Here is a 125,112-nt window from a genome sequence, read left to right on the forward strand (position 1 = left end):
GCCACAGACCATAGCCACAGAGCCCTAAGACTCAAGATTTAAATCAACGCTTCTTCAAGCCTTTGTGGATCCCTGTGACAAAATAGCTGACCAGCGTACCCGTGGCGGGGGGAGGGGTCACTATCTAAAGAGCCATTAGAGAGAGAAAACAATTACAATACCATGATTATGTTAATAATTCCTTTTATATTTTAGATGAATTTGTTGTTGTAATTCTTCAGGCTGGAGTTCTAAATGTACAGGAAAATATACTGTTTTTTCCTTCAAAGCACATTTTCTTTGTGCGCAATCCTGCTGAATTTGTCCTGCACCAGTTTGCAGACTGTTCCCCCCACTTTTTTTTTAAAAAAAAAGGCTTCTTCAATGAGTTCTGCAATTTAGAAGGACATTTCTGGTGCTGTTTCAAAAGCTTTCTTTTGAGAAAGGTTATGTTTAAAGAATCTGTGTTTGCATCAACTTTCTGCATCAAGTCCAGCTTAGAGGCTATTCTTGCATGGCAGCCAGGCTGAGTTTCTTCCTTTAATATATCTACACACGTTTTGTAGCACATGTAGCAGGAGAACTTTGTTTTTGCCTCTTGTTAGACTGGATTCTGTTGGAGAGAGCTGTAATTGTCTCAGCTTTATGCCTATTTCCTAGGTAAGTCATCCACCAGTCCTTCCTAGTTTACATGTCATTTTTACTTCAAATAATAGGGTGCTTAGTCTTCAAGCCCTTGTTGGTGATCTTGTTCCAGACACTGCAGCTGCAGAAAATCCAAGTAGGTACAATCAAGTCTCCTTTCTGCCTTACACATACTCATGCCTCTCCCAGCTGAATATATCAGAACCCAAATAAAATTAACTGGGAGGAGAAAGGCTTTGTTTAATTACAGCTTTTGTCTTAACCAAGGTGCATACGGGTGCCTGTCTGAGAGAGAAAGAGGGAAGAAACAGAAATGCAAGGCGCCAAAGTGACTTCAGCGTCCAGATGATCGCAGATGGCCTCAAATGATGCCAGTAGGAAGGAAGAGGCAACAAAGGGGTCATGTCTGCCTCCCAGGCTATTCATGCAGAGAATCAGGGAACACAAGACCCTCACCAAGCAGCTTAGGGGAGTTGGGTTTCAGGCATGGCTGTGATCCAATGTACAGGTGTACAGAACATCCATCTCTCTCTAATCTCCTAAGTCTCCTACTGAGACAAAACAGCAAACTTGAGACAAATATCGTATCAACGGTGTAGATAATTATTGCCTCTGCACAGATTTTTAATTCCTTACTCTGTCTTGTCAAGATATTCCTGATTTCCCTTGCTAAGAAACAAGGGGAATTCTGCAAGGTTTTAAAGATAGCCGCCAAGCTGGGTTGTTTTCAGCAGAAGAGAATACTTGTAGCTCAGAGTAGAACTGTATAGTCCTTGGTGCTCTCTGACCTTAGTAATTTTCTGGCAGACATTTCATTACATGTTCATCAACTAGCAATTGTAATGAGTTAAAAACTCACTGTGTGTTTGTTGAGATCTTTTGAGTGTGTCAGAAATCTATTGATACATGTGAGTTCAGCAGTGTCTCGGTCAACTGTGCTGGCAAAATTTCCTTGTTCCCAAATAGCTATTTTTGAGTATCCCTGCAAGGTTAAAATTGGAATGGAATGGAATGGAATGGAATGGAATGGAATGGAATAGAATAGAATAGAATAGAATAGAATAGAATAGAATAGAATAGAATAGAATAGAATAGAATAGAATAGAATAGAATAGAATAGAATAGAATAGAATAGAATAGAATAGAATTAGAAGGGACCTTGGAGGTCTTCTAGTCCAGCCCCCTGCTCAAGCAGGAGGACCTATACTATCTCAGACAGGTGATTGTCCGTCTCTTTTTAAAAACTTCCAGCAACGGAGCACCCACGATTTCTGGGGGTAAGCTGGTTGATTGTCCTCACTGTCAGGAAGTTTCTTCTTAATTCCAGGTTGCTTCTTTCTTGGATCAGCTTCCAACCATTGTTTCTTGTCCTTCCCTCTGGTGCTCTGGTGAACAACCTGGCCCCCTCTGCCTTGTGGCAGCCCCTCAGATACTGGAATACTGCTATCATGTCTCCCCTATTTCTTCTTTAGACAAACCCAAGTTCCACAGCCGTTGTTCATACGTTTTGATCTCCAGGCCTATGATCATTTTAGTTGCTCTTCTCTGAATTTTTGCCAGACTCTCAACATCTTTTTTATGATATGGTGACCAAAACTGGCTGCAGTATTCGAGATGTGGTCTTCTTAGGGCTTTGTAAAGTGGCACTAGTACTTTGCGTGATCTTGATTCTATGCCTCTGTTTATACAACCCAGGATTGCCTTATTGGTGAGACGGGTGGCATATAAATATACATAAGCAAATAAATAACATCCAGATGGACATTGCTGGCAGAAGATGGCTGATATCATACTAGAGGGTGTCTGTGCATTGTGTGCCTGCTTGGTGGGGGCCTATGATGGTGCTGTTGGTGCAAATGTGTGGCAAAGTATGCATTCAGCTTTGTTGCAGGATCTGTTTCCCATTTTAGCACCACTGTTCTATTAACTAGTGATAGATACAAAGCGGAGTTCAAAATAAATGTTAAACCTCCCAGTCTAACTGATTCTGAATAGAAAGTCTCTCTGGGCTGTTGCTTGCGTAGTAGGGAGTTAGCTGTCTTCTCTGGCTGGCAACCATCTGGCACTGATTCAGCAGTCTCTCATTAAACATCGCACCCAACATTTGAATTATGGTTAGATATGAACTATTTTGCCAGAGTCTGCTTTGCTATAAGCAGCTTCCAGATCTAGGCTGCAAAAATCTGGATGAACAGTAGATGATAGCAAAAAATCAAAGCTTTTATATTTCTTTGTTCTTACCCAATGCTCATCCAGAATTTTGCAGCCCAAACTCAGCCTGGCAACTCTATTGTAACACGATACAATATTAGGACATTTCATAGGCATGCTTACCCATCTGTTGTTGGATAGGGTAAAATTTATTAGCGTTCTTAATTAACATGCAAGTGCTCTCTCTACGGCTGGTGGAAATACCCCAGCATCCCCCAGGTTGGGTGTTTTCCACCCCTTCTGGTTTAAATTGATGAGGGATGCAGAGCAGGTGTGAAAAGTGTACAGAGAAAAGAAACCGGGTGCCGAGTATCCGCAGGGGACATAAAGACCTGAAATTCAAGTCAGCGTGTTTGCCTGATTCACCACATAAAAACAAAAATAATTTTAATGTGAATTTAACTCCTTATCTCCTCTTAATTCACATCTGGGGAAACTCCCAGATGTGCCTGGCTGCACAGAACACCATTGCTTAAAAGATTTTTGCAAGGAATACCATTATGTGTGATTTAAAATTGAGTCACAGAATATAAACAAAGAAACACCAAATTTCCCCTTGAAATTTGGATTAAAAATCCCCCCACAAATCACAACCCAGATTGTTGCGGCCTTCATCCAGTTCTCTCTCCCGCCAGTAATTATGCACAGCACCGTTGGCCATGCCAGTCTGACTCTCAGTATTTTGATCTGAAGACGGTAGTTTCCGCATCAGGAACTGATGCTGTTCTCCAGAGACCAAACTGAAATGCATATTCTAAAGAGCACTTAATATCATACTATATTATCCTGCTTTATCTGTCCCCGTAGCCAGGACTTGTCTAATGTTTATTTGAAAATACATTCAACAAAGGGCCTTTCCATCATTAAATCCAGCCCTTGGATTTCATCTCATTGTTTATAGCTGGAAGATTACTGATGCATAGCTTCTTAATTACCCCCAGGGGAGTAGAGATACTTTAATTACTGGTTATCTTTCAGTCCCTCCCCCATGTATTTTTAAATAATAATACAGGACTATTAAAAAGAGAAGGGTTAAAAAAAAGAAAGAATAAATTGCTCCCAATCCACCTTCTCAGGTATATATGTAATGTGACGCTCGAACAATTAAGAGAGTCTGTTCTGGGGACAATTAACTAAACTCACCTAAAATTAGTAAGGATTAAACTGAGCATGATGTGCAAACAGGCAAGCTTCATTTAAAAGCAGGCTTGGCAAATAAGAGTTGGACTTACATGAGACTTCATTAGTGATTGCAGCTTAGATTGAGTGGGATGTATGGGGGGAAAAAACTAAGTTGAGGGGTCCTTGGTGCTCTCTGAGTTTGGTTGTTTTCTTGTAGACATTTATTTACCCAAACTAGGTAATATTGCATCATCATAATGTAAGTTGCTCCATCAGATAGGCAGAACCTAAACCCTGTCGGAGGAAAAATCCAATGTTTTGAACCCAGGCTGTAGTTTATCACAAGATACGTATAGGACCAGTGTTTTCCCTGTGTACCTAGAGCAGGGCTTTTCAACCAGTGGTACAGGTACCACCTGTGGTACATTGGCACCTAGCAGGTGGTACGCGAACATCCTGGGAAAGTGGTAGCAGGGGAGGGGAATGAGCTGAACTGGTGGTAGCACCGCAGAAGCCTGAGCGAGAGATGGCTGAAGCTGCAGGGCTGTCAGGTTTTTGATACCTTGCTAGGCGACTGGTGGTACTCGGATGTTGCCATAAGCTAAAAATGGTACAATGGGTGAAAAAGTTGAAAAGCCCTGACCTAGAGACAGTGGTGATGCTGAGATTAAGTAGTCTTCTTCTCCAAAAAAAGGGGAAAAAGATTTTCAAGTTACAACCTGAAAGTTTGTCTCATGAGGATTGAAGAAAGCATATAATTTGAAAAATATTACATATAGATAGGTAGTCCTTGACTTGTTGTTGTTGTTAGTTGCGAAGTTGTGTCCAACCCATCACAACCCCATGGGCAACGTTCCTCCAGGCCTTCCTGTCCTCTACCATCTTCTGGAGTCCGTTTAAGCTCACGCCTACTGCTTCAGTGACTCCATCCAGCCACCTCATTCTCTGTCGTCCCCTTCTTCTCTTGCCCTCAACCTTTCCAAGCATTAGGCTCTTTTCCAGTGAGTCCTTCCTTCTCATAGTCCTTGACTTACGACCACAATTTAGCCCAAGCCCAAAATTTCAGTTGCTAAGCAAGGCAGTTGTTAAGTGAGTTGTGCCCCATTTTATGATTTTTTTTGCCACAGTTCTTAAGGGAATCACCGCAGTTGTTAAGTGAACCATGCAGTCATTAAGTGAATTTGGCATCCCCCATTAACTTTGCTTGTCAGAAGCTGGCTGAGAAGGTCACAGATGGTGATATCACATGGCCCCGGGACAGTGTAGCTGTCATAAATGCATGCCAATTGCCAAGTGCCCGAATTTTGGTCATGTGACCATGTGGATACTGCAATGATCCTAAGTGTGAAAACCAGTCACAAGTCACTTTTTTCAGTGCTGTTGTAACTTTGAATGGTCACTAAACAAAGGGTTGCAAGGCAAGAACTACCCGTAATGAATTAAACACATCCTGGAACTAGAGAAGTAAAAGCAGCATTAATATAAGAGTTCACCATATGTCATGCATTCAGCATCTGTGTGAAGTTAGTGTCTATAGCCAAACAAAATAGGCAGACATTTGGTATCTATAGGTAGATATTTAATGGTTGGTATCCTAGTTAAAACAGCCTTCTCTAAGCCAGTGCTTCTAAGACAGGGGTGTCAAACTTGCAACGTCACGTGACTTTTTTTCCATTGCCGGCAATGGGGTGGGTACGGTTTCGGCATGACGCATCCGGCCCACGGGCTGGCAGTTTGACACCCATGCTCTAAGATGTAGGAAAATTCTGGGTGCCACTTATCCAGGGGACCTCTATTTGGAGGAAATTTGCGCTAGAACATTGGAAAAAGGAAACTTGCCAATTATTATTTCTCAGCCTAATAGATTTTTGAGGATTACACAGCAGAGCAGCAAGCTGCAATATATTTATTTATTTATTTAGTTACATTTATATACCGCCCTTTCCCTGAGGACTCAGGGCGGTTTACAGGGAATTAAAAAATCCAACATACAAAAGTTAAAACCGAATTAAAAAATATTAAATTGACCCTGTACACAATTAAAACCCCAATTAAAAATTTCTCCTCAGCCTGGGCCCGAGAGCTCAAAGAGCCAGGTCTTCAGGCCCCGGCGGAATGATCGGAGGTATATATATATACCTCAATTTCTTGGTGCAAAATAATAAATACGTTATGTTTACAATTATGTTTAATAAAATGAATAGTAGATGAAACACACTTAATTTGTTAGATTTTTATCCCACTTTTATTACTTTATAAGTAACTCAAGGTGGTAAATATATCTATTATTCCTTCCTCCTTCTATTTTCCCCACAACAACCGTGTAAGGTATGTTAGACTGAGCGTGACTGGCCCAAAGTCAGCCAGCTGGCTTTCATGCCTAAAGCAGGACTAGAACTCACCATCTCCTGGTTTGTAGGCCATCACCTGAACCACTACATCAAATCACTACATCCATTTACAACTGAAAAAACCCTTGTCTTTGTTTTTCCTCTGGGCATGGATTTCCCTTTGGTTGACTGGATTTTTTTTTCTTGGTTAGTTGGATTTTATATTTGAATTCTTTCTATTGCTGTATTTAAAAGCATATCCTTTGTGGTTTCAGTCTGTTCTGAAAGCACTGGAAAAAGCTCGGCGTATTTTTAAAATAAATTCATATATGCCATGTACATATAGGTAGTTGGCAATGCCCTCATATTTAATGAATTGATATGATGGGGAAGGGTTTGAGGGATTAAAAAGCAAATTATACTACTGAAAATGGATGCCATTGCCTCTTCTTGCTACAAATAAGGGATTCAACTAAGTAAAAGTTTTTACAGTGGTTCTCTTTTCGGAGTGCATTGCCCATGTTTTCCAGGCATTGAAGTGGTACCATTAACTGTTAAGTTCCCAGCACTTCAATAGCTGTAAAATCAGTCCAAAAACATCTAAAATTACTCTTTTGTTTTCTTTCACTTTTAAGTGCAGGACTATCAACATTTAATGTTTCCTTATTAACAAAACTCAGCTCCATCTGGTGGTAGCACAAGAAAGAAATCTTGGGTTAGAATTAATTTAGAATTAATTTAAATTTTAGATGCTTGAGGAAGACATTTCTGCTAAGTATATAGATCAGGGGGTCTTCAAACTTGGCCCTTTTATGACTTGTATACTTCAAGTCCCAGAATTCCTCAGCCAGCGTGCCTGGCTGAGGAATTCTGGGAGTTGAAGTCCACAAGTCATAAAAAGGCAAGGTTTGAAGAGCCCTGATATAGGTACTCCTCGATTTATAACCAATCATTTAGTGACTGTTACAACAGAAACTGAAAAAGTGACTTATGACTGGTCCTCAATCTTATAAGTTGTCACAGCATGCCCACAATCATGGTGATCAAAATTTGGGTGCTTGGCAATCAACATGTATTTACAATGATTACAGCATCCCTGGATCATGTGATTGCCATTTTGTAACCTTCCCAGCTGGCTTCTGACAAGCAAAGTCAATGGGGGAACTTGGTTTCATTTAAAGACAGCATTATTCACTTAACAAGTGATGTGACTTGCTTAACAGATGTGGCAAAAAAGGTAAAAAAAATGGGTGCAACTCATTTAGCAACCATCCTTGCTTAGCAACAGAAATTCTGGTCCCAGTATAAGTTCTAAGTTGAGGACTATGTATATTAGGAATTGAGACACGGAAAATACTAGTTTAGGTGAAGTTTAGTTTTACTTTTGAACCTCCAGACAATAATATAAGAACTTGTTGAAAAATAGATGATTGCTCCAGATTCAAGTATAACATTCTAAAGAAGTAACTGGAACCCACCTAAGATATATCCTAAAGACTAATTTCTAACGCTACTAGTCTGTCTCTCCAAAGATCCTACTTAAACATTTGAAGGCTTTCTTCCTTTTTAGCTGCTTAGGATCCTGCTGATGAGTGATAAACACGACCAAGATCCTCTTGGGGGAAGCACTCCAGTTGGGCTTGGCAGGAGAAAGGTGCCTCTTGTGTCTTTGAAACAAAAATAATGTTAAGATGGGTAAAAATTACCGTATTAGAGAAGATTCCTGAGAAAGAAAAGAAGCTGATGGATCATCAGACAAGTCACTGCCGTTATTAAGTCAGTCACATGGTTGTTAAGTGAATCTGGATTTCCCATTGACTCAGCTTGTCAGAAGGTCGCAAAAGCTGACCACGTGACCCCAGGACACTGCGAGCGTCATAAATACGAGGCAGTTGCCAAGAGGCTGAAGTTTGATTATGTGACTACGGGGAGGCTGCAACGGTCATAAAGTATGAAAAACGGTCCTAAGTCATTTTTTTTTCCAGCACCGCGTAGTAAGTTTGATGGGCACTAGATGAACTTTTGTAACTGAGGACTTACCTTTATTAGATGCCCTCCTTTACAGCACCGCCTTTTTGGAGGGGGGGGGCGCAAAAATAGAATCAAGATAGAATCAAGATCAAGTGAAGTACTAATACCACGTTACAATGCTTTGGTAAGGCCACACCTGGAATACTGCATCCAGTTTTGGTCACCACGATGTAAAAAAGATGTCAAGACTCTAGAAAGGGTAAAGAGAAGAGCAACAAAGATGATTAGGGGGCTGGAGGCTAAAACATATAAGGAACGGTTGCTGGAATTGGGTATGTGTAGTTTAATGAAGAGAAGGGTGAGGGGTGACATGATAGCAGTGTTCCAATATCTCAGGGGCTGCCACAAAGAAGAGGGAGTCAAGCTATTCTCCAAAGCACCTGAAAGCAGGACAAGAAGCAACGGATGGAAACTAGTCAAGGAGAGAAGCAACCTAGAACTAAGGAGAAACTTCCTGACAGTTAGAACAATTAACCAGTGGAACAACCTGCCTCCAGAGGTGGTGAATGCTCCAACACTGGAGGTTTTTAAGAAGAGACTGGACAGCCATTTGCCTGAAATGGTATAGGGTTTCCTGCCTGAGCAGGGGGTTGGACTAGATGACCTCCAAGGTCCCTTCCAACTTTATATTTTTTATTATTATTATTATTATTATTATTATTATTATTATTATTATTATTATTATTATTATTATTATTATTAAATGGACAATATGAAATTTGAGCGGGCCACGAACAAGAAGTATATATCGGAGGCGGTGACCCTTTGAGAGCTGTATGCAACGAAATTTCATTTTGATGTATGCCGATTGGTGTACATTCAAAGTGACAATAAAGTTATCATCATCATTAAAAAGAACGGACAAGCCGAGCAAGGGGGGGGGCGGATTGGCAGCTGCGCGTCCTCGCTCCGACCACCGCTAGAGGGCGCGGGGCGGCCTTCCCCGGCAAGGCCCCGCCCGCTCTTCCCGCCGCTCTCATGGCTGCCCTCCGGTCGCTGGGCTCGGCTCTCGCCTGGAGAGCAAGGCCCGTTTTCGCCCGCAGGTCAGTGCAGCGATGGGGCTGGAGACCGAAAAGCGCCCAATTCGCCCCTTTGCACCCGGGGAGGGGGCTGGAGCTGCTGCAGCTGCAGCTGCATTTCGGCTCGGCGCTGGGGAGCTCCGCCTCTCGGGGGGTCCAGCCTGGTACTGAAGCTCCGCCGTGCCCGTCAAAGAAACGCCCGGGGCTGCGGGGGGCTCCGGGCTGCGGCTCCTAACTGACCTTGGCTGAAGCTCAGCAAGCCGGATTTCCAGAGGGGCGCTCGGGGAAACGCCGGCGCGGTCCTGGGGAGGGCGAAGCAGCCTGCTCGGAGGAGGCGCCTTTCGCTCTCGGCGGCTGAGAAAACTCTTGGCCCGCGTGGCTGGGAAATTTTTCCCCTAAAGTAGGAGCTTTCCTGCAGGAGGAACTAAACCCCTTTTTCTGTGAGGGAGTGCAGGGGGTGGGGGAAAAAAAGAAAAAAAGAAATCGCTTGGTTTAGTTGTGGCTCAGAAAGGGGCAGGGCAGTCCCAGATCTGGATGGATTTGGAAGTTATGTTGGGAGTCTGAATTAAAATTGGATTTGATCTTGGGAGATCGGCTGCCTGTTATGGTGCCGAGGGTTGGGATGGGACGGGAAAGGCGCTTTGGCTTTTGTTGCTTCGCTGGAAGAGGGTTTCAGGGGTGCACACTGTTTTACATGCACACACTTTTCAAAGCCCATTTGTAATTACGGCTAGTCCTCTTACGATCATTATTGAGCCCAAAATTGCTGTGTCTAAGACTCTTTTAAGTGAAACATTTTATTTCATTTCATTTATTATATTTGTATACCGCCCTTCTCCTGAAGGACTCAGGGCGGTGAACAGGGCACATAAAAATACAGAATACAAAAATTAAAAAAAAGAATTAAATAAGAGCCCGAGCTAAAAACAGTAGAGTAATAAAAATCCCCAATAAAAACCCCAGCACATCCCCCATCAGGCCAGGCCGGCTTGCTCAAATAGGTAGGTCTTCAGGCCGCGTCGGAAGGAGCGAAGGTCAGGTGCCATCCGGAGCTCAACCGGCAGCTAATTCCATAAAGCCGGGGCGCCCACAGAGAAGGCCCTCCCCCTGGGGGCCACCAGCCGGCATTCTCTGACCGGTGGCACCCTGAGGAGGCCCTCTCTGTGGGAACGCACAGGGCGGAGGGAAGTTGACGCCGGCAGCAGGTGATCCCCGAGGTACTCTGGACCCATGCCATGTAGGGCCTTGAAAACCATTACCAAAACCTTGAACCTCACCCGGAAGACAACTGGTAGCCAATGCAGCTTGCGGAGCAAAGGTGTAACATGGGAGTACGGGGAAACTCCCAAGACAACTCTCGCGGCTGCATTCTGTACCAGCTGGAGCCTCCGAGTGGTTTTTTAACGTTTGTTAAACATTTTATTTAATTTAATTTTAATTTAATAATATTTCTATACCGCCCTTCTCCCGAAGGACTCAGGGCGGTGAACAAGGCAGGGATAAAAATACAGGATTACAAAAGTTAAAAAATAATTAAATACATGCCCATATACTAAAAACAATTAATACATCTTAAAACCCCAATAAAATAACAATAACAACCCCCCCAGTCCCCCATCAGGCCAGGCCAGCTTGTTCAAAAAAGTATGTTTTTAGCTCGCGGCGAAAGGAGCGAAGATCGGGCGCCGTCCGGAGCTCAACCGGTAGCTGATTCCATAGCTCCGGGGCGCCCACAGAGAAGGATCTCCCCCTGGGGGCCACCAATCGACATTCTCTGACCAGTGGCACCCTGAGGAGGCCCTCTCTGTGGGAACGCACAGGGCGGAGGGAAGTTGATGCCGGCAGCAGGTGTTCCCTAAGGTACTCCGGACCCCTGCCAAGTAGGGCTTTGAACACCATTACTAGTACCTTGAATCTCACCCGGAAGACAACTGGTAACCAATGCAGCTCACGGAGCAGAGGTGTAACGTGGGAGTATCGGGAGACTCCCAACACAACTCTCGCGGCTGCATTCTGTACCAGTTGGAGCCTCCGGGTGGTCCTCAAGGGCAGCCCCATGTAGAGAGCGTTGCAGTAGTCCAGTCGAGAGGTCACGAGCGCGTGAGTGACCGTGCATAGATCATCCCGGCTTAGATAGGGCCGCAACTGGCGCACCAGGCGAACCTGGGCGAAAGCCCCCCTAGTCACAGCTCCTATATGGTCTTCCAGGGTGAGCCGTGAATCTAGGAGGACTCCCAAGTTGCGAGCCCTATCTACGGGGGGTAATAGTTCACCCCCCCATAGAAAGAGGTGGAATATCCGAATAGACCCGGGATGAAGGTATGCAAAGCCACTCAGTCTTGTCGGGGTTGAGTTGAAGTCTGTTCCTCCCCATCCAGACCCGAACCGCCTCCAGGCAACGGGACATCACGTTGAGGGCATCACTGGGGTGGTTTGGGGTCGAAAGGAAAAGCTGGGTATCATCAGCATACTGATGATACCCAACTCCAAAACCACGAATGATCTCACCCAGCGGTTTCATATAGATGTTGAACAGGAGAGGCGAGAGGACCGACCCCTGAGGAACTCCACAAACGAGAGACCTCGCGGTCGACCTCTGCCCTCCTGTCAACACCGACTGCGAACGTCCCTGGAGATAGGAGGAGAACCACTGTAAAACCGTGCCTCCCACTCCCAATCCCCTGAGACGCCGCAGCAAGATACCATGGTCGATGGTATCGAAAGCCCCTGAGAGGTCTAATAGGACTAGAACAGAGGAATGTCCCCTGTCCCGAGCCCTCCAGAGATCATTCACCAGCGCGACCAATGCCGTCTCCGTGCTGTACCCGGGCCTGAAACCCGATTGGTACGGGTCTAGATAATCCGCTTCATCCAGGACCAGAGGGAGCTGATGCGCCACCACACTCTCAACAACCTTCGCAAGAAAGCGAAGGTTGGAGACGGGACGAAAGTTGTTCAATACAGCTGGGTCCAAGGCAGGCTTCTTGAGGAGAGGCCTCACCACCGCCTCTTTCAAGACGGCGGGGAAGCTACCCTCATTCAGAGAAGCCGAAATAACTGCCTGGAACCAGCTGCGTGTCCTCTCCCGGGCTGCATAAACCAGCCAGGAAGGGCACGGGTCCAATAAACATGTGGTGGAGCTCAGCCTCCCCATGATCCTGTCCACTTCCTCCGGAGTCACAGAATCAAACTCCTCCCAGGTGATATCGACAAGACCGCCCGTGTCCTGATCGTCAGACTGCCCAGTCAGAGTCCAGACCGGTCCGAATCCGAGCGATTTTGTCCGACAGATGCTGGTTAAACTCCTCGGCACGACCCTGCAAGGGTTCTTCCCTCACCTCCTGATTCAGGAGGGAGCGAGTCACCCTAAACAGGGCGGCCGGGCGATTATCTGCGGACGCGATAAGAGTAGCGAAGTGGTTAGACCTTGCCTCCCTTATCGCAGCGAGATAAGACCTAATATGGGCTCTTAGTCGCAATCGGTCGGATTCGGATCGGCTGGGTCTCCAACCGCTCTCTAGGCCCCGTCTCCGACGCTTCATCTCCCGGAGCTCCGCGAAAAACCATGGAGCTCGACGGGATCTGCACCGGGTCAGGGGCCGCAAGGGTACAACTCGGTCAAGAGCCTCAGTGGCTGCCCTTTCCCAGGCTTCCACTAAGGCATCTGCCGAGCTGTGAGCAAGGGAGGCAGGTGGGGACCCCAGCGCCGCCTGGAACCTCTCGGGATCCATTAAGCGTCTGGGGCGGTACCATTTAATTGGTTCCACGCACCCACGGCGAGGGGTGGCAAAACGGAAGACCAGCCGCAGGAGATGATGATCGGTCCATGACAGGGGCATAACAATTGGGGAGCCCCCACCAAGATCATCTAACCACCGTCCAGATAAGAAAACTAGGTCAAGGGTGTGGCCTCCCTCATGAGTCGGTCCCGAAATTACTTGCATCAGGTCCATGGCCGTCATGGAAGCCATGAACTCCCGAGCCAACTCAGATGATCCTCCCAGCGATGGTAGATTGAAGTCCCCCAAAACTATAAGTTTCGGGAACTCAATCACCAACCCAGAGAGGATATCGAGAAGCTCAGGCAGGGCTGCTGCTGTGTGACTAGGCGAAAGGTACACCAGCAGCAAGCCCAACTGCGCACCAGGGCCGCATCTCAAAAAGAGAGACTCACACCCGACTATCTGGGGAACGGTGGCCTCCCGCGGACACAAGGTCTCCCTCATAACAACCGCCACACCCCCGCCCCTGCCCTGAGCCCGAGGCCGGTGTAGCACCCGGAAACCTGGTGGGCAAAGGTCAACCAGAGGAATCCCGCCCTCTGGGCCCAACCAAGTCTCCGTGATGCAAGCCAGGTCCATGACTTTTCTTGCCACAGTTGTTAAGTGAATCACTGCAGTTGCTAAATTAAGTAACGCGGTTGCTATGTGAAACTGGTTCCCCCATTGACTTTGCTTGTCAGAAGGTGGCAAAAGGTGATCGCATGACCCCGGGACACTGCAATTGTCATTTGAACCGGTTGCCAAGCATCTGAATTTTCATCACGTGACCGTGGGGAATACTGTGATGGTTGTAAGTGTGAAAAATGGTCATAAGTCAAAAGGCAGCTCTGTCCTTAGTGGATATATTTAAATAATACCTCCTCAAAGTTCAGAGTTCACTCAGTTTTGCCAGAGGCAGGCGTGTGCAATACAGGTAGTCCTCGACTTATGACCACAATTGAGCCCAACGTTTCTGTTGCTAAGTGAAACATTTGTTAAGTGAATTTTTCCCCATTTTACAACCTTTCTAGACACAGTTGTTAAGTGAATCACTGCAGTTGTTTAGTAACGGTTGTTAAGTGAATCTGGCTTCCCTTTGACATTGCTTATCAGAAGGAACAAAACGAGAGTACATGACCTCAGGACATTGAAACTGGCATAAATATGAGTCAGTTGTCAAGCATCCAAATTTTGATCAAGTGACTATGGGGATGCTGCAACAGTTGTATGAAAAACTCATAAGTCACTTTTTTTTAGTGACATTGTAACTTTGAGCAGTCACTAAATGAACTGTTGTAAGTCAAGGACTACCTGTACTTTGAAAAGCTAAAATCTTGTTTGAAAAGTCCTTAGTGTTGCTTGTTTCAAGAGCTTTAAACCCATTGAGAAAGCAGCAGTATCAACAATAACAGGCCAGTTGAACCTTACAGAAGGGAGAGTGCCAAAATTATTTAATTATGTCATTCTGTCCAGAGCATTTACCTCATAAAAATTATATTGCTGGCTGGAATATTCTGGCAGTTGAAGTCCTCGCATCTTTAAAATGGCTAAGATTGGGAAAACTGCAATAAAGGGATGTAAATTATTCTGGATTAAAATAAGGGGACAAGACAATAACCTGCCTACTATAATTTAAATGCTGTTTTTTCACATTGTACCTAGAAGTACAGATAGTCCTCAACTTACAACAGTTCAATTAGTGACCATTTTTAGTTCCGTTTGGAACTGAAAAATGTGACTTATGACCATTTTTCACACTCATGACCATTGCAGTAACCCCATGGTCACATGAAGAAAATTCAGATGCTCTTATTTATGACGGTTGCAGTATCTCAGGATCACGTGATCACCTTTTGCAGCCACCTGACAAGCAAAGTCAATGGGAAAGCCAGGTTCACTTAACAACTACATTACTTAAGAGCTGCAGCAATTCACTTAACAACTGTGGTAAGAAAGGTCGTAAAATGACGCAAAACTCAATGTCACACTTAGCAACATAAACTTTGGGCTCAATTGTGGTTGTAAGCCAACTACTTGTAACTCGACTACAATTTTACTTCCCCAGTGGCCACAATTTTACTTCAATCCTGCACAGAGCTTTAACCAGTATTCAGGGTTACTGTGTTGTCTGTCCTTTTTGGATATAGCTCAACTCCAGGTAGTAGCCCCTCATTTCCATTTAGTTCATGTAACAACCAGTAAAAGTGTAGTGAAAGCTAGCTAACTGGCATTTTGACTTACTGGTCAGGCCTTCCGCCATTATCTCATATTCTCTCTCTCTTTTCAGTTTCAGGCAATCTCAGCGAAATCATCGCCTCACACCTTCCGATGATGAGCTTCTCCAAAAAACAACAATCCATCATTTGGAAAGAGACTCACCAAACATGATGTTTATTGAAAATTACACTAATTATGGTTTCTCCATCAATGGGAACACAGTGGTAGGCCCTTGTGCTATTTTGCCACAAGCCATCCTGCAGTGGAATGTGAGTGTGTAAGCTTTTCAGTTCCTTAATAGAGATACATGAATCTCTTCAGTTCAGGATATATATTTTCTCCCTGTAATATATTTTTCCTTAAATCCATTTACAGCAAGTCCTTGCGTAATGATGGGAATTTCCACAACTAAGCAATATGGTTTTAAAGAGCAATGTACATGATCACACTGCTTAGCGATGGCAGTTCCAGCCAGTTCTAGATTACCATCATTAAGCAAGAACCTCATGAGCTTGACTTCCTGCTGGCTTCCCCAATGATTTTGCTTGTGGGAAGCTATCAACTATGTTCACGTGATAGCGGGATGCTGTGATTGACAGAAATCTGGGCTGGTTCCTGAACACCTGGATTGTGATCATGTGACTACAAGGTCACTGCAACAATGAGGATCAGTCATAACTAGCACTCATTTAGTGCCGTTCCAAGTTTGAATGGTCGCTGAGGGAGTGTCATTTAATAAGGACCACCTGTACATGCCAGTTTGCGATTCACATAGAATAATGTTTTTAATGGAAACTATGTATTTTAATGCATAAAACTCCCGCTTACCTTCAGAGATCATGTAGTCCATCTAAAGCAGTGTTTCTCAACCTTGACCTCTTGAGATGTATGGACTTCAACATGCCGGCTGTTCTGGGAGTTGAAGTCCACACACCTTCCAAGTGGACAAGGTTGAGAAACACTGCGTTTTCTTATGCTGCTTATTGAGTATTGGAAAAGTTTGTCTTATATTATTTTGTTTCATATTCCAGGTTGGCACATACAAAGATATTATTGGAGACAGTCTTGTTCTGTTCTATATGCTGGAGCCCAAAATAGGTACAAAAGAACCGTGGGTCTTGGGCTGGGGTTTTAGAGGGTTTTTGTTAGTTTTGGTCTTAAGGAGGAAATAACGTCTCATCATCTTTCCCTGCCTTGCCCTGCTGGTTGTCCTAGAAATTGTGGTCCTGGGAACGGGAGCCAAAGTAGAGAGGCTGGATCCTGATGTCCTGAAATGTTTGCAGCAACGTGGGATTGCTGTGGAAGTACAAAGCACGGTAAGAGGTGGTGTGGTAAGGACAGGAAGAAGCAGATAGCAAGAAAGATTAGGGGAGAAAGCAACACACTAGTTTTTCTTCTTCGGGTTGAGGAATTTATGAAACCTCAAAATAGAAAAAGCTGGATGGCACAGGCAGCGTGAAACCTCATTGCCCGATGCAGTGTTTGGCATGCTTAGCATTCTTATTTAGGTTGCATACTTCTAGTCCTCATGGTTTGTTTCTTTAACGTGCACAGAAATGCATACGGAGCTTATTTTTTTTATCTCCAGAAGTCTTTATTTGGATCATATGCTCCAGGAAATTTGGCAGTAAGGCCTTTGGCATTTTGCAATGGAATTTGTACCGCTCTTTTCCTCCATAGGCGTTGATATAGTGATTTGCTAAAGCATGAACTGGCAATAGACATAGGCTCTCATCTTTTTCTCCATACGGATTCCTTTGGTTGGGGTGCATTTTTCCCTGCTGGCTTTGAATTTGGACCCAGGCGCCCAGCTGTTTCCATCTTGTGGATGGAAACTAATCAAGGAGAGGACCAACCTAGAACTAAGGAGAAATTTCCTGACAGTTAGAACAATTAATCAGTGGAAGGACTTGCCTCCAGAAGTTGTGGGTGCTCCCAACACTGGAGATTTTGAAGAAGAAGATCGGACAGTTATGTAGGGTTTCCTGCTTGAGTAGGGGGTTACTCTGTTATTCTGTCTCATCTCTTTGGCTCCACAGCCTAACGCTTGCGCCACTTTCAACTTCCTGGTAAGCGAACGACGCGTGACAGCTGCTGGACTCATACCTCCTCCTCCTGGTGCCATGTCTGAATAAGCCTTTAAGGGTAAGACGAGATAAGAGGCGTTCTAAGCAGGCTAGAGAAAGAGACTCTACTGTCATGGCTGCCCGCCCCTTCGGGGAGCTTTCAGCTGCTTCTCCCAGTCACAGACAAGCATCAGCAGCAAAACATCACCAAAAGAGCTGGGTTTTTTTCCCCCCAGGTTTACAGTTAGAGCTGAGGCTGGCTGCTCTTCCTTGCATTGCAGCAGCAGCCCAGCTTGGAAAAGAAGGCCTGAAAGTGATTATTATGCACCACTGTTTGTGTCTTATATCTAGTTGTTCTCTGAAACAACTGCAGGCTGCTAGTGAATTTTTATCCTCGGAGGAAATCTGTTGGGTAGACTGAAATAAAATTATTTGTCCAAAATTGATTTGCAGGCTTTGAGACGAAGTTTTAAATGTGGGCTTCTTTGCCCACGTGTCATCTATTTTGTTATTTATTTAATTCAATTTATTTCTGTTTATATAACCCTCTGCTTGATCCTGCTTAGCATATCCTACGTTATCAGTGAACTGCAATTTAAGTTTTTATTTAAGCAGCCCAGCGAACGAATCATAAAAAGAACATGTGAAAACATATAAGGAAGATACAGTCATGGCCGAAATTGTTGGCACCCCAGAAATTTTTCCAGAAAATCAAGTATTTCTCACAGAAAAGTATTGCAGGAACACATGTTTTGCTATACACAGATTTATTCCCTTTGTGTGTATTGGAACACAACAAAAAAAGGGAGGAAAAAAAGCAAATTGGACATAATGTCAAACAAAACTCCAAAAATGGGCTGGACAAAATTATTGGCACCCTTAACTTAATATTTGGTTGCACACCCTTTGGAAAAAATAACTGAAATCAGTCGCTTCCTATAACTATCAATAAGCTTCTTACACCTCTCACCCGGGATTTTGGACCACTCTTCCTTCGCAAACTGCTCCATGTCTCTCTTATTGGAAGGGCACCTTTTCCCAACAGCAATTTTAAGATCTCTCCAAAGGTGTTCAATGGGATTCAGATCTGGACTCATTGCTGGCCACTTCAGAACTCTCCAGCGCTTTCTTGCCATCCATTTCTGGGTGCTTTTTGACGTATGTTTGGGGTAATTGTCCTGCTGGAAGACCCAAGATCTCGGACACAAATCCAGCTTTCTGACACTGGGCTCTACAGTGCGACCCAAAATCCTTTGGTAATCCTCAGATTTCATGATGCCTTGCACACATTCAAGGCACCCAGTGCCAGAGGCAGCAAAACAACCCCAAAACATCATTGAACCTCCACCATATTTCACTGTAGGTACTGTGTTCTTTTCTTTGTAGGCCTCATTTCGTTTTTGGTAAACAGTAGAATGATGTGCTTTACCAAAAAGCTCTATCTTGGTCTCATCTGTCCACAAGACGTTTTCCCAGAAGGATTTTGGCTTACTCAAGTACATTTTGGCAAACTGTAATCTTGCTTTTTTATGTCTCTGTGTCAGCAGTGGGGTCCTCCTGGGTCTCCTGCCATAGCGTTTCATTTCATTTAAATGTCGACGGATAGTTCGCGCTGACACTGATGCTCCCTGAGCCTGCAGGACAGCTTGCATTGCTTTGGAACTTGTTTGGGGCTGCTTATCCACTATCCGGACTATCCTGCGTTGCAACCTTTCATCAATTTTTCTCTTCCGTCCACGACCAGGGAGATTAGCTACAGTGCCATGGGTTGCAAACTTTTCTTCTCCTCTTTCTGTTGTCCATGCTTAGTGTGGCACACACAGACACACAATGCAAAGACTAAGTGAACTTCTCTCCTTTTTATCTGCTTTCAGGTGTGATTTTTATATATTGCCCACACCTGTTACTTGCCCCAGATGTTTAAAGGAGCATCACATGCTTGAAACAATCTTATTTATCCACAATTTTGAAAGGGTGCCAGTAATTTTGTCCAGCCCATTTTTGGAGTTTTGTTTGACATTATGTCCAATTTGCTTTTGTTCCTCCCTTTTTTGTTGTGTTCCAATACACACAAAGGGAATAAACCTGTGTATAGCAAAACATGTGTTCCTGCAATACTTTTCTGGGAGAAATACTTGATTTTATGGAAAAATTTCTGGGGTGCCAACAATTTCGGCCATGACTGTATCTAATCTCTCCCTATTGTCAATATTCATACCCCATGCCAGAGACCAAGCCAACATGTTTTTCTGTGTTCTGCGTGTGGTGTGTGCCTGCACATGGTGGCTGCTAAGAGAGGGAGGGTGGGGTCTGGGTTTGTAGAGCTAGAGGACGATGTCATGGCTTAGGAAGTAAGAGGGATGTGCCTCATGGTTAGCTTATTGCTTGTAGCTCAGCATTGATGTGAGGGTTGTCTTTTGAATAAAATCTCATTTAAAAGGCCTACATGGCAGAACATGGATGAATCAATAGCAATAGCAATATGCCACTCCATAGTGCTTTACAGCACTCTCTAAGCCAGGGGTAGGCAACCTCAGCTCTTTTATGACTCATGGACTTCAACTCCCAAAATTCCTCAGTCAACATAGTTGACTGAGGAATTTTGGGAGTTGAAGTCCATGAGTCATAAAAGAGCCAAGGTTGCCTACCCCTGCTCTAAGCAGGTTACAGTATATTGCTCCCAGTAATCTGGGTCCTCATTTTACCGACATCAGAACGCTGAATCAATCTAGTGCCTGTCAGGATCGAACTCCTAGTGGTGGGCAGAGTTAGCTTGCAATAATGCATTCTAACCACCGTTCCCTCACATCTCCTATTGAAGGACTGCTTCCTGTCACTGAAAGCTCAGAGTGGACTCCAAGCCCTCTTGAACCTGGGATAGTTTGCATAGGAACCATGCATTGTTACAAGGCCGTAGCCTCTTCTGCCATTTTGCAGAGCAAACAGCTGGCGTGCCATATTGCTTAGCTTAAGCATATCCCAGACCCATAGTTTTAAGGAACATGTCATAAAGGTAGTCCTCGACTTACAACAGTTCATTTAGTGACCGCTCAAACTTAACAACGGCACTGAAAAAAGTGTCCTACAAGTTTTTCACACAACTGTTGCAGCATCCCCATGGTCACATGATCAAAATTCCAGTGCTTGACAACTGACTCATTTATGACGGTTGCAGTGTCCTGGGGCCATGTGATCTCATTTGGTGACCTTCTGGCAAGCAATGTCAAAAAGAAGCCAGATTCACTTAACAATCGTGTTACTAACTTAATAACTGCTGCGATTCACTTAACAACTGTGGCAAGGTCATAAAATGGGGCAAAATTTACTTAACAAATGTTTTACTTAGCAACAGAAATTTGGGGCTCAATTGTGGGTCGTACGTTGAGGACTACCTATATTGCACACGTCTGCATCTGGCAAAGCTGAGTGAACTCTGAACTTTGAGGAGGTATTATTTAAATATATGCACCAAGGACAGAGCTGCCCTTTGCCAGGACTTGTGGAACCGTCAACAGATCAGTCAATGATATATCCAAGTGGATCCCAAATCTTTTACAGTAATGGAAAGTGATTTTGGTTCTCACATTTAAGTGCTCCAGGAAAGCTAACTGGTCTTTTAAACATATTTCATAGCCTCATTACTATGAACCTGTATTTATTTCCCATGAGATAAGATAGGAAATGAACTTTTAGTAGAACAGTTTAATAATTTGATTCAAAAGACAAAAAAGTGGCTCCACTTGAATGCACAAACTGCAACTGTTTAAAGTTAACCAAAAGCCTATTTTTATAGGAACACCCAGCAGTGGGCAGTCATGTGACACCAGGAAATGATGTGACTGCTTTAGAAAATTGAGGACAGGTGCTGTTGCTGCACAAGGGCATCTGCAAATGACTGGGCAGCTATTTGCCTTTGAATTTAAGGTCATTTAAGTCCTGTTGACAGGCATTTTGTGTATCAAATCAAGGAATCTGTACAAGTTAATTAATGCATCTTTCCCCACAATATTTTTACAGAATGATTCACTGTGATATGGCATAAACCATTGGCATGCGTTAACAACTGAAGGTTTGTTTGTTTGAGTAGTCTCTCAAGACTACAAAGACAAATCCACAGAGTTGGGTTGACCTTTTTTGGGGGAAGTGGTTTGAAAGGGCTGACTTGGGTCCTGGCTGGCCTTATGCCTAAGGCAGGACTAGAACTCAAAGTCTTCTAGTTTTCAGTCCAGTGCCTTTAACCGCTACACCAAACTGGCTCTCCAATTTGTATAAGCAACTGATGTCCCATAAGCCACCAAATAAACATGTGTCCATCATTAGTTTATAAGTAAGCATTGCGGTTGCCCTCAGGGGGCCGGGTGGGCGTGGCCTACTGGGTGGGCATGGCCAGTGTGTATGGCCTACTGGGTGGGCGTGGCCAGCTCTACATCGTTGGCATCAAGGGTGCCTATGGGGGCCCGGGCAGGAGGGGGACAGATCTGGGGGTCTCTGGCAGAAGGAGGGTCTCTGGGCCAGGGCCAAGGCATCGGGGGCCGTTCCCTCACTGTTTCCAGGATGGCTTCGCGGGCCGCATGAAACCACTTCGCGGGCCGGATCCGGCCCCCAGGCCTTGTGTTTGACATGTCTGCTCTAGAACAGAGGTGTCAGACTGTCGGCTGCGTCACACAGAAGTTGCGCCCACCCCATTTCCAGTAATGGCAAAACTGTCCCAATACATTGTGCGATGTCTGCTCTAGAATATTTCAGTTAGCTTTCCCAGGCCAATCAAAACAAGAACAGACTGAATTTGAGAAACATGCAGTGCTTTTTTTGTAAAAGAAAAAGGTGCCGGAACTCACACACATCATACAACCTGCCTTGCCTACCCTACAAGGTATTCCATCCAAAAAAGGTGCTGGAACTCTGTTCTGAGCGTTCTATGAGAAAAAAAGCCCTGGAAACATGTGATTTTTAACAAAGACAGTTCCTAAAGTTAGATTGCAAGAGTTGTAGGCTACTATGACAGCAGCCAGAAGTCTGTGCATTTCTTACTGTTATTGTTTTGTAAAACCATTAAAAAAAGAAATACAGCCCCAACTGTGAAGAATAAAGGACCTGGATAAGGGACCAGAGAAGAAAATTATTTCAAGATTTTGAGACTTGAACCTGCTTAGTTCATATTTGATAATATATATGTAAAAATATGCCATATTTAAGACAATGTTGAGGAATGCTCTTCTGTGTAATAGCAATAATCTGCCTAAAAAGCATTTTTAAGGTGTATCATCTTTTTGTAGGAAGTATTCATGCATTTATTTCACCATTTTTAGTTAAGTAAATTTGTAATTTTGCTAATGCTTCCTTGTTTATTAATACCTACCAATATTCATGTTTGAAGTTACATAAAAGTGTGAGATATTACCCACACAAGCCGATAACTAGGCCTAAGAATGTAACATAACTAACAGTCCCCCCTCTAACATTGATCTTGGATGGTGATAAAACTTTCTGCTTTGAAACTAGAAAAGAATGTTCTCCTTTAAACCTGAACATTGGGCTGGAGCACCAGCAGATGCCTTTTTCATATAAATCTGAATATCCACTAAGAGTAGATTCTTTAGAGTAGACATAGTTCGGGGTGGATAAAACAATCTCTGGAAGTTGGAAACTCTTGCTTCCAAAAAATAATCTTTCACATGGAGCAAAGCAACAGCTGGAAATGAGTTTAAGAAGAATGTGACAGGGAGTATGCATGTTGCAACGTCTGCACAGGGGATGGGTAAAAATCATTTTTAGGAAGTAAAATGGATGGCTATATGCATAAATATGAAAGGTTTTGTTGACACACGTTGGAGAGTAGCCGATCAAATTCTCCTTTAGAAACTACCAACAGAAACGACAGGCAATAAGCTGATCCCCAGATGCACTGGAAAATGTTAAAGACTCGTTCCTCAAGTTTTATTGTAAAAATAGTGCAAGAACACACACATCTACAGAGCTTCTGTCAGCATACAGCACCATCTCTGGAATAAGTTCTCTTCAGCCTTGGTCAGAGCAGCTGATGATTTGGGGAAATGGCACGTAGCTCTGTGTCTTTAGCAAAATGGCACTTCTGTGAAGGCAGCAGTTCAGGATCGTGGCTGCATGAGCCCCACATGACAAAAGAGGCTCTGGAAATGCACAAGGGACCCATCATCAGAAAAGACGCTTCTCATATCTAGGAAACAAAAGGAATTGTGTTAAAGCAACAGCAAAATGTGGCTGAGGGAAGGAATGAAGGAAGGAAAGAAAGAAATGGGGTGACAGACAGCTGGCTACTTGGAAATCATCCATCTCTTGCCTTGTTATTTCACATCCAGTTTATACTGACTTCCTTTCTAACTGAACCTTCGGCAGCAGGAGGACCATATTCTGGCCCCAGTAAAAATCCAAATTCATCTCCACAATGAAGGCTGACTTCAGGTAGTGATGATGTCTGGCTGGCTAATGGGAAATTTTTTTCTTGACAGATTTCTTTTTCTTGACCCCTGTCTGGTAGAAGTTATGGTTACCAAGAATGCAATTTTCTACACTAGAAGCTCTAAAGCTGACTTGCATTAGAGTTCAGACAAAACTTGGGTTAGGGCTTAAATCTCGCATGATGGACAGTGGATAGTCTTAGCAGGGAGCCATCTCCTTTTGGGAGGGGAGGATGGGTTGAATGTGGCTGGTGAGACTGAGGAGAGCGCTGCAGAAGGTGACTGCTACTAGTAAATGCAGTTGGATAGCCCCATAATGGTGGCTTCAGCAATTTTGGCCCCTGTGGGATGGGTGTTCACTATCCAAATAAGTGTTGTGATTCAGTGTCAGCCTGTGCTCCCAGCAGCTGAGTCTGATGAATCTGAGGAGGAGGAGGAGGAGGAGGAAGGGTTTGGAGAGCCTTTGGTGTCAGGGAGTCTCTGATGCACTGCAGGACTCTCAGCCTGGCCCCTCCAGTCATGTTCCTCATGAGGCTCAGCTGTGTGAGTACAAGGTGTCGGACTCAGAAGAGTCACAGCTGAATCTGTTCAGAGATGCTAGAAGCAGAAGGCAATCCAGCAGAGCAAAGCAGAGCAAATCAATGAGGCAACTCAGTGAGAGGAGGAGAAGGCAGTGAGAAGCCACGCCTTGGGACTGATAATAAAAGGGGAAGGTGTGGGCAGTGCTGGTTGCTGAAAGCAACCGTTTGGAGACATTCTAAGAGAAATCCTGGTCTGTTCTTGATACTTCTGTTTAACTCTTGTTTGTTGACTCTTGTTTGATATTTTGATTTATTTATTAAAGGAAATATTCTGTTGCTTTTTTGTTTAAACTGTAAATAAGTTTGGGTTGGTTTTTTTCCAGCCTATTGACTGTAAAAAGGAAAAAGGTGTTGTCCCTGACACACAAACAGAGCCGGTCGTAGGTTGGAACAGAACAAGTTGTGGACTGACTAGAATTCATGTGTATTTCCCTAGAGGTCTTTGGGAAGTGGAAGGTTGGGGAAGGGGGAGGACTTCCCTGTGGAGCCAGCCAAGGAGACTGTAGTGAATAGAGCAGGGATACCCAACTCCCAGTCTGTGGAACGGCACTGGGCCTCAGCGTGCCAAAAACTGGGCCGTGCAAACAAGCAAGCCCCATCTGCGGGATGCAGGCAGCACACAAAACCACGCCCCCTCTGGCCCGTGGAAAAATCCATGGAACCAGTCCTTGGTGCCCAAAAGATTGTGGGGGGGGACATGCACTGGAATAGAGCACCTAGCACAGCTGGCTTCCATTAGCTCCAGTACTCATGCCCACTCCATGCCCCAGAGGAACAGCAATAACTCTCTGGCAGATGTGAGACTTGAGGTCTGTGGCTGCCAAACCAGCAGCTGCAACATTAGCTAGCATCTCCTAAAGATAACTGAATGGGCATGTTAAAAAGGTAAGCTGGTGCATTGCTGGAAACTGGTCCCACGGCTAAGCCCCAGACATCAGAGAAGGCTTCTGACTTACTTATATCACTGCATTGCTGTCGGCTTGCCAATCAGGCAAGAAAACCCACTGTGCTTATGTAAGACAAAGCAGTAGCAAATTAAAAAAGAAAAAAGGAAAGTTGGGGATCTGCCATAACAGAGAGAGTCCTTGGCAGAGTGGATGGACATGCTTGCTCTCTGGAAGAAGACCGAGCCAGAATAGGGAACCATGTATCTTCTGCCACAAAAAGCAATCCAACAACCTTTCTAAGGGCTGCTTCAGCACAAGTGGAAGAGAGAAAGAGCTAGTGTAGAGTGCCCTGCCCCCACTGTAGGATAAGTGGCAGAATCAACAATTTGAATTCTCCACTTATTCAAAACGAAAGGCGCACACAACAAGCTTACGAGTGAAGGCCGTGAACCCCTCCTTCCACTTGAGCAGATGTTGTCCTCTTCTCAAATTTCAGCTCTCCGGAATACATCATGGCCCTAGCAATCAAAGGGGAAGAAAAAGTTGACATTTCCAATTTGCCACAAAAATCTGCACAGCACAGACACACTACAACTATGGAGTTGCAGGGCGGACCCAAATCAATTCGTACCAGGAATTGAAGTCTTGCTTCATAGATTTCCAAACACCACTTGCATTCACTTGCCAACAGCAGCTCCAAAACAACATTGAGCGACAGAGCAAGGGGAATGACGGAGAAACTGTTCTTGCTCTCACCTCAGCTGTGTTAGACTCTTTGAACCAATATCTTGGCAGGAGTGCTGGATGCCAGCAATCAGGTACGGCACGAACTTATGGATTGAGCCCTTGTCCTGCACAGCCCCAGAGACCCCCTGGGCCACTTTAATTTTATCGGTCTCACTGAGGAGAACAAACAACAGAAAAGCCTATGAGAACTGCAGAACTGTGATTGTTCAATCCATTAGTTACCTCAAAAAAAAAGAACATATTTTTAAAGGAGAAAAACTATTAAATGCCTGTCGAAAGATATTAAATCTATTCGGAAATGCATTCTGACAACCTTCTAGACTTGAGGAAGGCAATCCTATTAAGGTGAAACAGTCCTGTAAGTTCAGCTTTACACATAACTTCCCTTTTCTGCATGGATTTGTTTGCACGGTATTCGATTCCTCTTACCTGAAATATCTGTTCTGGCTGCCTAGGTTCTTGTCCATTGCATCAAGAGATCCCATGCCACGGTATTTCTTCAGCCTGATCCCATCAGAGAAAAAATACTCCCCGGGGGCTTCTGAGGTAGCAGCTAGAAGCGACCCCATCATCACTAGAATCAGGGAAAACAAATGCAATCAAGAATGTGTGAGAGAATGTGGAAAGAAATGAACAGGAAATAGGACAGGAATTTGGGGAAGTAGGTTATCTTTGATATCAGCAACTTAGATAAAGCTAATTGCATTCATGTGCTGCATGTACACATAAAACTAGGTAAGCTTATATAGCTTATCAAGACACATATATTGTGAAAACCCATCAATTTTTCCAAAAGTAGATATATGGATGTAATATACTGTACTTTTCTTAAGCTATAATAACACAGTGCTATCTATATAGGTATCTGTAACTATTCTTCCCAACAAGTCCTGCAATGTAGGCACGGTTTCTAGCCATGCCTTTGAGCCACAAACATGGTGTATAGTAGAGTACAAAATCTCTCTATGGCAGGGGTGTCAAACTCGCAATGTCATGTGACGTGTTGCGATGTATTGTGATTTTTTTTCTCCCATTGCTGGCAATGGGGTGGGCGCAGTTTCGGCATGATGCATCCGGCCCGCGGGCCGGCAGTTTGACACCTCTGCTCTATGGTCTTATATTCACAAACAACTCCATTCCTTTCTGAAGACTATGGCTGGAAATTATCATGATCCCGTGAGCCGAAAGTCCGTATTAGTAAGTAATTTGTAATTCTAGTTTCACCTGTAGAAGCACCAAGTGCAAGGGCCTTGGCAATGTGTCCAACAGTCTGGATGCCTCCGTCTGCAATCACCGGCACGCCAAATCTTCGAGCATACTCAGATACTTTGTAGACTGCTGTGGCTTGGGGCCTGCCACATGCCAAGACTAAACAGGACAGATGAAGGTAAAAGAAGCAAAAGAAGTCAATTTTATTCTACAGCAGAATATATACATAAGGGTCCTCAAAGTGCATGGCGTTTTCAGCATGAGCCCCCCTCCCCCCCCCCAAAAAATAATAAAAATAATAAAAAAAGCAAATCAATTTTCAGAAAAGGCATCCTTCAGCTATTTCTTCCCAGAGTGTATCAAGGGAATTGTATTTCTTTCCATTTCTGGCAAACCTCAGAGGGTATCATCCCAGAGGCAGATGTAAATCCATGCAAGTATGATGATTAACAGTTGCTTCCAGTCAACCTACTTGTAGATAGCATTCTCCAGCTATACAGTAATAGTCACTATCTGTAATAAAGACTTGGATTTTTACTGGGTGATCAGAATCCAGTATCTCTCTCACTGAAGTTTTCAATCAAGCTAGCTACCTCTGGCATACAGGGTGACTGAAACCAAAACAAAATATCATCTGCATAGAGCTCACAATGAATCAGGAACAGAATAAAAGATCTCCAAAATATATCAGCAAGGGCTCTTTTACACATCAAATTGCGTTGAGCTAGATTTTCCATTATGCCCAAATTGTAATTGATACGTCATGGATCGCCAAGGCCATGCACAGAGAGATTGAAATAAATACCCCCCTCCCACTAAATAGGACAATCTCTCCAGTTGTCTTTTAATTTAAAACCTTTTTCACCCTTAGTTAGAACAGTGATTCAGATTCATTCAGAACCGTGCAAAATTAGAGTACAAACTTCCTGTTAAATGCAGAGTTTCAGCATTGTCTGCACTGCCAGTGTCAACTCAGTGCTTCTCCAAGAAACTGGTCCCCACACAAATCACTTTTACACCAACTCAGCTGTTGTGTTTCAGTTTCTAGGGTCAAGTACAGGCAACCCAGTTTGACTTTAACAGCAACTGCATTGAACTGGAATTCAAATCAACCATGAAATGGGCTGCCAGCAAAAACAAAACTGTTAGTCCTAAAGAGACGGTCTCATTTCGGCAAAGGCAACATCAAAGCTAAAAAAACGTTAAACAGGATTTCTCTATGTTAAGAACTTTAAAACCTACCAAGCAACGTACATAAACTCACACTTCAAAAATGGTTTGGAATTACTGCTTTAGATCTTGCTTGAGTCCAGTAAACCTCTGCTATTCTTTAAAGGAGCCCACGCTTTCTTCAGGCTTCCGTAAGAGCATGAAAAATGATGCAGCTGCTTGCATCAATAACAGAGAGACATCAGGTTGCGCAAGGCCTGAAGCATTTTTTTTCCAAATAATTTTTAAAGCATGCAGTTATGCTCTAAAATAGAAAAGCAATCTCCGAGTAGCTGAGTTTTGCAAGCTGATGTCTATATAATTGTATACATGAGACCAACCCTTTAAAAATTAGCATGTGATACCATGGAGTGAGAGAATTCAGTTCTCAGCTTCATGATTCACACAGGTGGCATTGGCTTCAAAGCAGGGTTTGAAATTTGCTATAGTAATTTGGTATGAAGCTGTTTTAACCTTTTACGTTTCCAAAAATAAGAGATACAAAATAGGTAGATGTAGTCTTTTGTTGAACATAATTGTCTAAAAAGGTGCAACAATCCCCTTTAAAGGTGAGGTACAGCAATATATAAACAGAATTTTGCTTAATTGGGAGAACAATGGTTTAAGCACAGCATTATTGTGTTCTTGGGTCTACACTCAAACCCTTGCTGGACATTTAGCTACTTTAATAATGGGTGTGCAAATGTTTCACCACGTAACATTCCAATCTTGTAACAGGGTTGCTCCAACTGTTCTGGAAGTGGACCAATTATAATGACCTCTTTAATTTTACCATCTCCAAAACATTGGTAACAACCATGCCAAGACTGTAGTAGTTTATTTGGGATCAGAATTTTTAATAATACCTAAGGATGGAAGCACTTTCTGACACCAAGCAGGGTACTGTTTCAAGTTGGTTGTCCAAGAGACTGGAAGTGATTTGCCAGGAATTCAGGAAAAATGTTTTTTTCCAGCCCAGCATCTCATAACATTTAGCCCTATCCACAGATCAGGCTGAATCATAAAATAATTTAAGTGGTAAACATGCTATGCATGTTGTTATTTACATGGCCTCCAGCTTCTCCTGCACAGCTCCAGCTTCTCCTTCCGTTATATATTCAAGATGGACAGTATTTAATATTTATTTGTTATGTATATGTAGGGGTGTGGGTCTATACATATGTTGTATATAGTATGTTTTAGGTCTGTGTCAAGTATGTGTTTCACTTTGAGAGCGGGCAACTAAATTTCATTTTTGATGTGTGCCGTTGTGCCCACAGTAACAAAATGACAATAAATGTTCTATCTATCTATCTATCTATCTATCTATCTATCTATCTATCTATCTATCTATCTATCTATCTATCTATCTACCTACCTACCTACCTACAAGCTTTTGCACATCTCAGTTTGTGGTTTGGCAATGATTAAATATGTAATCTGAACCCAAGATGAACCCATTATGTTTTATATAATGTAAAACAAAGCTGTTTCAAACCAAAAGAACTTATGATTTGTGGCATGCTTCCTCTATTCATATTTAACCATTGTCAAAGCATGGCTAGAAGTTTGGAAACTGTGTCTCTCTCGACCCATTCAAAGGATAAGCCAATGGCCCTTCACATGCAGAACACATTCACTCAGTTAAAATCAGGCGTTTTGTAAATAAGTGTAATATATGCACATAATACAATGGGAGATAGCTGAATCATACTTTGAATTTGTGGGATATTTAGATATTATTGATTAGAGCTTTGAAGTATGGGTAGGGGGAGAAAATGTAGTACTTGCCTGCAACTTCTTAAACCAAACACATCTCAATTGGTTTAATATACATCGGCATCTCGGGTCAACCAGACCATTCCACCTTTAACGATGGGGGGTGAGGTGTTACCCCCCGTTGATAGGGCTCGCAACTTGGGCGTCCTCCTTGACTCCCGGCTCAATTTTGAAGACCATATAGGAGCCATGACCAGGGGGGCTTTTGCCCAGGTTCGCCTGGTGCGCCAGTTGCGACCCTACCTGGACCGAGATGCCCTACGCACAGTCACTCATGCGCTCGTGACCTCCCGTTTAGACTACTGCAACGCTCTCTACATGGGGCTGCCCTTGAGGACCACTCAGAGGCTTCAGCTGGTGCAGAATGCGGCCACGCGAGTTGTGATGGGGGTTTCCCGATACTCCCATGTAACACCTCTACTCCGCGAGCTGCATTGGCTTCCGGTTGCCCTCCGGGTGAGATTCAAGGTGCTGGTGATGACCTATAAAGCCCTAAATGGCTTGGATCCAGGATATCTGAGGGAACACCTGCTGCCAGCATCAAGTTCCCTTCGTCCGGGTCTTCTCAGGGTGCCGCCGGTAAAAGATTGCCGGCGGGTAACACTCAGGGGGAGGGCCTTCTCAGTGGGTGCGCCTGCCCTCTGGAACCAGCTGCCCGTGGAGCTTAGGAATGCTCCCGACCTCCGTTCATTCCGCCGGGACCTGAAGACCTGGCTCTTCGAGCTCTCTGGCCCAGGCTGAGAATTTTAATTTTAATTTTAATTGGGTTTTTTGTTTTTTTGTTTTACTTTTTTCAGGGACTGTTGTAATTATTTTTAATTGTTTTTAACTTTTGTATTTCTTGTTTTAAATTACCCTGTAAACCGCCCTGAGTCCTTCGGGAAAGGGCGGTATATAAATCCAATTAAATTAAATTAAATTAAATTAAATTAAATCTGACATTAAACTCAAAACTGAAAAATACAGTACCAAGTTAAAAAAAATTACCTATTTTACATCACAAGAATCTACAACATTAAAAACAACTGAACGAGGGGAAGATACATAATTCGGTAATTTAAGAGTTCTTTCCTCCTTGAATTATTTCCACAATACTAGCATTCTTCAGGGTAGATTTCTAAAATCAGAAGAAAATGCAATGCCAGGGTTTAAGAGATCCCATAATTTCAGCTGTCATCACTTAAACATTACAATCTTTCTACCTGTTTTAAAAAGGCTACAAACAGGCTGGGGAGTTCTGGGAGTTGAAGTCCGCACACAACAAAATAAAGGAGTTGGACGGCATCTTGGAAGTCTACTCCAACCCCCTCCCTGCTCAGGCAGGAAACCCGATATAACATTAATGGAGCTACCTCAGACAAAGGAAAGGTCCAGGAAGTCTTGGAAAAACAAATGACTACTTCCTTCTTTCAAGAAGTCTCTTATTGATCAATAAGAAACATCTGTGATGTGATACGGTTCCACTGCCAAAATATGCTGAAAACTTGCTTCTACACTGGAAGATAATTTCTTAAGAGGAAAATGTATCCTGAATGGGCAACAGAAAGGTTTAGGGCAGGGGTCAGCAACCTGAAACAATGAAAGAGCCACTCGGAACCGGTTCCCTCACAAAAGAAAAAACTGGGAGCCGCAAAAAATGTGTGCGCATGCACGTACATGCACGCATGTGCAGAACAGGGTTTGACTGAAGAGTGGAGCCAAGGCGAGATATGCACCTACCCTGCATATTTGAATTGATTGGTTGAACTTTTTTAGTCCCACTTTGGGGTTTTTTTGGACTACACATAGCAGAGGACTGGGAGCCGCAGGAGATGGCTGAAAGAGCCGCATGCAGCTCCGGAGCCGCGGGTTGCAGACCTGTGGTTTAGGGTATTTCAAATATTGAAAATGTTGCCTACAAAGGATTACTTAACTGATTAAGGGTTCATTTTAAATTACAGAGGTATTTAGAGTACAAAAGTACTCTGCCTGGCAGGCATAAAAACACCACCTGTGTAGCTCTAAAAGAACACACCAATGTGGGGGTCGCTCTTCCCCTTTGGAACTGGCTTGCATAACATACTGGTAATACATATCCAATAATCCTAACAGTAGGTCCATAAATCATATTTTAAACGTAAACCTTAGTAGCTGGAGAATTTAGACCAACTCAATACTACAGCCAATTTAACATCTGAAAGAGAAAGCACATTACCTATTTTGCATTTCATACAATGAAAATTAAACCAATTTAACTTTTAGTGTTAAGCGATTCAAATTATAGCTGAACTGTGTGCAAGTAATTATAGAATTTGGGTCTATAAAGAAGGAAAGGAAGAGAGCAAAGGAGCCGTTTAAAATTTCAGTTATGGATTTAAGGAAGGAAATCTTCATTTGATAGCAACAACAACAATAATACAACCCTGCTTTTGGAAAGAAAAAAACCTCAGCTTTTAACAACCAGGGTCCAAAGCCATCAGACCCCACGTGTGTCTCTAACCAGATTATTCTCAAAACAAGCAGAAAGGTAGGAGGAGATAATGGGCAGCCAATCAGAGCCTTCCTCCAAGCCACAAAATTAAGGGGCAGGGAAGGGGCAATGACTTACTATAGGTGCCAGTGACCGCGGAAGGGCATTTGGGGCTGTGGGACTTTAGGTCTGGAGGGACCTTTGGAGCAGCTAAACAAGACAAAAACACACAAGAGTTTAGAGATAAAGAGGGAGGAACAAGCAACGCTCTCCTGAACAGTGACATTGTGCAGCCAGGCCACACTCCAGGAAGGGGAGGGGGGAAGGGAGAGAAGGAAACACGTCCAACTAGGAAACTGCCCTGACTTTAGCAGCCCACAAGCCTTTCTTCGCTTTTTTTTTTGGAATGCGGATTTTACGCACAATTCCATTGAAACCTGTTCACAGGCGCTTCTACCTCAGGTGCTCAGAGTAGTAGTATCTCAGCCGCTACACCTCCGAATCAGGACAGATCAAAATGGATCGAATCACCCATTTGGCCGGCACCCCTCCCTTCCCCAAAAGCTGTACGTATTTTTCTCCAGCCGTCCATAGGGTCAGGTCAGATTGATAGTACGCAACGCTAGCTAGCTACCGTTTACCTTCTTGGGTGATGCAGATGGAGCCGCTGCCCATGCCAACCCTCAGGGCATCGGCCCCAGCGTCAATCAGGTTCTTTGCTTGGGCTGCTGTCACCACTGAGGAAAGGGAGAAAAGACGTCTAAGGAAATTGGCCTCCATTAACATAGCAGCTATCGTCACTCTACAGCAGGGGTCTCCAAACTTGGCAGCTTTAAGACTTGTGGCCTTCAACTCCCAGAATTCCTCAGCCAGCATGGCTGGCTGAGGAATTCTGGGAGATGAAGGCCACAAGTCTTAAAGCTGTCAAGTTTGGAGACCCCTGCTCTACGGCAAGAAATGGCTCCTCCTTTCAAACAAATAGGACGGTTTTCCACAAGGCCATTTTTCAGATTGCGGGGGGTCCTTGGCTTACGATTACTCATTTAACAACAGTTCAAAGCTAAAGACAGCTTCAGAAAGAGTGATTTACCACCTGTTTGCACCTCCTCAGCGATCACGAGATTGTAGATTAGGTGCTTGGTAAATGACTTATATCTATGACCGGTTGCCACATCCTGCGTTCACGCTATTTGCAACCTTTTTTTGCCGATTTCCAGCAAAAAAAAAAAAAAACTAACCAAAAAACCACCCATTGGGGTAGTGGATTCACTTAACGACCATGGTGATTTGCTTAACAACTGACATAAAGTTATCATAAAATCAGGTCGCAACTGCAATGGCTTACACAGAAATTCCGGCCTCAGTTGTGTCCATAAATTAAGGACTACCTGTAGAGAGGAATTATATATCAGAGGAAGCTAGAAATGTAGGCTCAAATTTCAATTCATGCTGGATTGCGTTGGACAAATCTGCTTTAACCATTAAAAATTGGGATGATTGTTACTAGGACAGAGAACTACAGTAGAGCCAAGAATTTTGGTCATAAATCATTCGGGTCACAGTTGGAGGTACCACATGACTGAACTTGATCTTACATTGGTCATGAAGTTATTGACACTGTAAAGCAACCTGCATGTCATTAAGTAAATCCATTCATCTAGAAACTGGCAAAATACACTGCAAGTCATGGTCACATGATTGTGGGACCCTGCAACCCCTTTATAAATGAAGCCAGTAATCGAGAACCTGAAATGCAATCATATAACGGGGTGGTGGTGTGTGTAGCGGTTGTAATTTTGAGAACAGGTCACAAGTAGCTTTTTAAAAATCTGTTGTCACTTTGACTGGTCAGTTAAACAACTGGTTGTAAGTGGAGGACTGCCCGTACATTAATAAAGAAAAAAATACTTGATCTTTATTACAGCTACCCTTCAAGATACTGTGATTTTCTATCGTTCGTTTATCAAATTTCAGTAATTTTAGGATATAAAGCTATCATCGCGCATGTCTCCTCAGCCACAGCACATTTTATAAACCCAGCATAATCAGCAAAACTTTCATCGCAGACCAGCTTCATTACAAGCCCAAATTTAATAAGTTACCATTGCCTCCAATGACTTGCAGATGAGGATATTTTTCCTTAATGTATTTGATCATGTTGATTTGAAAAATGGAGTTCCCCTGAGATGAATCCTGAGATTAAAAAGAAGAAAAAGAAATTTCCGTATTTGCTCCTTAAAAAAAATCAAATCCATTTAATTTGCAGCCTAGCATTCTGCACAAATACTTGCTAAGCTCTGCTTTCCAGCTACTAGTTAGTACTGAATTTAAACTGAAGCAACTCAACATCTCACTGAATCGATCAGCGACTTTCAACAATACAAGCCCTAATCCCTTAGAGCAGGGGTAGGCAACCTCGGTTCTCATCGTCTCTAACACTTACCAATACAATGACATCAACTCCAGCTTGCACCAGTAGATCAAGACGGTACCTATCGTCTTCGTGAGTCCCAGTTGCTGCCCCACAGAGCAACTGTTTCTTGGCATCCTTTGAAGCCAGGGGATAGTCCCGATTCTTCTTCAGATCTGTGCGAGCAATTATGGCCACCAACTCTCCCTTTTCATTAACGATTGGCAATTTTCCTTGAAATTTAAAAAAAACAAACAACCTGCTGTTATTCCCAAGGAACAATTTTGCATTTTCCCCCCTCTCGTTATATAGATGGACAATTCCAATTTTCTTTTCAGTTTAATTGGCTATATCAACATTTTTCATAACCAGGCAACTACGATTCAAAAACATCTGATTCCTAATTCAGCTACGGCTACAGAAGGTGATTAATTAACCAAGGAAAAAAGAAAATAGGATGTCTATTGGGAGCTGAGACTAAGAATATTTCTTTTTCTTTATAATAGTAGTCATAGGTACAGTGCAACACCACCATTTATTCAGTATGCTTTTCCTTTATTTTGACCTACAAGAACCCAACTGTTATGGTTAAAGACAGTAACTTACTATGGAAACATTTCATGATGGCCTATTCAAAACTGGCTTAGCCAAGGGTCTGAACCTATTAAAAGTGAGGATTTGACTAGGATTTGGGCACAGAAGCTAGATATTTTTTTCCTAAATGATTAATGGGATTGTTTGTTTGTATGTATGTCACCAGTACCAACAATCTAGAGCTATACTAGAAAATGGTGATACTGCACAATGTAGCATATTTACTTATGAAGTTAGCAGGTGTTGTGATTCAGGGTCAGCCTGTGGGTTCGGCAGTTGGGTCGGACGATTCAGAGGAGGAGGAGGGGGGTGTTGGAGAGCTTGCTGAGGGTGTTGGAGAGCTTGCTGATGAGAGCCCTCAGCCAGGCCCCTCCCACCTGGTTACGACGCAGACCCAGCTGTGTGAGCCTGACAGCGTGGATGAAGATGACCCACAGCTGGCCCTGTTCAAGGACGCCCGACGCAGGAGGCAGTCAATCAGGAGTAAACAGAGGAAGGCAATGGGGCACCTCGGAAGGAGCCAGAGAGAAGCCACGCCCTGAACTGTTTAAAAGGGGAATGCGTGGGAGAGCTGGTTTGCTGAAGGCAACCGTTTGAATAGCTCCTGTTTCATGGTTCGTGTCTTGCTTTTGCTCTGTTTGCTTTTGTGTCCATAAATTTGGCAGGCTTAGTTCCAGCCTCTTGCCTTCTTGTAAAGGGGTTGTCCCTGCCTTATCTGCAGGGTCGGTAGTAGGCTGGTACAGAACAGTAGGATTCATTATTATTAGGGTGACATCACATTAACAAATCAAGCCCTAAAGTTAAGCGCAGGATGAAAAATACAACAGTGCAATATCCAACCCATAAAACTATTTTATAGCTATTCTCACATACCTTTTTTACTCCGTTGCAAGATTTCATTTGCTTCTTTTAATGTAACTCCTGCAGGAGCTACAACAAGATCTTCCCGTTTGGTCATGATCTATGAAAAATAAAAAGCTTGAAGTAAGACAAATGTCCTTTCCGTTTTGGCTGAGCAAAGGAGCACGGTCTAAGAGGGAAATGTTTGTCAGTGTAATCTAATTTATTGTATTTCTTATTATGAAACAAGAAAGATGTTTCAGTCAGACTTGATACAATTAGCTTAATGGGGTAAAGAGCAATTTGCCATAATGGAAGGAAAGCAACTTAGTGCCAGACATTATTATTGTCCCCAAATCAGGAATTACATGGCTCGAAGTAATTGTTTCTATCTGGCTTCTCAACTAGTGTTAACAATCAGTTTTTAAACATCAGTTTCAGACATAACAGTTCAGTTTCCAAATCACGTTAAATAAATCTTAAAAATAAAAGAAAATCCATCAGCAGTATTTTTCACTTACAATGTCCCGCTCCCAGCCTTGTGATTCTATCATTATAAACAACATTAGGAAAAACTTAGGCTAGTGCTATTATTCTGTATTTAAATCTTATAGCCTGAAACACTACACAGAGAAAGTGCTAGAATTGGTTTTCCCCTCTGGAATCTAATTGTTTTAGATGGGCTATGTGTGTTAAGTGTGTTAAATAGCAAAGGTTTAATCACCTGTGCCTCCAGCAACAAACTGAAGCAGTGTAGCCTAGACGTGGGCCTAGATTCTCACTTACCTACAGAGGTAACGTCAAAGACTGAAGGATTGAGATGTCTGACCTCACAGAAATTAAATTTGGAGCAGTTTCCGGGTAATCAACTGTAGCTTTTCCTTCTCCCTTTCTCCATCTTATCAGAAATCCTTTAGAAATGTGTTGTAGGCAATTTCTGCCTGGCCTTTAAATTATGCTATTAGCCGATTTTGTCAGCACAAATCTAAAAATAGCGCAGGAAATCAGAGCCAGGTCCAAGACAGGTTGGAAGGCTGCAGGGCTAAAAAAACTCCCACATCCAGTTACAGTGGCTACATGCATGCTGATTCCAGAAGGCTCTCGTCAGATAACGGGAAGATAGTCGGTTGGCTGAACAGGGAAATATTAAGAACTTGCAAAACAAACGCTGGAAAACAGGAGCTGGTCTCAGAATATATTTTTAGAAAGCGGTTCCTGAGGAAAAAAATACTGCAAAACTAAATAAAATACGTACTGTTTAATAGTGAACCCTAGGGGCCTTAGCTCAAATTCAAGGCTTCCTCAAAAGCAACTGTCACAAAACACGGCATGGTATCAATAAAGACATCAGAATAAATCCTATCTTTTATATAGTCAATGCTGTCTTTTTCCCCCCTATCAATACATTGTGAATCAAATTTTTTGTGTGACTCTGGTCGAGGTACAATAATGAGGACTAAAAGACCTTTGTTTTCTTTCAGGGAATCCTTTCACTGACCTCACTAAGTGGCAGGTCATGCTCTTCCTCTTTCAGGAAATCAATGTCTCGGGATGAGATAATCCCCATGAGCCGGCTACCCATCTTCCCATTGTCTGTTATGGGGATGCCACAGAATCCATGACGGGCTTTGGCTTCAAACACATCTCGGACACAATCGCTAGGGCTTAGCACCACCGGATCTGTGATGAATCCTTGTTCATATTTCTGGAATATGACATTAAAAAAGGAGAATGAGAGACTAAGACATGAAAAGAGCGGTCGCATCACCCTTAGGAGAGTGGAGTCTACCTACACCAGATCTTCTGAGATTGTTTATTTATTAGATGTTTATCATGCCTTTATTACTTCATAAGTAAGAAGGTTGGATATGTGTAGAATTTGGTATGTGTAGTTTAATGAAGAGAAGGGTGAGGGGTGACATGATAGCAGTGTTCCAATATTTCAGGGGCTGCCACAAAGAAGAGGGAGCCAAACTATTCTCCAAAGCACCCGAAAGCAGGACAAGAAGCAACGGATGGAAACTAATCAAAGAGAGAAGCAACCTAGAACTAAGGAGAAATTTCCTGACCGTTGGAACAATTAATCAGTGGAACAACCTGCCTCCAGAGGTGGTGAATGCTCCAACACTGGAAGTTTTTAAGAAGAGACTGGACAGCCATTTGTCTGAAATGGTACAGGGTTTCCTGCCTGAGCAGGGGTTTGGACTAGATGACCTCCAAGGTCCCGTCCAACTATTATTATTATTATTATTATTATTATTATTATTATTATTATTATTATTATTATTATTATTATTATTATCTAATACTCCTTCCTCTTTTTCCCCCCACGGCAACAACCCTATGAGGTAGGTTGGGCTGACAGTATGACTGGCCCAAATTCACCCAGCCAGCTTTCGTGCCTAAAACGGGACTAGAATTCTCACAATCTCTGGGTTTACTTGGCCAGCACCTAAAGCTTTACACCAAACTGGCTTTCCAGTTTGGATAATGAATAATGAACAATTATTATTGTATCACGTGATGCAATGGCTCTGAAGCACAACTGAGGATTCTCCCAAAGTACCAAACACAAATGTACACGTAGGCAAAGTTAAAACAGCATACGAATAACAATGCATGCTATAATTTTAGTTACACAGAATGGGAAACTCCTATCCCTGTGCATAGGGAGGCATCAAAGCAACTACAGTCTATACATCTATCAAATTTAGATACCATGCATCTTACTCTGAAATTGATTCTGGGCAGTTTACAGCTAAAAGGTTACTGTAGAATTATAGTAGTGTACTGTACTGTATAAGTTAGTTACTGTAATGCCAACATAATTAGAGTCAGTTAAATATATCCTGCTTTAGGGCCCACCAGTTGCTGATCTTAACTGATCAGAAGACTTTAATTAGATGCAGCTATTAAGTATTATAATACATGAACTGTCATAAGACAGGATATGGGAAGAAGAGAAGAGGAAGCATGCAAACACTTATCAATTCAACTTGTCACCAGATCTTTCATTCTAGCCACAATAACTTGCCCAGACGTTTGCAGTTTTACCTTAACTTTCCGTACTTCGTTGGCCTGGAATTCTGGAGTACAGTTATGATGGATGAATCCTATTCCTCCTGTGAGCTGAGCAAATACAGAAAGAAAAAACATGCTGAAACTAGAATAAGTTCCTTCACTACCATCTGCCAAGAGGCAACAAGTTCAGCAGGAATGCTTCCCAGGTAGACGCAGTTATTTAAGGAGACGATTCCTTCTTGGAAAGACACAGTGTTAAAGACTGATGTGACAGAAATACATACTTTGAAAAATATGTGTAAAATTTGGCTTTTTAGTTACATATTTCCAAACGGAAATAGTTCAGTCCTGCCAGTCAAATTCCCAGGTCTGTGGTAGAATACCTGAGATTGTGGAAGAACATACCACCCAGAAGGATGAGATAGGTAGGTAGGTAGGTAGGTAGGTAGGTAGGTAGGTAGGTAGATAGATAGACAGACAGACAGACCGACAGAACAGGAGGAAAGAAATGTTCAGATCTAAAGGGCATTTAATTTTTAATTGTGTTACTAAATACTCTACAAATGCTTCCTTCTTTTTCTTGGGCCTTTTGTATCCTGAATATTGAACTGCCTTTGAGTATGTTCTCAGAAAACCAGGAGAGAAGGAAAGTGGCATGAAACCTAGACAACTGGGGAGCAGCAAAGGAACCTAAGTACCTAGAAGAACCTTAAATAATAAGAAAGTGGTAAGTCAGTCTCATTCTGCCAGTTAAGATTTATATAGCAGTAATTCTAAATTACTAGCACCATCTCTTGTATTTTTCATCAAAAACAAATTCTACTCAATTACACAAATCCTAAAGAGCAGCATTTAGAACTGCAGTCCAAATGACAAAAAAAACAAAAACAAAAAAAAGACACCTCTCTGCAGTAACCTATCATGATATCCCTCTGCGTTTCCCAAACATAAACCACCCGACGTCAGATTACGTCAATCCTTCCCTCTCTCCACTACTTACCGCCATTGCAATAGCCATGCTAGCCTCTGTTACAGTGTCCATAGGGGAGGATACCAAGGGTGTTTTCAAGCTTATCTTCTTGGTCAGAGCAGAAGTCAAGTCCTTAAAATAAACAGAATTGTTCAGTAACAAAATGTTACATCATTTCAAGGTATTTCAAGATTCCGATTTTGCTAACTTGGGTACTGGATATTTAAAAAAATACCTAATTTAAAAAGGATTTTAAAAGATTTTTTTTTTAAAAAAATATCTCTGTGGCTATGAGAGCCTACATTATTAATATTATTAAAGAAGAAAGCGGGTGATTCAGAACAATCCTTTAAGTTTGCTACACAAACTTAATGCCTCCTTAAGTAACACCAGCTGCCTGCAGGTTCGAGTCCCACCAGGCTCAAGGTTGACTCAGCCTTCAATCCACCCAGATTGTTGGGGGCAATAAGCTGACTTTGTAATAATGCCGCTTGGGGAGGGGGGCGAAAGCCCTAATAAGCAGGCATATACATAGAATGAAGGCTATTGCTAAGCACATTGATTTGTGCTTAAAATTGTAAGCCGCCCTGAGTCTTCGGAGAAGGGCGGGATATAAATGGGATTAAAAAAAAAAACTTCCATCCCATACTCACCACTTGGTCTGCAGTAAAATCTATGTAGCCAGGGAGTATAAGGAAGTCACTAAATAATGAAGAAGGAAAAAAAGTGTTATTGAGCCTGTTGTGATATACAGTTCATGTTAACATATAAATATAGCTTCTGTTTGGTGAATCTTTGTAGCATGTTTGAGAAATTGGTTGCTATAATTCATATCCCAGAAATTCTGATGCAAAGGTCCAGACTCAAAATACTGCAACTAGAAAGGTTATTACTTAAAACGAACCATCTAACCCCCATAGTAATGACAGAATTTAGTCCCATCCCCTCAACAATTATTTCATGACGACTTGTGTAGCTTATTTTTCTTTTCAACCCCATGAGGGTTCTTTATGCTAATTTTCAAAGAAGATAATGATGTCACTAATTGTAATCTCAGAACTTAAACGTAATACGTAGCTCCATCCTGAGAACTATGCATGTGCGTTCAAAGCCAAAACTGCCCGATCTAAAACATGTGAATGTTCAAACTAGCAGGCCTCATCAAATCTCACGCACACCTATGTAGCCATAACACTTCAGCCATGCTCGTGTTCTAACACTGCTCTCCAAAAGAGAAGGTAAAATGCAAGAACAAAAAAACTGAACATTTAAAAGAGATTTTTAAGGATTGAAAATAATTGTATCAGCAAAAGCAAATATTTATCCTTAACATTACACAAGCCACAGTTTCATAAGAAATCAGGAGCAACGTATTTTCCAAGAAAATCTCTCTCTGCGATTCAGATATGGGATTTTTTTTAGAGCTTATTTTCAACAGTAGAGTTCAGCCCACAGAATTGTTACACAACTAAAACCTCTTTAAAAATATACATGGCCAATTAATTTAGATTTGGGGTGGCTTCAAACCTATTAACACAGAATAGGCTACCTTCATTAACTGCAACTGCTATTTCCAGGACTATACTTTTGTGTTTTGGGGTGGGTGAGTGTGTACTTATAACTAGCACATATACATGGAGATCAGTCCTTGCTTTCTTGAGGAGCAGTGCTGACCAATATTTGATCTCAAGACCCTGAAAACTATCTATCTATCTATCTATCTATCTATCTATCTATCTATCTATCTATCTATCTATCTATCTATCTATCTATCATCTATCTATCTATCTATCTATCTATCAATAAAATTTATTGAGTCTCCATCTTACCACAGGGTAACCCAGGGCATCTTACAATCTTAAAAAGGTAAAAACTATGCAAAGCTAAAGACAACTTAAAAGATGGAAAAAGTGGGAGCAGGATGGGCGGTGGGACCTGTTGTAAATCCATCAATCACCTCTACCATGATGCTCCCCCATTGGAGCCCCAAGCTAACTGACAGAGCCAGGTTTTTAGGCTCTCACGGAAAATCAGGAGCTGATCTCACCCACTACTACCAATTAGGGTGAAAGTACTGAACTAGATGCACCAGTTGTGACAGTAAATATGATCAAGATTTTCTAGCCATAGGAAAACACTTTCAGAAAAGTATGATCAGGCAATTGAATTTTGTAAACTCCCTATAATACGTCTATCTATTGGAGTTTCCTTGTAATCCTTCTATTCCTCACCATTCAGTCCAAACTGAACAAGGTTCTTGGATGAGAAGCAAAATGTTTTCAGGGAAAAAAAGAACAAGAAAGTCCAGCTGCTTTTTGAAAAGCACCTTTGGGACAACTATGACCTGGATAATTGAGAATCTCCATACACATTCAGGAGGAAATGCTAGCTAATATTTAACCAAACTATGACTCAAACTTGAAAATCTTCCAGTCCTAAAAAGACCTCCCTGGGTTACGCTGAAAATACTCTACACACTTTTGTAATCCCAATCTACATTCTTTATACTATTAATGCTTACAAATAAGTTTTATAATGTTGCCATTTTTACATATAACATTTGTATGAATTTCTGAATCTGACCGGATCCTGCCTGAACTATCTGTACAAACTTTGCAATGGCATTGACATTAAAATATGTAATATACAATTCACTTTCTGCATTACAATGCAATACAATGAGTAGTGCTAACAAGGATATGGATGCTTGATGAGAAAAATCTCTTGCTATTAGGATTTTACTGTATTTATCAGTAGATAGCAGCTGACACCTATTGCTTATAAAGAATTGAGTGTTTCAACTGCAAAGTGTATTGCACATAGATATGATTATTTATAGATAGCAGTTTTGTACGGCAGGTTGGTATGGGAGTATTGCTGGTAAGAAAAGACAATCAAATTATACTATAGTTGTTGTTTTCAAAGCATTTTCTCAAACGACTTCCAAGACAGAGAAACGTACAAGTACATATGTAAACATGTGAACTTCCTTAATAATGATTTTAGCTATTCTCATGAATTTTACCGATTATCATTTTTTTTACTGATAACTTCCCTGAGTGTGAAAGACATAAACTATATAAATAAATAGGGCTGTAATAGAGGCTTATTAACAACTAGCACAAAATGCTCAGAACATGGTCACTATCCCTTGCTGATTCTTATATAAAGATTATGACCTAAGAACTAAAATTGGTCACATGAAGCAACAGGTGGCTTAGTAATGCATATGTTGTGTCCAAACTCTGTAGAAATACATGTAACCTGAGAAACTGTATTAAATGATTCCTTAGGGTGGAACTACCAAATAAAATGGACAGCAATTAGCCCAGTGGCACAGATAGTTCGCAGTGACATTTGTGACCGCAACGTTTAAGAGACACCATTACCTTATGTCAAAATTTAAATATTAGGAATGCCAGGAAACAGAAAGAATAGCTAAAAATGACCGGAAAGGACTCCTCCTTGACCATCAATATGCAATGTAAAGAACGATTCCGCAAATCTTCATTTTGCTCTGAAGCAAGTTCTAACCACCCAATGAAAGTAGAGCTACATATAGCTGGAAGAGTTCTCTTCTACTACTGGTTAGGATTCTCAAGCATGTAACGGTAGTGAAATTATTATTACTAGATTATTAGATTGATTATGTCAGGAACTTTTTAGTTTAAAGGCTCCTTATTTCATACTACCATCAATATACGTTGATCCAATCATTTTATTCCATGCTACAATTGCGCTTAGTTATAAAAATCCTCCACCAGGGGAAGCTTTCGACGTCTCTTTCCCTTTTACAGGCGGCTATGAGGAATCAGAGCAAATGAGAGGGCATCAGCCTACACACTATAATTTATTTTATTTATTTATTTTTTAATTCCATTTATATCCCGCCCTTCTCCGAAGACTCAGGGCGGCTTACAAGCTTAGCAGTAGCCTTCATTCTATGTATATGCCTGCTTATTAGGGCTTTCACACACACACCCCAAGCGGCATTATTACAAAGTCAGCTTAATTGCCCCCAACAATCTGGTTATATCGTTAAGGAAAAAGCACACTTTATGTCCCGCGGATTTGGCCCGGTGCTTTAAAGACTCCGAGGGGCTCCCAAGCTTCCCTTTTGGTCCGCCCACCCTTCAAGCTGGCATCATCCCCGCGTTTCGACGCTTGGCAACTGGAGCAGATCGCCCCAGATCCGGTCCTGCCCAAGGATCGCACTTCGCAACAGCCGCCCGCAGCCGCCCCGCCAAGCCCCCGTCCCCACTGCCAAGGATCACAGCCGCGACGCCGTCTTTGACGCCCGGTCCATCTTCATTCACACCCTTCAAACGGCGCTCCGGCCACGCAACCTCGGAACGGCGCGAGGGGTGACCGCCGCCGGAGGTTCCCCGGGTTGGAGAAGCTCGGGCTCGGGATTCTCCCCCGCCCCGTCCAACGCAGTTGCTTCACCTCCCCGCCGGAGCGGGCACCGCGTGGCAAATCGGTTTGCCCCGTCGGCTGCCACGCTCGTCTGCCTTCCCGCTCGCCGCCTCCTCCTCCTCACTTGTAAGTCAGTCCGTCCCCACAGTTCAGCATCTGCTGCGCCGTTAGCCCGTCGTCCGGCACGTAGCCGGTGCCGCCGCTGATCAGGTAATCGGCCATAGCCGGTCGGGTCGCGCGGGCCGTCCGCCTGCTTGCGCGCGCCGCCCAACTTCCCGCGCCTCTCTGGCCTCCGAAAGACTGGGACGTCACCGGCGCGAGACAGAAAAAGGGGCACGCGAGGAGCCCCGCCCCTCCGCCCGACGTAGGCCGGGTGACGTCAGTGGAAAGCGGCTTTCTCGGCTCCTGGAGGCGGGGCTGCTCTTCCCTCCCTCCCCCCTCCCGCTCTTATTTGAAGCCAAGCGACAGTGAGAAGGGGGCGTGTCCTTTCCTCCCCTCCCCCAACCTCGCGCGTCGATATAAGCTAGGAGCGCTGCGCTGAGACGCCTTTGCTCCTCCTTCAGTTTTCCGGGACGCTTGAGCTGTAGGGCAGGGGTCTTCAAACTTGGCCCTTTTATGACTTGTGGACTTCAACTCCCAGAATTCCTCAGCCAGCAAAGCTGGCTGAGGAATTCTGGGAGTTGAAGTCCACAAGTCATAAAAGGGCCAAGTTTGAAGACCCCTGCTGTAGGGCGACCGCAGACGTGATTCGTCCTACGCAAGCGAATCCTCTGGGCTTAAAATAGGAAAAAAAAAATAAATCTCTCGAGAACCGAATCTGTATCCCAGGAATGGGCTACTTCGGTTTATTTATTTACCGTAAGGCGCGTTCACGTCCTATTTCAGTAAAAAGGAACAGAGGGGTAAAAAAAAACACATAAGAATATAAAATTTGAAATCTGCGCAGGAAAATTATAAACGTATTGTCTGTTGCAATTTAAGGCGAGATTTAAGGTGCTGGTTGTTGTTAGCTGCAAAGTCGTGTCTGACCCATCGCGACCCTATGGACAATGTTCCTCCAGGCCTTCCTGTCCTCTACCATCTTTTGGAGTCCATTTAAGCTCACGCCTACTGCTTCAGTGACTCCATCCAGCCACCTCATTCTTTGTTGTCCCCTTCTTCTCTTGTCCTCAATCTTTCCCAGCATTAGGTTCTTCTCCAGTGAGTCCTTCTTTCTCATTAGGTGGGCAAAGTATTTGAGTTTCAATTTCAGGATCTGGCCTTCTAAAGAGCAGTCAGGGTTGATCTCCTCTAGGACTGACCGGTTTGGTCTCCTTGCAGTCCAAGGGACTCGCAGGAGTCTTCTCCAGCACCAGAGTTCAAAGGCCTCAATTCTTTGGCGCTCAGCCTTTCTTATGGTCCAACTTTCACTGCTGGTACTTACCTTTAAAGCCCTACATGGCTTAGGCCCGGGATATTTGCAGGACCATCCGCTGCCGGGGACGACTTCCCATCGCCCAGTGCGCTCACACAAAGAAGGCCTCCTCAGGGTGCCGTCGGCCAGACAATGTCGGATGGCAACCCCCAGGGGGAGGGCCTTCTCTGTGGGAGCACCAGCCCTTTGGAACCAACTCCCCCTTGAGTTTCGGATGGCCCCGGACCTCCAGTCCTTTTGCCGTGACCTCAAAACTTTTTTTTCCCATCAGGCTGACCTGGATTGATGGTGGGTTTTTAAATATGTTTTAATTTTTAACTGTGTAGTTAATTTATTTGGGGGCTGTTATTTAATTCTTTTTTAATTTTTGTATTGTTTTTTTATTGTTGTTAGCCGCCCTGAGTCCTTTGGGAGATAGGGCGGCACATAAGTCCCAAAAATAAATAAATAATATATTTTTTACTTCGTTTGTGGCAGCCAGGAAATCGGCGAAATCTCCCATTATGGGTTCCGTTTCGACAGTCACTACGCGCTGGATAGCTTATTTTTCAGCCCCTCAAGCCACAATTCGGCGATAGCATTTTGCCCCACTTGAGAAAGAGAAAGAAGCAAGGCTCGGAGAGGGGCTTCTGTAGTTTGCGGGGGGGGGGAGGGGTGCACGGAAATAGTGACGAGATAATATGCGTGCATCGCCAGCACCAGTCTTGGCCGCTTCCTCGGCTTTTCCTTAAGGAGACTGGCAAGGTACCACTGTGTGTATGATTCGCGTAGTTTCTGTCTCCCTCATTTAGAGCCAGAAGGGGGCCTCCGAGTCAAACCTACCGCACCTACGAAGGGAGTTTTATTAACTTTGCTGCTGCGGTCCTTTAAAAAAAGATCGTAACCCTGGACTACTTTCAGTTGAAAGGGGAAATCCAAGCCACCACTTCAGCTTTACAGCTGATGGTTAAAATGCTTACCCTTATCAACATTGTGATAAACCAGGGTGTCTCAATTCAAACTTGATATAGAGACAATGCAATCTCTTACAAGATCTCGAAACTGTTTCAAAAGCTGCTTCCCGAGCTATTTATTTACGAAAATATATATTGTTCCTGTTTTGCTTTTTAATTCTCTGTCCTGTTACGCATTGCCAGATGAGCACAGGATGTAAACTTAGTATTAGGACTGTGCAGTCATTCAGATTCAAACATTTGCATCTTAAAAACAGCTACGTATTTTCCTCAACTTTCCAAATTGGTACACCTGCACCTGAATGTGGTCTAAAATTAGATTATTTCATTCCATAAATGGAAAGAATCTACTCTTCACATATACTTCCCTACGAAACAAAGTTATTCACTTTGAAAAATTTTGCACAAGAAATGCTAGAATACATGAAATTCTGTTAAATAAAATATGTAAGTAGTCTGTGGTGAAAGTTCAATTTGCCTTTCAAAACGCAAGCTTTCTGGCCAGTGACATTTGTGGGAGAGAAACACGAATACTTTTAAGGCCTTAGAACAGTGGTTGTTAAACTGAAAGTGATAGAGCCCCATTTAATTGTGTGTATGTGAGTTGAAGATCCCATTTGGGATGGCTGCTGCCAAAATGCTTGTGCAGAACAGTTTTGTAGAGATAATGGCATTATTCCCCACTAGGAAAAAGACAAATTGGGTCAAACTGTTTAAGAACCATTGCTTTAGAAGTAAGGGATATTTTGTATGACTCAAGTAGTTAGATGCCTCATATTTTATATCTTAAAAAGAGAACTTAGGAAACTTTCATAAATAATTTACAAAAGAGCTGGGGGGGCATTTTCCAGTAACTTAAAATATTTATCTATTTAAACATAGAAATGGCTTTGATACCAAGGTTGACCATGTATGATACATATATATTCCTTATATTTGTATGTTAAGTTGCATGTATGGACATGTAAAAAAGTGCACACCTATTAAAATGTTTTTCAACATATAGCTGGTCTTCATTTCAACAGTATTGTTAGAGGATATGCTAACATAACCATTTACATTTTATAATCCATTGTGTAATTTAACTGTAAGTAATCCCCGACTTACAATAATTCATTTACTGACTAAATGACTGGCACTGAAAAAAGTGACTTACAACTGGCCCTCACACAACCACTGCAGCATCCCTATGGTCACGTGATCACAATTCACATGCCTGGCAAGTATTTATGATGGTTGTAGCATCCCAGGGTCGTGTGATCACCCTCTGCAACCTTCCCAGCTTGCTTCCTATAAAAGCAAAGTCAATGGGGGAAGCTGGATTTGCTTAATTACCATGTGATTAACTTAACTGTCACCAAAAAAAGGTTGAAAAATCAGGTGCAATTCATTTAGCAACTGCCTTGCTTAGTAACAAATTCTGGTGCCAACCGCAATAGGTCAAGGACTACCTATAAACAAATTCAAATTTCATACATAGAAAAGCAAATAAAAAGGTAAAGGTAAAGGTTCCCCCGCACATGCGTGCTAGTCGTTTCCGACTCTAGGGGCCGGTGCTCATCTCCGTTTCATAGCCGAAGAGCCAGCGCTTGTCCGAGGACGTCTCCGTGGTCATGTGGCTGGCATGACTAGACGCCAAAGGCACACGGAACGCTGTTACCTTCCCACCGGAGTGGTCCCTATTTTTCTACTTGCATTTTTACGTGCTTTCGAACTGCTAGGTGGGCAGAAGCTGGGACGAGTAACAGGCGCTCACTCTGTTACGCGGCACTCGGGATTCGACCCGCCAAACTGCCGACCTTCCGATCGACAAGTTCAGCATCCTAACCCACTGAGCCACCGCGTCCCCAGAAAAGCAAATACATCCCTATATTTATCACTATTCAAATATCTAAAGCTAGAATCAGGTGCACTAAATCAGGTGCAAATGATTAGAGCATCGTTAGAGAGAATCTGGTTGGAACCTGCCTTATTGAAAGTATACAACTATACCTATTTCAGAATTGTACTTGTTGTCAAAGCGTGTACTGCTACTATAATTGAAAAAGCTCTCTGAGGCTTTCAGAAAGCTAAGAGATGCCTTAGCTTAGAGCAGGGCTTTTCAACCTTTTCACCCATTGTACCACTTTTAGGATATGGCAAAATCTGAGTACCACCAGCAAGGTGTCAAAAACTTGACCAAAAAAGTGATGAAGTACTGGTAGTCCTCAACTTACAACAGTTTGCTTAGTGACTGTTCAAGATTATAATGGCACTGAAAAAAGTGCCCAAGCCACAGCTGAGCAAGACACCTGCCTGCCTGCCCGCCTGGGAGCACTCTTCCTCCTGTCCGAGATTTTCATTGTTGTGAGCATTTCTGTTGAGGACTGGCAGCGGGGGTGGGGTGGGGTGAGGGGTGTTTGGTTTTTATTCCCCCCATCTGCTGGGTGGTTGTAGCAGGTTTTGGTCACTTCACATGACCCTGGGACACTGTGACTGTCAAAAATATGAATCAGTTGGCAAGCATCTGAAGGTAAATCACAAGACCCTGGAGCTGCTGCAACATTCTAGCTGATCAGCGCTTCTTCTGGGCTCAGCAGAAGTGCCAGGATCAGTGCCAAGCTCCAGCTGGAGCCTGGCGCTGATCCTGGCGCTTCTGCTGAGCCCTGACAGCCCTGCAGCTCCAGCCGTCTCTCGCTCAGGCTTGTGTGGTGCTGCCACTGGTTCAGCTCATTCCCCTCCACCACTAGCACTTTTCTAGGATGGTTGCGTACCACCTGCCAGGTGCCAATGTACCACAGGTGGTACCTGTACCACTGGTTGAAAAGCCCTGGCTTAGAGCATGGGAAAAGATTTTTAAAAATTGCCAAATAGACACAAATTATTCCATTGCCTGTAAGGTCATCTACAAGTAAAAAAGTTTTCAAAGAACTGCTAACTTGCCCAGGCCAGGCTACCCCATTAAACTCAGCCCAAGAGCAGAATGCAAGATGTTGAAAGACGTCTCTAGGGACTCCAGAATTTCATCACAACCGTCAGGTCACTCTTACCACTACTGATGTTGAAGTGTGTGAGCCTACTGTTACAAAGCAGTTGCACAAATTAGATCTACACGGGAGGTGTACCAGGATGAAACTTTTGAACACTTAGGCAAAGTCCAAGACTTTCTGGTACAGTGTGCTTTGGATAAATAAGGCAATGATAGGGATCATTTGGCAACAGGACCAAAATCAAAGAACCTGACACCAACTATAAACCATGTTGATGGAAATGTTATAGTCTGAGCTGCCGAGCTGCCTTAACAGCCTGGATAGCCCATCATCACAGAAACTACTATGTGTTCTTCGTTGTACTACCAGGGGGGTCAAACTGCCGGCCCATGGGGCGGATGCGTCACGTGGAAGCTGCGCCCACCCCATGTGCCATTGCAATGGCAAAACTGTCCCGATACGTCGCGCGACGTCACAAGTTTGACATATCTGTACTAGACAGTGCTTGAGGATAATGTGAGGCCATCTGTCAGAAAAAATGCTGAACAGAAAGTGGACCTCACGACAACTCTTAAACATTCCAGTAAATTAACCAAGGAATGGCTGAAAAAATAAGTGTGTTCTAGAATGGTCAACTCAAATCTGGGATCTAAATTCCATCAAAATGCGGTCAAGTGATTTTAGAACAGGCTATATATATGCAAGAAACTCCTCAAGCATTACATACCTGGAAAAAAAAATCTCCACAAGAGTGGGGAAAAATTACTCCCAGTGGATGTCAGAACCTGGGAAATGGTTATAAGAAACATTTGAGGGTTTTTCTGCCAAAGGAGGCAATACTTGGGATAAGAACCAAGGTTCTTGGGTTCACCCCCCAGAAAGAAATGGCATGTGTTAAAATAATTGCCAGGTTTTGCCATCCTTGTTTTACTGGCTTTTTTTACGCTGCCCACTTTCTGTGAGATACGCTACTATATAAATTTGATCAATAAAGTCAGTTTTTCTTTTTCTTCAATTACATCACAATTTGTCTTTTGTTTGAATGAAGATAAAACACTGGCATGTCCACAAATGTTAAAAAAGAAAAAAACTTTATATGGGGTGTACTTATTTTTTCACATGATTGTATAATAGGTAGGCATATGTCTGTGCATACACACACTCATGTAAGAAAGACCCAAGTACCTATTTGGAACACAGTTGTGGATTGTTATCTGGAGCGGAGTTACATTTCCTTGCCTGAGGGAGAGCACCACTTTTCCTGCAATTCTGCTCCTTTCTTTTTATGCAGAGCTAGTTTCCTTCCTGAATAGGGATGACACGTACTGATCATAGCTTTTTTTTAAAAAACAAACAAACAGCACTTTTTTCTCATGCAGTTTTCAGGAAGGCATCAGGTAATTTTTCGTACATATCTGTTACTTGCCCTCTTCTATAATGTTGCTGTAATAGTAGGCTTAAATGCACAAAAATGTGTTCTTCAGAAAACCAATGCAGAATTACACAGACTTTGATTCTAATTTCAAACCAGCTGCTTTATGAGAAAGGGAAAAAAAAACATGTAACGTTAATGCTGAACTGAACAATCACACCAGTTTTAAATTCTAACTGGTGGAAATATGGTGGAAAATCTGAAGTCATCATCACAATATCTTTAAGTAGACAATGGCCAAAATATAATAAGTAATGCAAAAAAAAACACCACCATAATACTGGGCTTGCTCCCAGCACAACATAGTTCCTATGGTTCAGTTCTTAAAACCTGTCAATTCAAACAAAACAGAGGTAAAATGGATGTAAAAATATAATTTAGAAAGGTATTAAGGACTGGATGTTTTTGCTTTTCCTCTTTCTACAATCAATGTTACATACAACTGCTGCCAGCTGAGATAATGATGAGGGAATGTTCTTAAATTCTGATGCATTAAAATCAGTTGTCATAAAGTTATGATAATGCTATGTTCAAGAAGAAAGGGATTCTATGCTCTCTAAATCCTAGTACTAATAAACGTCTGCAGTTAAGTCTCAGGCTTTCAGGTAAGTAGGTTACCCGAAAAAAATTAAAAAGAAAAGTCCTGGCCTCAAATACCTGCTATCCCAATTCCAAATTCATTTAATTAAAAATTACAACAAAAGCAACAAGTTAGTGTGCTAATAAACAATTTCTTGCATGAATCCCATAGAATCAGGTAACCAGGAAAAAAACAAACAAACCCTTCTTTAAATAGGCTAGTAAATTTGTAGAGGAATAGTTAAGACATTATGTACGCTACTAAGTTATGTCTTTTGCTCCCCCAATAAAGACACATTGTTCAACAGCATGTTCAAAAGACGTGCTTGTCATTCTTAATAAACAACTAGCATAAGAATACATAAGAGAAACAGGGTGGTATCTTTATATGATACACAAGTGTATGTTACAAGAATTCCATTAGGCACAGGAGCCTCAAGGATTTAAGGCCTCAACATCAGGCCAAACAAGAGAGAGAAAGAGAAAGAGAAGAGAGAGAGAGAGAGAGAGAGAGAGAGAGAGAGAGAGAGAGAGAGAGAGAGAGAGAGAGAGAGAGAGAGAAGCAAGTGTTGTAGTTTGTACTTAACATCTAAAAATGTCACTTTTAAGGTCTTAATAGAAATTGATTTTCTGCTCCTTATAAATCATAATTGCAGGACATCCCCCTCTAGGACATGTTAGTGTCCAAGCACAAGGAAACTGCAAACCACCTTTTTCTTTAGGTCAGGCAGATATCCACTGTTTTCTGCTTCCAAGTTCATGAGCTTGAATGTAGTGGCCCACCCAGGCCAAGTCCACCAATTAAATTTGTTTTTTTCACATCATAAAAAAATCCCCAAGTCAACCTACGGAACTTCAGAGCTCCTAAAGAATGAATGCAGCCTTCAATGTGTCCAGAAAGCTGATGCAAAAGGGTCGGATACACAATGGAAAGGGTCTCTTATTAACCAGAAGAAGCCTAAAAGGGCTTCTTAACTACATCAATTAAAAAAAAAATTAGGCATCTCCTTTAGTGTAAAAGGCTGTACAATTGATCCTGGCCTTGCTGTCACCCCACCCAGTTCCACCCTGCACCCTTTTTCTGAACTGGGAGGGCTGCCTTTAGTGCATGGTGCTAACATTGGCCACCGCAATAGCTTCTTGAATTTCTCGTATCACCAGAATCCGGGTAAGCATTTGCTCCATTTGCTCTCGACTGATTGGCTGGATGGAATACCAAATAGGGCTATTGGGAGCCACCACTGGTTCAGGAGTCAAATAGAATGTATCATTTCTGCCTTTCACACTTTGCGGGCTACAAAGAGAAAAAAAAACATTAGTGTTTGCTTTGGAAATGCTATTAACACTATCTTAGGAACAAAGGCCGTTTCCTCTTCCTCTTCAATAGGCAAAATGAAATCTGAAAAGGGCAAATTAATCTGGTCTGTTGTAGATAATGAAATCAGATTAAGATAATCTGTAATTAGAATAAAATAGGAATAATTCTTATCAATGGAAACTTTAAGCATATGCTATACCTTTCTTACTCTATTTTTTCTTTTTCCCTTCTACCTTTTGGTGACTCACTTAAAAGAATTTGAAAAAAAATATGGATACAGAATATACACCATATTTGATATAATCTAGCGCAGGGGTAGGCAACCTTGGCTCTTTTATGACTCGTGGACTTCAACTCCCAAAATTCCTGAGCCAGCCATGCTGAAGGGAAAGGGAGAGCATGCTGGCTCAGGAATTCTGGGGGTCGAAGTCCATGAGTCATAAAAGAGCCAAGGTTGCCTACCCCTGGTATAATCAATTGCCTATGTTTCCTTTGTATCATATATCAAGAAATCCTGTTTTAGTAACTGGAAGACTGCCAGTTAGCTTGGTGATTTCACAGGACTCTCAAACGAAGCCTGCTTAAGAAACATTCCCTACTACAAGTAACTGCTTAAACATATTCAGCAACTTTGTTCAGCAACAGCTCAGAGCCACTAAGACCGTAAGGTTAAAAAGAGACCTTTATCTGATGAAAATTATATTCTTGAGCTGCAATAGACTATCTGGAAACAATACTAAACCTGATTTTGTCAATTGACGAACAAGTAAAAATCTATAGTATGTATTGTTCAACTGATCCCAAATAGTTAATGTTATTAACAAGAGATCTATATAAATCCGGATGTTTCCCACACTTGGTTTAGTACTGAATTGCGCCTGGACTAATTAGTTTAAGAAATTAACTAATTAACCAAGAAAATAACTTAGATGACAGGCTTGAGATTCCTATTTGCAAGCCTTTAATATATATCAAACTTGTTCAAAGACTGTTTATTTATTCATTATATTTAGAAAATGCTCATCTCCAGTTTTTTTAGCATTTTCCAAAGGCCAGGAGACCAAAGGTTCCAGAGAGTGAGGGCAACAGGAGGGCAGGCTCCTCCTTCTGCAAGCTGGAATTCTTTAACTGACAGGGTCTGTAACATGCTTTCCTTGCCTGACTTTTCTTCAGCCACATAATAAAATGTATGAATCAAGCATTTCTGTGATGGCAAGTAGTCCTCACTTAATGATGTGGGATTGGAATTTCTGCAACTAAGTGACAGTCATTAAGTCTGATGTCACGTGACTGTGTTGCTTAGCAATGGAAATTATGACATTCCCAGTTGACATCATTAAGTGAATAGCTGTGGGTCATTAAGCAAGGATATCAGGTGTCTCTACTTGTGACCTTCTGCCAGCTTCCCCACTTACTTTTCTCGTAGGAATTTGGCAAATAATAATACTAATAATAATAATAATAATAATAATAATAATAATAATAACAACAACAACAACAACAATAATAACAATAATAATAATAGTAAGCGTTTACAGTTTCTGGAGGCAGATTGTCCCACTCATTTAATTGTTCTAACTGTCAGGAAAATTGCTGCAGGACAACCTGTACCAAACAACCTGCCCTTGAAGTTAATGGACAATGGACAATTGCACTGGGAAAACTCACCATTTGAAGAGGTAGAAGTCATAGAGTTTTATAGGACACCTCAATGGGTTTTCAGGATTCTCTGTCTGCTCTGCGTACATATCATCTGTAACTGCAAATCAACCCCAAGAGATACAGAACCATGAAATACTTTCTTATAGCAGATGAACAGACTGATGTCAATGTTGTTAATGGAACAACGCATATTTTGTAATCTCTGTTATCTTCATTGTTGCATATACTGTCACATACTATTTTCCAAAAGAGTTCTTGCAAATAATTAGCCTACTTAATAAGGCACTGCACGTAGGAGAAATGTAAGTTATGAAAGGCTTGATGAATGACTACCAGAAACACTTAAAAGTGAAAGCAGCAATTTCACATATAGCAAGGGGGGATATTCGTACTTCCAACAGATCACATACATGTCTTTACAAGACAATTTATATTCTATTTATTGCACAAAGTCTATGTAGTGGACCTGAAAAAAGCTGTGCAAAATGAACATCGCTAAGTAGTAGAAATTTTCATTTTTTCAGAAATTCTTTCTACCTTTTTGGCCTGCCTGGTGGATCCCAAGAGCCTTTAGATATCGGATGCTTGTACTTTTATCTTTAGGGTTAGAAGGGTTCTTCTTAGTCTGCCTCAAGACTTTTGAAAAGGCCAGTTTCATATGTTGATCTACTGTTTTCAACAGGAAATATCTGCAGACAGGAAAAGTGCCCATTGAATTACATACTCTATCCCAAATCTGGAAAAAAAACCATGTCCCCCAGATCCATCAATGGTCAAACATTTATGAACTATGGACCTAGGCATGGAGTATCTATATTTCAATAATCAAGGACATTCATATATATATATATTTAAGAATGTGATTAAACAAAAGATTGTTGCCATACTATTGTATCTAGATAAAATCATTTTCAGCAAAAATATTCATTTATCAGAGCAATTTGCTTCAACAATTAGGGGGAAAGATCTATGTTCAAAATGAATATAGTGCCCTTCAAATGATATAAAAACACTACAGCAAAAATATATTCTTAAAGGATTAGGATGGCCTTTTCAGAAAACAGAAGGCTGGACTGCAGTCAACATTTCTGAAACATGTGAAGGCACTTGCCATAAAGAGCAAACTTCCATTTCTTAAGTCTACTGACCTACAGCTTTTCATGCTGCAGACTATTGACTTAAAACCACAGATGGTCTATGATGAAGCAGAATTTGAACTAGAAAATTACTGGTCCGTAATTTCTTTGTAATTGTACTAAACCAGCTTTAGATTTTAGTCTGTTTGCTTACATGCTTGCTTATTTGTTTCTTTATTAAAAAAATATGTCGCACGTCCCCCCTACAAGGTAACTCTTCCATATTCTGCCGGAAGTTTGATTTGCTCTTACTAATTCAAAATTCTTGGAAAATAATAGGATTCTGCCTATTTTAAAATAATCTGAATGGTGTTATTGAAGTAATGCTTCCATCGGTACATACTTTGTATTAAAAAACATGAGAGTGGTTAGCAAGGTAGCAGGAGAGTGAGCTCCCAGCTGTTTACACTCCCATAACATCTCTTCTGTCACATGGCTGGGAAGAACATATCCTGTGCAGATAAAAAGAAAGCATCAGTACAGAGGTACCTAACTGACGCTCCTCCTAAGAAGAGAGACAAACAATGCACTTCTCAATATTGTAATGTTAACAGAGCAAAAAATAAAATTTCAAAACAAAAACAATTGATTTGTGATAGCAAATTCCACCAGTTGTTCAGTTATTGTTAAATATTTAGATACTTCTCTCAACTATCTGTTTGAAGATTCTCTTACCCAAAGAAGTGATCCTAGGCTGCACATCCTTGAGAACTTCGTGTAACCATTCAGTGAACCGTATGTAATAGAGATCTGAGAAAATGTCATCAACTCGCCCATTTTCAAATAAGTACTGCAAGAAACAATAACACAAGGGAGAAAAAAACTTACCATGATGTTCATTAATGTAATGAAATGAAGGGCTGTATGTTTAATTTTATATTCAAAATCCCTACCAGTCTAAAGTAAAAAGTACTGTTAAGTAAAAGCATTTCAGTTCAGATTCAAATAAGTTAATTTCAGAAAAATGGACTCAACAAATACATGTCCCCTACTTTTGTCAGACATCCAAAGATTTATGTTTAATATAATTTTAACCAGGGCTTTGAAAATCTAAAAAAATATTTCTATCATATGAAATCAAGAGTATTATTCATCCAAGCAGCCTGCAAGTCTCAGACATTATTTGTCTCAAGCTTGAATTAAACAGGGCTAATACCCATTCAGCTAAATTTCCAAAATTACATTCACAGCGATTAAAGCCAACAGTTGTAGTAATGAAAATTTCCAACATTTAGTATTCATTCAAATACACAGGTACTGTCCTCAACTTAAAACCACAACTGAGAATCAAATTTCCATCACAAATCAGTAAAGCGAGTCATATGAGCAGACCTGATTTACGACCATTTTTACCCTGGTTATTAAATGAACCAGGTGGTTAAGTAAATCTTACAATACATGGTTAGTGATTTTGCAATATTTTAGGTGTTTCTCTGAACACCGTTTGAAATACCAATACCCTCTTAACATAAGAACAAGTTTTAAACTACTGACATAAAATTTCAGTAGAACCTAAATTCTGGTATAACAAATACTTATTCGCTTCTAAAACCTAGGTATGTTTAAATATCAGAATATATCAGTAAAATGCTTCTTTATAAGGCATACATCCAGCTAAAGTTAAAGTTTCAGTTAAAGTTTCAATTTCCTTTTCACAATTTGCTTATCTCATTTGCATGCATTTCAAAACCTGGATAATGGAATTCTTTTCTCTCCCCCCCCCACCCCTCACTGGAGTCATTCAGGAAAGATTTGAAGTCTTAAACTTAATAAAAATAATATTAAGGGAGTTTTTTCTGTAAACTAGCAAAGTTAGATGACAGTTAGGTAAGGATTTTGTAATTGTATTATTATTATTTTTTAGAAAATATAGTAAAGTATCATGGTTTATATTGGTTTTATTGCTTTTGTGTAATTTTAAGCCTTAGTATTTCCACTCAAAACATGCCTAAAACTATTTGTGTATTAAAACTATTTGTAGCAAGACTTTCCATGATGGCACACCTTTTGAATGCACAGAAAGATATAGTAAAGAACATCTGGATCATAGGGCTCGCCCTCACTATTGCGAGCTTCACGAGACATTAAGCATAATCCGTAATTTAATTCTGCTACAGCTGAAGATATGAGATCTTCTTGGAATCTCAATAACTGGCGTCCTGCAAACAAGAAGATAAGATCATCAAATGGCATTTAAAATCCCCATTTAAATCTCATTTTTCTTGACTATTTAAATCAACCCATTCTGCTACAAAATCACAACCACTTCCTCCTTCAGCATACTGGTGAATAAGTAACCAATAAATATTTTAAACTTTGATATTGAAGATACAGCCTGTCCTCATCAAACTTTTTGCTGCTAATAATTGTAACTTTTAGTCTGACAGAATATAAAAGTACATGACAACATCAGTAACACTGTTAACTAATTCATTAACAAATTTAGTTTTTGTCTTGCCCCCATAAAGTTTTGCAGTATAGACCAATGCAGGTAATCCTCTACAACCACAATTGGGACCAGAACACCTGTCACTAAGCAATGCTTAGTGAGTTGCATCAAATTTTACAACTTGGAAACCCCACGGGAAGGTGACATAATTCCACAAATATGTGCCAGTTGCCAAGCACCTAAATTTTGATCATGTGACTGTGGGGACAATGGAATAGTTTTAAGTGGGAGGATTGGTTGTAAATTACCTTTTGCACTACTGTTGTAGCTTCAACCGGTCGTACAATGAATAGTTGTAAGTCAAGGACTACCTGTACCTTACATAAAACACCCAGTATGGCCCTCATCCAAAAAATACACCCATGTGTTAAAAAAACTGGGGGGGGGGAAGGCACATCAAATAATAGTTTTTGAAACAGCGTTTAGGTTTTTTTTTAAGGTGGTAAGGCTCATTTTATAATGCAAGTCTAACAAACATAATGAAGGTTTACTGTGCTATAAAAAAATATCAAAATTACTAAAATCAATGCAATGCAATTGAGAACATGATCAACTGGAAAGTCTAAGGCACTTACTACCAATGGGTGCAAGCCGGTTCTGTGATTCTTTTTCCATCTCTGCATTTTTAGTCTGTGCCCAGCTCTTCCATACTTCTAGTCCTTCCTCTGGCTTGAGAGACTGCGGAAGGAGAAGTTCAGGGGAAGGCTGAGGCTGTGGCTGCTGTTCCACTTCAGCTACCTGAACAGTTTGTGCCTGTGGAAGAAAATCATTTTAGCAACTCCTGCTGGAGTTTCTTTAAAGTAAAAAATAATTCTTCACAAGTTTGGTCTCAGTTTTATATGGTTATGCTTACGAACACATCTGTAATCTCTGCAAATAATTTCTTATTTCCACAAATTATTAAGCAGATAAATTCCTATTTGCTCTGTAATCAAAAAACAAAAATGCAGTGAACTTCACTTTATTGCAAGAGGTATTCAAGATATTTTCAAGTCCAACACAGAGACCGACACTTCCCATGATTATGTTCTAAAGTAAAAATTGATTCCCAGTTCCATTAACATAAGATTTTACTTCAATTTAGGTGCCAGCTAACTCCAAACTGACTCTGGCCAGCTGACAATATAATAAACGATAAAAACAGTATAAAAAGATGACATGCAAAGAAGAGCAACAAAGATGATTAGGGAACTGGAGGCTGAAGCATATGAAGAACAGTTGCAGGAACTTGGTCTGTCTATAGTTCAATGGGGTAGGGCCTTCTCAGTGGGTGCGCCTGCCCTGTGGAACCAGCTGCCTGCGGAGCTTAGGACTGCCCCCAACCTCCGTTCATTCCACCGGGACCTGAAGACCTGGCTCTTCGAGCTCTCTGGCCCAGGCTGAGAATTTTTTTTTAAATTTTAATTTTAACTGGGTTTTTAATTTTCTCAGGGTTTTATTTAATCTTTTTAAATTTGTTTTAACGTTTGTATTGACTTTCTTTTAAATGCCCTGTAAACCGCCCTGAGTCCTTCGGGAAAGGGCGGTATATAAATCTAAATAAATCTAAATCTAAATCTAAATGAAAAGAAGGAATAAGAGTGACATGATAGTAGTGGTTCCAATATCTCAGGGGGTGTCAACCTATTCTCCAAAGCACCTGAAGGCAGGACAAGTAGTAATGGATGGAAACTAATCAAGGAGGGAAACAACCCAGAATGAGGGAGACATTTCCTGACAGCTAGAACAATTAATCAGTGGAACAACCTGCCTCCAGAAGTTGTGAATGCTCCAACACTGGAAGTTTTTAAGAAGAGACTGGACAGCCATTTGTCTGAAATGATATAGTGTTCCCTGCATGAACAGGGGGTTGGACTACAAGACCTCCAATGCCCCTTCCAACTCTGTTATTCTGCTGCATGCCCTCACTTTATATAAAGGCATAGAAAAAAAGCACATTCACAAGGGGCTCTATCCATCTTAACCCAAGACTTAGGAAATGTTTTCAAGGCTTTACAGAGCCCTATCAGTATAGGGGCCACCGATTTCAGGGGGGATTTTATTCTAGAGAGCAAGCACAACAGAGAAAGTATGTTTCCTGGCTTCCAACAGATGCCACTATTTAATCGAAGAAGCCTGGACTGCACCAACTCTGCCAAGCATGTACCAGGCAGACAGAAACCACTGAAGATAGGCAGTTCCTCAGATAATTTGGCCTTAGGACACAAAGGGCTTTAACAAGCAATAACCAACAGCATAAATCACAGTTGGAGGTATACTGGAAAACAGCACAATTCATGAAACAGAGGTGTCACATAAACATACAAGGCATGCCCATTGCTGCCAGTATAACTGCATTTTCAACCAGTTGAAGCTTCCAAGTGGCTTTCAAGGGCAGCCCTATTTAGAACACATTGCTATAGTCAAGCCATAAAATGGCTACTCCAGAAAGGGATTCAATTAGTATATCAGGTAGAACTGTGCAAAAGTTCCCTTGGCAACAGCTGCTCTTTGAAGCTTTAAGCAGGAGCTGGGATTACAGAAGGACTCCCAAAGTGTGCATGATGTTTAATGGGGAAGCACTACACCATCCAAGAGTATGGGTGAAAAATATTTGGCTCTAATATTCACAGCCATTCAGTCCTGATAGGATTGAGTGGAGTTGGTTGCCCAGGCCCACACAGTCTCCAGACACTAGGGTATAGATCCTTGATAGCCTTACCTGACTGGCCTGGGGATGAAATATATAATTCGTCAGCAACATACTGATATCAAACCCCAAACAGACGATCACATTCACCAAAACAATTTCATGTGGATGTTTCTAGAGAGGAGCGAGCAATTAAACTGTGGCAGCCCATATAAGACAGCTGAAGGGATGACCTCTCCCCTCTGCTAACACTGATTGGAAACAGCCGTGAAATGAAGAGAACTGCCATAACATTTTTGCCCCCAATTCCCACCACTGATCCCAAAAATACTATGAGCAATAGTATTGAAGATTGCTGAAATATTGAAGCCCATGCACCATCTCCAGCCCAATTCTACACAGGTCATCAGTAAGCATTATTAAAGCTGAAACTCAACTGAAACAGATCTTGATAATTTGCTTCCTCCAGGTTCTCTGCAAGCTGACCACAATCTTAATAACCTTCCCTAAAGAGAGAAAATTGCAGGTAGGACAGTAGTTGTCTAAAACCACTGGGTCCAAGACTGGTCCTCTCGGGGACTTCCTACAAGACCAAAAGCATGGCCCCCTCCAAGGCCAATTAGTTAGCTTCCTGACGACCTTAATAATCCAGGAGGGATCTGGGCCCAATAAAGAGGTGGCTGAACTAACAGCATACAGAAACCTATCCATCTCCTCAGGAATCACTGGCTCCAACTAATCCTAGATCACATTACAACACTGAGTCTCAGGTAACTTGATCAGACCTCTCACTGAACTACAGTTAGGAGTGCATCTGAGCGACCAAGTAGCCAGAATATTCTTCACAGTGACCCTGCCTAAGAAAGGCAGCTGAGTGCTATAGGTCAGGGGTCCCCAAACCCCAGTCTGTGGACCGGTACCGGGCCACAGCATGCCAGCAACCGGTCCACACAAACAAGCAAAGCCCCATCTGTGGGATGCAGGCAGCACACACAACCATGCACTCTCCGGTCCGTGGAAAAACCTTTATCCACAGAACCGGTGCCTAGTGCCCAAAGGGTTGGGGACCTCTGCTATATGTGGATGCAATGCACATGACTTCTTCCTCCTCTCATAATACTATTTGCAGTTTCCCTGAGCAGATATTACCGAAAGCAAGGTTTAGGTTTCAATAAGAATCTGGCCTATTATTTTAATGAATGTGTCTAGACTACTAAAGTTATTGCCTTTGATTATGTGCTATCATATTGGTATTGACTCTTGGTGACTTTAGAGATTTTCTCTAGGAAAGTTATTGCCTTAGGCCCTAGTAATCAACTTTTTCATTGTACTGTAAAAAAATTTTTTTTACAGCTATATCTATTCTTTGGATGGATGCTCTGGAATGACTCAAAATTGAGAACTGAAAGTTCTTACAGCAATTTCCCCTCTTTCCTGCATATGAATTAACTTCCAAGAAAAATACTTTTAAAATTCTGTCAGATAGAAAGCAATTCAAAGCAATTTCCATTCTCCATTAACCTTCTTTTTCAGTAAAAGTTTAGATGCATAAAAGATTTGGCCTGGAAAAATTCATTATCCCTTTGGGCTCTTAAAATTTTAATTCCAGAAATAATGCTGGATGGGGATTGCGGGGTAAAATCAATAAGGACTGAACTTGGTGTGGGGAAGGGGTAGCCATTCAACTGACAAATGTTTTTCAAGCCACAGTGACCTCTGCGTTGTCACTTCCTCCTAAACTATCTGTTTAAAAAGATTTTTAAAGGCCTATATCTATTAATTTTTATTTCTATTAATGTAGGTACATACATCGATCATTAGGAAAAAAAATCTATAGGATGCTTGCCTGCCTTTTACTTACCTACCTACTAAAACAGACCAACTCAAGATTACAAGAAAACTATTGTATTCCCTAGATAATCATAATATACCCCAGATTGGATCATAATTGAGTCATTGGTATAGGGTTTCCTGCCTGAGCAGGGGGTTGGACTAGATGACCTCCAAGGTCTCTTCCAACTTTATTATTATGATTATGATTACCTTACTTAAAATATGTCTTTGATTTACCAAATAACACTTGTCTTCTGAATTTACATTCCTGCAACACATGTACATTTGAAAAAAATAAAAACCCTTTATGTTTTTTGAAATGTATATTCTGTTGAACTTTTATATACCCCCCCCCTTTCCTCCCCAATTTGCATTGTTTAATGATTCATTTTAAGTAGCTACTTTTTTAGTTCAAAAGCTACAGGACAGGAAAAGCTGTTAATTTTAAATCCAACAAACTAGGGAAATTAAGGATGCCTCGCTGCCAAAGGTAGACATCTCAGTTCTAACATTAATAAGACAACATTAATAAGACAAGGCATGCCACTAGAATATAAACTGAGAACAAACCCCCCCTTCCTACTAGCACTGATGATGTTACCTAGTTTGGGTAATGAAACATCTGCAAGAAAACAACCAAGCTCAGAGAGCACCAACGACCTCCTCATGAATAAGTTGCCTTTCATAATGCCTATTTATGAAAAAGGTTTCTGAGGTTCTTACCAGGATATATTGTAACAAACATTTATGTAACAAGTAACAAATAAAAAGAACCAACCTTGCTGCCTGGCTGAATACTAACATATTAAAAGGCACTTTGTAAGTATCCATATATGTCCCCAAAACAAGAGGAATGATTTCCTTCCCCTGATTATAACAATAACAGTTGGAAGGGACCTTGGACACCATCTAGTCCAGAGGTAGGCAACTTTGGCTCTTTTATGACTCATGGACTTCAACTCCCAGAATTCCTGGGCCAGCTGGCTCAGGAATTCTGAGAGTTGAAGTCCACGAGTCATAAAAGAGCCAAAGTTGCTGCAAATTAAAATTCTCTGTAAATTTATTTAACTTCACATAAAAAATGTTAACCTTTTCTATAAGCATTATAATCTGCCACTCCAGGTTGCCAAATAGGACTACCTGCACAGATTATCAAACGAAACTTAAGCTTAGGAGTTTTCTATTAATGTAGATATGTAGCAGTTCGAAAGCACGTAAAAATGCAAGTAGAAAAATAGGGACCACTACGGTGGGAAGGTAACAGCGTTCCGTGCGCCTTTGGCGTCTAGTCATGCCGGCCACATGACCACGGAGACGTCCTCGGACAAGCGCTGGCTCTTCGGCTTTGAAACGGAGATGAGCACCGGCCCCTAGAGTCGGAAACGACTAGCACGCATGTGCGGGGGAACCTTTACCTTTTTAGATATGTACATTCATCGTTAGAAAAAAAAACTCTATAGGATGCCTGCCTGCCTTTTTCTTACCCTTTACTAAAACAGACCAACTCAGAACTAACAGTACAATAAGCACTATGGTTAAGAAACCTACTAAATCAGAAAGAATCTAAAATATGAAAACTGCACAAAATGTAAAAAGCTGTAGCCCAGCAGTCTGTGGCAGGCCACAAGTTCTCAACCATTATTACAAGGTAGAAACTTTTCAAATGTTAAGTATTAGCAAGAAGTGCAAACAGCATGTAGATAGAACGTGGCCTTCTAAATGTCAGACACATATAAACAACCAAATGGTAGTTCAGTAAACTTTGAGATTATTCTGTTCAAGCCAGGGAACTTCTCTAAATCTAAAACAAAGTATAGGTGTGATTTTTTCTGCATGAGGATGCTATGATTTTGATTACTGTCATTGTAGGAACATTCTGAAGGTAAATAAGGAAATATGTTTTAATAAATTTACACTAGCCACATAATTCAACAACTTACAGTTAGCACCGATATCTGTGCTAACTGTAACTTATTGCCTACATGGTTGTTCAAGAAAAGTTCGTTTAAAAATTCTAGCTAGTGTTATTTATGAAATATGCTATCAGAATGTTTCTATAATTCTGTAGATGGGGAATAGTTCTATTTAGAAATCCATATACCGTAAGCTATACTAAACTTTTCTTTCTAGCAAAGATAAAATGTTTATCACTGCATTTAAAAAGCTGCAGAAATCCAACTATTTTAAAATATATTTGCTTGCCAGATATATTTAAAATGTATCATAAAAACGTAAACTGCACTTAAGATTGGACATATCTGTCTACAGTGGATAACTTTAATCATAGCCACACCTATCAGATAAAAAATTAGCACAAATGGAATATGAACAAGTAAGTAGAATTCAATTTGGACCTAGTTGCAGGTTTCTGCAACTATACTATACGCCATGAAAGAGTGAGATTCAAACATAGTTCTAAAGCCTCAATATGTATTTGTTTTCTCCACAAAAGAAACAGGCAACTCAGCTATCTCCAGATGTTTTAAATTTAAGTGTATTGCCTTGTTAGCTGAGGAGATGGAACTGTAGTTGGAAATATTTGGACAGCACTAAGTTTTCATCATGCCAAAGGAGTAATTCACCATTAGTATACATGAGCTTTGTACATTATATCTATAGCTTAGAACACACGTCAAACTGCTGACCCTGGGCCAGATGTGTCACGCCGAAACCGTACCCACTCCATTGCCAGCAATGGGGAAAAAGTCACGATACATCATGCGAGGTCACATGACATCGAGTTTGACATTCTTGGCTTAGAACTAAAAGGGGTCATTTAAGCAACCAAATCCAACTCTGTGTATGAGCAAGAACCCAAATTAAAGCATCTGTAACAAAAAGAAAAGCTGAACGCCAAAGAATTGAGGCCTATGAACTATGGTGCTGGAGAAGACTCCTGCGAGTCCCTTGGACTGCAAGGTGATCAAACCGGTCAGTCCTAGAGGAGATCAACCCTGACTGCTCTTTAGAAGGCCAGATCTTGAAGTTGAAACTCAAATACTTTGGCCACCTAATGAGAAGGAAGGACTCACTGGAGAAGAGCCTAATGCTGGGAAAGGTTGAGGGCAAGAGAAGAAGGGGACGACAGAGAATGAAGTGGCTGGATGGAGTCACTGAAGCAGTAGGTGTAAGCTGAAATGGACTCCAGAAGATGGTAGAGGACAGGAAGGCCTGGAGGAACGTTATCCATGGGGTCACGATAGGTAGGACACGACTTCGCAACTAACAACAACAAACAAATGGCAGTCTAGTCTCTGAATATATTGAGTAAACTTCAGGCTATCACTTCTCTTGATAATTGATTCCACTGTCAATTTTTCCTTATTAGAAATTTTTAGAAAACTATTTTTCAAACCATTAATTTCACTCTTAAAACTAACTTTAATTTACCGTGAGCACTGCTAACAGAATTTTCATTCATGTATTATTTTGCATGCTTTTTGACATTTCAACAGGGCAGCCAGAAACAGATTATACATTCATAAAGTATTCAGACCCCCTTCACTTTTGTCAATTTTGTTATACTTCAGCCTGATTCTACAGTTGTTGAAATTTATTTTTTTCATTAATCTACACTCACTAATGACAAAGTGAAAACATGTTTACAAATGTCTGTAAATTTATTAAAAAGAACTGAAATATCACATTGGCATAAGTATTCAGACCCTTTGCAATAACACTTGAAATTTAGCTCAGGTGCTTCCCATTTCCCTTGATCGTTGCTGACATGTTTCTACACCTTGGCTGGAATTGACCTGTGGTAAATTAAATTGATTGGACATGATTTGAAAGGCACACACCTCTCTATAGAAGGCCTCACAGCTGACAATCCATAGTGTAGCAGAGTAAAAGCCATGAGGTAAAAGGAACTGCCTGCAGAGCTCAGAGACAGGATTACTGCAAGGCATAACTCTGGAAAAGGCTACAATAAAATTTCTGCTGCACTGAAGGTTCCTAGGAGCACAGTGGCCTCCATAATTCTCAAATGGAAGAAGTTTGGCACAACCAGGACTATTTCAAGAGCTAGTCTCCTGGTCAAACTCAGCAATCGGGCGAGAAGGGTCTTAGAGAGGTGACCAAAAACCTGATGGTCACTCTGACTGAGCTCGAGAGATCCTGGGTGGAAATGGGACAGAGTTCCAGAAGGACAACCATCACTGCAGCCCTCTACCAATCTGGGTTTTATGGCAGTGGCTAGACAGAAGCCACTCCTCAGTGCAAAACACATGAAAGCCCACTTGGAGTTTACAAAAAACAAACAAACCTGAAGGTCTCTCAGACTGTGAGGAATAAGAATCTCTGGTCTGATGAAACCAAGATTGAACTATTTGGCCTCAATTCTAAACATTATGTCTGGAGGTAATCAGGCACTGCTCATCACCTGCCCAATACAATCCCAACAGTGTAGCATGGTGACGGCATCATGCTGTGGGAGTGTTTTTCAGCAACAGTGACTGGGAGACTGGTCAGGGTTGAGGGAAAGCTGAATGGGGCAAAGTACAGGGATATCCTCAATGAAAACCTGTTCCACAGCGCTCAGACTGGGCTGAAGGTTCACTTTCCAACATGATAGCGATCCTAAGCACACAGCAAAACAACACAAGAGTGGCTTAGGGACAACTCTGTGAATGTCCTAGAGTGGCCCAGTCAGAGCCCTGACTTGAACCTTATTGAATGCCTCTGGAGCAACCCCAAAATGGTGGTCCACTGAAGGTCGCCATCCAACCTGACTGAGCTTGAGAGGATTTGCAAGGAAGAATGGCAGAAAATCCCCGAATTCAGATGTGCAAAACTTGTGTCATATCCAAAAAAGACTTGAGGCTGTAATTGCTGCCAAAGGTGCTTCAATAAAGTACTGAATGAAGGGTCTGAATACTTATGCCAATGTGATATTTCAGTTTTTTCTTTTTAATAAATTTACAGATATTTTAAAATTCTGTTTTCACTTTGTCATAATGGGGCACTGAGTGTAGATTAATGAGGGAAAATTGAATTTCAGCAGCTGAAGAATCAGGCTGCAGCATAACAAAATTAACAAAAGTGAAGGGGGTCTGAATACTTTCTGAATGCACTGTAGGTACTTCCCATAGTAATATAGAACATGGCACAGGAAAAAAAGTAATGTTTCCAATGTTTATAAAAAACATGAAGTATTCAAACAAAATCAAAGAACAAATATTGTGTCCCAGCCTTAGTGCAGCATTTTTGTTATTTTCTGTCTTCTAAAATAAGTATGGTTAGCCTGAAAACTGCACAATACTTTATGTCTAGCACAAAATTTCAAAATTTCAAAATTAAATTAAAATTTCTACTTGACAGTGATAAAAAAATAAGAACATTATACTAGTGAAGAATTGTTTATCTTCTGCAATTATGCAGAATTGGATCCAACAATCTAGATTACAAAAATCTCTACATAGTAATAGTAATGATAAGACAGCTTATTTTAAAACGTCTAATATTTCTGCAGAATACATTGCCAAAAAAAAGACCAGGCAATTGTAACTGATTTTATGTTCTTGACATTCTCATCATATGTTTGCTTCCCATCCAAGAAAACTAAACTATGTGAGAACACAGTAGTACTTGATTCAGAACAAAGTGTGCAATCCAGAGAAATTCATAAGCCATGCTGACTCATGCAGATCACAACTATCCTTCTAATTCCCAAAACACACAATCTAAGAAGAAAAGTCACCAAGAGGAAACAAATGATGGTATAAATGGGTGCTCTCAGCTTACTCCTTTCCTAGCTTTCTTAAGTCCTCTACAGTTGGAAAACCTGAAAGACCAGGTTTGGGACAGTGTCGCTAAGAGTTGACAATGACCTAATGGCACATAATCAAAGCTATCTAAACTGGCTGTCATTGTGACACTGAATGCACAGGATATATGTATACGGTATGGAATGGCACTTCCATCTATCTGCCCTAAATCACCCACCATTCAGCTTCATTGGATGATCAAGCATTATAAGGGGGAAATTTTCCTCTTCCCCCCCAATCTATTTCCTTTATATCATGTAAAATGGTATATGCTTCAGTAATTTTCCCTGGCCCCATTTGCTTCGTTTTCCCAAGGCAAAGGTTCTCAACTATTGCAACCTTTCCAATGGACTCCAATTCCTTATTAATTTTGATGTTATTTTTTCCCTGCGGTATTCCAAGCATGGCTGCACTAACAATTTGGATAAAAGCATTTCAATAATTATATTCCCATTGACATTCTTGAAGAACAGCATTTAAAGATTGGGTACAAATATAAAATCACAGAATGTAAGTATTCAAAATACAGTTAAGTAGACAAGTCTTCCCCTTAAAACTGTTATCTTTTAGAGATAGGACAGACAATCCTGCCCATATTCAGTTATTCAACCCTGCAGACACTTGCCTCATAAAGACAGCTTACTTACAGAGCAAGTAACTTGCAATTGTTGCTGTTGCTGCTGCTGCTGCTGTGCCTGCTCTTGTGATGTGGACTGCTGCTGCTGTGGGTCCCATATATGAACCGTCTGTGCTGTATTCTGGTAGGTCCCTGCCACTGCTTGCACTGCCACTGGAATGTGGATATTGCCATTCATAAACTGTGCTGGGAAAAGGGAATTGGCAAGAGTTTGCACTACCTCCTCATGAGAGTTTTTCACTACTGATGCACCTCCTATCATCTTATCCTTATCTTCTTCTAGCTTCACAGTGGCCAAAGTGGTTGGGGAGCCACTAACATGGACGGCATTGTAGGCCTCCTGAGGAATGGCAATGTGGGTAATGTTTTGCTGCTGCAGGTCACCACGTGGCTGGGCAGAATAAACCGGGATTGTCCAGGTCTCCCCAGTGGGACTAGTTATGGTCCCAGTGGCACTGTACAGGTGGGCACTATCCACCGTTAACAAGTCCGGCCTTAAGGACACATAACTCTGCTGCTGACCCTGGGGGATGGTCAGAACTGTAGCCACCGGCTGCCCTGAAATGGCGTATGACACAGTAATAGGCATATCCACTTTGCGCTTCTTTACTGGTTGAAGGACGCTGGCGGTGCTGATCCTTCGTTCGCCTTCCCGTGGTGAACCTTGTTGAGATGGAGGAGGGGAAAGTGCTCCAACTGTCTGAATTTGGATTTGCTGTCCTCCGGCGATAGCCTGTCCTGCCACAAGCTGGGCCTGGATCTGCTGATGCTGTATGTGTTCCTCCTGTATTTCGGCACCCTGGATTTGCTGAGCAGTCTGCACATGCTGCACCTGGATCTGAGCCGCCTGTAACTGAGAAGGGCTGGGACTCTGAAGGGCCTGACCCTGTATTGTCTGGGATGCTTGCTGCTGTGTTTGGCCTTGGATCTGCACTTGGACCTGTATTGGCTGCTCTGAGGCTGGGTGAACAGTGAGCTGTGGAGAGAGCTGCTGGGTGGACACAGGTTGGGGGGACTGCTGAACTTGAACCTGCACCTGCAAAAGCAACACATGAGCAGTTAGGGGATCAACTCCAAAATCCCTACTTTGGGGGGCTGGAAGCATATCAAGTCAAATAAATGAATAAACCAGGATTGGGACTTAAATAAGCACCAAATCAGCTGGGCAGCCACATGAGAGTATCCATAATGAAAAGAAAAAAAAAGGTTAATACATCTTGGTAGAATCTCAAAGGAAAAGAATAGAAGACCACCACCACCACCCCAACCTCAGTGCAAGATGAGCATCTCATTGACCAAGAATCACAACTCAGAAATAATCCATTTGATCCTTAGCATTTAAAATATCACCAACAAATTTTTTTTTCTTCAAACACTCCTCTGAGGACTTTACAAACAGTAAGCACGCTGAGCAGAAAACGTATGTTTAGAAATACACCAAAACCCCTTGGCTGAATGTGCATAAACATAATTATATTAGAATTGTCTTTGGCAATGTAAAAATTTGAGGATTACTGATTTGATCTTAAAAAATCACCAGCATTTTTTAAATAATATTTTAATGTAGATTTATGGAGATTTTTAAAAAAGATGTTAATGTTATGTTCCCAAACTTTGGAATCTAACTATCTTTGAGAGGTTATGGTTAAATCAGGCATGTGCTGCCGCTAAGAAAAACTGGAAAAACAGTAATATTCTTATATATTCAAGGATGGATAACTGCTGCCGGCATCAACTTCCCTTCGTCCAGTGTGCTCCCACAGAGAGGGCCTCCTTAGGGTGCCGTCGGTCAGAGTGTCGACTGGCGGCCCCTAGGGGGAGGGCGTTCTCTGTGGGCGCGCCAGACCTTTGGAACCGTTTACCAGTGGAGCTCCGGATGGCTCCCGACCTTCGCTCCTTCCGACGTGACCTAAAAACATATTTATTTGAACAAGCCGGCCTGGTCTGATGGGTTTAGGGGTATTTTAACGTTTTGTATTAATCTATTGAATTGGGCTGTTGTATTTAATATTTATTTTAATTTTTATATATTATATTTTATTGTATTGCCCTGTACACCGCCCTGAGTCCTTCGGGAGAAGGGCGGTATACAAATTAAATTATTATTATTATTATTATTATTATTATTATTATTATTATTATTATTATTATTATTATTATTATTATTATTATTATTATTATTATTAATCCCAAAATTAATAATGCAATGTAATGTTAGAAAATCATACTTTTGAAAAAATATGTAATTTAGGAACACTGACATTTGATGAATACGTGATATATATATAATTTTCTCCTTTTGGCTTATTTTTGGGCAGGGAATTAAGGTCTGTGTGTGTGTGTGTGTGTGTGTGTGTGTGTGTGTGAGAGAGAGAGAGAGAGAGAGAGAGAGAGAGAGAGAGAGAGAGAGAGAGAGAGAATGAATATTAAGTTGATTGTATATATGCCCCCAAAAGCCAAAAGGGCAGGGAATTAAGTTGTGCGTGTGTGTGTGTGTAAATATACATAAAGAAAAAACTAAGTTGTTCTTGCCCCGATTAGCTTTCAGCCACTTCAGTGTTCAAGCAAAAACAATTTAGCAATAATTAGGCTTCCTCTCTCACATGGATATCAGACTCATCAACATATGTGGCAATGTTATCCTGGTGTACACAATAGAACAGAAGGAAAAATTGATGGCACAAGAAGCCTCCATTCTATAACTCAAACCTAAATGTAAGAAGAGGAAGCGAGCGATAAGAATTGTTCATATCTGCATTCTTACTCCTTGATGGCAACATTAAGAAAGCTGGCATTCACAAATGCATCGTTACAGAATGCTGAAAATTTTGTGTAAATTCAAATATTTCCTTTTGCATTAATTCAGTCTGTGCTTAATAATCGAAAAAGGAGAGCATAGTATTTGTTCGTGCGAACTATTTTATGAGCTAGTTAAAATGTTTTCCACAAGTCTATACCATAAAGGAAAAACGTTATACATTTCTCTAATCTTTCAAAACGCAGCAGCTTCTTTTTTACTTTGTGAATACTATTCAAAACAAAATTTAAGTTTTTAAGTCCTGCAATCTATAAGCAATGAGAAATGCATATATATAAATCCTGTATCTATAAATATTGTATAATTTAATAGTTTTATATAATTTAAACTTGGTGGAGCAGTGGGCTAATGCCTCCTTAAGTAACACCAGCTGCCTGCAATTAGTGCAGGTTCGCATCCCACCAGGCTCAAGGTTGACTCAGCCTTCCATCCTTCCGAGGTAGGTAAAATGAGGACCCAGATTGTTGGGGGCAATAAGCTGACTTTGTAATAATGCCGCTTGGGGGGTGTATGAAAGCCCTAATAAGCAGGCATATACATAGAATGAAGGCTACTGCTAAGCTTGTAAGCCGCCCTGAGTCTTCGGAGAAGGGCGGGATATAAATGGAATTAAAATAAAATAAATAAATGTATATTTAAATATATGAACTATGAATTCTAATAGAATATATTTAGTATTCAATTATGAACACTTTATTTTAAACATTAGGATTTGAAAATTCTTACTTGCACATTTAAATTTTACTCTCATATAGAAATCCAATGTTTACCTTATAGAGTTGAGGCTACTCCTCAGTGGTACCATGGCTTATTAATGTACGAGTCTTTCAGCAACCTATGATGTCTTACGAATCGCAACTTTTTAATCAAAAGAAATTTATTTCTAGCTTTATTAAAGCCCTTTCATCCAAATAAAAGGAAACCTCAAAGTGAGGTCACTCAATTTTATCCATATCACTCAACTGCAAATTTAAGACAGGACATCTGAACGGAGCTGCATTTGGTGCCTAAACTGCATCCACAGGCATCGCTAAATCAAAATAGGTTGACTTATATTAATAAGACAGTGATAAGCAAAAAAGAAGTATGCCTGAGGACTGTAACTTCCTTAGAAAAACAAGCCAACAGTCTTCATTTACATGAATATGAAATAAATCACAAACTAAACTGTTAGGTGTGCAATCTATGGCAGCAGTCCCCAACCATTGCAGCTTGACGGCCTGGCGGGGGGGGGGGGGGAAAGAGAGGAGACCTGTGCCACGTGAGTGGGCAACTTGACTTACATGAGTGGCAGGCTGGGGCACATGCATACGAGTGCCCACAGGCCCACCGCTCGTGCAAGTTAAGTTGCTCGTGCAAGTTACATTGTATGCACGCACACATGCCAGCTACTCATGTGGCCTAATTTCAAACAGGGCACTGCCCAGTAGCGAGCCACAGCCCAGGGGTTGGAGATCCCTGATCTATGGCCATTGACAATAAAAGCCAGCTGGCAATAATCAACCTATATGGACCATCCTTATATCCAGTTTGCCACTGCCTGCAAATACAACCTTTACTATTTTTTTCTTTGTACTGCATTAAACAGTATTGTACAGGAAAAAAACCCTTATATTACTATTATCAATGCTACACAGTAGCTACTTTTCTGGTACTTGAGTAGTATCCAAAAAAGGCAGCACAACTATAATCAGAATTCTCTGTAGTATTCTAGGAAGAATACAAACAGTGCTATACCCAGATATTATTGGTTTTAAGTAAATGTCAAGGGCACCTACATATTCTGTGATTTCTATTTCTATTGTAAATGTCCTTCGTATTTTCGAATTACAATTCTTATCACTAGCAAACAGAATATTCTCCAACTTACTCATGTGATCTATACCTAATGCAACTGGAATCTTACAATTTAAAAACCGTCACAAAACCATGCTTTATATTTCCGTACTTCTCTTCCTCTGAAGAAGCATCTTAAATGAGAAGTGAAATGTTAAGGAAAAAAACCCAAGGAAGTCCAGAGATGCATCTCTGGGACCACCATGACCTGGATGATTGAGAATCTCCACAGACGTGCAACGTTAACATTACCTGCACTTGTTGGGGTTGTTGCACTTGTATTTGTTGCTCTTGTTGGGTTTGTTGCTGGACACTAGTTGTAACAGGACAGGCAAGTTCAAGCAAAGATCCAGCCACTTCCGTGCTATCTGTATAAATGCAGTTGCCTCCTTGTTGATATACCATGGTTGTGGTAGCAGCTGTCTGCTGAAATTCCTGTAGGGCTTCAGGGCCCTTGGAGGCCAGGGAGTCCAGGAATTCCTTCATCCTATGTTGGGGGATTGTTCGTGCTTTCACACGGATGTATTCTTCAAAGGAAATTGTGTTCTCCAAAGAATTATTCATATTGCAAAGTCCTCAGGGTTCCTTAGAAGAAAAAGGCAGTCATTTTTTAATTCTGAGTTTAAACTCTAGACCACTGGCTTCCTATCTCGGTTGTCTTTATAAACCAGTTGAATCTTTCTTCAGATCAGCAGCCCCACACAGCTATTCACTATAACAGCCAAGAAATATATTGAAATAATTAATTATTAAATAATTAATATGTGAAGTTAACCATAACCTAAAAACTGTCATCGCTCTATTTATTTATGGGAATTTCGGAGTGAGTCATTGAGTTTTATTTATTATTCAAATTTATACATCACCCATCACACTAAATGACTCAGTGGTTCACAAATAAAAAAAATCCATACAAATGTAGACAGTTAAACAAACTTAAAAAGATGAATGGAACACTCTCAACCTACCGACCTGCACTGCATTGGTTACTGATGTGTTTTGGGGTGCAATTCGAAGTGCTGGTGGTTACCTACAAAGCCCAAAACGGCTTGGGATTGAGGTACCTGAGGGATCGCCTTTTTCCAAGAATCTCTGCCTGCCCAACCAGTCAAACAAAATAGGTGTGCTGCAGGTCCCATCAGACAAAGAATGTTGGCTGACGGGGACCAAAAGGTGAGCTTTTTCTGCAGTGGCCCTTTCTATGGAACATCCTGCCTTTGGAGATCAGAATGGTCCCAACCCTGCCAGCCTTTTGTAAGGCCCTAAAAACCTGGCTATCTTCTCGAGCCTGGGGCACTAAATGTGCCAAAGGCCCCATCTCCTGTCTATATTGTTAAATGCCCAAATATCATGCTCTTGTATATGTTGAATTGGATGTTTTTAATGTTTTTCACTGGTTTTATTGCTTTTGTTTTAAAATGTTTTAATCATAATATATTTTTCTGAATTGTAAACTAGCTAGTCATTGACTGTGATGGCTAACCATAGAAATTGAACAAATAAATAAATAAACCACCCCCAGGGGTCACACACCACTACTGGATTTCCATGCTAGTTGACAGAGCCAGAAGATCCCAAGAAGAATGAGGGTCTGCCTTTACCCCAGGGAACAAGGCTAACCAAACATACATACTAACCACACAATTAAAAATATTCAACAACCATTTGTGACTTCTGTTCAAGAATTCAGTTTTCTGATATTTAAGCTTCTATTAAAATATATACGAACACACCATTTAATCCTTTGAAAGAACAGGAAAGGGAGCACCCAGAAAAGCTCCTTTAGGAGACGAGTAGGACTTCACTGTTCTATCTAGTTTCATCTTCCTCATTATGACTAGCAGAACTGCAGAAAATTAAATTAATGCAAGTTAATTAACCTACACTGTTTAAACCACAGTATATTCTTCAATGTGGATTATATTCCAGGCCTTAAAATTGCAATTACATGCAAGATGTTGATTGGCCACTGTCAATCAAAGCAAAGTTATAATAAAGCCTTTTCTGAAAATTCTAATGCATATAATATTACATTTCTTCTCTGACTTTGACAATAACCAGGTAATAAAAAGGATAGAAAGGTTACAATAATTAGTTTTCAGAAGTGATAATGGAACATGTACTCATATACATCTGCATTACGTTAAATTTAGTAATCTGCTATTACAGCCTATTACTATTACATACATTAAAAATCTATTACATTGTTTCTCATACAGTACCATTTTTAAATTTATTGAGGAATTACTGTATATTGCTATACCTCCTATGTATAGAAACTGTGAGTCATATTAACCACAGTTTAACTTTTTAAATAATGCCATCCTTTTCATTTTAGCTTAGGAATTGAATAGTAAAGCAATTTTATTTATTTATTTATTTTAATTCCATTTATATCCCGCCCTTCTCCGAAGACTCAGGGCGGTTTACAAGCTTAGCAGTAGCTAAGAATCATCAGATTAAAATGTTACTTTATAGGTAATTCATATATCTGATTTACTTTATAAAGCAGTAAATGAAATACCAGTTCTATATTTTATCTACACATATTAAAATTAAAATGTTTAATTTTTCAAAAAACCTTTTTCTAAAAAGTTAGTTGATAAAGCTTTCTCTTGCAAGTCAAAACCAATGACTCTATTCCCCTAGCTGCTGACCCAGTAAGCACAATTTCCCAAGAGGAATGAAGATTGTGTACCGTCTACACTTCTGCTTAGAAAAAAATAGTGTGTCAAAGGGAAGAGTTGGCAACACTAACTAAAATAAACCATTTAATAATTTTTTAAATATATTTTGACAATTGTATGATGGTTCTTCCAAATAAAAATTTAACTTTAGAAGAGCTATATTGAATTGGAATAATTATGAATATGAATAGTTATTGTATGCCACCGTCACTTTTTTGTGATAGGTGGCCATATAAATTTGAATAACAGTTTAATAGGATTTACACAGATACCCACAGCAAACTGAGACTGTCTTAAAATAATATGGATAAAGTTGTATCATGATGCTAATTCTACTCTTACATACTGGAATCCCACTTACAACTATGTATGTCTTAGTATTTTATTCACAATATGTTTCAAATCTCCACATGCCCCCAAGGCAAATTATAAAATATATGGCTAGGTAGAAGTCCGCGATGATAATTGTTTAGAAACATAACCATCTGATAATTCAAGATTACCTAACCTAAGCAATTTTATCTTCTTGAAATCTTCCACTGATTTTTTATCCATTACAGCCTCCAGATAATAGAAACTGAAGGCAGCCTATTTCACCCTATCCCAATCTGATATTATTGTACTTAGATATATCATGTTACATTTCTGGTACTATTGTATCTAGATGCTACATTTATCAGCATTTTTAACTGACACAGATAAAAATCAAAACCCCAAAATATCAGGAGCTCTGTTCAGGGGTCTCCAAACTTGGCAACTTTAAGACTTGTAGACTTCAACTCCAGAATTCCTCAGTCAGCATGGCTGGCTGAGGAACTAGATAAATAACATTAGGATGGGTAGAAAAAGATTAGCAATCAGTACAATCAGAAAATTTTAGACATTATTAAAGTCAGACACATGTGAAATATATGGGCAATGTAGACAAACCAGACAGCACACTGTACATATTTCTGATATTCATGTCTTAAACTCTGTATGACTCATTACAAAATGGAGAAGACAGAACAAAGAAATATACCTATATTTGTAATATTAAAAATACATAGTTATGTTATAAAATACTTTATTTAAATAGGCAGGGTTCTAGAGACTCTCATTTTTCCCCAGCATGAAGTTTCTGAATGAATAGTAAAATTTCTACTGTAATAAAATGAACTAAATATATCCAAAGTCATGGTCTTTGTGAGGGAATGTAGTAAAATATAGTAAAATCATTCTGTAGAAATAAATGGGTCCACTCAGTATCTGGATGAGTTCTCAAAGCTTGAGAAACCTATGCAATCTGACTTTACTTCAACAATATAAAATATTATATGGCTATATTACTTTACACAATTATATATTAAATTGCAAGATTTCTGGAGCTTTGAATAAGCCAACAATAATATACCATAGTACTTTCTACAGTACTGCTCTTATAGTAACCTAATTAGATAACTAAAAGAGATTGCAGGTCCATCTGAGCCAATTCCTTATCCAATTCATTTGCATTTTGTGAAACAAGGTGCAAGGCAAGCTGGTACAGTGTTTGTTTACTATAGTGCATTGTGCACCATATATATCTTACCCTCTTGAGTCTAACCAAAGGGCTGACAGGATAAAATTTCATTGAGTTGGCACCACTTTACAAAATTGAGCACCAACACATCTATTTCCTCTTCAAAGTTACACAAGAGGGGGGAATGCCAAAGATTCAAGGCTCAGACTGAAAGCAAGCAAAAACCTTCAGCAGGTTCTTTCACGTGTCTATTACCATTGCACATAATAAACAAAATACGTGCCGTCAAAGTTGGCCCTCACTCTCAGCGACTTTACATATCCTCTCCAGGCCCGAACTAAGGTAGTGAACATACTGCAACTAGTAGGTTATATAGCTAATTAAACGAGACAGTAATACTTGAAACCTGGAACAAATGTTTTCGGACCGAGATAAAAGTTAATTAGATGTTGAGAATAACCCCTTGCTTATTTGAAGCTTTCCATAACGTAAATAGCTCATTGTATAATATTTAACACAGCACTTTAAAGTTCCTGACAAATACTATTGGTCCTTGAACAAGGCCCGGACCTCAGGGGCCCCGCCTTGGTCCGCCTCGCCTTCCTTACTGCAGCCTCCAGGCCGAAGGTGGAGAGAAGCACTCTGCGCTCTACAGCCAGCGCGATGACCGGCGGCCAGGAAATTGGCAGCAGCCGGCACGGCACCGAGGCTCACCCCGCCTCCCCGGGGTTCTGCAGCACCAGGGCCTACCGGCCTCATCCTGAAACTTCGCCTATTCCTGCCGCTGCTCCGGAGTCGGCGCCCGGGCGAGAGAAATTCGCGCCCACTCACGCGTCGGTAACTCTCCACCGCGGCTTCCCCAGAGCTTTACAGGCGGCCAGAAGGCCCTCCCCACCTTGGGTGCCAGTGGGCGGGGGCGCGGAGGAAGGCTTGGGAACTCGAGGCGGGGCCCTGCCCGGGGAAAACGGCGCAGGCCTCAAGTGGATCCCGCCTTGCCCAGCCGCCAATCTCCACGCGTGCACGCGCTGGCGGCGGCGCCGGCGCCACACAACAGCCGGGGCCGGGCTCGCGGGAGCGCGCTCCCGTGCCCGCTCCCCCTCCCCCCCCCCGCTTCTATGCCGCTACCGCCGCCACCTCCTCCCGTCGTCGTCGTCGTCGTCCCCCCCCCACCCCACCACGCCTTTCACCAATCCAAATGCTGCGTTTCCCTCCGGAATACCGCGCCTCACGCTCCCGTAAAGAAGACTCGGCAGCCCCCAACTGAGTTCAGCTCCGCCTCACCCCGGCCCCTTCTGTCGCCTCGCGCCGTCACCGCCTCAGGCCCCGCGTCTTTTTCCCCCTCACAGCTCCCTGGGCGCCATCTTACATTCAACCCGCCGCAACCAATCGGCGCCCGGCTTGAAGCTCGCGACAGCACCGCCTCCAAAGCCGCGCGAGACCTACAAAGCGAGCCACGCCCCTTGCCTTAAAGTGGACGAGCGCCTTCGGCGGGAGGGAGGGGGGGTGAGGGACGCGCACCGAGGAGCGGTAGGGCTTAGTTTGAAGAACAAAAAGAGCTTGCGGGAAGGTTATAGTAGTACCTGTCTTACAGATACACATTGGTTTCTCTCGTTTCCTCCTCCCTCCTCGTGAGTCCTAGATTTGCGTATATTTTACTTCCCGATGTGGTCAAATTATTAAATTATTAAATTATTCTGCCCTAGATAGGCGTCCTCTTCACCCAGTGATTACTCTCTTATAACAATATTTTTCTCGTATATATTGTGAACGCTCCTAAAAGATAAAATGCTACCCCTCGCACAAGAAACTCCACCCTTATTATAAGTGTCAGCCTCGGTCAAAGAGAATTTAAAGCGCCCCGAAAATTAAATTTGGGGAGGAGGAGGGAGATGTCCCTCGAGTTTTCCCTTTTTCCAGTCCATGGAACATAAAATTGTAATACTTAGAATTTTGCAGAAAGTTTCTGCAAAACACTCTCAAAATGCACCCTTGCCGCCATGAAAATTAATAATAAAAGTTCTATAATATGTTTAAGGTCGGGTGATTAGAAAAATCCTAGAAAGAATAATAACTCTTCCCTATAGAGGGGACAAGCACTGTAGACAGCCTATTACAATCTAATAGTTGAACTGGATTTATTTCTTATGAAAGAGCACTCAGCCTTCGCATCCTGTTCCAGCAACTTGCAACTTCTGGAGTTAAGTTCTAACACCTCTATTAAAGGCTAACAGAGCTCATAATTTTATCTATGTCATACTTAGAATATTTCTACTCATTTGCCATCCAAGGAAAGCTCCACAATTTGTAATCCATAAGCAAGATGCTATATGCATGTTAATATTTGTAATGCAATTGCAGAGCAGAGTGATGCTTTCTTTCTGTCCTCTTAAGATGAATTCCAATTTGGAGTGAAGGAAATAGTAAGAAATTAGAGTCTGCTGTTCCCAATCTGGACAAATTACCTGCCAGTCAGCAATTTTCACTGAAGTTCTGAAGTATTACAGTGAAGGTAATGGTTTCAGCAACACTAAGAAAATAACATTCTACAGGAGTTCAAAGAGAAGTTCTGCTTAGGAAAACTGAAAATAAATCAAAATAGTTACACTTTGTCAAAAGTTCTTATTTCCTTTTTTGCCTTCTAATGCTAAAATCTGATAACCCAAACATTTGTGCTTGCTACAGACATAATCAATGTGATATCTTTGTTGTAATTATGATGTTGGTACCTAAATTCACAGAGTAACTGTCAGGCCTGACCCATTTATATATATATGTGTGTGTGTGTGTATGTATGTATGTATATATATACACACACACACATACACACATACATATATACATATATATATGTGTGTGTGTGTGTGTGTATATATATGTATATATATGTATATATATATATATATATATATATATATATATATATATATATATATATATATATATATATATATATATATATATATATATATATATGTATATATAAATACATATAAATATAAATATATAATATATAGAATAAATGGACGTCATTGATAGGTGCATGAAACTCACTGGGAGTAGAGAGGGAGCAAAAACTTTCTGGTAGGCAAAAAAAGGAACAGCCTTGTCAAACAGTTTTGAAATATAGTTCTTATCTTTGAAAAACAGTCCATTAATTACTAATGGGAGCAACATAGAGAAGCATCTTAGAAGGGCTGTCTCACTGGACCACATTGCAACTGACTCAGAAATGAAAAGGTAGCTGTACCAAAAAAGGAAAACTTTATTTTACTATTTTTTCTGGGAATCTTAATAACATTGCACTTCTCATAAGTGGATGTTTAACGTACCCTGTCCTCAGGCTCAACAAAATATACCAATTGATATATTAAAAGACAGTGTGTGTGTTCATCTTTGTTTACATACAATTTAAAATGTTCCTTACTTTTTTCCAATATTAGCAGTTAGAGGAAGCCTGCTTGCTCATTTGAAATGCATGCAAATAAAAAGCATTCAGATGTAGGATACAGCTCATGTTAAATACAAAATACAATTTATAAAACATCTGGAAAAGGGGGTGGGTACAGTCTTAGCATAATATCATTTCTGACTAACAGCCTTATTTAATACAGGGGAATAGGGAAATTTGCAAGTAGCAAAATAAATTCTACATCACAAAGAAATTAGCACAGAATTTCTAAGCATTTCCTCTCCCTTTTTTCTTGCAGAGAAAAACTTCCCCTCAACAAACTTAGCTCAAGGTATCTCCCATGTGAGCCTAATTGAGTCATTTGTGCTGCTAAAGTGTAACATTTCCTTTTTAATCTGAGAAATTTGGGCAGCAAGGGAGGCTATTTACCAACTGTTGGAAACAGGCAGGCCCAATTTTATCAAGGCTTACAGACTGTATTCTGCAGAAAATCAAATCATTAGTAATCCCAAAAAGACTCAAGCTATCAAATGCAGGAACGCAACCTTATTAAGAAATACATATATCTCTTAGCCCCAAAAGCTGCAGTTCAGATACATAATTACCACAGCTGTCTTTCTGGAAGTGTCTTCTCTAAGCAAAATCCAGCTGATTGACCCCAGAAAAGAGACCTGATATCAGCACTGAGAAATTGAGAAACTTGACCAAAGGGTGAGCTTTCCATTTAAAAACAATAATTGTTTAGCCAGTGAACACAAACCCCCTTCTTCCCCCCCCCCTTGGGATTAATTTAGTAGCCTGTGGGACAGACCATTAAAGGGAGATGGATAATAAGGTATTTTGGAAGAATGCAAATACTCAGAATTACTTTTCATGCTTGCTTAGAAAACTACATTCAGAACTTTTCCTTACTTCACTAAGGATATCCTCTCAGTGCTGTTATAAGAAGACACAATGAAGTTATACTGCAAACTGCAGATTCCACTCTTAAAGAGAAAGTGGTTTTTAAAAAGAATGGGTACCTGCTCTGCAGCACACATTCAAACACTGTTTGAGATGATGCTGGGACAGGCTGATGTCCCTGGCGGGAATTCTTAAGATGTTTCACTATCCTGACCCACCAGATTTCTTCAGGACAAAAGTGGAGGGATGCCAGCAGACGCTCATTGTATACAACGAGAGCAACAAACTTTCTGCAAGTGAGGAAACTGGTCAAGGAAGGGGTCCCACCTCTCTTGCCCTCAAGAGACCAGCCTAGCTAAAGGCAACACCAGGCTGCTTTAAAATCCCCATGTGCTCACTAACAACCTCCCACTTCACAGTACCAACAACTGCTCCTTAAGGTGGCCCATGTCATCCTTAACAGGTGAGGCTTTACAGGTCGCAACAACCAGAGATTCTGCTTCAATTCTCTGACCACAGCACCATTGTCGGGGGCCCGAGTGAGATTCTAGCTGGATTCGCAGTCTACTTGGCCAGTACCGTTTGGTGCCAAAACAGCCCGGCACTTCCTCACTGCTGGCTAGCAACCCTTATCCAGTCCACCTTAAATAGGGCCCAGAGTTACTAACTTTCCATCTAGACTTTGGTGTTTGTACACAGCAGAAAATGTGCAAGGCATTAAAGGTGCAGTGACCCGGGCTGGAGCATTGCTGGGAGAAGAGGAGGAGGGCGGGAGAGGAGCGCAAAGGAGCAAAGAGCAAGTCATAGCCTGGGCAGTGCCGCTTCACGAAAGGGTTAAAGGTTAGCTGCAGGAGGACAGACCCTGGCAGCAATCCAGCCTGGAAGAACAGCCGCTCAGACGTGCAGATGGGCCGCCGGGTGTTTGTTGCTCATTCCCCCACCTCCACCCTTCTCTGTTTGGAGAAAAAGGCTACTCGGTGTTTCCCAGGGGGAGCAGCGCACCTGATCGCATCTGCTTGAATACACAAAGGGAAGACGAAAGGAGAGCGAAAATTGGGGCACCCGAACATTGGTTACGCTTGTGACGGGGCATTCGGGTGGGGTACATGCCTACTATTGTTGCTTGTACATTGCGCGCTGGTGGAGGAGCTTTTTGTTTTGTCCACATGGGCATACACCCCCACCTTCCTTTACTTCCCACCGTCCTCATTTCTTGAGCTTGGGCAGGTTGCCTGATCTCCTTGGCCTCTGGGGATCCTGGCTTTGTTCATAGGATGTACATACAAGTAGCCTTTTTGGTCTCTCTTGGTAGAGAACAGTATATAATAATTCCCTCCCCCACCCTCTAATATTTTTACACTACCGGAAACTGCCAAGTTTTTCGGTTGATGTTTTTTTTAAAAAAAAAACACCACAATTTATTTTATTGAAGTAAATCACACGCAACCTTGTCAATGATCTTTATTAGAGCCAGGAAGCCGGTGGTGCAATTACTCTGGCTGGATGCTCCTAGATGCTTTGGTGGTTTTCATTGTCACTGACTGGGGTATCACTTTGAATTGGCTATACCAGGGGTAGGCAACCTTGGCTCTTTTATGACTTGTGGACTTCAACTCCCAGAATTCCTGAGCCAGCCATGCTGAGGGGAAAGGGAGAGCATGCTGGCTCAGGAATTCTGGGAGTCGAAGTCCACGAGTCATAAAAGAGCCGAGGTTGCCTACCCCTGGGCTATACTATAGGTTGTATGAATGGGTACATAGGCACAGTATTGTGATCATTCTCCTTTCTGTGCAGTTGGTTCAATGTCGATAGGAAGGGAGAGGTCCCACTCAGAACCCCTTAGGTGCCCCGATAGCATCACTCCTCTTTAACATCTATTTGAGACTATGAGGCTATTGGGAAGGTTATCCATTAGTTCGGAGCTAGGCATTATCAGTAAGCTGGTAATACAGGTAGAATCATGACCACAATTGAGCCCATAATTTTCTTTGCTAAGCAAGACAGTTGCTACATGAGTTGTGCCCCACCTTTTCCCACTGTTGTTAAGCAAATCACTAGTTAACTGAAACATGTGGTTGTTAAGCAAAACTGACTTCCCCCATTGACTCTGACGGTCGGAAATCCGTAGGAAGGTTCCAAATGACAACCCGGGAGCAGGGGACCCTGCAACCATCCTAAATACATGTCGGTTGCCAAACAACCAAAGTTTGATCATGTGACTGGGGATGCTGCAACAATCATAAGCGTGAACTACAGGCATTCTGACCTATTAGAACCCTTTCACTGTATTAAGTGATCCTTTCTCCCCAGGTTTTGGCATAACCTTGTGGTTGCCCAAGAGCCGGTCAGCTGAATTAGAACAGATGCAGATAGTCCTTGACTTACAATCACAGCTAAGCCCAAAATTTCTGTCGTTAAGTGAGACATTTGTTAAGTGAGTTTTGCCCCATTCGATAGGGGAAATTAAGTTTAAATAAGAACTTTGAAAATAGAACACATAGTGACCTAACAAGATGACTTTTACAAATACAATTGAAACATAAGATGCTAAATATGGATGTTATTGTTATCTGTACAAACACAAAAAATGTTTATATTCAACCTTGTATGTACTGAAAATATTATATTTATCTATTCTTGACAAAGGAGAATAACATTGGAAGAACGGAAGATCAAGGAAACATAAGGTAAAGGTAAAGGTTCCCCCGCACATGCGTGCTAGTCGTTTCCGACTCTAGGGGCCGGTGCTCATCTCCGTTTCAAAGCCGAAGAGCCAGCGCTTGTCCGAGGACGTCTCCGTGGTCATGTGGCCGGCATGACTAGACGCCAAAGGCGCATGGAACGCTGTTACCTTCCCACCGTGGTGGTCCCTATTTTTCTACTTGCATTTTTACGTGCTTTCGAACTGCTAGGTTGGCAGAAGCTGGGACGAGTAACAGGTGCTCACTCTGTTACGCGGCACTTGGGATTCGACCCGCCAAACTGCCGACCTTCTGATCGACAAGCTCAGCGTCCTAACCCACTGAGCCACCGCGTCCCTTATCAAGGAAACATACTATTAATTAATATATTGATCATGGGATTATAGCAATTAATGTTTTTTTCAAATATATGAACCCAGACAACATGCTGTTTACTAAGCACTAAAGATTGTTATTGCAAAAAAAATCAATAAAATATATTAAAAAAACATGTAAATGTATTATAGAAAATGTGAGAATGGGCTTAATCAAGCTCAGTGTTAAATCTGGCTGGTGGCTTTGGAAGAAGAGGCGGGTGTTTCCTTCTTACCTGAAGATAAGAACAAGCTCCTTTTTTTGCCACATATGCTCTTGATTTTTGCCATGCAAAAGTTGACCATGCAAAGGGGAACATCAAAGGATGGCTGAACAACCTTGACTGCTATCCCATTGTCCTTCTTTCCCCCCCACAATCTCCCATTCCACCATCATCAACACAGAATTTCTCCAAGCTCGTTTTTTTTATTATGATGATTATTGATGCGCTCAATTGTGTATTCAGGATGTGTACTAAGGCAACAGTAGCATTACAGTAGAAAACTGTGCTTGGGCTGCATGCCCTCTTCCCCCTCCAGAGAAAGAGGAAGAAATAACCTCCGAGCAATTTTGTCTATGTTGAGAAATTATTAGGGAAACATCATCATGCTTTTCCTGGATCCTCCTTTAAGGTCACTGTCCGATTGAACACCAGCTGTAGAAGAAACAAAGGACATTAGTATCCTCTCCTCCATCTTCATGTCCATTTTAGAGAATGACCCTTCCTTCCTGCTCCTAAAACTTTGTAATGGGGGCGGGGGTGTCAGCAACCTACAGCCCATGGGCCAGAAGTGGCCTATAACCCATAACAATCTGGACCATGGTCCCCAAAAGAAACATACTGCAATCAACTGGCCCACAAGAATGAGGGAAGAGATAGCTTCATTGGCTGCTTCAGTGTGGGTGGAACAAGTCCCCTGCCTGGTGCTGGTGGGAGCGAACCGTTAGGCCCAGGCCAAATGGCAGTGGCAGCATGGCTTCTGGTTTCTACCCAGAGGAGAGTTGCCAACCTCTGCTTTATGAGAAAGTCTCCCTCCAGTTCTTGCACCTTTGTGGAACCCACCTTTGCATTTGTGCTGTCAGGATCTACTGAAAAGTACCCCAGCCGCTCAAATTGGAATTTGGCGAATGGCTTGGCTCCGTAGACAGATCGATCCACCAGAGCCTCCTCAATCACATGAAGGGAATCCTGGAGGGGAAGAAAAAAAAAAGGAAGACAAAGCTGAAGTTACAAGAATTTCTTTTTCTTCGCCGGCAGATTTACTTAAAGCTCTTCATCCCAACACGTTAAAATCTGCCACTTCTCTAAAGTCTTAACTCCTTATATCCATATTCTTTGTATCGATACTCTGGTATGTCTTCACTAGTACTGGTTATGTCTGACTTCTCAAGAAATTCACTTTAAATTAGGATGGGTGTCGGAGCAAGCAGACTCATTTTGATCAGTACGCTCCAATTCATAAATATTTCCAAACTCTCCTGTATATTCCTAGAATGGTTGCTGGCACCCAGTAAGATTCAAATTGAATTTTTTTTCTCTTCTGATTGAGCATGCAAATTTTTTGAGCATTATTTTTTTAATCAATTCTTTTTCTCTCTGCTTTTATACCTGAATCTTGTTTTATTACAAACACAGAGTCCCTTTTTTTAAATTGTTGCAATGTTCTACTTTTTGAATGACAAAAACCACACTTTCTTAATTGCAGTTTACTCTCTTCCTCACACTGAGGAACAGCAGTCGGGCTTTATCTTAAGTCTGCCCACCCAAATCCTACGTGTTAACAATTCTTCTTGGCCCAGAACTCACAGGATTGATATCACTCAGGAACCCTCCTGGCACTTCTGTGGAGTCTTCAGGATTCTTATGAAGGAACCTGCAAATCAAAAAGTTAAGATCACTATTAGGATGAGAGCCAGTTTGGTTTAGTGGTAAAGGCACCAGGCTTGAAAGTAGGACACTGTGAGTTCAAGTCCTGCCTTAGCCATGAAAGCCAGCTGGGTGACTTTGGGCCAGTCACTCTTTCTCAGCCCAACCCACCTCACAGGATTGTTGTTGTTGTTGTGGGAAAAATAGGAGAAGGAAAATGTGTTGGATATTTTCACCACCTTATTTGTGAAAATAATAAGGGCAATATGTAAATAAATAAAAATAAAATATTTTTTAAGTAAAAGAAGAGACTTCTAAGTGACTTGCATGTGACTATCCTAAGCTTCTGGGGAACAATCAGGTTTTGGGGTGGGGTATCATCAGTACGCTGATGATACCCAACTTTTTCTTTCCACCCTGAACCAACCCAGTGATGCACTCGACGTGATGTCCCGTTGCCTGGAGGCGGTCCGGGTTTGGATGGGGAGAAACAGGCTTCGTCTCAATCCTGCCAAGACTGAGTGGCTGTGCATACCGGCATCTCGGGTTAACCAGGTTGTTCCATCACTAATGATGGGGGGTTGAGGTGTTACCCCCCCGTCGATAGGGCTCGCAACTTGGGCGTCCTCTTGTATTCACGGCTCAATTTTGAAGACCATATAGGAGCCGTGACCAGGGGGGCTTTTGCCCAGCTTCGTCTGGTGCGCCAGTTGCGGCCCTATCTGGACCGAGATGCCCTACGCACAGTCACCCATGCGCTCGTGACCTCCCGGCTAGACTACTGCAACGCTCTCTACATGGGGCTGCCCTTGAGGACCACGCGGAGGCTTCAACTGGTGCAGAATGCAGCCGCGCGAGTTGTTATGGGAGTTTCCCGATACTCCTGTGTAACACCTCTTCTCTGTGAGCTGCATTGGCTTCCAGTTGCCCTCCGGGTGAGATTCAAGGTGCTGGTAATGACCTATAAAGCTCTAAATGGCTTGGGTCCGGATTATCTTAGGGAACACCTGCTGCCAGCATCAACTTCCCATCGTCCTGTGCGCTCCCACAGGGAGGGCCTTCTTAGGGTGCCGGCGGTTAAGGAGTGCCGGCGGGTGATCCCCAGGGGGAGGGCATTCTCTGTGGGCGCGCCTGCCCTTTGGAATGATTTACCGGTGGAACTTCGGACCACCCCCGATCTGCGTTCATTTCGCCGGGACCTGAAAACCTGGTTTTTTTATCTATCAGGCCTGGACTGAAGGGGTTTTACCTTTTAATATTGTTTTAATTGTTGGGCTTAATTAATTTAATCTATTTTAATTTTATACTATTTTTATATTGTATTTTATGCTGCCCTGTAAACAGCCCTGAGTCCTTCGGGAATAGGGCGGTATAAACATTTAATTAAATAAATAATAAATAAATAAATATGTGTAGTTAATTTGGGAAAAAGAGCTGAATTGAGACAAAGAAAAGTTAACTCCTGTGTGATTCCTTCTGTTAGAATCTTCAAGGGCAAAATTCAGACAGAATTTCCACACCATAAGGAAGAGGCTGAGTTTAATATTACATCACCCTCACAAATGAGAACAGTTTAATAATACTCACAGCTGCTCATACTGGCGGACTTCACACACAAGAGGATCTGATACCCAGTGGATAAAGGCCTTGGGCTTCTCTGCTGCCTCTGACTTTGTGCAAGTCACTTCTAGCTCTTTTACATGTCCATTGGTGTCCTGGGCATAAACATGGAAGTTGTGATATTCTTGTTTCCATCTCAGGCTTCACAATCTCTCTTCTTCCTGGATGCCTTTGCTACCTACACTCTGCTCTGCCTCTGATTCAGAAGTTACATTTCTTGACTTTATATAGTCATACTTCTATCATTTGGCATCCCCCTTGCTATCCTCTTTAATTTACTATTTGGCAAAATAGTAGTCCTCAACTTATAACCATTCATTTTAACAAAGGTTCAAAGTTACTACGGCTGGGAAAAAGTGACTTAAGGCCTGAACTCACATTTACAACTGTGATACCACCCCTGTAATCACATGACTGTAATAGGATCACTTGACAACCAGATCACATTTACAATTGGTTGCAGGGTCCTGACATCACATGATCACCATTTACAATCTTTTTTGCCAATTTCTGGTAAAAATTGCCTATTGGGGAACTGGATTTGCTTAACAACTGCACAATTCAGAAAAAGCTGTGGTGATTTACCTCAGGACTACCGTAAAAATCATCATAAAATCAAGTCCAAATTGACTTATGACCACAACGACTTATCAAGCAAATTCTGGTCCCAGTTGTGATCGTACGTTGAGGACTATCTGTATTTTCCCCCTCATTCTCATTTCTCCCCAACATTTTGGCTGATCTTTAAAACTGGAGAAAAAGAACTATCATTTATCAGACTGCAGTTACCACCAAAAAAGCCCCATTGTTTTCTGAGAAATAATGTATTATGTAAGATTTTTTATGTATTTGAGAAAGCATTGACAACATCCATTTTCTTTTTTCCATCTTAAACTCAGGGGTAAAATATTCAGCGTAAGGAAGGAACACAGAACACAAGTGGGGATAGCTATCCAAAACTGTAAACATCTAGAGCTGTCATTATTAAATAGCCCCTCAAACACTGAAAATGAATATTCTTTTAGTACAACAGTGGGAATTGTCCCTGATTCTATTAATATTATTGAGCATTAATAGTGTACGCACAAATTTATTTATCCATTTCACAGATTTAAGCTGCCCAATTCTAGAATTATTCCAAGTAATTTGCACTTAGATTAGACAAATAATAGAGATAATCCTGGGTTTACGACCATAATGAAGTCTGGCCATGATGGTCATAACTTGTGACAGTCATAAAGTAGATCATAATGTGACCGACCCAATTTGATAACCTTTTTTGTGGCAGTCGTTAAGCAAACCCCCCTGGTTGTTAAGTTAACCTGTGGTCATTAGGCAAACACCACAGCCATTAAGCGAATTCATTATGAGGTGTTTTTGCCAAAAACTGGAAGTAAATCTGGTTTTCAGCAAAAACATTGTAAACTGTGATCATGTGATACTGCAAATGGCCGTAAATGCAGGCTGGTTATTCAGCAGCTGAAACGTAGTCATGTGACCATGAGGGTGGAGACAGGAATAAGGTCGTAAGTACCTTTAGGGGAGGGGTCCTTCATAACTTTGAACAGTCAGTAAATGACCAGTTATCAGTCAAGAACTACCTGTAAAAAGCATCTAAGCATCCAGACAAACCACACATTTGAGAGGGTTGGTTTATGAAATTCACATGGATATGCGCCCTCTGATCCATTAATGGCCTTCAGGCCAGAAAAGATTTGACCACTCTGTCCTAGTCTATAGAAATGAAACTGGTGGTCTCTTAGAAGATGCTGTGAGCTCTACTCACCTTAATGATATTCTGAACAGCAATGACATAGCCAGAGTGCCTCAAACCTACTGGCTGACCCAGTGCTAAGCGCTTGTAGCCTTTATCTGGAACCTGTCAGAGAAGAAATATTAACATCAGCAGGGAACAAATGATAACAACAACAACAACAACAACAATAATAATAAGAACTAGTTGGAAGGGACCTTGGAGGTCATCTAGTCCAACCCCCTGCTCAGGCAGGAAACCCTATACCAGGGGTCAGCAACCTGAAACAGTGAAAGAGCCACTCGGAACCGGTTCCCTCACAAAAGGAAAAACTGGGAGCCACAAAAAATATGCGCGCATGCGCAGAACAGGGTTTGACTGAAGTGTGGAGCCAAGGCGAGATATGCACCTACCCTGCATATTTGAATTGATTGGTTAAACTTTTGTAGGCCCACTTTTTTGGACTGCACATGGCAGAGGACCGGGAGCCGCAGGAGACAGCTGAAAGAGCCGCATGCGGCTCTGGAGCCGCGGGTTGCAGACCTGTGCCCTATACCATTTCAGACAAATGGCTGTCCAGTCTCTTCTTAAAAACATCCAGTGAGGATGCCTGGGCCAGAAGAAAGCCTCCCAGTTCACTTCTGTTACCCAGAGGACAGCGGATGGCTTAACTCTTTAACCCCCAGCACTTCCAATGCTTTGAAAAGGCAAATTTTGTCTCAGCTGAGGATTTGCCCCATCCTGGAAATCCAGAAAAGTTATGATTTCTGATAGCATCTGACGGAAGTGAATATGATTAATATGATAGCAGAATAGCTGGCTATTCCCTTGGCAGTGATCAAGAACTTATACAAGTCTGTATTCCAGCTAATACAGCATGCAGTTGCCTTCAGTTTCAAAGGGAGACAGACAAATTTATATCATGATTTTTCTTTTCAAGTGGAAGTTAGAAAGATTGGGGGAAAATTTCCAGAGAAAGAAACCTAGAAGGGAAGTGAGCGAGAAATGGGAGATATCCCTTTTTAAATACGTTCTTATAATAAAGTCACATCCATGAAATGGTCAGTGGAATCCCAAGCCTTTTAAAATAAGAGGCTGCAGGACCTCAATCTATCCTTCAGCTCATTAACAATCCAGCATGACTTTGAGAGTAGAAAGTCCAAAGGAGCTATATTTGAGTCACATTCAGCAGGCTTTTTTGTTGCGGTTATAGGCATGCTTTCACTAAAAGGCAAATAAACAAATAAATAAATGTGAGAATAAGTTGAGTCAGAGGAATTATTAGACAATAGAGCTGATTTCCTAGGAGGCTTAAATTAGGCACGAGAACCCTCTGTTGAAGATGCTCTAGGTCTGAAATTCTTGCATGAAGAAGGAAGCAACCCAACAAGGCCTCTTCCAACTCTACGAATCTGGCTGTTCTGGCACCATAAATACAATCTTTCTTTCAAATATCTGAAGGCAGAAACTGCCAGAGCCAGAACAAAGTACACTGCAAATCATAAGAGCCAATATTTCATCAAGGAGAAATAAATTAATCTGCAATGCAGGCATGGCTCTCAGCCAGATACTGCGCAAACTACATACAATAAATATCAAGCAAAAAATAGCAAAAAGGGGCTGCACACAGCAGATAAATGGCTTTTTAGACGTTCTTCAGAATGCAGGGGGGGACTATGTGTGCTGCTACTGTCCCTGACACTCTCCAGGCATCCCCCTCTTGACGCCCCATTTCAGACTTTGAGATGAGAATGAAATTCCACTCGTGTTCCTCTTATAAAAAGTTGTGCCTGCGGTTACGTGGGAAGCAGTACTTTTATTCAGCCAAATACCAGTTGAAATTCTTCTGAGACTTTGCTGCTTAAACAGAGCAAGGTTTGAGAGCACCCCGATGAGGCATTTAAGTGGAGTCCACTCTCCTTTGCGTCCTTAGGAGCTCCAAACAATGCCTGCATGAAGAGGGCTTCAGAGGCTTTGGATAAGCTGTGAATGACGATTACTTAAAATACTAGCACATTGCTTTTATTTTTTTTTAACTTTCAGGTGGCATGTCAAGAGCCATTCCTAAAGGAGGAGTGGGTAAGATATGGAAGTGGGCAGGACCAAACTAAGCCATTGATCCGATCCAACTTCTAGCCAATAGGTTGTAAGCTGGTGAAGATGCCTTCAATTTTGCAGTAGCTCCCCATTCCCAGTTCTACGTTAAACACAAGCATCCTCCTCTTCCATAACTCTTGCGGTGTCTTTCTATTGGGCTCACCTCTCGGAAGTCACTTTGCTCAATATAGAGGGTTGGCTGGAATGGGACTTCATGGAAGCCTTTGGTCTCATCAGCAGGGAAATTGGGCGCAAGGATGCTTAAGGTCTAGAAGGAAGACAGAAGCACTGGGGTAGGTTCCAGGATAGATAGCTCATCTTTTCTTTCTCCACCCCATCCCAGCCCAAAAGATCACTGGCTTACTTTGTGTGGTCCTGGGAAATTAGTGATGGTCACCCGTAGTGGTTCCAGGACGGCCATGGCACGGGGCGCCTGTTCATTCAGCACTTCCCGTACACACGCTTCCAGCATATGGGGCTCCGTGGTGCACTGGGCAACCGTTACACCCACCTGTTGGGGATGCAGAGTCAGTCAAAGAAAGCATCAGGAAATGTACCAACAAGCAGCTCGGAGGAGGTTGTCTAGGGGCTATATTTGCAACACGTTCTTGCCATGGCTTTTATCTTCTCTGCAATCAAGCAACTAATCTGTATCATATCTGTCTGCTGGAAATTCCCGAGTATGTGATTTAGTGTCTGGGGAGACAAAATCTATGACTGAGGCTGACTGAAGAGGGAGGGAGGGAGGGAGGGAGGGAGGGAGGGAGGGAGGCAGGAAGGGAGGAAGGAAGGAAGGAAGGAAGGAAGGAAGGCCCTTGTGGTTGCTTAGTAACTTTCAATGGTATCAATCAGTTCCAAATTCTAAAACAGGTTCTCTCTCCCTCTCTCCCCCACTCTTTCTAGGATCGCACTGCCTTGGGCAATTGTCCCTAACCTAATATCATTGACCATGCTGGCCATAGTAGAAGGATCTGTAATCTAGAAGATCTGGTAGGCACTAGTTAGAAAAGGCTGTCTATACCAGTAGAATGAATTTGTTGAAGGTCATAAGGTGGGGATGTGGTCATAGTTTACATGGACATCACTTCCTTCTTTTCTTCTCCAAGTAGGACAACCAGAAAAGGCATACAGTTCTATCGTCAGGAGACTTTTCTCTTCAATTCAGACCAGATACTTGCAGAGGAATCTAGAAATCAGACTACAGACTGCTCTCCCTGTTTCAATCCTATCCACTTTTATGACATCTAAAAGTAGGAATATTTTCAATGCCTCTTGGCTGTTCACACTGTATCCCACTATAACTGGGTCCCTAGGAGGCAATTAACGAAGGGACCTACAGAAGACAATTATGCTAAATACCATCACTGATGACATAGTTGTGGGCTTATCAAGCAGTTAGTGATAGACAATCCAGGTTGAAATGATGTCCATTAAATCATGAGGCAAATGAATGAAGTTCATGAAGCAAATGTGCAATTGAACTATAAGGGCAGAAATCAGGTTCTCTCTCTGTATTAATATCCTAGCCCACAGACAGACATCTGGCAGACTACTGGCTGAACATGGAATCTTTACCTTTGCACAGAAGTTGTTGATAGCCTCTGCTGGAAAACCTCGGCGCCGAAGAGCAGTCAAAGTAAAAAGTCTTGGGTCATCCCAGTCCCTGGAATGCCAACATCAACAATGAATGTAACGACTGAACCTTAATTCTGCTGAATTCTGCCCACTCCACCACACGCCCAGGATCAAACCTGCCTCCTTACCTGACAGCCCCTGCCTCAACCAGGCGGATGATTTTACGCTTCGAGACCACCGTGTAAACGAGATTGAGGCGTCCATATTCCCACTGCACTGGGCAGTAGACATCCAAGGCGTTGCAGAGCCAGAAATAGGAAGAACGTCTGTCAGGAAAGAGGGAAATGATGTTTTATGAGGTCACATTCAAGAAGTAGGATTGTGTCAGGACCCACCCCAATCCACGTCTTAGGAAAACAAAAACTCTTGGAGTCAGTTCTAGTCCAAAAGGAATTTTTACTAGGACATACTTGGTTGTGGAAATACAAGACAGGACTTAGTATTGTTTTACAAATTGAAACTTTATAAAGGGCTCCCGGTTCAACCCCGCTTCCCTCAACCCCATTTGGTCAGCCCCCATCATTTTACTTCATGTCATCCCTTTCGTGGGAAAAAAGGAACTTCGAATCTTTATGGTTATTGCCTTCTTCCTCTACAGAATTAAATGAACACACAGGCCAGATGCCTTCTTCTCTAACCCTCCCTTTTGTTCCCCCAGTTCAAAGAGGACCCAGATTGTTGGGGGCAATTAAGCTGACTTTGTAATAATGCCGCTTGGGGGGTGTATGAAAGCCCTAATAAGCAGGCATATATAGTAGCTTAGCTACTGCTAAGCTTGTAAGCCGCCCTGAGTCTTCGGAGAAGGGCGGGATATAAATGGAATTTAAAAAAAAAGATTTCCCTTGGTCTTTGAAATAACCTAAGGCAGGCTGAATCCACATGCGCTCCTCCTTCCTCGGAAGATGGCAGAATCCATGGGGGGGATAATGTTTTAAACATACATTTATGAATGTGATACAAATGGATTCTGACAGATTGATTCCTTTTTCAGGCTAATGTGAGCAATGCAGTTTTGTGATTTCAGTTTTGTGAAATTTTTGGGGGCTTCTATGGCAGGGGTCCTCAACCTTGGCAACTTTAAGACTTGTGGACTTCAACTCCCAGAATTCCTCAGCCAGCAAAGGAATTCTGGGAGTTGAAGTCCACAAGTCTTAAAGTTGCCAAGGTTTGAGGATCCCTGTTCTATGGTACAGGCACTTCTCAGGTTAAGAACATCAACTCACAGACAATCCCTACTTACAAACAAGCTGCCTGTCATTCAAAATGATGGATGGCTTTGTCCTTTCTTGAGCCAATGAACTGCTGAAGCTACACAATGTTTTCATGAACCGCTGAAGCCATGCATATTTAATATGCAGCCTGTTTTCAGTGGTTCATGGAAACATCGAGTAATTTGTTGGCTCAAGGAAGGAGAACATTGTCCACCATTGTGAGTAATTGGCACTGCAATGGAATGTACAAGTTCCAACTTACATACAAATCTGAGTTAAAGAGAGTTAGGACTGGAACTCTCTCTTAACCTGGGGGCTGTCTGTATATGTTTTCAAACAAGAGCGCTGTCTTGTGAAGGGCCCAGGAGCAAAAACTCAAAACGAGGGAAGATGAGACCTAGACAACTGTTTAAGGCTCATTAAAGCTAAGAAATAGAATTCTCCAGATAAGGAACATTAAATGGCAAATTCTGCTTATGTTCAGGGAACTGAAAGAAACTACATGCATGTTGTGATTCAGGGTCAGCCTGTGGGTTCGGCAGTTGGGTCGGACGACTCAGAGGAGGAGGAGGGGGGTGTTGAAGAGCTTGCTGAGGGGATTGGACAGCTTGATGAGAGCCCCCAGCCAGGCCCCTCTCATCTGGTCACGACGCAGACCCAGCTGTGTGAGCCTGACAGCGTGGATGAAGATGACCCACAGCTGGCCCTGTTCAAGGACGCCCGACGCAGGAGGCAGTCAATCAGGAGTAAACAGAGGAAGGCAATGGGGCACCTCGGAAGGAGGCAGAGAGAAGCCACGCCCTGAACTGTATAAAAGGGGAATGCGTGGGAGGGCTGGTTTGCTGAAGGCAACTGCTTGATTAGTTCCTGTTTCATAGCTCCTTTTTCATGGTTGGTGTCTTGTTTTGCTCTGTTTTATCTTAATAAATTTGGCAGGCTTAATTCCAGCCTCTTGCCGTTTGTAAAGGGGTTGTCCCTGCCTTTTCTGCAGGGCCGGTAGCAGGCTGGTACAGAACAATGCACAAGATGGAAACCTTCTAAACCTTTGGCAGTACTTGTGTCTATAGGAAAAGGCAGGAAAGAAGAGAAGTGACGGATAGAGCACAACTCTCTTCGTCCTTCAGCATGGGCCGTGCTGCTGTCTGATAGAAGATGAACAATATTTGAAGGGAATTAGATTCCCTAACCCTTGAGATAAGGGATCCTTCCCCAAAACACAGTCTTACCTGGCCTGAAATTCTTTGGTGCAGAGGGAGTGAGTAATGTTCTCCAGTGAATCACAGAGGCAGTGTGTATAGTCATAGGTGGGATAAATGCACCTGTGATGCCAGAGAAAACCAAAAGCTCACTTCCAAAACTTTCAGTGGCTTCCGCAGTCATCATATACTCCTAGGAATACTTTTTTTTTAGCATTGTTGGTCACTGACTTACAACAATTCTTGCAGTCACCGTTCGAAGTTACAACAAAAAAAGTGATTTATGACCATTTTTCACACTTGCAACCTTTGCAGCGTCCCCACAATCACCTGATCAAAATTCGGATGCTTGGCAACTGGTTCGTATTTATGACAGTTGCGGTGTTCCAGGGTCATGTCATCAACCTTTCTGACAAGCAAAGTCATTGGGGAAACCAGATTCACTTAACCACCACGTTACTAATTTAACAACTGCAGCGATTCACTTGACTTGCCACTTCATTGTGGCAAGAAAGGTTGTAAAATGGGGCAAAACCCACTTAACAACCGTCTCACTTAGCAAAAGAAATTTTTAGCTCAATTGTGATCATAGGTTGAGGACTTCCTGTATTGTCCCTTAACATGCTTTCATATAATTTTCTTCCTGCAATTTTAATTGTTTAGGTGCAAAAATTGCACTTATCCTGAAGATGGTGGTGGGAGGCTATGCTCCTATCCGACAAGTCCCAAAGACATTGGGGGTGGGGGGAGGGGAGAGGGCAACTTGTTCCACCAATTCCAGACTCCAGCAATAACATCCTCTGAAGCCACAGCCCAGGATTAAGCACTGGAGCACGTCCAACCCAATGAGAACAAGGACAACTGCCTTACTTCACTAATCAGAAAGAAAACTTCCACACTACCCAATCCCAGACCCAACAATGATCACACTAGACATCTAACCCCACATACCATTTGTCACCACTGCGGTGGTGTGGCGTATATTTAATGCGATAAGCAACAGGATCCATTTTTCCATCCTCCATCATCATCTTCATGCGCAATGTGGCCTCTCCCTCTCCAAACTTTCCTTTGCGCATATCCTGAAGAAATGTAACACAGACCAGAGTTTCAAATCACTCAGATAGGAAAACAAGTTTTTACTAAAGCCATTCCTTCTTCCCTAGAACACGCACATTAGGCAGATGTCTAATGAAGGTGATGTACAGTGAGGGAAAAAATATTTGATTTCCTGCTGATTTTGTATGTTTGCCCACTAACAAAGAAATGACCAGTCTATAATTTTAATGATAGGTTTATTTTAACAGTGAGAGACAGAATAACAACAAAAAAATTTCCAGAAAAACGCATTTCAAAAAAGTTATAAATTGATTTGCATTTGAATGAGTGAAGTATTTGACCCCTTTGCAAAACATGACTTAGTACTTGGTGGAAAAAACCCCGTTGGCAATCACAGAGGTCAGACGTTTCTTGTAGTTGGCCATCAGGTTTGCACACATCTCAGGAGGGATTTTGTCCCACTCCTCTTTGCAGATCCTCTCCAAGTCATTAAGGTTTTGAGGCTGACGTTTGGCAGCTCAAACCTTCAGCTCCCTCCACAGATTTTCTCTGGGATAAGGTCTGGAGACTGGCTAGGGCTAGGCTAAGACACTCCAGGACCTTAATGTGCTTCTTCTTGAGCCACTCCTTTGTTGCCTTGGCCGTGTGTTTGACCACAACACTTTCACCCAGTTCTCCTCTGAATCATTCAGATGTTCATTGGCAAATTTCAGATGGGCCTGTACATGTGCTTTCTTGAGCAGGGGGACTTTGCGGGTGCTGCAGGATTTCAATCCTTCACAGCGTAGTGTGTTACCAATTGTTTTCCGATGACTATGATCCCAACTGCCTTGGGATCATTGACAAGATCCTCCCATGTAGTTCTGGGCTGATTCCTCAACATTTTCATGATCATTGAAACTCCACAAGGTGAGATCCTGCATGGAGCCTCAGACCGAGAGAGATTGACAGTTATTTTGTGTTTCTTCCATTTGCAAATAATCACACCAACTGTTGTCACCTTCTCACCAAGCTGTTTGGCGAAAGTCTTGTAGCCCATTCCAGCCTTGTGTAGGTCTACAAACTTGTCCCTGACACCCTTGGACTGGTCTTGGCCATGGTGGAGAGTTTGGAATCTGACTGACTGATTGCTTCTGAGGACAGGTGTCTTTTATACAGGTAACAAGCTGAGATTAGGAGCACTCCCTTTAAAAGAGTGCTCCTAATCTCAGCTCATTTCCTGTATAAAAGACACCTGGGAGTCAGAAATCTTGCTGATCGATAGGGGATCAAATACTTATTTCACTCATTAAAATGCAAATCAATTTATAATTTTTTTGAAATGCATTTTTCTTGATTTTTGTGTTATTATTCTGTCTCTCACAGTTAAAATAAACCTATCATTAAGATTATAGACTGTTCATTTCTTTGTCAGTGGGTAAACGTACAAAATCAGCAGGGGAATCAAATATTTTTTTCCCCCTCACTGTAGTGATGTGACACAAAAGCTGGCACAAATCAGCCCTTTCTGATATGGGGAGGTTGGGCAAAATATGTTGGATAAAAATAAAAGTAAAATCATAGCCCCGCCCAGAGTTATCCTGTGGTAAGATGGACAGCTAACAAAATAGATGGATAGATGGATGGGTGGAAAAATAGACACAGACAGATAGATAGAGAGATAATTAGTAATTTGTCACCAAATATCAGTGGCATGTTCTTGAGAAGTTCTGAGGGCCACAAAAACTGAATGCTACAGACAGCTCATGGGCTGTAATTTCTCTGATCTGATCTCTGTATTCTATTTCCAAAATATACACCACAGTTCTGTGTATGGAATCAGTATCATGCAACCAAAATGAATACAAGTTGATGCGTTTGATTGCAGTGCTGGAAAGAGTTGCGTCAGAGAATATGACACTTTGGGGCAAGGAAAGAGGCCTGGCAGAAGGAAATATGAAAAAGGCAGACACTAAAAAGAGCAAGGCGGTGAATGTGACTACAGAAAGTGGAGGACAACACGTACATAACAGTGCTATTGATTTCTGGGGGAAAAAACTGCCTCAATTTTTCCTGAGTCTTCATCAGACAGTACAGCATACCGGCTGTGAAAAATACTTGTGAGGAAGTGTTCCTTCAAACACTGTAGCTCCAAATTGCGAGTGATTCCCCAACTAAGAGTCAGTTTGGTCTGGTGATTGAGGCACCAGGCTAGAACCAGGAGGCCAAGAGTTCTAATCCTGCTTTAGGCATGAAAGTTGACTGGGTGACTTTGGGCCAATCACCGGGCGACTTACTCCCGCCTTAGGCATGAAAGCCGGCTAAGTGATTTTTGGCCAGTCCTTCCCTCTCAGCACAACTCACCTAACCAGAGTTGTTGTTGTGGGGAAAATAGGAAGAAGAAGTAATAGGTACATTCGCCATCTTTGAGTTATTATTTATAAAAAAATAATAAAGGCAGGATAATAAACAAACAGGAGGGTCAGAAATATGAGGTTATGAAACATGAATAACAAAGAAGTTGATAACGCAGCCCTAATTCCTGCAAACAATATTGGTCCATCTTAGACCCATTCTGAGAAGCCCTGGACATCCCCATGCTTTTTCCTTGACAGACAGGCCATCTTAGTGGATGCATACACCATACCTCAAAAAGAAGGAGGGACTCTTCAATTGGCCGGTCTCGCCATGGAGAAAGGGGTGGATTGTGTCCTTTGATTTCTTCCCCCTTCTGGTGACAAATATAAGCATGGCCTCTGGGAAAGGGGAAAAAAAAAGACATCAACTACAGAGAGAAGCAGTATGATCTGGGCAGGAAGGAATGACCGTGCACTACGGTCAGACTTTTCTAATCCCCACTGTGAAAAAGGAAGATTAGAACAAAGGACACTTTGGGGGGAGTACACAAACAAGTTGAATGGACGCTTTTGCAGCATTTTTGATGCTGCCTGGGCCTCCTCACCTTTTAATGAGGTCCACTGCCAAGGCATACAACTCGTCAAAGTAGTCAGAGGCATGTGTCACTGCATACGGAGTGTATCCTAAGGGAAAACAATACTAAAGTGTAATAAGGCCGTATTTGATCAGTCCCATTGTCATAGAAAAAAGGCAAATTCAAGGCTTTTCAAGAAATTGCCCCTCCCACCTCCCGCCCACAAAGGACTCTTTATGAAAAGGCCACCAGCACAAAAGGAGTCACCCAATTGCTGCACATAAGCCGGAAGGCCTGGTGTAAAATAGGGGTGGGGAATTATGGCCTTTGTATACTTGTGGACTTCAACTCCCAGAATTCCTGAGCCAGCTCTGCCGGCTCAGGAATTCTGGGAGCTGAAGTCCACAAGTCATAAAAGGGCCACAGCTCTCCACCTCTGGTGTAAAACATGGCAGCTTTCCTCAGCCTCAGGAAAAGCCAAGAGGTTTCCTTGCCATTTCAACCTTAGGCCCATCCAGCAAAAATAGCCTTTCCTCCCGCTCAGCACCTCTATCTCCCTTGCCCTGAGTTTCCATACCTAGCCACTCCACTATGTCTAGGATGCCTGTAAAATACTTCTCCTCTTCTTTTTCGGGGTTTGTGTCATCGTAACGCAGGAAGCAAATTCCACCGTTTGCCTGGTTGGGGGAGTGTAGGAATTAAAACAGCACAGTCAACCAGTCCCATGGTTCATCAAAACACTTGTTTTTCTTCCCAAATGAGAGCAAGATTAGAGCACCATCAGAAAAACAATACTTCGATAAAATCACCAAACAATAAAATCACCATACAATATGGGGTCAAAGTAGGCAAAAACATAAATTAAAATCCGTTCACTCTTCCAGAAAAACCATCAGCCACTATTGCTTCAAGCTATCTTCCAAAATGCTTTACTGAACTTTTGTGAGCCCAAAGAAAGTTGAATTCATCCCATTCCCCCCACCCCACCCCCTTGCAATTGGGGGAATGGGGGAAATTACCCAACATCCAACCTTAATTTGTACATTTCCTGCATCGTGGTTGTGTAACTATTAACTGTGAATTAAAAGAAAGTCTTGTGATTTCAACACATCAGCAAAACAATCCAGGACTTTTCATTAGCATTTGTTGCTTTCGAAAGTTGCTAAACTGTGCGTAACAAGATGTAACTGGAAAAAAAGTTAAATTAAACCTTGGTGACCTTTTCTCCCAGACAAAAAAAGAAGGAAATGTATAAGGACCAGGCTTCCTATAAGCTTATCAAGATAGCATTAAAGATTTGCTTAGCTCTAAATGTGAAGCTATATTTATTATGTATTTATTACATTTATATTTCATCCATCCCATTGTTTTCATGTAATTTATCTGAAATCTTTAGATTTAATTAGTCTCCTTTCGGATTAGTAGATATTAGCAACTATGTAATATAGTGGAGGCCAAAGACTGGTACACACCTAGTTACAGTGGTGGGATTCAAATATGTGAACAATCGGTTCTCTGTGGATGCTGTTTCCGGAAGTCCATTCTGGGCCTGGGCAACAAAAAATTAGCTATCGGTTCTGCTGAACTGGTGCAAACCGGCTGAATCCCACCACTGCCTACTTGCATGCAGGACCTGTTGAATTTAATAGGCCTTCTTTAAGTAAAATTGCAAACAACTAGTGTTTCTGTTTAAAAAAAATTGGAAATTCAGGCAAATGCTCAAAATACAGTTATACATATAACTGTTTGACTCATGATTCAGAACAGAAACTTAAATATGTAGTATATATGAGATATACAATTATATCACTCTGCCTCCACTATTGCTGTTAATTAGCACACCAAGGCTATTTAGGAGATAATGGAGGTTGTAATCCAACACACCCAGATGACATGAGGTCAGGGTGTAAATAACTGTTGGTCAATGTATAAAGATTTCTTGCTCTGCCGCAAACATTATTTATGTTGAAAGTTCACTCCTGGTCCTTCTCTGGGAAGCTGCTCAGAGTTAATTTGGATAGAGAAATGGTGGTATATAAATTTAAATCCTTCTATTTCCCCCCCATCCAGTGAGCTGAAGAAGCTTCTAGGATGAGAAGTGAAAATGTCTTCAAAGAAAAACAAGAACGTCCAGTTGCCTTTTGATAAACCATCTTTGTGACAACTATGACCTGGATGACTGAGAAGCTCCATGGACATTTAACAGAAGAATCCATTAATCACCTGCACTGACATATAAAGCACTACTGATCAAAGCCACCTGAGATGTATATCTTGATAAAATATTATGTTTTAGGAAGAAAACAGGTTTGAAGCACAGAAGCTGGACATGCGAAAAACATCCACATTAGGCTTTGGATACAAATCAAGCAATTTCTACAAAGACCACTGTTGTACTCAGTTCCCTCTAAGGGTCCTCCAAGTCTTAAGCCGGGGTCTTTGGGGGTCTTTTACCTGTGAAGATGCCATGGATTTAACCTGGATTTACATCTAGCGAAGATTACCTTCCTTCTACTATTGAGTTATGACTTGCTCACATTTCTGGGAAAGTAACATTACATCACTGAGGTAGTCATGAGCATCTGTCAGGATAAATCCCACCCTCCAACTCAAGAAGAAGAGAAAGAAGTAAGGTTCTACATTTAGGCAAGAAAAACTAAATGCACAGGTATAGTATAGGTGTTACCTTGCTCAACAGTAGCAACTGTGAGAGGGATCTTGGGAGTCCTAGTGGACAAACACTTAAATATGAGCCAGCAGTGTGCTGCAGCTGCCAAAAAAGCCAACACAGTGCTAGAGGGACATTAACATTAACAGAGGGACAGAATCAAGATCACGTGAAGTGTTAATACAACTCCTTGATAAGGCCACACTTGGAATACTGCATCCAGTTTTGGTCACCATAATGTAAAAATGATGCTAGAAAGAGTACAGAGAAGAGCAACAAAGATGATTAGGGGACTGGAGGCTAAAACATTAGAAGGAACGGTTGCTGGAATTAGTATATCTAGTTTAATGAAGAGAAGGACGAGGGGTAACACGATAGGAGTGTTCCAATATCTCAGGGGTTGCCACAAAGAAGAGGGAGTCAAGCTATTCTCCAAAGCACCTGAAGGCAGGACAAGAAGCAACGGATGGAAACTAACCAAAGAGAGAAGCAACCTAGAACTAAGGAGAAATTTCTTGACAGTTAGAACAATTAATCAGTGGAACAGTTTTGCCTCCAGAAGCTGTGAATGCTCCAACACTGGAAGTTTTTAAGAAGAGACTGGAGAGCCATTTGTCTGAAATGGTATAGGGTTTCCTGCCTGAGCAGGGGGTTGGACTAGATGACCTCCAAGGTCCCTTCCAACTTTAATAACAACAATAACAACAATGATGATAGTAATAGTAATAATAATAATAATAATAATAATAATAATAATAATAATAATAATAATAATAATAATAATAATAATAATATTCAAACCCACCACCAAATCAGAGTGTGAAATGAGGTTCAAGTATCTCACCTTGGCATAGCCAAAATTGAAATTGATAGCTTTGGCATGACCGATGTGCAGAATGCCGTTGGGTTCAGGAGGGAATCGTGTACGGACCTAGGCAAACACATTTAGATCATGTCAACGAAGATTCTCTTCAACAGATCCCATGCCTACTCACCATGCCAAATTTATTTATAACTACAGCATCTCTTTAGGCTAAAGATCACCAATAATACAGTACAACTGAACTGTTCCAAGCAACTTATATTGATTCGTTCTACAGGTGACAGCATAACAGAAAAATCAGCAGTGCAAATCTATACATATTCATCATTTACATATGTTCTAGTGGGTTCAGTGATCATGAATCCCACTTTAATAAATTATTGGCACTACACTTTACAGCTCTTCCCAATTTATTTTAAATGTGTCTGTAGGTTTTTGTGCAATCCTTTCTAACCAGTTTTTTTATTATTATTCCTGGCACCTTCCTGGACACTCCATAAACTCCTAAAGTTTTCTTGGCAAGATTTTTTTGGAAGTGGTTTGCACTTGCCTTCTTCCTAGGGCTGAGAGTGAATGATTGACCCAAGGTTTCCCCAGTTGGCTTTTGCCTAAGGTGGGACTAGAACTCAGTTTCCTACCTGATGTCTTAACCATGATCCCAAACTTAGTTGATGGAATCTTCATTAATTTTGGGCCACAATATTTGAAGGAACACTGTTTCACAATCATTTTCCCCTCCAAAGCTGACAATCAATCAAAGCTCCATGCTGACAAATGGAAAGGTGTTTCCCCCCACACACTTTCTCCCAAAAGCTCAATTTGAGAAGTACAGTGTATTTATTCCTTTTAGTTTTTTCCTGTCTAATTATCTCATGGGAATGGGATTCATCTTAAACCCAGGACTCTTCCTTTAAATACAGCTTATTAATACATAATTCATTATCTGCAATGGAGCTATTTAACTGACATTTTAATATGGTTTTACTTTTTAGCACTTAGAATTAACAAAGGTTAAAACTTTTAACTCCTTTTTTAACCTTTCCTTTTTAGACTATGAATTTAAGTTACACAGGTCAGTGACTGCACGAAATCAGTCTCTCCAGTTTAGAGGATCTTGGTCTGCCTATCACTCACCTGTCCACCTGTGATCTCTAAATGCTTCTTCAATAGATTCATGGTGTTAGGTGTGACGATGTAGCCTTCAGTTTTATAGTTCTCACCTGGAAAGGCAAAGAACACACCTTAACTCAGAAAAGTAAAACATGGTCAGTGAACGCAGGATTTCTTTGTAATAAATGCCGCTGTGCCCAAATAAATACAGCTGGCACAATTTTCTACTAATATTTAATATTTAATCCACTCACATTTTTGGCTGACTGCTATAATCAAGGGCTTGACAGTGACTAGATTTCAACTCTTCAGGGTAGTGCAGGCAGGAAACCAAAACCACAAATACCAACACCACATTTATTGTAAGATTTGAACAAAATCTTGCAAGTCTGTAAGCACTTTGCCCTTCACTGCCTTTACTTTCAGATAACTGGAAAGCCATATAATAATAATAATAATAATAATAATAATAATAATAATAATAATAATAATAATAATAATAATAATAATAACAACAACAACAACAACAACAACAACAACAACAACAGCCATAAAAACTGTGTGGTTATGGATGAAATATGTAACAGTGATACCCATTGTCATTGGGGCACTGGGAACTATGTCCAAAAACTTTGCAAAATACATCAAGAAATTGCAGCTTCCTGGAATAACTGCAGCAAAGCTACAAAAAACTACACTGCTCGGAACATCTTACATTTTAAGGAGCTACCTGGTTGATACCTAGGATGCTGGCAGCAACCTGTGTCAACCATTAGTGCCAGTCAATTTGAGTGTTCAGCTGACTGAGTTTCATGTTTTATGAATAAAAGTTTTATATAATAATAACAATAATAATAAGTTGGAAGGGACCTTGGAGATCATCTAGTCCAACCTCCTGCTCAGGCAGGAAATCCTATACCATTTCGGACAAATGGCTGTCCAGTCTCTTCTTAAAAACCTCCAGTGTTGGAGCATTCACAGCTTCTGGAGGCAGGTTGTTCCACTGATTAATTGTTCTCACTGTCAAGAAATTTCTCCTTAGTTCTAGACTGCTTCTCTCCTTAGTTTCCATCCTTTGCTTCTTGTTCTGCCTTCAGGTGCTTTGGAGAATAGCTTGACTCCCTCTTCTTTGTGGCAGCCCCTGAGATATTTGTCTGAAATGATATAGGGTTTCCTGCCTGAGCAGGGGGTTGGACTAGATGACCTCCAAGGACCCTTCCAACTTTATTATTATTATTATAACTAAGGAGGGTCCCTTTTGAGACTTTCTCCACCCCATCCCTCCTCTGGAATCAGATTTCTCCTAGCAGAGTGTTGTCTAGTCTGTGGCTCTTCCTCCTGTCTCCCAGTTATTTTCACAACCCACTACATCAGGGTTTCTTAAGTCAGATTTACCCACATCCTGTCCAATGGAGCCCTGTGTTACAAGAGGCTATTTAGTAGCAGCAGGAGTGAACTCAACATACAAAATAGCATCAATATCTGATGGTTAAGCAATCTTTCCCATCCTATGGCCCACAGAGTGATTTTATGCCCAACATGCCCAACACTGCGACCCCATGGACAACGTTCCTCCATGCCTTCCTGTCCTCTACCATCTTCTGGAGTCCATTTAAGCTCACTCCCACTGCTTCAATGACTCCATCCAGCCACCTCATTCTCTGTTGTCCCCTTCTTCTATTGCCCTCAACCTTACCCAGCATGAGGCTCTTCTCCAGTGAGTCCTTCCTTCTTATTAGGTGGCCAAAGTATTTGAGTTTCAACTTCAGGATCTGGCCTTCTAAAGAGCAGTCAGGGTTGATCTCCTCTAGGACTGACCGGTTTGATCGCCTTGCAGTCCAAGGGACTAGCAGGAGTCTTCTCCAGCACCATAGTTCATAGGCCTCAATTCTTTGGTGCTCAGCCCTACTTATGGTGCAACTTTCACTGCCATACATTGCAACTGGGAAGACCATAGCCTTGACTATACGCACTTTTGTTGGCAGGGTGATGTCTCTGCTTTTTAGTGTGCTGTCTAGATTTGCCATGGCTTTCCTCCCCAGGAGCAAGTGTCTTTTAATTTCTTGGCTGCAGTCCCCATCTGCAGTGATCTTGGAGCCCAGGAAAATAAAATTTGTCACTACCTCCATTTCTGATGATTTTAAGGGGGTGTATTAGATGCCTTTAAGGCATCAGCATTGTGAATTTAAATCTCCCAACTCCACGTAAATGGGACTGGACATGCACTTTGTTGGCAAACAATTCTTGTGAGCCACAACTGAAATGCTGGAAGCTGACTGTGATCTCCTGGTTGCCTATCATGTGTGCTAAATGCTAACATTTAAGCCCTCAGAGCTTCTTTGGTCCGTAATTTATCCAAAAGTAGATTGCAAGAACTCCAAGGCAGCTTACCTGGCTTGTGGAATTTGAGTGCTTCCCCTCTCAGCTGCTCAAGGAGTGATTTTGTCTCCTGGTGTGGTTCCCCTAAAGAGCATTGGTTTGGATATTGTTTATTTATTTATTAAACTGATATGCCCCACATCTCATTATCCAAAGCAACTCTGGCACAAAACCCAGAGTGTTAAATATCAGGCATTCTGAAGCATTTCCATCTATAACAGCCACTATCATTATAGATATTCTCCCTTGTCCACTACCTTTAATGGTGGCCTTCTTTCCTGGTTGCCTATTTTTTTTCTATATCTAGCCTGAATCAGGACTTCTTCTTACTCGTATTTTACTTGTAATATGAAGGGCCGTCTACCATTATGAAATACAGTTAGTATTAATAGGAGTAACAGAAGAAGAAGCAATATTAAATATTGCAGAACATTCATCACAGGAAGAAGCTGCCAGAACTAAAGATGTAACTTCTAGTGGGAATGGGAGACTGAAAGCCCAATTTTCTGGTTACCATTAAAGTCATAATCTGGATATAGCCTCAATTTTCAGGAACCCAAATGCTAGGCAACCTCTGCCAAAATGGCCAACAGTTACAATGCAACCAACAGTAGATCAACCGTAGGCCACGTATTATGTACTAATGTTTTAGATTGGAATGTTGAAGACATACAAGACATTAAATTGTTAATAAAAGTTGAAATCTTCTTCAGGCTCAACTAGAATGGATCTCACTGCATGAGAAGGTATAAAAGCTATGGCAATAATCTAACTAGCTGGTACTGTTCAAAGTGGAAGCAATTCTGCAGGATTTCAGACTGCACCCCTTCGTAATCTTCCTAGAAATAGGAAAAAGGCTGAATCAAGAACCTCCTACATACCAATAACGTATATAACCATGAGTGGCAGATTTTCCTGAGGAAACCTTTGAGTAAGTTACCTTCAGCTCCCCCAACATTACAGAAGACACAAATAATCTTGTATTGTGCACAGCTGCAAAGCCTCAGATATTGGTTGTGGCTCAGTTTCCTCCACAGATGTTGGATGAAAAGTCTCCAAATTCCCAACCAGTTGTGTTCCCAGATGCCCGGGAATTTTGGAAGGCTGAGTACCAGATAGTCATGGAGAACTCCAAATTGGAAGAGATTCTCAATGGTTAATTAGGAGACCCTTGTTCTCCAAGACTGCATAAGAGGGCAGTCCTGACCTTAGCAGAAGCTGAAGATTTCTTAACTGGCATTTTTCCACGGCAGAATTAAAAAAGAAAAAGAAAAAAGCAAGCACTGTTAATGTCTACCCTGCTAATTCTCTATGTCCTTTACTGACAGGGCAGGTGGATGTTGAAAGGTTGCAAAGTCCTTTGGCTACAAGCGCCAGAGAGGGGCCACCATGGATACAGAGCATTCCAGAACTTAATTGCAGTTGATAGCCAGATGCGTACAAAGCAAAGCAGCCAATCAACAACAACAATCAACAAAGGCCTTACCATTTTCTACCACCACTGATTTCCCCTTCTCTGGCTCAGTATTACGGGCCTTCGGGACCTGACAAGACAAACAAGAAATAACCACTGGGTGTTATCCAAATCTGGCCTCAGTAGTTAACAGAAAACAAGTTCCTAACAGGACCACTACAGGCAGAAATCTAGCAGCTAAAGTTTTCTCCTGGAATAAGGAGAGGATGCTGGGAAAACTTTCCTGCCTCTTGGCAGGAAACAAACGGGAAAAGAAAGACAGCTACATTTCCAGCTAAGGGAGGATGGCATTCTGACAGGCTCCAGCAACCAAAGGCTTTTTAAGCATTCAGCTTTGCCAGTGAGATGTTTCACTGGCCCTTTAGATCCATCCCTAAGCACTTTAATTAAGGGCATGATCATCCCAAGGCATTTATGCATATGCCAGCACAGGATCGCCTGGCCCCAGAACCTTACTAACCTTTGGAAAAGCTCTAAAAGCTTTTCAAACATGCCCAAAGGCCAGGGTGATTTGTGATCTCAATTGGTGGGAGACGGATGAACTGGTATTTATGTATATTTTTTCTCTCCCATGTGCTATATTTGCCTATGTGGTTTCACATAATTTTTAACGCAGTTCTGACTCTGTATGCTGCCTGGAGTCTTTGGATTGGGTGACCTAAATGATAAATTATTTTTATTACACATATTTACTAATACCTAAATAATAAATATACCTCAATAAGGAGCAGGGTCAGAGAGCATCATACCGTCCCTATCTGGTCACCGTTCCTGCCTCCTTAGGAACAACCATCTAAAAAAGCTCTGTGACCATCTGTGGCAAATTGTTCCCCTCACCAACCCCTCATCCCAAGATAAGATGACAAATGTACGTGAAGCACAATAAACGTGAGCACACCAATGTGTGCTGGGGGGGGGGTTAGGAAACAGCCAGCTAAACTACCTTGGATTTCTTTTCCAGATCAGCTTCTGTCTTTGGGCCTAATAAGTTTAGAACCTGCATGAGAAAGAGAAAACTAATGTTAAAACGGGGAAAGAAACTGGATGGCTTATATATCAAATTTAACTTCATTTCTTCAGCCCACAGGCAAATAACCCTATTTTCAGTGGCCTCAAGGTGGGGTTCTTCTTACACAAGAGGAAGGCAATGTGCAGTCTGAGATTGCGCTGGGGAAATCAGGGGACAATGTGACCAAATTTTAGAGAGGAACTTTCAATTTGAAAAACAAAGGTGGAAGACATCCCTGTGATTACTCCCGTCTTTAAAATCCGCCAACCTCCTGAAAAAACACAGTGAAACTGTACTGCCCAAAAGTCTAGTAGCAAAGCGTCCAAATTTCAACAGAATCCTTTTGGCTTTTCCTTGCTTTATGGGGGACGGCGTTAAAAGGGTGGGGATAATAGTGGTGAGCCTCTGGCAGGTGAAATGTTCCCAGTTCCATCACTAAAATCTGCTCCCAAAACAAAAGAACAGTCCACTTGGCTGAACTGAAGCCCTTGTCCCATTACAAGCTGTCCATCCCAGTTGTTATCAAGCCAAAATTACACACAACAAATGTCCTAGCCGCCTTAGTAGCCTGTAGATGCTACAAGATTCAGGGCAACATTGCAACTATCTTTCTGAAGTTGAATTCATACTAAAAGATGATGCTGTGGCTCAAATCACAGACATGACTAATAGCACAGCGGCCTTTTAGCATCTATCCCAGGCCACCAAAGGAAAAAGTTCCCGGAAAGGGCAATCAAAATGATCTGCAAGAGCAGCTTCCATTTTTGAAAAAAATTATAATAGTTTAAATTTATTTATTTATTTATTTATTGATGGGATTTATATCCCGCCCTATCTCCCGAAGGACTCAGGGCGGCTAACAACAAAACATATAATAAGTACAGAAATCAAGATAAAAATAAAATTAAAATCATCTGTGTAATAAATTTAAATTAAAAACTAAAAATAAATTAAAAATTCTAAATATAATTAATTAAAATGCCTGTCAGTCCAGGTCAGCCTGGTGGAAAAGGAGTGTTTTGAGGCCGCGGCGAAAGGACTGGAGATTTTGGGCCATCCGAAGCTCAGGGGGGAGCTGATTCCATAGGGCTGGCGCTCCCACAGAGAAGGCCCTCCCCCTGGGGGTCGCCAGCCGACATTGCCTAGCTGACGGTACCCTGAGGAGGCCTTCTCTGTGTGAGCGTACTGGGCGATGGGAATTTGTTCCAGGCAGCAGATGCATATCTTTCATTTTTGGTCAATTCTCGTATGTATATTTTTTTCATACGACACGTTCAAGTACACGATCCCAAATGGTAGGCCCAACTATATACCTGTAGGTCCACTTCATTTTTTATTATTTTGCCATCTGCCCATTTCAACTTGCTCCGTGCCTCACCTGCAAGAGAATAAAAGTACATAAGGGATGCCGAGGCCTTTTTTTTTTCCTTTTCCAAAACTGGTACTTAAGACAGACAGCTATGTGAGACTCTTACTATCATGGGGACACGAGTGCCTGTAATGTGTGAATTTATACTACCTCCATCACTGGACACAGTGTACCACTAATTTCTTGGAAAAAGCAGCAGAAAAGAATTACAGATAGTTCTCGATCTACAACACTTCATTTAGTGACCATTCACGGTTACAACGGCACTGGAAAAAATTGACTTCTGACCGTTTTTCACACTTACAACCACTGCAGCATCTCCGCGATTATGTGATCAAAATTCAGATGTTTGGCAACTGACTCGTATTTATGACGGTTGCAGTGTGTCCTGGGGTCATGTGATCACCTTTTCCGGCCTTCTGACAAACAAAATCAATGGGGAAGCCAGATTCACTTTACAACTATGTTACTAACTTAGCAACTGCAGTGGTTAAGAAACATCATAAAATGGGGCAAAACCCACTTAACAAATGTCTCATTTAACAACAGAAATATTGGGTTCAATTGTGGTTGTAAGTCGAGGACTACCTTATTGCTTCATCAGGTACCTGTTTTTATTTAAAAAGAAACAAAAATCTCACAAGGTTTTCAAGATTTCAGTGAATCTTCATCAGGAGTAGCAAAATATTTTGAATCTCTTCAGTTGAAAACACGCAGTTCTGATCATCCCAACAGTGCTCTGGGCTTGAAGCAACCTCTTTGACCTTGAAATAACTGTTTCAAATTCAAAACACATAAATTTCAAGCTCAAATGGTTGGAACAGATGGTTTCAAGCACAAGTCTTATCAATTTCAAAACACTATGAATTCCAAACATCCCTTTTACCCCTTCATCTGAAGTCCATCTCATTTCATGCAAGAATGATATAACTGTGCAAACATTGCTGTGTATCTGGCTTTTTAAAAAGCATTTACATTTTTTAAAGTTGAATGGACTGTAGGTAAAAGCTCCCAGGAAAACTGATTTACTTGCTCCGTTCCATTTTACTGTATGAAACACTGGAGAAGTCAGAGCTCTTGTTATGCTCATATATTCACATTTATTCCTCCAATGAATTTGCTGGTGACATTTTCAGAGGAAGGAAACAAGGAGAAAAGAGCCAGGTTTGAAAAGGGCACATGTCAGGACAAGAATAGTGCCTCCAACAATATTAAGGAAAGATCCCACTGCTGCAATGAATGTGATCTTCTTGGAACATGCCACATTCCACTCACCCATCAGAACCCCAGTATTAAAATGATAACGCTCTGAAAGGAGCCGAGATCTGTGTTTGCAGATGGCAGCTTCCACCTAGACAAAGAGAGGAAGAAAAGTTCTGATGTAAGAAAAGAAGGATTCAAAATGACTTCCAGACAAGGATGAATATAAGATGCTAAGCACTCTTATCTAGAGAAATACAAGTTTTTAGCAGATGGGTGCAAAATTCATCATTCTTTGTTCTGTAAAATTCCCTAATGGGGTATTGCATATTCATTGTCATCAATTTAAAAGATGGCAACATGCAGCAACGAGCTACGTAGGGAACTGTACATAGACAACCACCATATGTAATGTGGTCATTTTCAAGGAGCTAAAATGGGTAGGTGTTCTATGAAAAGGACTCACTGTGGATTCTACTTCACTAGTTGTTGCCGACTATAGGAGGCAGTGATCATCTCCCTTTCAAGGCCATTGAAAAGGAAATATTATATGGGTCTATTTACAATATTACTTGGAAGCCGGAATTCTAGCATAGCATGAAAAGAGCATGTCTATTAAGCTGCTCTAATGTCCACCCATTAGTTACCCATCACAGGTAACTAACAAGTAGAATTGGGATCAGAATTTCCGTTGCTAAACAAGGCAGTTGTTGTGTGAATCACACAGTCCTTAGGTGAATCTGGCTTCCCTTGTTGCCTTTGCTCGTCAGAAGCCATCTGAGAAGGTTGCAGATGAAGATCATGTGACCCAAGGATGCTGTTGTAAATATATGCCAGATGCCAAGTGTCTACATTTTGATCAAGTGACCATGGGGATGCTGTGACAGCCATATGTGCAAGGACCAGATGTAAGTCACTTTTATCAGTGCCACTGTAATTCTGAACAGCCACTAAATGAATGGTTGTAAGTTGAGGATTATCTGTACCTTAAGCCAGGAGCCTTGGCTTATTCGTCTCTTATTATGTCAGGAGCATATGGCCACAGGGTTTGTTAGGAAGGGCCTTGTTAGGAACAATTCACCTGGAGATGGTTTTACTTTTGGCTTCCGTATGGGGCTGAAACTTACTGCCTCTTCAATCTGTTCTGGTGTGATGACCACGCCAATGCCGCACTCTTTGTCAAAGTCTGCTGTATTAATGGGATCCACAGGGTGACTTTTAAGGTATTCCAGAGCAGCTGCAGGTACAAAAATACAAATGGGTTAGAAAGGGTGGCATGCTGCAGTGGGTAGCCTGTTTGACCAGCATCTGGATGATTTCAATTCAGATCTTTATTCAGCTATAATAAATACAGTTGGTGAGCCTGGAACTGTCACTCCCTTACATTCTAGCTCCTTCACCAATTGGAGGAGGCATCATCTACAGCAATATTTCTCATTGTTGGCAGTATGAAGATGGTGAAAAAAGTAAGCTTCTACATTTAGGTAAGAAAAACCAAATGCACAGGTATGGTATAGGTGGTACCTTGCTCAATAGTAGCAACTGTGAGAGGGATCTTGGAGTCCTAGTGGACAATCACTTAAATATGAGCCAGCAGTGTGCTGCAGCTGCCAAAAAAGCCAACACAGTGCTAGAGGGACATTAACATTAACAGAGGGACAGAATCAAGATCACGTGAAGTGTTAATACAATTCCTTGATAAGGCCACACTTGGAATACTGCATCCAGTTTTGGTCACCACGATGTAAAAATGATGCTGAGACTCTAGAAAGAGTACAGAGAAGAGCAACAAAGATGATTAGGGGACTGGAGGCCAAAATATATAAGGAACAGTTGCTGGAATTGGGTATGTGTAGTTTAATGAAGAGAAGGGCTAGGGGAGACATGACAGCAGCCTTCCAATATCTAAGGAGTTGCCATAAAAGAAGAGGGAGCCAAGCTATTCTCCAAAGCACCTGAAGGCAGGACAAGAAGCAATGGATAGAAACCAAAGAGAGAAACAACCTAGAACTAAGGAGAAACTTCCTGACAGTTAGAACAATTAACCAGTAGAACAACCTGCCTCCAGAAGCTGTGAATGCTGCAACACTGGAAGTCTTTAAGAAGAGACTGGACAGCCATTTATCCAAAATGGCATAGGGCAGGGGTGTCAAACTGCCAGCCCACGGGCCGGATGCGTCATCCAGAAGCCGTGCCCACCCCATTGCCAGCAATGGCAAAACAGTCCCAATACGTCACGTGATGTCACGAGTTTGACATGTCTGGTATAGGGTTTCCTGCCTGGGCAGGAGGTTGGACTAGATGACCTCCAAGGTACCTTCCAACTTTTTTATGATGATGATGATGATGTGTGGACTTCAACTCCCAGAATTCCTTAGCCAGCTAAGGAATTCAAGATAAAGCCTCCCAGTTCTACCTTGGGGCTGAACTGTGGAGTGCTCTCTAACCAGTTGCCATGAAAACTCACAGCACTTGGGCCCTCCTGTAATTATTATCTGGGTGATTCTTTACATGCTGTTTCCTTCTGTGGTCTCTTATTCTTCTCAAAGGCATGGGCCAAACGTTCTTGCTCAACAAATGCTATCCCATTATCATTGCCAACTCATACATCTCATATAATGTTTAAGAATTTAAAATGGCAAGGAGTAATTGTCAACCTTGGTATACTCCACCCACCCAAGTTGCCTCTCTTGACATGGAGACAGCCTTGAGCAGGAAGGTTTCTGTAGGGCAGGGGTCTCAAATTGCCGGCCCACGGGCCGGACGCATCATCTGGAAGCCGCGCCCATCCCATTGCTGGCAATGGAAAAACCATCCCGATACATTGCGCGACATCACATGATGTCACGAGTTTGACATGTCTGCTGTAGGGAAAAAGCTTCCTCTTTCTCAAGTTCTGATCACAGATTTCATCCAGTCCATCGTGGTGTAAGAGGACATGCAATAAGGCCTTTGGGGCCAGATCCAATCATCAGTGATCATAAAAAACAGAGGGACTCTTGGCTCCAAAGCCTGTGAAATTCCCAAGTACCGCATGTACCATTGAGCTGCAGATCTGTGATGATCTTTTTGGTAGCAATGTAGTCAACAAGGTCACCAAGACGCTTTGGGTCCTTAAGCCGGGAAGCCACATTGTACAACAGGATGCCGACTGTCTTGTCAATCACTGGACCCAGTATTCCTTGTGCCTAAAGAGTAAGAGGAGTCAAAGGGGGAAACTGAAAGTCAGGATAACAGCAAGAATATATATTAGGAAGAGGCGATAAGTCTCTTAAAAATTGAACTTTTCTCAATTTTCTCTTTTCTAGCTTCTCTCTCACACAACAGAAAGACATGTCACTACCAGGTAAATCCAGACAGATTTCCCACCCTGATCTTTCCAACTGGAGAACGAACATTACAGAATTGTTCCAATCCAACAGTCCAATGATTAGCATCCATACAGGTAATCCTCGTCTTAGGGAGCCTGCCCATTATAGTTGTAAGTTGTGATGGTCATAAAGTGGGTCAATTTTACAACCTGTTTTGGGGTGGTTGTAAAGCACTAAGATCTATGCGGCATTTTGCAGAAAACCAGAAGTAAATGCCAGTTTTTGGCAAAACGTTGTAAATCAGTCATGTGACCTTGGGAGGCTACAAATGGCCATACATGCTGGCTGGTTGCTGAGTGCCCAATATGTCACTATGTGACCATGGCAAGGGGCCAGCGGGGCGGGGGGGGGGGAGAGAAGACTGCTGTCAGAACTTCAAAATCAGTCGTATCTTTGGGGGAGGGTCCATTGTAACTTTGAATAGTTGCTATGTGACTGGTGGTAAGTTGAGTAGTACTTGGAAGTTCATTTTAGCTGTTGTATTTGCATGTATGAATATAAATAACGGCACAAGAGCCAAACTGATTATTATTTTTGCGTCTACAAGAACCTCAGCCAATTCAGTTCTTATTCTTTAAATCTATAAAACAACTTTTAGATTTGTCTATTATTAAGCTGAGCTAATCATATTATTTGGGGGAATTATAATGTATAATGGCCCCTTTTTTAACAATAGAAGAATACGTGTTAAATCTGTCCCACCCAATGACTTCATCCTCTTCAAAAAAAAAAAAAAAAGCAAAACATATTGAAAAACAATAGCCTGTTTTTTTCTCATTTGCTGTTTATATTCAGGCAGTCTCTGTACAGTTACACTTTCACTTTTAGAGAGGAACATAAAGGAAGGAAATTCCAGTGCAGAAAAATGGTTTGGGAGATAATGCACTAAGATATGAGCTTTAATATCCCAGAGACATTTCTGTAGGCTTTTTTATGATAGCAGTGCTGAAACCTGGATCACATTACTTTAATACATTTGAACTCAGCTAATGTTGGCACTGAAATGGCTATTCGGTGAACATCTTCAATATGAATCAAACACATTGTTAGCATTCTTTCAGACATTATCACAAAGTGAAGCTTTACCTAACAGCAAAAAAAAATCTTTTAAATCTTTACTATTTGTATTTATAATAGAACAGAAGACAGGACTCAAATTTGCAATCAGCCTACAAGAGGCACTGATCTATCTCTATGAAGATTCCAGAAGATCTTATATCTGAGCATCTTTTATTGTAGCCCCCTAAGAATCACCCCCATTAACCAGTGGCATTCCTAGAATGACGGTAGATCCAAAAAAACAATTCCTTACTCAACATATGGCAAGTGTTGGACATAGATTGGGAACTTAATTATACTTATAAATGGTCCATTTGAATCATTTTAGGTTTAAGGCAGCATGATTAACCTGTTCCACTGATCTCAACATGACTAAGTCTAATCCAGCCCACTGACACATTTTAGGATTGTTTAAATTACAGGTATAACTAGTTTCAGCATTTACTGAAAGAATAAATAAATTGAGCAGAATCTATACATAACCAGGTAGAAATGGACAGCAAAATATATTAGGAAAAGTGAGGCACAGATTTCCAAGAACCTGTCTACTCAGTAGCAGTTTATTTGAATGGGCTTTATACCCATGCATAGGTTTGTATGAACAGCAAAACTGTTGTTCATACAAACCTATACATGGGTATAAAGCCCATTGAAATAAACTGCTGATTCAAATTTGACAAACCTCTCTAAAATTACATAATGTTGTAAAAGCAGAAGCCATATCTGGGAACTATATACTCCTTTTAAAATCTCCTAAAAGCCAATGCAATACATTTTGCTTAAAATCAACAACGCCTATTTTAGCAGTTTTGATTAAATCTGTCCTTGCTGCCCAATCACTGTGTTCACACAACATGCAGATATATTTATGCTAACTCATATTTCGCTCACTCATTGTATAAACCACAGTTGGCTAGATTCCCATATTATGTTGCTTTTTTTAAAAAAAATATGTATATTATACGTTTTATTGTTTTTAAAATATTCTATGGTAAACCAGCCGGAGTCACTTACGCGAGAAGGGTGGTGATATAAAACAAATAAAATTACCAATACATTAGTCCCACAAACAAGCCATCAGCTAGCTTAATACATTACATAAACCCAACTATGAGTTGCTCAGTAGGATCAATTGAAACGCTGCGCAAGAGAGGCAAATACTTGGAAGTGAATTAATAACACAAAAGTGGTTGAGAACACGGGACAGAGTTTCAGTCGTTATAAAGAAAAAGTGGTTTTCTGATGAGCAGAAACAGCTGTTTTTTGCGGGCGGTGGAACTTAAGTTGGAAATATAAGGACGAAGAAAGTTTTCCCCCTTTTAATTTCTTCTTCAAGGGCAGGGTCACTACCGGAAGGGGTGCAGAAAACGTGGCAAGTCTACCCCGGACAGATGGGGAAACCGTAAAGGGGCTACAGACGAAAAGAGGGCGGCTATTGAGACCTGTACGACTGCCTCGCGGAGCAACGCGGTGAGCGCCTCGTTCCGAAGAGTCTCGCGAGCCTTGCTCTCGGTTAGCCCGATGCTAACGAAGAGCCGCAGCGGGTCCGATTCATCAGCCGCCATGCTGCCGCCTGCCCCGGCCATCACGCCTACTTCCGCCCGCAGTAGGGCACGAGCTTCCCCGAGCTAGCCATCCACGCGAGTGAGCGCTGCGATAAAATGAAAAACCAATCAGAATCTGCGATCCTGCTCCTGACCAATGAGAAACACTTTCATAGATGCACGCCTTCTCGGGTTCTCCGACAAATCGGAAAGAAGGAAACCCGACAGGAGGTGGGACTAGAGTTGCAGCAGGTTTCATCAATCAGAGAAGATCTATTTAAACTCAGGGGTCTTCAAACTTGGCCCTTTTATGACTTGTGGACTTCAACTCCCAGAATTCCTCAGCCAGGCATGAGGAAGTCTGGGAGTTGAAGTCCACAAGTCATAAAAGGGCCAACTTTGAAGACCCCTGTTTAAACTCTATGCTAAGAAGTTACGTTGTCGGCTCGTTTTGTTTTATGTTTATAATAGTACGATCCCAAAGATGCTTTTTCATGAGGCAACAAACCCATCAGGACCAGATTCAGCAGTCCATCTGCATTTAAAAGACAAAGGCCACTCTTTCAAAGACAGCAAAGTCCACATTTTGGACAGAGAGGACTGTGGTTTGAAAGAAGGGTCAAAGAAGCCATGTATGCCAAAATTGAACAGTCCTCTGTCAACAGAGGGGGAAGGGGTCAGACACCATCTGTCTCCAGTCTACAACACAGTCCTTTCAACAGTTCCAAGAAGGCTCCACACCCATTTGCACTACTCGGGTGACCCTGACTGGCATCAACAACTCTAAAACAGGGGTCTTCAAACATGGCCCTTTTATGACTTGTGGACTTCAACTGCCAGAATTCCTCAGCCAGTGTGCCTGGCTGAGGAATTCTGGCAGTTGAAGTTCACAAGTCATAAAAGGGCCAAGTTTGAAGACCCCTGCTCTAAAAGAAGGCAAATGACCAGCTGTCAGGAAAGAATATAAATCCTTCCATTCCCCACCATCCAGTCAGAGCTGAAGAAGCTTCTTGGATGAGAAGCGAAATGTCTTCAAAGAGAAAAAAGAAAGTCCAGTTTCCTTGGGAAAAAGCACCTTTGGGATAACCATGACTTAGATGACAGAGAATCTCCGTAGACATAATAGTATGATCCAACTAAGTAGTGTTGGATCACACACTATTCAGAAAGTTTTTCCATTTATGAACTGCCCTATTTTGATCTGAAGGATCTCCTGGAGAACTACAAGTTTTGGTTTAACTTTTTGTTTGGGGAAAACAAAAGGAATTGTAGGAGGTTTTGGCTGTTTATACAAAAAAATCCTTACAGAACATCTTTGTAAGAATGATGTGAAGTATATATATACGCTTCGTGCTTGTGCGAGCAAAGCGTGATCGGAGCTGCCGTCTCTCTACAAATATTGGTGGGGTTGTGTGTGGTGCTGGCTTTGTTGTTGTAAGCGGGTTGGTTGGCTGTGTTGTTACATCCTGATTGGATGATGGAGTTATTGTTTGCAGCTTAGTCAGTCAGCTGTTTTGTAACATCCTGTGTGGCTGAGGTGTTGGCTGTGTGCCCATTAGTCTTTTGTGTTGTAATGACTTGGGTGATGGGCTGTGTGATGACATCCTGAGCTCTAGTGTAGTGATATCCTGAGTTCTGGGCTGCAACATCCTGGGTGGTTGGCTATGTTGTGACATCCCGAGCTTTAGTATTGTAATCTCCTGAGTTCTGTGATGTAATGTCCTGAGCAGAAGGCTGTGGTGTAACATCCCGGGCTCTGGTTTGGCTCCAAGTTTGCGGTCTGGCTTTGTGTTCATGGCGTGTGTCAGAAAAGAAAAAAAAACTTCCTTTTCTAGCACCTTAAAGCAACAGGACATGAAATTGACTTTGAAGGAATGAAATTAATCTCCAAAACTGAACACTACAATAAGAGAATAATTATGGAAGCCATCGAAATAGAGAAACACCCCCACAACATGAATAAACGTGACGATACCTCCCGCCTACCAGACATCTGGAAACTAGCCCTAGTCAACAAACAGGTCCCAGCCACAAAAACCGACACCGGACCCACAACAACACAGGACGCCACCACCAATCATCCTCACCAGACTCAAACCCAAACCCACCCCATAGATGAAATGCAACCACCATCCAGAAGCCAAACCACGGCGGCATCTCCAGCTGCTGCACCCCCTCCCGACCCCCACACAAAGCAAACTGACACACGCCATGAACACAAACCCAGCTGGCTTCTGACAAACAGAAGCAATGGGGGAAGCAGAATTTGCTTAGCCACCCCTTGATTCACTTAACAATTGCAGTAATTCACTTAACAACTGTGACAAATAGGTCATAAAACTGGATGTGACTCAATTAACAACCGCCTTGCCTAGCAATGAGAAGTGTGATCCAAATTATGGTCATAAGTTGAGGACTACCTGTATTATGTACTATAGGAAGTATAGAAACAACAAAACATTTACTAAACTTTGTGAAATCAGATAAAGCATTTAAATTAAGATGTAATTAATTTTGCACTTTTCTGATCAAGAAGGATACACAGCTAAGCTATTGTATAAAAGTCTAAGTAATTTTGGAGTCAATGACGAATAAGCCTAATTCTACTGAAATATGTGGTGCAGTACAGGTGGTCCTCAACTTACGTCCACAATTGAATCCGAAATTTCTGTTGCTAAGTGAAACATTTGTTAAGTGAGTTTTGCCCCATTTTACGACCTTTCTTGCCACAGTTGTAAAGCAAATCACTGCAGTTGTTAATAACAAGGTTGTTAAGTGAATCTGGTTTCACCATATACTTTGCTGGTAAGAAGGTCACAGAAACTGATCACATGGGCCCAAGGCAGTTGCCAAGCAGCTGAATTTTGATTACGTGACTATGGAGATCCTGCAATGGTTGTAAATATAAAAAATGGTCATAAGTCACTTTTTTCAGTCAATCAGAATAGAGCTGGAAGGGACCTTGGAGTCCAATCCCCTGCTCAAGCAAGAGACCCTATACCAGGGATAGGCAACCTTGGCTCTTTTATGACTCGTGGATTTCAACTCCCAGAATTCCTGAGCCAGCCACGCTGAGGGGAAAGGGAGAGTTTCCAAGCTGAGCCATGCTGGCTCAGGAATTCTGGGAGTTGAAGTCCACGAGTCATAAAAGAGCCAAGGTTGCCTACCCCTGCCCTATACCATTTCAGGCATGTGACTGTCCAGTCTTTTCTTAAAAACCTCCAGTGATGGAGCACCTACAACTTCTGAAGGCAAGCTGTTTCACTGGTTATTTGTCTTCACTATTAGGAAGTTTCTCCTTAATTCCAAATTACTTTTCTCCTTGATTAGTTTCCATCCATTGATTCTTGTCTTGCCTTCTGGTGCTTTGGAAATAAGATGACCCTCTCTTCTTTGTGGCAGCCCCTCAAATACTGGAATTCTGCTATCATGTCACCCCAGTCCTTTTTTCCTCTAGACTGGCCATGCCCAATCCCTGCAACCGTTCTCCATATGTTTTTGTCTCCAGGCCATTAATCATCTTAGTTGCTCTTCTTTGCACTTTTTCAAAAGTCTCAACATCTTTTTTGTAATGTGGTGACCAAAACTGGATGCAGTGTTCCACGTATGGTCTTCTTATTTATAAAGTAGTACTACTACTTCATGTGATTTTGATTCTATGCCTCTGTTTATATAACCAAGAATTGTGTTAGCTTTTTTTTGGCTGCTGCCACATGCTACTGACCCATGTTTAAGTGACTGTCTACTTATTAGGACTCCAAGGTTCCTCTCACAGTTACTGTTTTTGAGCCACGTTTTGCCTAATCTGTACTTGTACCTTTGGTTTTTCCTGCCTAGGTGTAAAACCTTGCTTTTCTCCATATTAAATTTCATGTTGTTGGATATGGCCCATTGTTCAAATTTGTCAAGATCTTTTGGGATCCTGAACTTGTCTTCTTGAGTGTTGGCTATTTCTGCCAGTTTAGTGTCATCTACAAATTTGATGAGTTGTAACTTTGAACTATTGTAAATAAAGGATTGCCTTTACTATCATACTCCAAAATATATAATAATAATAATAATAATAATAATAATAATAATAATAATAATAATAATAATAATAATAATAATAATAATAATAATAATAATAATAATAATAATAAGGACTCAGGGCGGTGAACAGGGCAAATATATAAAAAATACAAAAATACGAAAGTTAAAAGAAAATTAAACATATGCCCGACTAAAAACAGTAAATACAAATATTAAGAATGACCATAAAACCCAACCCATCCCCCATCAGGCCAGGCCGGCTTGTTCAAATAAGAGTGTCTTCAGATCGCGACAGAAGGAGCGAAGGTCGGGCGCCATCCGGAGCTCAACCGGCAGCCGATTCCATAGCTCCGGGGCGCCCACAGAGAAGGACCTCCCCCTGGGGGCCACCAATCGACATTCTCTGATCGGTGGCACCCTGAGGAGGCCCTCTCTGTGGGAACGCACAGGGCGGAGGGAAGTTGATGCCGGCAGCAGATTGTAGATTGTAATAACAACAACTATGGAACATTTATGATATATATCCACATGTATACGCATAGACAGGAGTTCCCATCTGTGTCAATCAATATTGCAAATACTGCACATCTCACAATTGGCTGTCATATAGACAGTTCACCCCATTTAGTAGTTCAGATATATGGCTAATGAATTAGATGCTCAGAAAGCAAAACAAATTGTGCAATTAACAAGTAATTCAGGTTAGGTTATTATATACCTTTTTCTGCATTCAAAGCCAACTGTGTTTATCTGTCATTGCCTAATATCTGATTTAAACCTAGGATATTTTGAGAAACTCTTACAAGCAAAATAGCTTTTGAGGCAAAAGAGGCAAATTAAAAATCTACATTTTTCTGAAGGAGAACTACATATCTGATGAAGTTGTTTTTGATGGAGACAGATTCTTTTAATCAGTGTTTTTTAACATTGGCATTGGTTTATGGATTTCAAATTCACACTTAGTTGTGCCAGAAATAAGAGACACTGCTTTAAAAACACCAAGGCATGATATAGAGCTGATCAGGAAGTATTATTTGATTACGTGTCATCAAGTTGTTGTCAACTCTTGGCAATCACATGGTCCTTCAGCCCTTCTGAGAGTGTGCTTGTCACTGCTATAATTGAGTCCATCCACGATGGTGACGGATATTCTCTCATTCTTTTTCTTTCCACTTTGTCCAGTCCATGTTGAACACAGCCCATGGAATGTGATATGGGAAACTATTGCCTACATCAGGGATCTTCAAGCTTGGCCCTTTTATGACTTATGGACTTCAACTCCCAGAATTCCTTAGCCAGGCATGCTGGTGAGGAATTCTGGGAGTTGAAGTCCACAAATCATAAAAGGGCCAAATTTGAAGACCCTTGGCCTACATCATTCTGACCATTGTAGGTATCCTGGCATTTGAGTATCTTTTCTATGCCTTTCATTGCTACTTTACCATCACTAGTCTCTGGAACATATCTGGTATGTATCCTTTACTGTTGATAATCAGTCTTAAAAGGCATGAGCTATTTATCACTTCTATTATTTTCACTGTCAATACTTGTTATGGTATGCAGTTTGATTTTTATTTAGTGTCTTTGGAAATTAATTGAAGTTAATTTATTATTTATTTATTTATTCGTTTTATATACCGCCCTTCTCCCGGAGGACTCAGGGCGGTGTACAGAGCAAAGTAAGTATACAATAAACCAACAATAAAACAAATAAAACCCCAGATCTACAAATAAAACCCCAAATCTATCAGGCCAGGCCGGCTTGCTGGAATAGATAGGTTTTTAAATCTCGCCGAAAGGTGCGAAGGT

General features: G+C 41.7%; 4 protein-coding genes across 13 annotated transcripts; 1 reads left to right on the plus strand and 3 right to left on the minus strand.

The window, feature by feature from the left end:
* Window positions 1–9,274: 9,274 nt before the first annotated feature.
* NDUFAF3 (NADH:ubiquinone oxidoreductase complex assembly factor 3) lies at window positions 9,275–38,088 on the plus strand. Of its 3 annotated transcripts, none has more exons than XM_081318671.1 (6): window positions 9,275–9,361; window positions 15,386–15,584; window positions 16,347–16,413; window positions 16,531–16,631; window positions 17,355–17,460; window positions 38,005–38,088. In XM_081318671.1, the coding sequence occupies exons 1-5, from the start codon at window positions 9,297–9,299 to the stop codon at window positions 17,448–17,450; spliced, it is 528 nt and encodes a 175-aa protein (XP_081174797.1). In that variant the 5' UTR covers window positions 9,275–9,296; the 3' UTR covers window positions 17,451–17,460; window positions 38,005–38,088. The 3 variants fall into 3 exon arrangements, with proteins under 3 accessions (XP_081174797.1, XP_081174796.1, XP_081174795.1); XM_081318670.1 differs by lacking the exon at window positions 38,005–38,088 and adding an exon at window positions 21,175–21,728; XM_081318669.1 differs by lacking the exon at window positions 38,005–38,088 and having other exon boundaries at window positions 17,355–17,827.
* Window positions 23,292–45,274, minus strand: IMPDH2 (inosine monophosphate dehydrogenase 2). Of its 3 annotated transcripts, XM_081318667.1 has the most exons (15): window positions 45,055–45,274; window positions 41,168–41,216; window positions 40,545–40,646; window positions 39,578–39,652; window positions 38,022–38,228; window positions 36,557–36,644; window positions 35,123–35,322; window positions 34,782–34,872; window positions 33,321–33,416; window positions 32,818–32,889; window positions 27,258–27,401; window positions 26,463–26,607; window positions 26,043–26,186; window positions 25,721–25,804; window positions 23,292–23,577 (listed from the first exon to the last, which is right to left on the minus strand). In XM_081318667.1, the coding sequence occupies exons 1-15, from the start codon at window positions 45,150–45,152 to the stop codon at window positions 23,556–23,558; spliced, it is 1,617 nt and encodes a 538-aa protein (XP_081174793.1). In that variant the 5' UTR covers window positions 45,153–45,274; the 3' UTR covers window positions 23,292–23,555. The 3 variants fall into 3 exon arrangements, 2 of the variants coding, with proteins under 2 accessions (XP_081174793.1, XP_081174794.1); XM_081318668.1 differs by lacking the exon at window positions 32,818–32,889; XR_014025248.1 differs by lacking the exon at window positions 23,292–23,577 and having other exon boundaries at window positions 25,718–25,804; window positions 25,918–26,186.
* A 7,082-nt stretch (window positions 45,275–52,356) lies between these two features.
* Window positions 52,357–79,921, minus strand: QRICH1 (glutamine rich 1). Of its 5 annotated transcripts, none has more exons than XM_081318661.1 (11): window positions 79,830–79,921; window positions 76,094–76,206; window positions 74,613–75,072; window positions 69,717–70,742; window positions 59,418–59,595; window positions 58,398–58,552; window positions 57,069–57,183; window positions 56,737–56,845; window positions 55,795–55,946; window positions 55,264–55,354; window positions 52,357–53,571 (listed from the first exon to the last, which is right to left on the minus strand). In XM_081318661.1, the coding sequence occupies exons 3-11, from the start codon at window positions 74,922–74,924 to the stop codon at window positions 53,379–53,381; spliced, it is 2,331 nt and encodes a 776-aa protein (XP_081174787.1). In that variant the 5' UTR covers window positions 74,925–75,072; window positions 76,094–76,206; window positions 79,830–79,921; the 3' UTR covers window positions 52,357–53,378. The 5 variants fall into 5 exon arrangements, with proteins under 5 accessions (XP_081174787.1, XP_081174789.1, XP_081174791.1 ...); XM_081318663.1 differs by having other exon boundaries at window positions 74,613–74,945; window positions 79,830–79,914; XM_081318665.1 differs by lacking the exon at window positions 76,094–76,206 and having other exon boundaries at window positions 74,613–74,945; window positions 79,830–79,919.
* A 5,992-nt stretch (window positions 79,922–85,913) lies between these two features.
* Window positions 85,914–119,349, minus strand: QARS1 (glutaminyl-tRNA synthetase 1). Of its 2 annotated transcripts, XM_081319565.1 has the most exons (24): window positions 119,170–119,349; window positions 116,338–116,485; window positions 114,425–114,534; window positions 113,373–113,448; window positions 112,042–112,106; window positions 110,663–110,716; window positions 109,732–109,789; window positions 108,258–108,329; window positions 105,891–105,976; window positions 104,778–104,864; window positions 101,843–101,942; window positions 101,296–101,374; window positions 100,981–101,089; window positions 98,247–98,377; window positions 97,326–97,418; window positions 95,017–95,154; window positions 94,829–94,916; window positions 93,618–93,764; window positions 93,417–93,521; window positions 91,190–91,282; window positions 89,371–89,498; window positions 87,724–87,790; window positions 86,980–87,105; window positions 85,914–86,571 (listed from the first exon to the last, which is right to left on the minus strand). In XM_081319565.1, exons 1-24 carry the CDS (start codon window positions 119,311–119,313, stop codon window positions 86,521–86,523), a joined length of 2,355 nt encoding a protein of 784 aa, XP_081175691.1. In that variant the 5' UTR covers window positions 119,314–119,349; the 3' UTR covers window positions 85,914–86,520. The 2 variants fall into 2 exon arrangements, with proteins under 2 accessions (XP_081175691.1, XP_081175692.1); XM_081319566.1 differs by lacking the exons at window positions 85,914–86,571; window positions 86,980–87,105; window positions 87,724–87,790; window positions 89,371–89,498; window positions 91,190–91,282 and adding an exon at window positions 91,711–92,380.
* Between the last annotated feature and the right edge of the window lie 5,763 nt (window positions 119,350–125,112).

This window comes from Vipera berus, assembly GCF_964194415.1.
Source record: "Vipera berus genome assembly, chromosome: 2".
Classification (NCBI taxonomy): Eukaryota; Metazoa; Chordata; class Lepidosauria; order Squamata; family Viperidae; genus Vipera; species Vipera berus.

Excerpts from the sequence above, each read along its gene's own strand:
- NDUFAF3 (XM_081318671.1), top strand. The coding sequence starts at position 9,297 with ATGGCTGCCCTCCGGTCGCTGGGCTCGGCTCTCGCCTGGAGAGCAAGG. Across the intron at positions 9,362-15,385 it reads AGGCCCGTTTTCGCCCGCAG|TTTCAGGCAATCTCAGCGAA; the intron begins GTCAGTGCAGCG and ends CTCTCTTTTCAG. Across the intron at positions 16,414-16,530 it reads TATGCTGGAGCCCAAAATAG|AAATTGTGGTCCTGGGAACG; the intron begins GTACAAAAGAAC and ends TGGTTGTCCTAG.
- IMPDH2 (XM_081318667.1), bottom strand. The coding sequence starts at position 45,152 with ATGGCCGATTACCTGATCAGCGGCGGCACCGGCTACGTGCCGGACGAC. Across the intron at positions 38,229-39,577 it reads ACGAAGTACGGAAAGTTAAG|AAATATGAACAAGGATTCAT; the intron begins GTAAAACTGCAA and ends GTCATATTCCAG. Across the intron at positions 27,402-32,817 it reads CGCGGTCACTGGCACCTATA|TCTTGGCATGTGGCAGGCCC; the intron begins GTAAGTCATTGC and ends TGTCCTGTTTAG.
- QRICH1 (XM_081318661.1), bottom strand. The coding sequence starts at position 74,924 with ATGAATAATTCTTTGGAGAACACAATTTCCTTTGAAGAATACATCCGT. Across the intron at positions 59,596-69,716 it reads AATTGCAAGTTACTTGCTCT|GCACAAACTGTTCAGGTAGC; the intron begins GTAAGTAAGCTG and ends TTTCTTCCACAG. Across the intron at positions 57,184-58,397 it reads TCTTTCTGTGCATTCAAAAG|TACTTATTTGAAAATGGGCG; the intron begins GTGTGCCATCAT and ends TGTTTCTTGCAG.
- QARS1 (XM_081319565.1), bottom strand. The coding sequence starts at position 119,313 with ATGGCCGGGGCAGGCGGCAGCATGGCGGCTGATGAATCGGACCCGCTG. Across the intron at positions 114,535-116,337 it reads CACAGATCTGCAGCTCAATG|CTGCTCTGGAATACCTTAAA; the intron begins GTACATGCGGTA and ends TTGTACCTGCAG. Across the intron at positions 105,977-108,257 it reads ACTCAAATTCCACAAGCCAG|GTGAGAACTATAAAACTGAA; the intron begins GTAAGCTGCCTT and ends TTGCCTTTCCAG.